Source organism: Osmia lignaria, chromosome 13 (genome assembly GCF_051020975.1).
Source record: "Osmia lignaria lignaria isolate PbOS001 chromosome 13, iyOsmLign1, whole genome shotgun sequence".
Classification (NCBI taxonomy): domain Eukaryota; kingdom Metazoa; phylum Arthropoda; class Insecta; order Hymenoptera; family Megachilidae; genus Osmia; species Osmia lignaria.
This window is the reverse complement of record NC_135044.1, coordinates 7,126,389-7,234,228: the sequence shown is the minus strand read 5'-3', so window position 1 is coordinate 7,234,228 and position 107,840 is coordinate 7,126,389. Positions and strand designations below refer to the sequence as shown.

Genomic DNA, 107,840 nt, shown 5'->3' with positions numbered 1-107,840 from the left:
ATCGGTGCTTCGGGGTCCCTGACACCCCGTATGCTAACATATCGGTATGCAGTGTCACAGGCGCTTGGGGTTCCTGACACCCCAAGAAGCAATCACGCCGGTATGCAGTGTCACAGGCGCTTGGGGTTCCTGACACCCCAAGATGAAATCACGTCGGTATGCAGTGTCACAGGCGCTTGGGGTTCCTGACACCCCTAGATGAAATCACGCCGGTATGCAGTGTCACAGGCGCTTGGCGTTCCTGACACCCCAAGATGAAATCACGCCGGTATGCAGAGATGGTCACCGGTGCTTTGGGGTCCCTGACACCCCTTCTAGCTATACTCTCTACATGCAGTTCGAATCTTATCTCGGTGTGTCTGGGACCCCATCAATCATGGTTCGCGAGAGAAATGGCGCGAACTTCCTTCCCACCGAAGACCGGTCGGCACCGTTCGGTACTGTTCGGTATAGTTCGGCACCGTTCGGTATGTTCCGCTATCGCCCGATACCAAAGCAGAAACTTTATTAAATTAAAAATTGCAAATTATGAGAAACTACGAGAAACATTCAATAATATTTAAGAACTTAGGGAAATAATTTTTACATCATTTTATTATTTAAATAGATAATATGAAATATATTTCATTCAACCTGCTCTTATTATACACAAAATATTAATATACATTTTATATCTTATAGTACAATTAATAAATTATAGTTGAAATTATATATTATCACCTAGAATTTCCCGTAAAATTTTTATTTAACAACTTGTGAATTTTTGTTTGGTCTCTATCCGTTGGTCGAACAGGAGACTGAAACTCTAAAAATACTCGCTTGGAACTGTTATTAAGTACAATTGGAGATAAACTTGATGGTTCGCCATATCGTTGTAGTCTTTCAAGCCGCTCCTGTACACTAATAGGCTTCGCTGATTGATTTAGTAAATTATATCTTGAATGTTCTTGATATACATCATTAGTAAATTTTTTATCAGAACTAAGGTTTTCATTCGATGTTTTATCGAGGTTATTTTTATACGAATCTGAAATTCTTGTCACCGATTTCTTTTGTACTTCTTTTGAAATTTCTTCAGCACATGTTGTTATATACGTACTAGCATCCTTAAAAACATTTATGATTATTATATTACAGAATTATAAATATAAAACGTAACTAATAATTATAAGAATACCTTGATTAAATGTTTTAAATCTTCAAAAGGTTGTTGAAGATGATTTTGCCGAGGATTACGAGTAAATGTACTTCGTTCTGTACAATATGTTATTGGTATGTTCCATGAAGTAGCCCGTCGCCACTCTAAATTGCTACAAGCAACAAATGATCCTACTGTCAAAATTTCTGCGTATCCATGAGAGACTATGCCATGCCAAAATAATATTGACATGTATGAAGATTGAAAATCCCTATCTGGATATGCCAAATATACAGCTTCAAAATGTTTCATACCCTATAAACACAATAATTACATTTAATCTTAATCTTTTTGATACATAGTCTACATACACGTAACTCACATAAGGTTCATTTCCAATTCCAACAATAACTCCTACTGTATCAAGTTCTCCATAAGCTGGGGCAAAAGTGGCCTTATTTACATCACATAATGGTGTATATGTTCTCCGAGAATAAGTTATATTAAAAACATTTACTTGATTAAATATTGTATTTCGGGTTGTACTCAACTGTAGCACGTTGCCTCTGTTATAGTACATAGTAACAGATAATATTTGAATGATAATCAGATATGTCAAAATAATATTTATATAACTGGTACCTTTTCCCCAATGGTATAACATTGCAAATTGATACAACATTTCCTTCTTTTAAAATATCTGCAATTTCTTCGCTAGGCGACCAGATTGAGAGAATAGCACTCGTTTCTTCTTCAACTACTCGAATCTTTAAAAGAGGTGTAACTTGACGTGGAGGCGGTAAGGTTTCTTTTAACTGTGATTCCAGTTCTCGTCTAAATTTTTCCTCCTTTACGCGGTAATTATTCTTTAATTGCTCAAATTCTCGTTTTGATAGATATTCCTATAACGAAGTATCAAAATATAAATTTATAAAATAGAAAAATAAAAATTTTAATAATGTATACCTGTTTCTCACACTCCTCAATCCAGTCACTTACTGATAAACCAATACTATCTGTATTTGAAGAACTTTTTCTTCTTTCAGTGGAAAAATATTTTTCTGCTTTAGCATAAAACGCTTCTATAGTCAATCTGCATTCCTTTTCATAAGCAATATTAGCTTTTTCTTCACATCTTGCATTGCGAAAAACTGAAATTATGAAACACAGAAGTTTAAAATGTAGTTAATAACTTTAAAATTATTCGAAATATATAGCTTACTAGATCCTCCTATCGGAGTTTTCTCGCGATATAACATTGGATACACTCTTGTAATCAGAACTTTAATTTTTCCAACCAATCCACCATTTGAATTAATGGTCTTCAACTTAATGCACAACGGCCCTGAAGGAACTACATATCCTAATTTTGTGTCCCACCTTGCTCTTCTAGTTGAATTTGTATGTATCTTTAAACATACATTTTTTGGAACCTATAAATTATCAATCAAAAATTGTATATACATTTACCATTTTTCATAAAACTTTGGTGTAGTATTTAAAAGTATATTTACTTCAAGAGGTAAACATCCTTGATCACAGTTTAATAATTCAGACCCATATGTTATTAATTTTGTTCCTTCTTTTACTTTACCAGACATTACATTTTTAACCATTGCCTGATCGATACAAGCTGGAACACTATACCATCCATCTGTTAATATTACTTTTTTTGATGCTGTTAACGAAGAACTATTTGTAATAGTACAATCGTCAGGCTTTTAAAAGAAATATGTTTTATTAATTTTTAATCTTACATATTTTACTATCTGCATTTACAAATTAAACCAAATTACCTCGGTAATCGATTCTACGCATAAGACCATCCTTTTCGACGAAACATCATCTTTTTCTAAAATTTTTCTCAGAGCTGATCTTTCAGATCTATCAATTTCACGATCATAGCGATATTTTAATTCCATCATAACTCTATCAGGAGTTAGTGCTCTAAACAGGAAACCCTTTTTATAAGTAACATAAAATTTATTATTCTCTATCATTAACACAATCAATTAGTTTTACCGTGGTAAAGTAACAGATCCCAATTTTATTCTATCCATTGATGCTAATTTCCATACAATCAATTTGAAATGGTTTTCAACCCATCCATCGAAAAGTAAACTGGGATCTACTCCTGGACTTGCTAGAAAAGCTCTGTTAATTTCTGTTATTCCTACATAACCATTTTCATCCAAAATTAAGCAGGCTCCGTCTTTTAGTTTTATACCTTCCATATTATTTTGTACAACATCTTGCCTAAATATTGTATACGAAGTTCATAAACAATTTACTCATAAACATGGAGATGAATAATTAATAGCCTTACCCATAAAAATCTGTACATCGAAATTTAAATGTTATTGCATTATCAGCTGTTATATCTAAAATTTCAAGCGGTAATTTTCGTTCCATAAGTTCTTTACTTGTACATGGTATTGGTTTATTTCCTCCACTGATTTCTCTCCATGATACACGATTGTTGTGATTAGTCTTTCTATATAAATATAATACACTAATTGTAGGTTTAGGTTTGCATTTCTCTTTTAAACTAATTTGTTTTTCCTGAAAGTATATCGATATAAATTTAAAGTATAATGTTAAGTATTTTACCCTATATTAATATTCATATTATTTGAAAATAAAAATTAAACTTACTTGTTTCAAGATAGCTTTAAAACGTTTCTCTAAAATATTTTCAGATTGATTTATAAATTCTATCATTAATTGAGTATCATTAAATTCATTGGTAACTGAAATATCACATCTCTTTGTTTCATTCATTGATTCTTCTTTTTGTGTTAAATGCTTATTTTTTTTATTTACAACTTCGTTTATATCTACAAAAATATCATTTGAACTTTTTAAAATACTTATACAAGGACATTTATTTTCTATGTTTTTTAAAGCATTTGTACTTCTTCTTTTACTATTTACACTCTTTCGTTTTCTAGAAATAAATTGCCCTCCTATTACAGGGCTAGATGGAAGTTCTTCATTTTCTTTGCTTTCTATAGAACTGCATTGCTTTAAAGAATCTTCTTCATCAGCTAAGAGTGCAACAGTACTAGCTACAACTTCATGTGAAATTAAAAAATTTGTGGAAGTACTATTTCCTCCATTGCTTTTCCCATTTGTTTCATTTGTTTGATTATTATCTACTGATTTATCAATATTTACAATTAAAACTTTTGGTGACACCAAAGTCATTTCCTGATTTTCTTTTTCTTCAATATTAATTGAATTGTTACAAACAGTTCTTTGAACTTGGAATTCATTACTAAATCTTAACTTTTTAAAGTGATTAGATTTCACTTTGTTTAAAGATGTATCATCGTTATCTATTTCTTTAATTTTTCGTTTTTGAAGTGATTTAATTAACATAGGACTTTCAGGATCTTCCAAAGTATCTTCATGAAATAATGCATTTGATTTTGATAAAGCTTCTTTTGCTACATTTATAGACTGACCACTTGCAGTTTGAAAGTCAATGTTTTGCAATTCATTTTTATTAGATTCTTTTTTAGTTAGATATATGTCTCCAAATTTTTCTACATCTTTTAAATCATTTTTTAACAAATTATGCTTTGATACATTACTTAAATTATTGTTAGGAATTTTAAAGGCACTCAAAGACATTACATTATTTGTATTGTCTATAATACTTTCAGAAAGCAATCTCTCTGCTTTTTGTAATGCTTGCTCTGTTACTACCAGATGTTTACCACTTGCAGTTTTAAATCCATCATTTATCATAGATTCATTGGCTTCACTAGTTTCATTTTTTAATGTATTTCTAGATTCCTGTTCCTCTAATACAGTTTCATTAGAAATAATAACTAAACTACTTTTGGCAGTCCTACATTTAGAAGGCATGATACTCTTTACATTTTCTGTGATTTCAGTAGACAATAATGTTTCTGCTTTTAATAATGCTTCAGTTGTTACATTAATATTTCTGCCATTCGCTGTTTGAAATCCTACATTTGGCAATTGTACTTCAAGCTCACCATTTTGTATCTGAATCTTACATATTTCTTCATGATTGTCTGTTTCCTTTAATTCTTCTGTAAACAAATTCTTTGCTTTTGATATAGCTTTATCAGAAACACTGATTGCACTACCTTTAGCAGTAGTAAAACCACATGAAAATCCATTAACATCATTGGTATACATTTCTGTTAAATTTTTATAGCTTCCCTGATTATTTTCATTGAGTAAATCTGTTTTTAAATCACATTTATATTATCTATTTTTATAGGTTGACTTACAGCTTGTGTTACGTCAAAAATTGCCTGTACGCATGTGTTTCCAACATGTAAGTATGTATATCAATATATATATATATATATACTTCATGCCATGAGAATCTATAACTGCGAAAAGACCCGTTTTCGTTCTTCGCGCATCTCCAGTACGCATCTTCGCCCTGATTGGCGATACTCCCAAACGAAGTGGAAAGCGATTAGCAGAGAGCTCGCTGCGTTCCCCCACCATCTTCCAACTTGCGCGTTTAGTTATGGACTCTCGTGACACTTAATATACATGCATACCTGACTCAGTTGATTGGTCGTATACGAAATTGCGCGTTGATTTTTAAGTTGGAAATAGAACATGTTTTCTGAATATACTTTAGAAAATAATGCAAAATTATCTGAAGCTTTATTTTTTATGTCCATGGATGCTAAATTCATAAACCGTCTGGTAAATAGATATAGCCAAGATTGCATTAGTAGTATGAATGTGCCCCAATGCGCACAATTCCATAGATAAAAAAATTGGCGGGGCTTAAACCTAACTTAACCTCTTTGAAACTATTTGAAGGCACATACACTAAGTGTACTGATTTTACGTTGCCGACAAAACATGTGTTTAACCTATAATAGTGTTTAGTTTACATCTCTAACTAATAAAGATGAAATTTAAAAAATATACAGGGATTACATGGTCCGTTTTAGAACTTACGGCACTCCTCGAAGACGAGGATTCTCATGTTTCTTTCGAGAAATTTAAAAAGCATCTTGGTTTACATCCATTTCATTTAACAAATCTAACTGCCGCGTTAAATGAGATTTTAAGTTCAAATTTGAACTTTTATGACACAGAGTATGTGTTTTTAATTTTAAGAATATGTTTTATGATTTTCATTTTTATTGTAGATACAAGACATTCTTGGTTATGTTTACATCATCAATATTAAAATATTAATGAATTAAATTATTTTTAATTACAGATTAAAAGGTTTTGTATTGGCTTATAAAAACCCCAAATTGTTAACACCATTGGGAGATATATTTTATGATACTTGTTTCATTCATATTGACATAGAAGCAGATTTTTATATATTCAAACCAGAAGTAGGCTCTTCATTGAAAGGTAATACTCTGTTTTTATATAATTTTGAAATTTTATATTTGTTGTTAATAAAGAAGGATTTATAGGAATTGTAAGTAAGAAGGGATTAGATCACATTGGAGTGCTTGTACATAAAGCTTTTAATGTATCAATTCCAAAACTGGATGATGAGGAAGATTGGGTAGGAGATAATCTTGAAATAGGACAAGAAGTACGATTTGCAATAACCCATCTTGATTTTACTAGTAAATTACCTTATATTCGTGGTGTCTTAAATCCAAGGTAAGTAAACTTTGGATAGTTTTTCTGATAGTTGAATAATTATTTCTTTGTTATTTCAGTGATTATTTACAAGGTTGTAGATTAACAGAAAAAGTTAGTAACTCACTTGATAACAGCAATCAAGATGGTACTGATAGATCAAGAAAAACTACTAAACAATCTAAACGACATACATTTCATGGAATTGATTCTGCAAATACCTCTGAAGAAGATTTATCACAGATAAAGAAAAAGAGAGATAAACATAAAAAATTAAACAAAACTATTGAAATAGAAATGACTGAACCCACTGAAAAGGCAAAGAAAGGCAAAAAGCATTCTAAAAAAGTTCAAGAACTGGAAGAATCAAAACCTATGTTGAATGACACAGAAACTGTGTCAACTGGATATACAAACAGTATTTTTACAAATAATAAATTCATAGACAATGAGGAATCTGAAGAATCTATTAGTCCAAAGCATAAATATAAAAAGAAATCTAAAAGTCATGGCTCTCAGAGTTCCATAAATGAAGACTTTATTGAAGAGTGTGAAGAGTATCCATCAAAGGAACTATCTAACAGATTATTTGATACAGAGTCTAAAGATAAAATTAATAAAACTAAGTTGAAACAGAGTAGGACAAGCAATGGGACAGAATGGAACATAGAAGAAAATGTGTTTGAACATAAACCAAAATCAAAAAAGAATACTAAAAAAAGAAAAGATTTAGATAGTGATCATTCATCAGACGAGTTCAGTTCATATAAGTATATAAAATATTCAAATAAAAAAGATGCAAATTCATCTATAGAAAGTGAAGGAGTGCTTCCAAACATTAAAATCGAAAACTTAAGTGATACTAATGAAGTAAACAATAGAATAAATACATCTCCTAAAAAAAAGTGCAATGAAAATTCTGAAAAAGTTTCGTTAAAAGGAAAAAATAGAAAAAGTAAAATATTTGATTGCGATTCTACGTATCAGAATGTAAAGATAAAGACAGAAAAAGTGACTAGTGACTCTGAAAACGCACAAGAGGACGATTATATTAAAACCTGTAAAGTATCAAGGATAGATTCTAAATTAAATATATCTACTATCTCTAGCTGTGATTTAGTAGAAGTAGAGGATGATGAAAGTAACACGAAAAAGAAGCATAAAAGACATTCAGAAATTAAAATAAAAGCAGAACCTGAGTTTGAAGGCATTGTAACTAAAGTAGAAAAACCAGATGATACTTATCAAGAAGATAGCATGAAGAATTTATCAAAAATTAATTCACCTAAGAAGAAACGTAAGGTTAATTTACCTAATAATAACGACAGTGATGAAATGGGTACAAAAAGTAATGTGAAACACTTTAACAAAATAAAACCAACAGATGAAGATATAATGATTTATAATATAAAAGAGGAAAGGGAAAGTTCTGTAGCAAGTATTGGATCGAACGATGACAGTTATAGATATACTCGGAAAAATAGAAAAAATTTAATAAGTTCTCCAAGTAAAAATAAATCTGGACAGTTAGAATTAGATTTTGAATTCAGCAATGTTAGAGTTAAAACCGAGAAATTTACGGATGATTAAGATATTTACTCTGACCGTACAATTTTTGTAAGCAAGAGAGTATTTGATGTATTATTTCAAATAATCGCAATGAATTTATAGATTATAGTGGATCACATTGTATAAATGTATATGTACATAAACTCTATTTTGTTATATTAATAAGGAACTTCCACAAATTTTAAACATTGATACACTTTTTATCTCTTTTATGTATGTTGGTAATCAGTTTGATTTATGCATACTGTAGTTTATACTATCAAAACATTATATGTATATACTTTAATAAATAAAAGCGAAGAAATTAACTTTCGATGAAAAATAATTCACCGTAGGATTGGCATGTATTTTTTTTATTGATAATAAGATACCTCTTACCTCTAATTTAATACACATCACATATTTTCTTATTGTAATGTGAATGTTAGGAATATATACAAAAAGCCATTACAGGGAATTCCTTGATATTTTACGGCGTTACATCGAAAAAACGTGTAGAGTCCGTTTAAGGTACTTATGAAGACATCTTATTTTTCTAAATGCGATGTGTGGTGGTATTCAGAGACGACCATGTACAATTAAAATTATAAAATAAAACCAATTTTGCAGATTGGTTCAGTTAAGTATGTAACCATGTACAATTATTAGTTATACTTAAGCCGATATAGTTAATTACAATTTTTTTTTTGTTCCGTGTATCCATAGGATTTACAAATTTCGCTTATGTTTAATACGATGTACATGTTAATTACAGTGTCACAAAAAAAATTGAAGTTTTATAACAAATTCATTATGAAATTGGCTTCTTGAATGTATTTTTAACTTGTAGAAAAAAAGGAAACAAAAAAAGAGAGAAATTTCTTCCTCTTTCTCCTCCTCCTCCTCCTCCTCCTCATCGTCATTATCCTCCTCGTCCTCTTCAAACTTCACTCCGTAATCCCCTTTTTTGTTTGTTCATTATCTTAATCAGCTTTCTGTTTATTATTTTCAGGTGATTTATCTCCGTTCATTGGCGAACGAGAAAGGCTACGGCTTTTGCTATGTTTACTTCCTGATCGGGACCTCGATCTGTCGCCCCTCGATCTTTCGCGACTAGATCTATCTCTGGAAGAAGAACTGGTTTAAAGAGAGACGGTTATAGATTTGCTTTTCTTGCGCTCATTATATAGATTAAACTCACTTTGAGGGAGACTTGGCTTTGGATTTGGACTGCGACCTGGACTTTGACCTCTCAGCCTTGGACCTAGAACGAGATCTGGATTTGGACTTTGACTTAGATTTCGACTTTGAGCGGTCTCTTGATCTGTAAAATTATAGTTCAAATGAAGAAAATGCAGGAGGATACAAGTAAAAAAAAAAGTACAAAAACTTTGATGATATATTCAGTGTAAAAAACAATGAATATAAAAGTGGTGAGAGGCAACTTGTAACAATAAAAAACCAGCCCAAACACAATGCCAACCAGTGGGAGGTGAATGTGCGACGTTACAATAAATGTTCAATTATATAAATAATTGCGCAAGAAACGAAGCAAAATAAAAAAATAAATACTCTTTAATTAATTGCATTAACGACTGGAATTGAAAGTATTTAACCACAGGATAGGAATACTTACTTGGATTTGGAACGAGAACGGCTACGTTCAGGGGATTTGGATTTAGACTTTGATTTAGATTTAGAATGTGCCCTTGATTTGGAACGGCTGCTGCGACGGCTACGACTACGAGAGCTGCGACGACTCCTAAAATAACAAAGAAAGAAAAAAGGGCAAGTTCATAAAATGTTTTTCTATTTTGCTTACGAACTACCTAAAAGCTACTTCAACTCTAATATGAAGAGTACAGGGGAGCTGTTTTAAATCATTCTACATGTCATGCAATTAACTGAATGACTAATGTAGAATACAGTGCGGAAAATGAATGAAATGATTTTTAAAAAAGAGAGAGAAAAAATACCTTGAGCGGGAGCGTGATCGACGACGAGATCGAGACCGTGACCTTGACCTTGATCTCGAACTCGAGGACCTGGAGCGACGACCGCGTCTCTTGTCTTCGATAAGTCTGATTCTTCGTCCGTTCAATTCTGTGTCATCCAATTTGTCGATGGCGTTCTTCAGGTCAGAGTATGTTGCGAATTCTACAACTCTGTAACATTAATTTATACCATTAATCAATCGGTACAAATATCGATTACAATTACATATTTTTTTAAAAAGAATCATGAGATAACTCACCCTTCGTTTCTACGCTGTTTGTGTGCATCTGCGTATGTCACTTCTCCAGCATGTCTCATATAATCCTTCAAATCCTGAGCATCACACAAGAATACGAGTTAGTACATTGAAATGATACGAAATTGATCTTACAATTAATCATATGAAGTATATGATTAATATTCACGTAATGAATATATATATATAATACTAAGCTGTGTTCCTAATACTAAAAGAGATTTACGCAGAGGTTAAAATGTACCCTGTGCACTTCTTTTTATCCACTATTGTTCCTATTTATAAATAATCCTTCTCCTCCCAAAGTATATCGAAAAATCTATCCTTACTGAAAAAGCCAAGTAATGTCCTGTCTGTCCATTTCTTCAGTGTTGAATATATGTTGAAAACATGTGCTCGAATTTAGTATCTACGATTGATGCAACCTTTCTTTTTATGCAATTCAATCTTTAAAACAAGCAGTATATTATGTATAATAGTTGGCAGAAAAATCTCTACCCTGCAGAAAAAGAATAAGCTCTGGTCAAAGAAAGTTTGATCAAAAATAAGAAACTCTTAGTGCTCAAATAAGATTTGACTAATTTATAGAAAAATTTCTGCAGAGCAGCTCACAATACAAGTTTAATAAGTTATGACTGTAATTATAAAAAATATCTAGTCCATTTGCTAAGAGTTCTTTAAAAAACATGAACAAAATCATAAACTCGATGGTTCGATCAAAAAATATATGGATCGTTGAAAAGATGGAACTGCATAAGGCAGAGAGAAAAGACAAGTTGCTCATGAAACTGAACAAACAATGAAATGATGATCAGTGTTGAAACGTGACGAACAAAATTTATGTTTAAAATGCCTTTGAAATATTGTCTTTCAGGGATGACAAAATTAAACATAAATTTATGCAGAGTGAACGGTCCCTCTGTTAACAGTTGGAGATGCAATTCGACAATTCTGAAGTGATCGAAACCTCAATGCAGAAAATAAAGAGAATGCATCCATGAATTTCCTTTGAACGATCGACGAACACGAGAAATCCATTTGCAATATTATTTTCTTCCTTTTCTCAATGATAATCGCTCATCTCTTCTGGAAGATTCACGTTCCTCTTGATGTGTATTCCTTTCAATTATATCCTCTGTGATTCAGTGGTGGTTGTTCTTGATCTTATCCAATATATTGTCTCTGTTCGATATCCATTGTATATGATCATTGATGTTATCTTGTTCTTGTATTTGTGGGAACCAGGTACGGCTTTATGTTGTGGACTCTCTCTTGTTAGGTGCGTGCGTGTATAACCAGAGTAGGTAATTCTCTTGCATCTTGAGGTCTCTTCTGATCATCCATAACGCGTCAGAGATATTTTCGAAAAAATTCAAGTGGTTGAAAATCCCAATGCGATTTGTACTGATAATCCAGTGCTGTTATGCGAGTAGAGAATCAACTGCAACGACGCTGAGTTACTGAAATCTTTCCCAGATATACAAGAAATTATTTAAAACCTGACAGGACGAAATTGCCTTGCATAAAGAAAAGTTGATTATCTCATCTCATATTTGAAACGCGCTTACAAAAGTGTACTGTTGAATCATACAATTTGTACAAAGAAAAATTAATGAAAAAAAAAACACGAAATATTAAACAAATAATTATCATGATCAAATGAACGGATGCCTAATTTCGAGCACACTTCATATACATATATAATTTGTTAAACTGGTCCCCTGTCTCTGGAACTGGTTTCTTTATAAATTTTTGTTTGATTTGCGTGTGCACGGCTCCAAGCTCGTCGAATAATAAATATCTATATTATATATATGATATATAATATGGAAACACTTGAACTATGATGGTGCACAGTTTAAAAGTAGATACAACATATTAAAAAAGATATATAACAATAATATGAGAAAACAAGTTACAAGTGTGTAAGTGTATATAAGATATATAATAGATATAATGTATATATCTAAAGAGTACACTCGGTTAAGGTGACGCATTTACCTTGGGCCCAGGCACCACCTTGCTTACGGACAGAGAGAAAGGCCAGACACAACGGCGCTTGGTCGGGTCGAACGGATCTGTGTGGCGTAGTCGCGGATGGTTCGGGTTTCGGCCCGTGTATGCCCTCATGGGTGGCCGCTGCCTGACTTACTAGATGGCTAGGTTGGTGGCGTACCAGTAGCAGTAACAGTCGTGGTGTAGTAATAAATGTGATAGTAGTAGTAGTAGTAGTAGCAGTAGTAGTAGAGAAGTTAGATGATGAGACAGGCAGTCGTATGATGGAGATGATTACAGTTGGGAATAATAAAAGTTGAATAATAAATGTACAGAGTATACCAGCAGGAATAGATAGAAATGTTTGATAAAAGGATTATAAAAGAGAATTGTTGAAAGGGTAACAAGTTGACAATTGGAAAAGGAGAAAGATAGAGAGAGTAATGATTTGTTGTTGTTGTAACACATCCAGGCATAGATACAGGTCAGAGTCATTGATGATCGTAGAGGCACAGACGACGTATTTTCTCTCCCAGCGATCATGATGAGAAGATCGCAGATACGGTAAGAACCTATCTCGTCACTGGGTTTTCACCACGTAATCACTGCGTAAGTAGTAGAAGGTGGTAGGTGGTAGGTGTACCCAGTGCCACGCGGCTATCTCTCTCACCCGGGACACCTCAGAAACCAACCTGGTGCCACTTGACCTCAAGGCGGGCCCATCGCGTGCATCGTCATCTTTATTCATCGCACATCATCAGTCTATTGGCCCTACCGGTCACCCCTCCTCGGCGAAGAGGACATGGCTCTTCGGAAAGAACATCAATTTTATTGTTTTTTCTCAACTGTTGGCCGAACGTAAATGAAATAATAAAATTGAAAAAGGAACGTCGAAGAATCGAGAGAATTCGGACTGAGCGAGAGAAATTCGTTTTTCATCAAAAGGCAACCAATCATCCGAAAAGTACGATTAGACGATTTAGTATTTTTTTTTTTTTTTTTATCAATGTATATTGATCAAGTAAGACTTGGTTCACATGCACACAAAAGAGCATTAAAGCTCTTTTAACAGAAACGATCTGTGTCTGCTTCTTTCATTTTTTTTTTTCTCTAATTTGTTGGAATGGACATTGTTAGATCTCTATTGTAATGTGCTGTCTGTTTTGATTGGGGAGTTAATCGAAAGATGAAGTGCGTCCTGGTATTTCCCACATCGTTCTCGCATTTCCCAAGTTGTCCCAAAGATTGCCCTTTGTCAATCTGTGTGTTATTCTTCTCCACTGTTCGTTCCTCGACGTCTTCTCTTTGCACCACCTTCTTCCAAAAGCACACCGTAAGCAGCACGCTCTGATTTCCTCGATGTCTCCATTATGCTTTGTGCTCAAAAAATGACCGTCGAAATTCACGTGTCTACACCTTCGTTCTATTTCGTGATCGTATTTTTCAGTGAATCATCTTCCCTGTTTTGCACCTTTCGTCTATTATTTTCCTTCCGCTCGTTCATCGTCTTGGCTCATGCTTTTTTTGGGCTCGTCTCATCAAGCGGAAGTATATATTATTCAGAACAAAAAATTTGGTTTTAGATGCCATAGACTTACTTGATCAAAATGTACATCTTTTTTTTCTTTTCTTTTTTTTTTTTGTAACTCGGATTTGGAGTTTGAATATGAGTAAACGAACTTAAAAATGATGAAAGAAAAATCGAATAAAAATATTAATGCTGCTAATGCCGCGTGTAAGTTTGGTTCAACTCGGGGATGCGAAATTGCAGAATCGCCAGCGAGAGAAAATATATGATTATTATATTATATATATATTATTGGTATCCGCGCACATTTTCGGTGTACTCGCATTTTGTTTTTCTGGAACCTCGAGTAGTAATCAAACTCACGGAAAAAGCTATCAGACATAAAGCGAAACAAGGTACAGATATTGCTTACCTGCCAGCTGACACGACTCGACAGATTTTCCACGATAAGGCGATACTCGGTGCGTGTTGGTGGTCCATATCTAAAAAAGGAAAAATAATGATATTATTGCATCTGAATGTTTTCAATAAAAGCAGGTTTGTCTTGGACCTGACTTTACATATTTATAATAGCGAATATTCTAAATGGAAAACGTTTAAGAGACTTTACTTTTTTTTTTCTTTAAAAATTTAAAATTGTAAAATATTGAAAATTGAATAGTTATATATTATAAAGATGTATCGTTAGAGCGTAACATTGGATGTATGTACCTGGGCAATGATTGCTTGTAGCTAGATGCAGTCCTCGTGTTTCTGTTCACACTATCTCTGCAAAAAGGGATGTCATGTGAACAGAAATAACGGATCGATGGTTAAACCTTCAGCAAATAACTACAGATCTGCATTCATTGCTCAGGCACACAATCAATCACCTGTTCCAATCGAATCAAATCTACTCAAAATGCAGCAATAGCGTACCTGTCGTGCCGCATATCGTCTCGGCTGTAACAAACACAATACCACACATCTATTAGTCGCCAATTACATCTATTCATCTCATATCTCAACTACCAGTAATAAAACTTAACGTCTGGGAGGGTAGTAAAGTTCACTAGGCATTATCATATAGGTATGCTATACGTTAAGACTTTCCAGCTAGCAATTTCGAATTCCATTCATTCGACGTGCTCCCGTTGAGAGCAGTCAAATCCAAGACAACCAATTCAAACTAGTTAGAAATTGGCGATGCCTCGACGAAAAATTTTCTATATTTTCAAGTATACAAGATTTATACCAAATTATACAATGCACTCTCTCTCTCTCTCACATACATTCTTTCTTTCTTTCTCATTCTCTCTTTATATATTCTAGAGCTTATCTTATCCAAGGTTACGTTCTTCCCTGTACGAGCGATATGCAAAATCATTTTGTAAGATATTTGAATAAAAATCAAATTTAAAAAATAAAAAAAAAAAAAAGTGATTTCAATTATTTTGAAAGGTTCATAAAAGCTTGAAGCTGATTGGAAATTATGATAGATTTTGCATATCTCAAGCTGAATTGCCTTCAGGGGAGGAGGGGGATAATGATCGCTCTGATAAAATAAAAAAAAGGATAGCGTGTCTTACGCAGATCGCCTCGAGTCCCCATAACCACCACGGGAGTCACCATAGCGCCACTGGTCACTACCCCTAGGTGTCCCCCGGGCCCTCTCTACAGTAATTCTGTAACAAGACACATTGGATATGCTTACTTGTCTCTCCAGGAGCGTGAGCGTCCGTAGCCACGGTCGCCTCGCCTCCCTGAAACACCCCGTGCTATCTCCACCGCCACTCTGAAACACACCCAACAAAACCCCGCCTAAGTCCTCGACTAATTCTTACTCTAAAGCGGCTTCCTTCCATCCTTCTTTCCTTTTCTTTTTCCATTCCTCAGCCTCCTCTCGAAATCCGTTCAAATATCATCATCATCATCATCATCATCCGCCTGTCTCTCGTCTTATCTACAAGTCCAGTCACTGAGGCGCTGTCCCCTCATCATCATCGTTTGTCTTCATCCCCTGTTTCTATACTTTTTTTTCTAGTTGTTGTCCGCTTAACGCGCAACTTATTCATCATCAATCTAAGTACAGTCTTAATACAAGTCTGTAAAATTTTTCTTATAATTGACTAGTACCTCCGCGTGTGTGTATTTGCTATTATTGCTATTCCTTTGATTTACTACTACTTTTTTTTTAAGAGCTAAATAATAATAGTATCATTTAATAATCAGCTGAAAATTATGAAAACGTAATACTGACTATGTCGCGTCTTCTCTAATTCAAAAAGTTTGCGTTCCTTTTATCAAAGTAGCAATACACACATTACTCAAACTGCGGAGGCATTTCGTTATTACAAGTGTCAATAAGTCTCTTTGTGACATATAATATCGGGGAATTGATGGAAGTAGTTCAAAATGGCGGCAAGTCATATCGGCTATTTAAGATGCACTTTTTATTCCAGAACAAACCAAATCAATAATTTGGAGGACAGACGCCGTTTATTAAACTTAAAAGATAATAAACAAAAATATTGGTGTACATGTTGCATTTGAAATTACACCGAAGCAACAGCAGATAAACTGATGGAAGATAAAATTGAAATAAAAATAAAAAATTATCGATGCTATTGCTTCTCGTGTATAATTCTACGCGTTTAGCGTAACATTAACAACACGAAGTAACATATTTTTACTGAACATCATTGAAATTCAATTAATGAAACGTATATCAATAGTGTTACCGAATGATATTAATGTTACACTTTGAATGAATATTCAAAATTATTAATTTCAATGCAACAAATTGTAATCTTGTAACTTTCAAAAAATTACATTACTTGAAGTACCTTGAAACAAGTGTCCAATTAGAAACTACAAATTTTGATATTATATTAATTATATAATGTGAATGAATAATTGAAAACTCAAGTAATAAAAGAAACTAATCATGCAGAACATGCTACCTACACCATTCTTTTCATACTCTTTAACAAATTTCTCGGTTTTACGTATAAAATACGTATAATAAGAAATTGTACGCTTTACCTTTCTCCTAGAAGCTCCTTTCCATTGAGCTCGTAAACGGCATCATCTGCATCCCTATAGTCGTCGAATTCCTGTAAACAAAATGCATTTATTACAGATCAATATAATACAGTCATTGTAGATTCTAATTTTTGCATGCACCTTCGCATTATATAACTAATTTTAATTTATTATTTTTTTTTTAATGAAGTATAGGTAGAATGGTAACACATACGCATTTATGCAACCAATAATACAGTTAATTATAACTTTTCAAATAATGTATACTAAACAAATGTAATGATAGTGTATATTAACTAACAGAGGCTGAATAATTTTGAACGAACAGTTTAGGGATTTCAAAACTGGTTCTATACAAATATTATTGCATTCATTTTGTATAAAGAAAAGTAATATTCAAGCTATACTGATAAATTATTTTTAATTTTGATATTTTACCTCCAAATAGACAAATGTTGTATACGAATAACACGACTTTCCTTTGATTATAAATAACTTACAAACACATTGTAGATTAATCGATGAAAACCAGCACACAGTTCCACTAAGCAGCCAGAGTACCAATGTGTTCAGGACTCAAGGTAGGTCAGATCAACTCACGTGTTCAAGTCATTTTCAAAGTAACAACACTATACTCTATGCACTTTGGTCAACAATGAAATGGTAGAGTAACTAAGCTAATTTTTTCTATGAAAAATTTTTCAGAACTAGCGATTTCTTTTACACGTTTGTGTGAAATATTTTAGCAAAAATAAACGAATAATTAAGACAGGGATTAGGAATATTAACACAGTGTGTGGTAAATAATATACAGAGCCAAACTGAGTAGAGTAAAGTGTTAAGATGCGTATGTAAAATTTAATATATGTACTTACAACAAAACCGTAACCATTCTTGATGAGGACATCACGGAATCGACCGTAGCCTCTGAAAAATCTCTCAAGGTCTCTTTCCCTGGTGCCGTATGGAAGCCCACCGACATAGACCCTTGTCCCTACCATACTGTAAAAAAACAATTGAACCACATTAGACTTACCACAAAGGCAAATCCATTCTTCATAGCGACCTCCTTGATTCTACCATATTTCCGGAAGAACTTCACAAGGTCGCGCTCTCTCACCCGGTATGTTAATCCACCAACGAATACTCGGGTGCTCATTCTTAAAGGAAAATATAAAAACACCATACATAACAGGCTTCTTTGAGAACCTGCCGTTTAGTCACATGACAACATAAGTACTGTTAATTTCCAATATTCTGGCTGAGAATGGCAATGCAATTTATAATATTCAATAATACTCTGATTACTAACGCTATTTTATATTTTTCATGTAATTTTCGGACTTTGCCTCGCGAAGTTTTGCAAGTGAAACTCATGTACCATAAAGAAGAAACTAATTGCAACGTAACACAAGTGCAATATAGAAGTGCTGTTAGTATATGAAATTACCTTTAAAGTAACTAATGAATGTTAAGGATTAACATATATCCTTTTTGGGTACAGTTCCGTGTTCCACCACCCCCAAAAATAGGACAATATATATTGTATATTCTGAAAGGTCTCGAACTGTTTTATTGAATGAGCCTAGTCTCAGGTTGGGCAAATAGAAAAAATTAACCTAACCTAATTAAAACGAAAGAGGAAATGTGATTCAGCTTTGTATGGTTAAGGTTTTCCAACACAAAAACAAAAAAAAAAAAAAACATTTGCTCCTCGGGGATTCGAACTCCCGGTCTTGCTGTCGAAAAGCGAGCGCCTTAGCCCATACACCACTCAACCACTATTATAAGTAGGAACTTTAAACTTCCTTTTAAGTAAAAAATACAAAAATTTAACCGGTTATAATTTTTTCATTATTCGTTTGCGCAATCTGGGACTAGGTTCATTCGATAGGACTCGTCGAGATCTATCAGGGGACATTTCCTAATTTTGGTTCTACGGGCGGTAAAACGCGAACTGTATCCTTCTTTAATAATTACACATACCAGGAAAATAATGTGCAACTTTCATACTGATTATTAAAATCAATATCGTTCCCTAATGAAACTTGCAGAACTTATAGCAATGAAAATAAATTGTATACAAATATATGTAATTCGTATAACATGCTGCATTTTGAAAAAAAATCTATATAGTGACTATGTAATTTTTAATTATGCGATGACAATTTACTCAAAAGAAAACAAATGATGTAGGAAATTCTAAACGATAATAACTGTTTTAATAATAGCGAATAACAAGCAATAGTGTGGAAAACATACTTCCTACACGGTGCAGAAAAGGCAGACTATTTACTGAACAAATTTATTAATTATACAACTTTTTCAGCTAAATAAGAAATAAGATCACTTAATATTTTTTGCAACATGTTTTTATAACTAATTTAAGCACATCTCATGCACTTGTGGATAACAAAAACATTGTTTACAATTAAGTTGAAAACAAAATATTTTGGTATTTAACTCGTTGATAAAGTATGAATCGCTACAATATTGTCAAGTATTTATCACCATGCTTATTACTCAGCCAAAAAGTGTTTACACAAATATTAGGTGAATATGAGCATTAGCCGTATTCGGTACTTACAATGTACCATTACTTTGAACACGGAAAATAAAAGCTGCGTGTAAATGTAAAACGCAATGATTTATTAAATGTACCGAACCCGCCTAACGTCATGGATAAATAATTAAAAACGTTAAATATATAAAATAATTCGTAACACATAAAATAAAAATTTTAAATATAAAATCGTGTATCATCGGAACGTTAACCTTTAATAGATGCATGATAAAAACTTGGAATATATATACTCGTTTATAATAATAAAAAAGAAATTTATTTCAATTATACTTTTCCTAAACAGTGATGATTGAATTTTATACCATTCATGTACCGTTAAATATTGTTTTTCTATGAAACCCCTTTGAAGGTTAAAAACTATTGATAGTTTGTTTTTCATTAAATATTCAATTAATTTTTTTTTTAAATTCTAATATTAACGATTCTTACTAATAGATGCAATTTATGATAAAGAAAAATGAAATATGTTTTAAGTTCAAACGATAAATCGTAAGTATTTTTATTGGATACTCGTTTCATAAAATGGCGGTCGTACAATCGCTTATCCTCGTCTCCTTTTGTGCTACATAATTTACTGACCACATACAAATAAAAATGAGGTGATTGGAACTTATGAAAGCATGTGTAAATTACTATAAAATAATTGTATTTACTGGATGATACTATTTTCATTAGTTATGGGAATTTATTGGAAAATTATTGATACAGTATACAAATTATTAATGACATTAAGATAACTTTGTTGTGAGGACTATTTATTGTCCAGTACAGGTAATATTTAAAGGAAATTATTTATTGTGCAATATATGCATCAATTGTAGTATTTTATAATGAAAAATGTTATATACGAGCACCCGTGTGACGTAGCATTTGTAAAGCTGTTGCCACGTCATTATCATATAGTAAAATAATTTTTACAACAAACGGTAATTTGAATCACAATATCAAAAATATGATTTGAAAACTTGATCGTTGACGAATTATTGTTAAATACGATACAACATGTTGAGAGAACGCTCATCGTAAATTGTTACTGTTCTATCCTTAAAACGGAGTAATTGCGAACGACTCAATTTCGTTCGCATATAAATAATAATGCAGAAAAAGAAACATGTTTACAAACTTACCTGATACAAGTAAAACAACGTTTATTTGACCACTAAACTCTTATGTTCTTCCACGACACGATACCAATGAAATTACTAGAAGAAGTAATGATCGGCGTCTGAAGCAAGATGGCTCGCTGCAATAACGGAAACAAAACGGGGTTCACATAACTGAAAACAAAGTTGCTAGCTGTCTGCGTCTCGATGCCAGACGCCTAGCATTGATACTAAAAAAACAATTTAATATGAATTACACTAAATATATTCAATACAATAAAGTTATAATTCAATAGAAGAACGTTATTTTTATAGTTAATACGTTATATGAAATAATATTTGTTAGTATCCTCTGTGATAGACTATTGTTTCTTTTCTTCTAAACGCTGTATTACGAACCAGTTACGTGTATACTGCGTTTAAAGAAATAAAGTCTACAATTATTCAACACTTCATTTATTTTACTATTATTACAAGTTTATTATAATTTTTAATGATTTTTATTATACTGGCGGGTAATCGAAAGTATGTATAACCAGTATTTGGTTCAAGACACTGTGCGCAGTTATATTGCGTGGGAAATTTAAAGCATAGAAACACAAATTTCGATCTATCGATGTTTAAACAACGCTATTTTTAAAATGAAATGTTTTAAGAATGCGCTGTATTTAGTTACTTTGCAATAAAATATAAAGAAACTTCACAATATTATTGTTACAAAATTGAATTGTACATGCTTTTGAAATTATATATGTCATTTTTAAATCAATAATTGAATGTAACGAAAAATCTGATAAAATAGATTGAAGTTAGGATTCAAATAAGCTTTACTATATATAATATTGTATATTTAAAGAATGAGTATATATTACGTAAAGTTGAATAATAAAATTAGTTTGTCGGCAATAAATGTTGGTAAAGCCGTGGATTGCCTATACATTGACTAACCTGGCGCCACCTATTGAAAACAAAAATGGTGGCCAACAATATGCCCTATCCCTGCCCTGGTTTTATGGCACGCCAAATGTCTACGTTCTCTAGGCTTCTTTCTACTATGTATTTCCCTCCGACTGATATACCCAATTTCGATGTGAACAAAGGGAATCATTTCCTCGCGGTCGACCCTATCTTACGTGCTAAATAAGTGGGGCTACTTCTAACCAAACCGAAGGTGATCCAAAACTATCGAATATTTCGCGAAATTATAACCGCATCAGCTTGATTCGTCGTGTCATTCACCTTATATAATGTAATTGGTTACACACGATTCCACACGGCAATTTCACGCCTTTAACATGTATTACCCGTTACAGGAAACACAAAATAAACAATCTAGCATTGTGGCAATGCAGTAAGGAGCAAAATCCTATATGCTTTATTAATACAAAGCGCAAAATAGATGTTTTATTTTGCAACACGCTATGTACGAATTACACAAAATATTTCCTGTCGTCCATGTAATACGTGCTATCAAAATCATTTAATGTATTTATTGAAATATCAATCACAGAATGATATTAGGTTCGTACATGTTGCAGATAAAGTATTTGTTTCCTTGACAACGGGTCTGTGGATATTGCTATTGTAAATCAGCTTATTTCAGTGACTAATCATAATCAATTTGCACAGTTAAATAGTATTTTATACATGTTAGAAATGTTTTATAAAGCATATTATAAAAGATACCATAAAGGTTGATTTTAATGTGAATAAAGGTTTTAATGTTGTTATTGATGATATCTTTTTATTATTGTAGGTTACTGAATTGTATATAAACTGGTAATGACAGATAGGGCTCACACAATGAGACTGGAAGCAGAAATGGCTGCTCCTTTGCACCTGCAAAGATTGGAGCGTAGCCTCAATGTACAGCCCTTTTTAAGACAAATTAATGAGTTATTCCAAGATCCAGCTAGGTAGATTTCTTATTTACCAAGCATTTGGAATGATTATAAGTGCAAGCTAAGATTCTAATTTTATTTAATTTTACAGTGAGGATGATAAATCTATATCATCAGAGTCATCAGAAGGATCAGATAATTATCTTGATAATGTTCTGATTCGTAAAGAAGGTGTGGTACCTGTTTAAGTATTTTAAAAATAACATGTTACTCTGATCAATTATGTACTAACTATTAATATTATAGAGGAAAGAATTAATAAACTGAGAGTGTATAACATGTCAAATGTTGGAGAAGAACGTAGATGGTTGCAGGATATTCTGTTGAGTGATTCATCTGATAGTTCAGCCTCAGGATCTGATACTGATAGTCCAATTACAGAAGAAGATTTTCAGGAAATGTTAAAGTTTCACATACTCAGAAAAAAGTACCAAGCTCGTTTTTATCAGAAACCAGAGGTAAGACTGGTTTATTCAAATTGAAATAGCATAAAATAAAAGTAACAGTAACTGGACAATTAATAATAATTACTTTCAGAATATTCAGTACCAATATTACAGTGCTGGATTATTGTCAAGTTATGATAGATTTTTGGAACATCAAAAATTAATAGTTGGAAACAAAAAGAAGAAAGAAAAAAAGCCAGAAAAGAAAGTTATAAAAATAAAAAAAGAAAAACTTCCTCGTCATAGACCATCCGAGGATTACCTTGTATGTAAAATTAAAATTGTCGCGTATTTCAGTATACCGCTGACATTCATGGTTTTTAGGAAGGTGAATATCCAGAAGAAGAATGGGATCGTACTATTCCTAAGGAAGAAGAATTAGACGAAGCTGAATTGGAAGCAATAATGCGTCATCAACCTCGACAACGCGGAAGAAAAAAGCATAATAATAAAAGTCCAGAAGTAATGGCAATGAGGAGACGAAAAATTTGGGTAATGATGTCGAAGAAGGAACTGGGAAAAGTACAAAGAGCAAAAACTAATAATCATAAGGAAATGTTAATTAGTTGTAAGAAAGTAGCACAGCATTGTATGAGACATTGGAGACAAAAGGCTATGCAAGTGAGCATTACTGCATCTATGATTGTTTGTGTATACTTGAGGATGATTAAAGAATTTCTATGGTTTCTTTTCTTTGTATATAGTCACAAAGAAACATGAAGGAAACTATATGGAAAGCAAAACGTCTTACAAGAGAAATGCAAGCTTATTGGAAACGCTATGATCGAGTCGAACGTGAAACGAGGAGAAGATTAGAAAAAGAAGCTGAAGAACAGCGAAAAATGGATGTGGAGTTGATCGAGGTAATTAATGTTAATTACCTTTGTAATTTCTTCTACTTACAGTGCAATTTACCAATATGTAATTACATTTAATTTATTAAATGTTTTAGGCAAAACGGCAACAAAGAAAATTAAACTTTCTCATCACGCAAACTGAACTATATGCTCATTTTATGTCTCGAAAATTAGGGAAAGCTTCTCCTGAAGAACAACTAAGAATCTTAAATCAATTAGATGAAGAGAAAAATCCGAGACTTGTTGGGATTGATGATTACGATAGGTAATTATTTAATAATACGCATGTTTATATAACAGAATATCATGATTATTTATCAAAATACAGTGAGATTATGAAGCAAAAAGCAAAAAGGAACGCTACTGAAGCATTCGATAATGAAAAAGCTAGGGCAAAACAATTCGATACAGCCGCTGCATCTCAAGAGTTGCGTTTAAGCGATACACCTGAAACATTGGAACACCCACAGCCTTCGATTTTTAAAGGAAACCTTAAAGGTTATCAACTGAAGGGAATGAATTGGTTAGCTAATTTATATGATCAGGTTGGTTTATGCATTATTAACTCATCGTGATATTTAACATGAATGTTTTAAATAGCCAATTTTTATTCAATAATTTTCTTTATAGGGTATTAGTGGAATTTTGGCAGATGAAATGGGTTTGGGAAAAACTGTGCAATCCATAGCGTTTTTGTGTCACGTTGCTGAAAGATATTGTACGTTATTCTCCAGAAATGTTATTACATCTTAAAGTTTCGCGAACTAACTATAATGTTTCGTTTAATTTTTACAGCCGTATGGGGACCATTTTTAATCATATCGCCAGCTTCGACGTTGCACAATTGGCAACAGGAAATGGCCCGATTTGTGCCAATGTTTAAAGTAGTTCCGTATTGGGGTAATCCACAGGAACGGAAAATATTGAGACAATTTTGGGATACTAAAGATTTACACACGAAAGAAGCTTCATTTCATGTCGTGATAACTAGTTACCAATTAGTCATTACCGATTACAAGTATTTCAACCGAATAAAGTGGCAGTACATGATTCTAGACGAAGCGCAAGCTATAAAAAGCACCAGCAGTATGAGATGGAAGTTATTACTTGGATTTAGTTGTCGCAACAGATTGTTACTTAGCGGTACGCCTATTCAAAATAGCATGGCGGAGTTATGGGCATTGTTACATTTTATAATGCCTACATTGTTTGATTCGCACGACGAGTTCAACGAATGGTTTTCCAAAGATATCGAGAGTCACGCGGAAAACAAAACTGGGATCGATGAAAAGCATTTATCGAGGCTACATATGATCCTGAAACCGTTCATGTTACGAAGAATAAAGAAAGACGTGGAGAACGAATTATCCGACAAAATCGAAGTAATGGTGTACTGTCCGCTTACAACTCGTCAAAAGTTACTTTATTCGGCATTGAAGAAGAAAATTAGAATAGAGGATCTACTGCATTACACAGTGGGTGGTGATACTGCGTCCAATGACAAAAATTTCACGTCAAATCTTATGAATCTAGTCATGCAATTCCGAAAGGTATCAATTAACGTGTCAAACGATTTTATATAGATTTCTAACTTATTTCTACATCAATATTAATTCCAGGTTTGCAATCATCCAGAACTGTTCGAGCGCAGAGATGCTAAATCACCACTATTTATGCGTACAGAATTTTATGAAATGCCTGCATTATTGTATACAGAAGGTCTCGTGCACCTCTCGTTGCCATCCAAAGATCACTTGTTGTATAATAAGTTGTTTATATTTGCTACGGAACATGTACATCGAACCCTTTACGGTGGCAGCGAAGATCTCTCTCAAAATCCCTTCTCTTTTAGTCGGTTTATTAACTTGTCTCCAATGGAACTAAATAAAATATTTATCATTGGTATCTTATTCAGGTATATACACAGTTGTTGAAATTAAGTATAAAGCGCATAATGATTCGTGGTACATTTAGTTTACTATGTCTGTTTAGATTATGTCTTGCAACAATAATGGAAAGGAAGATAAAGATGATGCATTATTGGGAAGATTGGAATGCCGACGAGAGAACAGCAATACCTAGAAATCAAATATTTCTTGTACCTAAAAGAATTAACACTTCGTCAAGATCAATGCAAGATTTACTATTCACAAAAAAGATCATGGAAGGAGAATCTGTGTATACGCATACTACGCACGTTATTCATTCAATGCCTGAAACTGTTGCTCATCGAATCCTGCGTAGTAGTAAAAAAACAGCCAATCAATTGTTAAAGGTTAACAATTGTTTAGAAACACCTATTTATCTTGTGGTTTAATGGAAAAGTTAACCATTGTATATGTTACTGATTTTTGCAGCGAATACTTCCTTCCACCAAAACTGAACAAGAAGACACGAAAGTAACCTTGTTACCAGAACATCCTCATCTTCCAAGGCCACCGATAATGCGATATTGCCAACAAACTACCATTCCATCTTTTATCTGCGATACTTATCCTAAGGTGTTTAAGCAATTCAGCGATAAAATGCAGTAATAATGATTCAGTATGACATTAAGGGAACGTTAATTTTAGGTTCAAGCTAGTCCTCGAAAACTGTATGTTAGTAATAGTTCTGCGGCGTGTGCATGGAGAAGACACGAAGAATGCGGCGGAAAGTTTGGTCAACGACTTCTCTGGCTCGGTTGTGAACAAGCTCTGTCCGATCCATTATCGCAGGAGAGTTTAGCTTCTCAAGTAGTCCAAACAGTATCAACATTTTCCGTTGAACCACACGGCGGAATATCTGCATGTACGCCAATTAATGGCTGGTCGAACATTATCGTACCGGGTACTTGGCTTTTCTACTACTTCTTCTCATTTAATCGTGATACGTATTCTAATGAAAATTCTTCTTTTATGAAATGATTACAGATAAGCAAACCTTAGTAACAGACGCGGGGAAATTGTCAGTATTAGACAGTCTTTTGCGCCGTCTTAAAGAACAAGGTCATCGAGTTCTTATTTACTCTCAGATGACAAAAATGATTGATCTATTAGAGGTATCTTCATTTTATTTTCATCCTGATTCTTATAATTGGTACATGATTTTACATGGTATTTTTGTTACAGGAATATATGTATCATAGGAAACATACTTTCATGAGATTAGACGGTTCTTCGAAAATCTCTGATAGGCGTGACATGGTTGCAGACTTTCAGAAGCGGTAATTAGAATCTTTCACTGAACATTTTAATATCTCTAAATTTAAAAAAGGGGGTCGTCTGCATTTTAACGAGGATAGACGATTAATAAACCGAGTGAACTATTTTCCTGGCTTAGAATATGTATTAGCTCTGCATCGCGTTGCATGTCTAAAGCGTGTCGTTCGTTCGTTCACTCGTGTATAATCAACAAGCGAATTAATTGGCGAATCGTTCCTGTCTCGTTAGACGGCTGCAGTTTTGTCTGCTTGCCAGGACAACATGATTCTAATATGAGACCATTACTATTACATCATTATTTTTCAATGTACAATTGAAACTTAATGAAATATATTTTTCTATTTGTATCAGTACCTGTAACATTGGGATTGTTTTAAAAATGTCAAGTTTTATATTTCATACTAGAAATCCTCTAAGTGCACTACCAGCACTTTGAATTAATTTGCATACCAAACGTATCCTATTTAACTGTTCAATTCTATAGGGGTTGATTCATATTTCAGGGCGGATATTTTTGTCTTTCTGTTGAGTACCCGAGCTGGAGGACTGGGAATAAACCTGACTGCTGCGGATACGGTTAGTAATTTTATCCTTCCTTAAGATGCTACCTTGTACACTTGTAGTGCAACATAGGCTTCTCTTGGCCGAGTATAAGTACTTCTTTTTCTTGGGAATGCCTGAGTTACACGTGATCGTACGATCAGGAGTAGATATTTCGTGAGAAATCACGATTTCGTCTTTCGTGGAGAAAACATTTAATCACGACAGCAGTTTTCAGTATTTGTTATCGATTTAACAAGACTGGGGGAACGTGCCTGATCAAATATCATTCTTCAGGAAAAATAGAATTGTAGAAACAAATTCTTAAATAGGAAGGTATCGTATACCTTGGACGAATGCGGGCGAATTATTGCCGCAAATTTAAATGATAGGATCGATAAGATTTTTGGTCAGGGTCGTTCCCCCTGCATTGCCGAAACTGCATTCTGTTACGTACGAAAGTGCACGAACGTGGGCTGCAGGTATGCATTACCGAATTCATTTGCATATGCCCTCGTTCGATTATCGAATGGAAAGAGAGCTGTCCCTATTTAGAACGCCGCGTAACAAATATCTAAACTCTATCGATATTAACGAATTTCAAAAATATTGTTTTAGAAAAAGGAAAAATAAGAATTTTTAAAGGTTTTCCTTGAACTTAGCAAATTCGATTCTACTGTTCGTTCAAGTATCATTGTTTTACAGGTGATATTCTATGATAGTGATTGGAATCCAACGGTAGATCAGCAAGCTATGGATCGTGCCCATAGGCTGGGACAAACAAAGCAAGTTACAGTCTATCGATTGATCTGTAAAGGAACTATCGAAGAGAGAATATTGCAACGTGCCCGAGAAAAGAGCGAGGTTTGACTTCAGTTGAACTAAATCAGTCTTAAGGAATCTGATTTTTGAATAATTTTCTGATGGGCTTGATTTTTCGTAGATACAACGCATGGTAATTAGCGGTGGAAACTTTAAACCGGACACGTTGAAGCCTAAGGAAGTTGTCTCCCTGTTGTTAGACGACGAGGAGATTGAAGCGAAATGTGAGTATCTTTAAAACGAAATACAAATGTTCGTTAAACAGTTCCATTTCTTCCATAATTTTACTCGTTGAACCTTGATTTCGGTTGTATTCTCATGATGGAACCCGTCGACACGCAAAAGTATACTTAGCTAGAGAAAGAGAGGAAGAGAGTGAGATAGATAAGGGGACGGAAAGAATGTTGATGCAATTACATTATGCTCGTTAGGATATGCTAATGCCTTAATAACGAATAATAATAAGAAAAGAAGTAACGAACGTCCCCGTATATACCGGCCTACGTTCGTATATTTCAGATAGCCAACGGAGCGAGGAGAGAAAGCAGCACGCCGAGGATGCCCGAGTCGACTTCAACCTATACCATAAGGAGAGGGACCGGAAGAGGAAGTTAACCGCGCTTCCGGTCAAGGTAAGCCCGACGCCCTTAGAGCCGCTATCAGTCCCCCCGTGTCTTTTCTTCATTCTCGATTTCTCCGTTACCGATACAATCTCTTTACTTTCTTTTCGTCTTTCACAATTACTTTTCCTATTAATTTTTGGTTGTATCTGTTTTCAGGGCGACGCGAAGAAGCCTTGTTTATCTGATGCAAATGGCGATAAGATTGGTGAAACATATCAATCCAATTCGAACGAAAGCTCTCAGACTGGTGGCGTTCAGTCTTATCATCTCAACAATCATCAACAAATTATCGACAGTACAGATGATTATAGCGTGCCAACCAGCCCAGCCAAGTCAGAGGTTTGTATCACTGTGACATACAGATACGATACTAGTACCTTTTGTTTTAATAATAACACATGAATGTGCTTAATTTATCCAGGATGAGACGAGCAACGATGGTCTGGTGGTTGACGTGGATGGTCCAGTAGGAGGAACCTCGAGCGATGCTCGACAATCGCGTATCAGCCAGTATGGAGAAGCTGGGAAAGTTAGTCGTCTGGAACATCACATGCCGTTCAGCAGTGGAACTGGTGTTCGGATGAGACCGAACGTACGGGGCACTAGCAAAAGGGGCAGACCTCGTGGTTCCCGGAGAGGAGGTCCTGTTGGAGGGAAAGGCAGAGGTCTACTCTTACTTCATCCATCCAAGGGTCTTGGTAGCGAGCCTCAATCACCATCATCTTTGTCCCCGACCAGTAGCAGTATAGCCAATGAACAAACTCTTCAGCACGGTGAGTATGAAATTTTATCTCTGATACAAATTAGAACATACTAAATGAAACCAGTATAAGTTTATCGTTATAAAAGATAATAAATCACGCCGAGGTTTTCCTGCAAGGACAGAGAAAAAATATCTAGACTGATATGCGGAATCGAATGACATTGATTAATGAATATTCAAACACCGTTGCACGTAACACACCGAACTTGCAACGTTAGTCTCATGTAATATTTAATATACACAGAAACAACTGCCACCGCGATTAACTTAGATAATTAACTAGGACAGCTTTTATCCTATTTATATTGCACGGTAGAGAAAATCTGGTGCATATTATTAATGGCAGGAATATTGAACGGATTCTAGCACAGATTAAAGCGTATACGATTGTCCTCGAAAACGCAAAACAAGACCTAAATCTCTTCATCTGTGAAATTTTTCACGATATTATAAACTTTGCTTTATAAAGTCGTTCCGAAGCTTATACCCAGCAATAATGAAATTGATTTTCGGTACTGCGACAATTTATACGTAAGAAGCACTGGTTAATTCGCATTGGGAGTTGGAGAATTTGTACGTCCGCGCGTACTTAAATCCTCCATCTGTGAAATTCTCACTCGAAACTTAAGCTTAAGTCGCTGAGAAACGAGCGGTGACTCCGGCAACCGTACGCGATACGGTTAAGAGGATTAAGAGAGAACCTCGGGGACCAAATTCGAAATGGTCCGGGACGATGAAAATGACTTTTCGCGACGCGGTTCCCCTCGAATCGATACGAGAGGCCCGGTTAATCCCGGCTCTACGACTCTTTCATAGATCCGAACCCCAGTTTCACTTGTACCGCGCCACTTGGTCGAGTTCTCATGGGGTTTCGCTCGATGGAAAAAAGAAAGTACCCCCCAGCCTCTGTGGATCTATCGAAATTCCCTCGCGGTTACATCTGCGCGCAAGTGCTTCGGGGAACAGTTGGCCCTGTTTCCTTAGGGTACGCGATTTCACCCTTACAGAGATACATCCACCCCCATCCAAATAAGTCCAGTGAGTCACTCTCTTGTTCGTGGTTTTCGTACGTACGAGTACGCGTCTTCTGGGACCAGGCTGGGTCTTGGTTTCGACAGGGTGACTGCATTTAGCCAGAAACGGCTTGATTATCGATTAGACTTAAAATCGAATAGAAATCTTGTTAACGATAAACCATTTTGGAGAACAATTTGTCGCGTGTAAGGGTATCGGCACGGCGGCGCCGCTGTTACGTTGCATAACGCAAAGCGAGATGCGTGACGAGAAGCAAGAAGAAAAGAAAAAAGGGAAGAGAGAGGCGAGAAGGCCCGACGAAAGCGAGCCGCACGAGAACGAGTAGGTGGCCTCACGCAACGAAACGAAACGACACGTGGACCGAAGTTTACGCGGGCAACGTGCACCACGGCACCTCGCGCGTTTGTACGCTGTTTTCGTGCTACATATACGGAAAGTAAAGGGGTCGTTCTTCTCTTTCTCCTTTTCTCTCGCTTGTCGTCGGACTGGAAAGCGAGCGGACAATAGCAGGTGCGGAGCGAACGCGACAGCTGCGATCGATGATGCTCTTCTTAGGTTTTTGGAACTCGCTCACCCCTCTCCTTTCTCCCTTCTCCTTTCGACTATCATTTCGTTACATTTTCTTTTTTTTTTAATTTGTTTTTCTTTTCGCGTTGAGCCTCCCTGTTTCGTACGGTAATTGCTTACGTTCTTCCAGTTTCATTCGAATTTGCATTAATGTAATATAAAATTTCCGAAACGAAGCTCGAAATCGTATGTTGGACCAGCAGAGGGTCCCCCTCCAAATTTCTGTCACGAAGATTCGATGCACATCAATGGAGATGCGTTTTGCGAATAAGAGCAAGACATATGGTCAATGTACCCACGAAAGGCAGGAATATGATGCTCCCTGTTGTCTTCGAGATATTCATCCGCGTTTCTGAAATTCCGTCCACATGACGTGCAATCGAAAATTTATATTAAGTATCCTAGAATACATTATAAATTACTGTACAATCCGTAAAGTTATTCTATCGATAAAGATTCATATTCGCAATATTAATTCTTCGTGACTAGTAGATAACTTGGCGATCGTTCCAAAGGTAACTGGATCTAAGGGGGTTGCTTTCGGTGGATTCGTGCCGTACCTGATCGTACCGCACCGTGTCATCTTGCTCGTCCGCATTGCTTCCATCATATTTTCGTGTCGTGAATAACGGAAAGTAATTCCAACCAGTTCGAGTGGTTATACATAGCTCTACGAGGTTTCTACTTCCGCGACGACCCCTGCCGTCTCGGGTCAACCTTGCCTTTTTTCTTTGAAATCCTACGTGTTCGCAACTGGAACCGAACAGTCGCTAATCTGAACGGTTAAAGTCCCTGGTTACTATCATTACGATAACGAATCGACCAATTCATTATACCCTGAAGGGATATCTCGTCGAAGTGGTTCTGGCAGCAGAGGGTAGACGGTTCGAAGCGGTGCTAAACTATTTCATTGTCCCTCGTTTTAGAATGCAATAATTTTCTCTGGATCCAAGCTGCCCGAGGCGAAAAAGAGATAAAGAGAGAGAGAGAGAGAGAGTAAGTTTGTTCGGGGTATGGTGAAAGAAGCCGGTCGTCGGTGAAGGACGAAATGGGAGGGAAAGAGTTCGGCTGTTGGTCGGGTTGAGATACGGCAGGATAATGCGGGAAGATAGGACGAGGCAAGGATATTGCCAGCCGGACGGTCGGCATTCCGCGGATCCTCGCGTTCCATTCGCTCTTCCAGCTACCTCGAAACTTCTGGAGACCCTCTTTGTACGTGCACCGGGCTCTATCTCCCGCCGGGAATCTCACCCACGCGTGCTTTTCGCGGGAATCGCGGACCCTCGACGCGAAAATATTTTAACCGACCCCTCGGTTGCCAGCGTTTCTCCTCGTTGGATATGAATTCAATTAGGTTTCGATTCTCCTTTCGCTCTCGCTCGATGGACGCCATATTCCCCTGTTTTGGATCCATTGGTTAGTTTAAGTCCTTCCAACTAATCATGAAGAGTCCTTTAAGTAGTCTAGGTTCATTCACAAGTAAGTAGATACATTGAATTATTAATAAATTGACACAGAAGCATCTTGGTACTTATAAATGATAGAACGATGAATAGATAGCAACCGTTCCAAGCTTTTCTACGCTCTATCTTCAAGGATCTCCCATCGAGTGGTGGTTGCTGTGCAATCTCGTCGACGAAATCGCGTGCAGAATTTCGAAAGCACGTAACGACGCGCTCTTCTCCAAAGAGACGAGTCGAGTCTCGAGCTTTTCCCACCCTTTGGGTCCTTTTCATTCCGAGTGGCCACTCGAAGTTCCTCTCGCGAGGTGGCTGAAGAGCGCCTCCTGAAAGGATCGAGAAACGTGCCAAGGAATGTCGACGGGTCTGAACGTTGAACAGGAAAAGGGAAAAAGAATAAGGGAATGAAAGAAAGAAGGAAAGAAAGAAGGGAAGGAAGGAAGTAAGGAAGGAAGGAGACGAGGAGTATCGTCTGGTACATCCTTGCTCGGCTACTGACCTCCGACCCTGTCACTCACCCTCCTCCTTCGCCCAGAATTTTTCTCCCTTCGCTATCTCATTAAATTCTCTTCCCCTCCGTACACCCTTGGCTCGTCCTCGTTGCCGGCTCCTGTGCGCTTACGATCACTTGAATAGATGCCGTGGCACGATCCTTCGAGTTTGTCTTCGTTCCACGCCGCGGTGTACCGGTGAATAACCGATTAACTGGTCAGACCACTCCACGTTAAATGGAGGGCCTTCGTAGCCTGCATCTGCCATTATAATCGTGAAAATGTGCAAGGAGCATCGTGATCGTTCTCTTTCCCCGCGAAATTCGTTGCACCGTCACGTGTCATTTCACCTTATCATTTCTCCCACTGACGGATTTAACTGAAACACAGTCAGTTTGGTTAAAATAAAAAATTCTCGTCGCATGTCGTAGGAATACAAGGGATCTCCGGAGCAGCAGAAGGCGAGGGACCCAGTACAGTTGGTCCCATGGGCGCTGTGTCAAGCAGAGGAGGCGCGCCAGCGATCCGAAGAGGACCCGGCAGACCCCGGCTCAGGCCAACCGGTCCAGGTCACCAAGGTTACCGTACTCCGGGTCATCATCAAGGCAGAAAGGTCCAACGGCCGCTTCCGGTCCCTCTGAGATCTCAACAAACCATAGCGACGGTGAACCAACAGAAGTCGTCCTCGGTGCAGCGTCCATCAGGATCCGGGGCGACCATTTCCTCGTCCGCTTTGAACGCATCCTCATCGTTTACTTCGTCCACCAGCGAATCGCGCCCCTTTGGATTCTACACGCAGCAACAGCAACAACAACCACGCGGATCGTCCTAGCTTCCGGAGGGCGAATTCCTTCGGGTGATCCTCGAGGGAGATTCCTGAACTCTTGAAACTCGAACACATAGGCGTTTATGATCTTTCAGCTCTTTGACGATGTTCGTCTCTGAAAGGAAAAGAACGATCATGTTGATTGTTCGGTGATATAACGAGGCAACGAGAAACTGATTACTCGTAGAACAAAACCGTACCCGAATTCTAGTGATAGATCAAGTGACGATTTTACGCTCAAATAGTGCAATTGAAATCTTTTAATGAACTTAGCGTTTTCTCGTTACGACGATTGATGTTAGCTAACGTTTACGTGTAATTATTACACTTGCGAATTAGCTGGCGTTTAACGGTAAAGAGAAGTAAAAGAGGAGATCTTGGATCTTCCAGTAACAGTGAACAGTAAGCGGAACGGTATCGATTAAGAATTCTATCGATCGATCGATCTTCTTGTGTATTGTAAACTATGTATAAAAAGAACATTTGTCGATATTTAAGCTTAATGTAAACGATTAAGGACAACCGCGTCGAGCGTAATTCTCTGATACAAATTAGTCCCTTCGTAAACGCTGAACGCGCTTGGCAATCGTTTAGGCAATCTGTACAAATTAATCGAATCACGCCATTCGCGTTACATTAGGTACTTAATAGAGAAAGCTCGGGCTGGCTGGAGATTGGGAACAAGCGAAATTCCGTGAAAAAACGCGAGGGAAAAACAAGTAGCTGGAGTAAGTGAGTCAATCTGGGAACTCGAGCGAATGGAAGAAGACAGAACTCTTGGAAAATAGAAGAATTCATAAAAAAAATGAAGAAGGAGTGGAATTCTTGCCAAAAAAGAATTCTTTTTTAGTTTGATTCTCAAGCATAGAATGACACGACGAACTACGTGGACACGATTGTAGCATTATTAAAATTATGACGAATGAACAATGGACAATCGTCAAAGCGATCCACCGAACAGAAGGTATACGAGATACCTTTCACATTTAATTTCTTTTTTCACGATTGCTTTACGAAACCGTCCCTTGTTCTTTCTTCCTATTCTCGCCTTTCTCCCTCCTATTCTTCTTCATTCTTTAGAATATCACAATTCGTCAAACTATTGTAGCACCGTTTTGTCGCTAGGCTCGGTTAAACGATATTTTTTATGCGTGTTTATGAACCGTCGTCACGTCGATTCGATTTAATAAAGAAAAAAAAAAAGAAGGTATTTATATTAGCAATAAACGATTCAAACGGCCACTGAATCGAATTCTGTCGATTACCTGCAGTTCAATTGAGGTATCTTATAAAATAATACTCAGAAAAGAATCTTTTTTTATCATTTTCATTTGATAAGTTTCAGACCCGGTTCCGTCACTCCAGGACTTCCATTCCTTGGGAATAAATTAGCAAATATGGTGCCACAATGATCCCAGTTTCACCTGAAATTTAAAATGCATCTTAACAAAGGTATTTTACAATTATCATATGTAACGTTACAAATCTAGTAGCTGCAAAGGATGAAAAAAAAAAAAAAAGAAAAACATTTTCTTGATGATGACATTCCGTGCGTTGTTCAGTTTATTTTCTGCGATGCATTCCTTGGATCGTGACGCGTTACGAGTGTCCGGTTGTTGCTTTTTTGCGCCGATACGACCAAGTGAACGAGGTAAATGAATTAAATGGATGAACGGTGAATAATGGATGAACCGTGGCTGGTGTCACCAACACGCTTCGAATGAATGCTATTCGTTTTTCTTTTTCTTTTTTGTCAAGGTTTCACAGTAAACCGGACATAATCGAGGCGCTTAGTTCATCGTTGTTCAAACCCGCGGTTAGGTGTGCCGCATACCTGACCTCGCGTTTACGTGTTCAAGGATTTACCAGCTCCGTGGAAGTTGAAAATTATGGTAGAAATCAATTTAAGGAAAGCTCTAAAAAATTTAACGAATGTAGGAGAGGGGAGAAAAAAAAGGCGTTTCGTCTCGGGATCATCAATTCGGAACTTCTATAATATTCTAATTGCATGCCGGGCGACCGCTAGCGAGAACACTGATCATCTCGCCGCCACCTAGCGGTCCCGGGCCCGAACTAAAGACGTCCGGGGAGACGAAATCCTCTCTCCCCCCACCACTAATGCCTACACGAAGCTTAGACGTCAAGGTAGTTCAAGTCAACTTAGGCTACTGGTACCAGGAAACTTTCGAAGAAAGGTCGACACCTCGACTCCGAGGGTCATTCGAGAGAATGTGCCCATGTGGAAGCATGAAAATACCATCATGGGGGGAACACCTGGTCAGAAAGCACGTAAACTCGAGACCAAAAATAACGTGTCGCTGTTTGCGTCGATCAACTGATCGGTTTCATTCAATTCTCGCCGTTTTAATTGCTGGAAGATTTTTTACAGGTCTACCAAGGGTGAGAATTGGCATCGAATCGCAGCCCCATGGCATTTCCCGGCCCTGAGACAACCACTATCAACGCTTGGACATGGAATCCTTAACTAAGGATTAACATCGACCAGCTTGCACATTCGCTGGCAATGCAGGAGAAGTGAGATTGGCCCGGGGAACGAGAGAAGAAAGCACGGAGAGAAAAAGAGAGAGGAAAGAGATGCATTGCACGCGCGGATGGAAGGTGCGGACGTACACCTGAGAGCAGGTGCATCGGAAAGTCTTGGTCCTCTTCTCTTTGCTCTCTACACTCTCTCTCTCTCTCTCTCTCTCTCTTTATCTTTCGTACCACCGACGGACAATCGCTTGATCCAGGGGACATAAAATTGATCGAGCCTGGCTGGCATGGTCCCTTCGTTCGTCTTCCTACTTAACGCTCCGGCTTTTCCTTGGATCTTGGGACGATTCTCGTCGAACATCCACTGTGCCTTAAAGTATTTTATCATGTAAACGAAGGAATTATCTTCTATACCGTTTACATTACATTTTATGGAAGTCTCTTCTCGGTTACTTGGCTGACTGTCAGTCGCATAGTTCCTTTCTTTTTTTTTTTTGTTTCAGAGCAACACGACGTTTCGTGTGATATTAGGAATTTCGTATTCACCGTGTTTTCTCGCGTTCAGGCTCATCCCCTGAATCGCAATGGCCACTTTATTTACCTGGCCTTTATTCCGGAATATGGCGACAAACGAACGGTGATATTGGATTCAGCGACGAGAATTTAACAATCACCTGAAATTAAGAAATTACGTGCATAAAATGTTCAATAAGAGATGAACTTGTTGACGCTATGAAATCTAAACCAGGCGTATTTCTTTGTACAACACGGTTTCCTTCTACATTAGGAACATAATTATCGTGTTACACCAGGGGGGTCAATCTGTAAAGTTCGTGAGAACCACGCTATTTTCGCGAACAAGGAACCGTTTCACCGGCGTAACAACTCGGGTTTTAATATCGTAAGAAGCTATTAAAAGCCACGTTACACTCATACATATTAACGAACCAGTTTCTATTCGTCACGGTTTTAATTTACAATATCGTTACATTTATCCCACGTGTTTTCTACTCACGCTCATATTTAACAAAGATTCCTCTCGTTCATTTAGATTTTCTATGGAGAGAATCCAGCAAGCAAGTGATAATCTTTGTAAAGTCACTCATTAATGAATTGGCGATGAATGAAATCATTAAAGAAGTTCCAACACCCTGGCAACGAGTACTTGAACACAGGGCCTGCCCTGTTTGAACAAAGAGATTTCTTGGTGAATTACCAGAGAGTTGAAGGACCAAAGTATTCTAATTGAAACTGAATGATCAATCGATAATCTCCGAATACAGGTCGATCCATAAAGGTATCAATTTGAGCAATGTACAAAATCTACAAAGATGATGGATCGTTGGTCGAAAAGGGAATTGTAATTAGTCACAGAACACACGTGACGGTATTCCTTCAAATTCCAGCGTCAGTTTGATTGGTTAATTAACTGTCGAAGAGTGTAATCGATGCATGATCACCGTGAGGACACGGTGTGACCACGTGTGTGACAGGTGTTCCCTCTCGTTACTGAATAATTTTCATCGTTTTCTTCGAGATGATCGGTTCAATATCCCTGGAAACATATCCGTCCAGAAAAGGTCTGTTTCCCTCTGAAAGTTGATAGATCTGAAATTAATTTCAAACATTGGTGCATCTTCGAACGGTACTTTTTCAAGTTAATTGTCGTCCATTAAGAGACTTTGTCGTGTCGTCTTCTCAATGAAACGAACATTTCGTACGTTTTTGATTGACGTTTCTTTTACCGTACTGATAAAGATCTATCGTGTCGATCTCACGTTCGATGACAGGAGGTAATGTATCAGAGTTTAAAGTATGTAAAGTACTTGATGTTTCTTATGCTGTCATTCTTAATGACAAATGGGGTTTAATTTGAGTCGTGTCGGTAATTCCTGGAGAATCATCGATACCATCATTACAGAAAGAGAGAGAAAGTATGCTTCTCTTCAAGAATATTTCTTCACTTGAACCGTTATGGGTGCCTAAAAGATACATCAATGAATTTAATTTTACAAAATTAGTTATAAAATTACAAAATTCTTCTAAACTTGATAACTACAACCATTCTCTAAATTAATTTTCTATAAGTATACATTTCAGAATTTTGTCATTGGAACAGTCAATTACAATATAATTGGGTCTAATGGGATGACGAAGCGAGATTCACGATCCTACTAAATATTCCATCTAAACAGGCGCGTTTCCGTGGACTGACAGGAAGTTATCCCCCAGAATCAACAGGTGAATCGTTTCGTAACAGGACTATCCCGAATGAAATTCAACCAATTACAGAGACAACAATCGTCGGTGTGGGTGAGATTAAACTTTGATGAATGGAATTTTGCTATGTTCTAATCAGAAGAAAATCAATGTTCTTAATACGAAATGGCTGGTTGCCAGTTTTACAAAGTCTGATCAGATTTCATAACAGAAAAGCATTGCAAGATAGCACGTACGATACATTAAGTTAAAGCTTAAAGTCTGAAGAAAATAACTACGTAATTACATATTTCGTATTATACATTTTTTTCTTGTACGTTATGTACAGAAAGGCAAGTAGCTCGTTAGCGATTTTTTGGTCTAGTTTAGGACACCGGTTCCCCTAACCCTCTGAATTAATTCTATCCTTCTATCAGTACCGATCGAAAATGAAAACAGCCTTCGGGAGGGCCAAATGACGCGAATTCGGGGTAGAAAAAGGCGATCACCGTTGCAAAAACTAACCGTCGTCTACGAGGCAATTTCGGTTTCGTTGCCATCGAAAATTCGAGTCCCCGCAGGGTGGACGCATTAGAATTCAAGCGGCAATTATCGGTGGGCTAATTATAATTAGGGAGAGATACGAGGCGATGGTGGACGTTGTTTTGTCCGTCCTGGCGTTGATCGCCATCAAAAAGCGGTCAGCCGTGCGGTTCCATGCGTTCACCGGCGTTTTTCGCCGGCAATTACCTGCGGCCACACGGAATCGAAACTTTTATTTCGGCGTGCGAAAGAAAACTGACGGAATTAGCCGAGTGAAACGAAACTACACCTGAATGGCAATGAGTTTCTATATCACAATGTGAGCATATACCTGAAAGCAATAGTTCTTATTGCAATATTGACCATGTGTTAACAAATTTTATTCTATCTGACGAATTTACAGTTCAATAAAAAAGAAAAGATGAAAGAAAGTAACGTGACGAGAGAAAGAGAAAAAAGTGGATTACCGTTTCCCCAATTATAATTAATATCTTTCGGTAATTATAGGGCCATGGTATCGCGTGAGATTATTGATACGACAGATGTGAGATTTTAACGCGGCCAATTAGTGTCGAAGAAGCGGAAAGCGTATCGTCTCGATATACCTGACCGTTGTCGATATCGCCGAATAAAGTAGCCACCGTTCACTGAATTTCCTTATCGCTTATTATTATGAAATTCGTCCGTTTCGCAGCAATAAATCTTCGATCTCAAAAGTTCTCTCCTTTAATTAAGCCACAGTTCCGCGATGCGAATATACAGTACCACCGATCGATAAACCGATCGGAACTCGATTAATTTTACTTTAATACAGTTTGATTACAACGTTACCTACGAAAATACGGGACGTGAAAACGGAACTTTCGTTTGAAGATGACAAGAAGAAGTATCGTCGAGTCAATTCGATACCGATGTTAACCGATATTCGAATTCCTCTGATAAATGATTTTAAGGGATCGTTTTCGCGTGTCTACCAAGGTTCTCCTAGTATACTCGTGGCTAGCCTCTGAATACAGTTAACTGGCAAAGGCTTGGAACAGGTTTAACATGGTCAGCTTTGACACAAAGCTCACGGGCTCGTTGTTTCGCCGCGGGTACAATTAACGGCGTCGTTAAGCCCGCGAGGTTCGTCTGCGATCGTGGAATAATCGCCGCGAGGTGAGAGGGAAAGATGGAACCTCTTTGCGCGCGGGTCAATTAACGGCATCGTTCTAGCGACGTGACTCGCTGATAATTAGCAGAAGAAGAAGAAGAAGAAGAAAAAAAAATGAAGAAGCGGAGATTTCACCGGAAGAAATGGAACCTCTCGTTCCCTTCCACCTCTCGTTATGAATTAATTAACACGTTCCTTGTATTTTCGACGAAACGATACGAGCAGAGTGATAAGAAGAGCAGGAAGAAGGTTAAAACCAAGGGAAAGGTTGGCCCGGATAGTCAAAGGATGACCTTGAAAAAAGAGCGAGGAGCGCCGTGGGCCCTTCCTCGGAGAACATCGAGCCAAGTAGGAGAAACTGGGTAGCGAGACGGTGTAGATACGCGTAAGGAAGCGTAACGCCTACGTAGAGCCGAGCCTCTGACTCGCGACTTCCGGTCAAGCGGCAGGAAGCACGCTCGGTGCGTCGCCGCCACCGACGTCGACTCGCGTCCTTACGCCTAGCCATCAGCTACGAAATATTTATTTGTTTCGTTTCTACCAAGCTTAGATGCATTTGTCGCACCACCTGTTTGCTTCATCGTCACCTGAGAAGAATCTATTTTCTATCTTGATGAAATCTTCGTTTCCTCTTCGATGCGATTCCCTGGAGCGACGAGCGTGGCCGATGCATACTTCCTCTTGAAATTTTAATTGAAATTTCATACTCTTTTAACGCGTATCCTGAAAATAAAATGATTCCTCAGTTTGACATTGAAGAAAATGGGAGAAAATTGAAATGAAAATCTAGTGAATTTTAAAAACAACATTTTTCCATTGAAAATAAGCACAGGTGTTTATTTAAATTTTTCTATATATATAGGAATAAAATTGTAAATGAGTGGGGAATCTAGTGTTAATCATGATTGATTCTTCATCAACCACCTTGATTACGCAGGGAGAAAATGAAAGAAACGATTTGGACCGATCAACATCCGGGTTCCTTTTGATTTTCCGTCTTGATGGCGGCTCGGCAACTCGTTACTTTACTTGGGGCATGAATATAGAACGAAGGGGAATGCCACGAAGGTGGCTTCAACCGTACATCCGGACGATATAAATGAGAAGTTGAACTTCCTTGGCAGCCGCTATTAAAGTTCATTTAGCTTCGACGTAGCCTCAACCCTTGATTGGAAATCCTTGTTCAAATGTACATGAATTTCTATCCATTTGTCTATTAAAATTTCAACTAACACAAGAGAAAGATTTTTAAAAAATTTCTTCTTTTAAAACTAAAAGCAAAGTTTAAGGAACCGATAGTTCAGGTTTCCGATGAAAGTTTCTTTCTAAGGAGAAAAGTTTTCAATCCTGGATCGCTTAGATTAAAAAGGAAATGGGTCGCTTGGTTCGAAGTAAGAAGCTTTCTCTATCCTTTAATATCCCTGAACGTTGGCTGAAAATGAGAAAGGTACGGATAATATGATAAGAAAGAATAGTTTCTCGTTCGTATAACTTCGGAAAGGAATTATCTTTCGGTCCGTGCACTCGGCAGGAAACCTAATTTCAGTCTTCCTGTCATGGGAATGTGCGCACCCTGTATCGCGTTTTATAAGAAGAAGAATTGAATGGCAGTCTAACGAGTTTCTTCGATTCGAATCGTCAAGCTATTGCATAACAATATTAATAAAGTCAAACAAAATAGCAATCAAAGACTTAATTCTTAATTAGAAAAGATGAAAGTAGAAATTACTTTCAGAGGAAAAAATAAGCGTTAGATAAGGCGACACTAAAGCTACAAATGATGGGGCACCATGTCGGATGAACCAGAAACGGTGAAAATATGGGCAAAAAGCTAACCACGCCGAAATATCGCTACAATTGAACGTGAGGAGAAAATAAATAGAATGAGTTTATTATTGTCAGCTAAACGAGGAGGAAGATGCGAATTCGTGAGATCAATTCGGCGAATCAAGAAGATAAGGATCTACTTAATGATCTGGTTTAATGGCTTTCCCTCGAGCTTGCCTGCATGTGTACAGTTTACTTCACCAAGTATCCCCGATGCTTTCGACTGCCCGTTTTCGGGCAACGACTCGAACGATTTTTATCGTTGCATCCTCCTTCTTCTTTTCTGCTTCCTGGGCGTGTGAGCACCGGTCGTTTCGAGAGCGTCCAGTTAACCTTATACTTCGTTACGGAAATTAACGATTCATGGCCGAATTGGTCGCAGAAATTCTCGAAAGGTAACTTGTTAATTGTTACCTTTTCGAAAGATGGCCCCTTCACTGACTCACGACCCGGCATCACTGTTATTAACGTCGATTCTGTTGCTTCTGGAATTATTGAAGTCATGGAGTGATACCTGTTGATAAATAATTACAATAATGATTTTGATTGCTAATTACCTGTTATCTAACGAGTATACCAACAACACTGTATTATCGGTAATATTTTTTAATGTTTTTCGAATCGAAGGTATAATAAACGATGAATCGTTTGTTTTGTATTGATCGATCGAACGGAAATGAGAGGACGGTCGGCGGTGTTGAGCCGCGTGCAGACCGCGGCCGGAAAAGCGTGAAAATAGGAAGAGGAAACGAGGGAAGAAAGAAAGAAAAGAAAGGCGGAGAAGTGGAAGTGGCGCGTGGCACTGCCGAATAAGTATCGGATGCCGCCAGATGTTGCGGTGAAGCCAGCTGCTGCACCTCCGCCACTCTTGCCCTCCTTTGCTTTTCCTCGCGGTTTTTCGAGAGAGCTAAACAGGTACATACATACATTCACCGACCAATGCAATGCTGCTACTTTATGTTCACTGGTGGTATTATCACCAGTCACTTTTTTCCCACTTGTCACTTGTCAATTTTTCTCTCCTTTTTATAACAATCCGAAGTTTGAAACAAACATGACGAACAATTGAAAAAACAAATTTGCATACTTCGCGTAGCTACTTTTTCAAGCAGTTTCTTTCAAATTCCCAGTTATTCTGTTTCGTTATTTCTTTATAAACGAGAAAAGTTTAAACGACAGGTATGGTTTAAATTATGTTTGCTTGCGTTTAGACCAGATTGAATAATCGTGACAAGGATAATTAGGTTGCGTGACCACGTTGTTAGACTCTATTACGAAAGTTTTTCCGGATTTGTCCTCTTATTAGAAGAAGGAAATAATATTGAAACAATACACGGGAAGTTGTAAGGATATACGTGTTTCCTTCCCGGATTTTCCTTGTTAAAATACAAGTATATTTGTTGAGGCAATAATTTACGGAAACAATCTTGATCGTGATTAAAATTTTATAATGAATTACTGTTTAGAAGATTAATGAACATTTTGAATTCATGAATGGGAAATGATACGACTATTCGCGATACTACTATGCCCGAGGCGCCGGCAGTAAAGACGCTTATTACGGGCACTTTATTATACCCGTAGTAAAATATGTTTGTGCTTTTCATTCGTAGCGCGCAGGAGATCTCATTAGCCACACCATTATTAACAAACTTCGAAAGAACAATAATACCTACTCTGTTTGCAGGGAAAACCTTTTAAAATGATAATTGAAAATTATTGCTCACCTTAAAGCACAGTACACGCAAGGTATATTGTTACATGTACTCTTCAATCGAGACTATTATGATTATTTTTATGAAATATTAATATAATAAAGTAACACGTTATACTTTCAGAAGCAGAAAACGATACAAAATATTTCAAAGATTCCACCACGGCACTGGTAAGAAACATCGCGGCGGACTCGAGCGACTTAATTTATTCAAAAATTAATTGCTACATTTTCTACAGCAGTCATATAAAACTACATAGTTCAGATAGCATCGAAATGGTTAAAAACAACGCGTTCCAACTTTCTACATTGTGTAATAATAACATAGTAACCTAGAAAGTGGATCTAAAAGCATTCAATTTTATTCCACAATCTTCCTATTCTTTTTCAGTTGTTTTCCAACGAAACCCCCTCTGTGCATAATTAAAAAAGTATTTCAAGAGTAGAAGAAGGTATATACAAAAATTTCTTTTACACATAATTTCTTCTATGTTATCCTTTCAAAATAAATCTAACATAAACGTATGTTAGCGGTTAGGGTGAGAAAAGAAATCAGAGTAGCAAACCTGCAAGCACCGACGGCTGCCCTCGCGGTTCTTCGCCGTCGAAGAACTCGCGTGAAAACCGAAAAGGGACAAGAAGGGAAAGAAAAAGAAGGGCCCTTGAAGCGAGGAGAACGAGATGGGAAGGAAGTGGCGGAGGGGGTCGAAAGCGAATATCCTTCCTGCCAGGGCAGCAAACAGGCAGCTGCTCGGATTTGAGCACGTGCTACCACTGTGCTGTACGATGAGCTGGTCTTAGATAGCCGAGGTTGGTAGGTTCTTGTACACCGTCCTATACGATTGAATACGATTCAGGTAGACGAGGATATTGCATTTTCATATGTCTTTACACGTTCTACATTTATTCCTATTCAAATTTCTCGCCTACCAGTCGTCTTCATTCAACAATTTACACAGTGAACAACGAACGTGTCATTCACGGTCCAATGATGAATTTCTTTTCTTCTATAAAATTTACTGACGTTCGTTGGTATGATTCTATGTAGCCGAGTAAAACGTTAGCTTGGACATGCGCGCGTGCTCCGTTTCCGGTCTGCTCGCATGGAAAAGCGTCTGACAAAGGTTGGTAGGGTTGTTGGGTTGATCGGAAGGTGTTGTGCACCGACCGTCTGAATACGGGTACCAGATATCCCCAAGATGGTGAACGTTCCGTGCATGCATGCGTGTCTCCCTTCGCTCGATTCAAGTACACGCGGTGCTTTTCCTTTTCGGCTTAATTCCTGCCGAAGGTGGGCCTTGATTTTGCAATTTTACACCGGCTGACTTTTGTTACGGGGCAACTTTCCTCTACTGTACCGCACGCGACATCAAACGAGGCGATAAACGATCGAATTATTATAAGAACGCGAGCTGATTTTTAATATCATTCAATCACTTCTCTCTCATAAGCGGTTTCTTTTTCTGTTTCATTTAGGAAAGAAACTCGTGAAAGGATCAAGCTGCTAATTGACCGGATTTTCATCTGTCGACTGAATAATTAAATCTCCAGTGAATCGAAGAACCACTTATCCGATCTGATAACCGTCCTCTCGGCTTATTAATTTAGTAGAAACCTGCAGGTGCTCTCACAGAAACTTGGCTGACGACTGATCCCGCATTCGTGTTACGCGTGTATGTAAACGTGTACGCGTATTAGTTAACATATGCACTTGGCAAGCAATGAAAAGTAAATGCATACAGTTATGACCGAATGGAAACCTAGTCACCTCGCACAAATAGTCCTCCAATTAATTTTATCAGTTTAATCGGAATCATTGACGGTAAGACATTTTTTAAATCAAAGTTAAAACTTAGGATACTTTATAATGTTATCAGCCGTTCAAAATAAAAATGAAATTCTTTGAGGATTAATTAATACTATCCGTGGTGCAGAGTGAATGAAAAAGAACAATTTTTTAATGAATCTTCATTTTAGATGCGGTCTGCAGAGGTGCGCGACCCATCGGTTAGAATATTGCAAACGATATTTATTAGCCGGTCCTTCGGTACCTGATAATCACGCGACACCTGTTACGACACAGCACTTACTTAATTGGAGGCTACGAACAGCTGCCTACACGACGAACCAATCACGGCGGTTCCCCTGAAATTCTTCTTTACCCGCGACATCCCTGGCGAGCACCTGTTCCAATTCGGAATACACCGAGCGACGATCCTTGACCAGGATCTCGCGCGAAATGAAAGTTTCCACTGATTGTTGGATTCTGATTTGTTCGATCGACAGCTCCGTGATTTCACAGTCGACTTTATGTAACGTCGATCGAGAAGTTTCTTTAAAAAACAAAAACTTCTTATGCAATGGAAAATTTAGAATAAGGGATCAGGGGTGTAAAATACTTCCAGAGAATTCTGTAGAGTTTCACGCTATGAAATAATAATGCGATAGATAACAATATTCACCCTCTTTACGACTTATCTCGTTCGAAGCATTTTGTAAATTCCTTATCGCGTTATCGAGGCTGCACATTTCTCAAATTCAACAGACATTTTGCAGCTGCCAAGAGGAATGGAATCTATCCACCGTCTGTGTACGTATCATGCTCAAATATTCGTGGAAGCTGCAGCTAGCCGTCTTCGAGTCGAACGGCATGAACGATGCTGCACGGTGCAGCTGTCAAGCTGCGTGTCTACAAAGAGGACCTCTCGAATTCAACACCGTCCATCGGGATATCATAACACAAATATGTATTCGGAGCGAGGCGGTGCTAGCGAAAATTTTTCGTGATGTTACCTCATCGCTTAACGACGCGTGAGACGCCTGCGCGCGTATTACACCTGTCAGGCCCACCTTTGCCAGAAATTGCTCAAATTCTGTTCCCTCCGATGGGACACCGACGGACCAACCAGCTGGCCTCGTGAGTTCACACGAAATTTCGCAATGTTTTCTGAACGTATCAAGAAAATCCATTTCACTGTGGACTAGGAGCAATCTTTTCAGGAAATCAATCTTTTCAAATTGTTCCAATTGAGATGTTTGAATTGAATTTTCATTTACAGGAGCATTCTGAGAGCGGCGAACCCTAAGGGTAGATTAAAAATCGCTCGAGTAACGCGAGTCCCCGGCATCCGAGTAATTTCTGGCCCATGCGCGCCTCGTAAACACGAGGCTCGATAATTCGCGGCACACGTGCCAGCATCATTCGTGAGAGGAAGAAGGAGAGAAGGCTGCAACCTGACAAGGCTTTAAATCGAGCAACCATCTATCGCAGAAACTCGAGACAAAGATAGTTTTCGCGAATACCGAGGCGCGTGCTCGTCGTGCGTCAAAAGTTCGCTCGATCGGATCGACCAAGATGAAGAAAATAGAAAAAGGAACAAAAAAAATGGTCGGAAGGTAGCGGCAGATGGTTCTTGCTTCATGGATGCTGCACTCGTCTGGATGCATCACTGCACAACTGTTTGCGGTTTTAATTGTCTATCGAGCACGAGTTTCGAGGTCTGCTTTGTTCGGAAACTTTTTATTCCATTATTGTTTCCTCTATTTTCATCATACTTCAAGCTTCAAGCTTAGGCTTGCTGTGAATGATCAGGTATTAAGATCATTTCTCTGTTCTTGTCTATCGTTTCCGGGACGGCTCGTCGAAGATAAAGCGCACGCGTACGCGATCTTGCCCTGGTAACCAGCTGTTGGAGTAGCTTCGTTCGAAGCTGTCGGTCGTGTCGCATCTCGCGGCCTTCTTCAGATGTTCTACGGTAATGTAAAACCTTAGAGACCGTGGAGGAGGCTGGCACGCGAGCTGACGACGGTCGCTGACGAGGCTGTAGATCGGAATTACCGGAAAGGAGAATCGGTCCGAAGTGGGCCAGAACGGGCTCGGTTTCGGGACCGAGAGAATCAACAGATGGCACCGACCTTGCGGATGCTGCCTCTACGCCGCGTTTTTCTTTGTAACCGGCACGTGCCGTACTTCCTCTGCGCTCCTATCCGCGGCCAATCCTCCGACGCGGACCATATTGAACACCGGTACGAGCCGGATCACGTCTCACGTTTTCCTGCTTGCCTCTTTCTGAAAAGAGATTTTCCTTTCCTCGGTTCGGTCAGAGAAAGGAAAAATAAAAAATATCCGCGCCATCTGCGCGTCCGCTTATCCTGCCAGTTGGAGGAAATCCTTACCTGCTCTCACGTTTTGCATTCGACTCGCGCATTCGCTCCACCTTCTGTCGACTATGAATTCGAAAGCAATTATCCCGCCGCGCCGGGTTTCTTCGCTGCGCTTTTTACGGTGACCTTATGGCGTTCGCGCCGAATATGGTCGAATGTAAATTGGAGTAGACGTAGGGTGGTTCGGTCTTCCTCGGATTAAAGGATAATCGTAAAGGAAGAATCTAATCGTTGTGCTTAGATAAGTAGTAGCTTTTAAAAGTTGAACGAACGAACCGTTTATTTCATAATTTTCCATCGCAGACAATGAAGACTGTTGATGAATCGTACATCCCTGTTAGGTCCTGTTACAAAACATGCGGTGTACTTAAAGTTAACGACCACGTTAATGGAGATCTCCAGTTTCCTGGTTAACGTTATAGCAAGCCTATCGTTTTTCGCCATTGATAACGTTCATTCAGTAAAACTTGATAGGGAACGCGAGACGAAGGATGTTCGACTGTGGTTTCGTGTAAATTCGAATAAACGAGCGCGACTGTAAAATTAGACGGTGAAACAAAGCTGATCCGATCGATCTTGATCCGAGGGACTCGTGCCCGACTACAATGGCCTGCTGATAATGATCCGTTGGTGTCGTATTTGCCCGAGTTTTCGATTACTCCGATCGATATCTCCTGCTTGCGGTTTTCTACCGTCCGAGGAGGTTCGAATCCGTAAAGGAACACCTTTCCTTTCGAGTCTGCTCGAATCATCCTTCGATTCAGTCTTTTCATTACGCTTCAAAATATCTGGCATGTAGAACTAACTAAGAAAAAAAATTTGACGTCCATAGTCAAATGGACTTTTCAAATTTCTGTCTTTTGACCATCGAAATTGACCCATCACGTTCGCTATCGTTCGAATCGAGCCGTCATCGCTCCCTCACCCTCTTTTCACGATCAACGCCATCAAAGCACCCACTTAATCCCACCTACTCGTCCACTTCACTCCGCGCATCCTCTTCAGTCTCTGTTCCCAACGCAAACAGAGTACTGCTGTTGCTCACCCCCCTATCTCTATATGTATGTTGCAGACTCTCATATCTAGGATACCTAGGAGGAAAAAGATAGCTCTTATCGATACCCCGTGCAGTCGCAGGACATCTGTACCTTCCGCTTCTGCGGTCGCCAAGCTGCAACTACGCCGGGTAAATATACCTTCCACGAATCGCGATTGAAACGATAGACCGGTTCAATGTTTCTATTATTATCGTAGACCGTGTAAGAGCAAATCAGTCGTCCAGAATGAAGGTAAGCGTCGCGGCGGTGAAGGGAAGAGGGTGAGATCGAAGGGGAAGGCGAAGAAGGGGCAGATGGTAGCGTCTTCTTCGCAGCCAAGTGGCAGCGGGCACGCGCCAACCGAGTCCGAACATCTGCCGTTACTTCCCAGGAGTACAAGAGAACCACCGACTCGCAGGCAACAGGCCATCTTCTAACAGGCAGTCAGCCCGAGTTTCTTCGTCCGTGCCTTTCTCGAGCAACCACCTACCTCACCGTCGAACCCTCTCTTCCTCTACTTTTTCCTCTCATTTTTCCCTGATCACCGCGTCTCATCTTCACCGGATACTTTTCAGCTTCACGTTTTCACAGATGTTGCACGAGCGGGGACTAAAATAGCTGATGGAACACTGCTGATCTTGGATCGAGACATCCTTGAACACTTCTGTGCATTTGGGACGAATCGGTAACCGATACTCGATGAATAATTTATTTCTTCTTAGAAGATGAAAATCTATTCACAGAGACGGTGTCCCGTATTCGACAGATGTTGAATATTTCCTTCGTTCTTGAAATTCTCTCCGGCGCTGCTCTTCAACATCGTAATACCTTATTGTGATGTTTCTTGAACACCGTGCAGACTATTTCTCTATTTCATCGATTTCCTTTTCTTCTTCTCCTCCTTCGCAGATGCAGTTTTTCCTTTATAACATTCACCGGGTCTCGTGCCAGCAGTCATCTCTCCTACCTCCACCCTCCTCTTTTCAGGCGAAACTTTCGATCTTCGCAGATGGCACGTGCTCGCACCACATCCCTGCTTTTTCTCTTCCTCTTCGATGATCCTTTGTATCTGCAAGAAGGAAATCCGTCGCGATCTTAAGCTCGTCATGCACGACCTGGCTCCATTGTAAGCTGGCACAATGATCCGAGCTGAAAACTCGTAGGGAAGCTGGGTCATCTCGGATTCGAAAGTCTCAAGTGGATGATCTATAAAAAAGGTGTCTTTTTTTTATTCTTACACTACACATACGATTCGTTATTTATCTTAATTACGAATAATTTTATTATTAATTAAAATGGTAATCAGAGCGATGAAAGAAAGTGGAGGAAGGACAATGGTATAGAACGATTCGTGCAATAAATCTCGTGTAATTTTTTTTTTCTCTCTATCGAGAACCCGTATGAGAGAGAGACAGCTGGATAAAAGAGGGTCTTCCTGGTCGCGGCTCGATCGTGCCAGATGTAAAGTGAAGGTAACCAAGGAGGAACTCGGATTTCCGATCGAGGTTCCTCCTTTAGTGTGGCCTCCCTTTCCTACCTTGATTGCCAAGAAAGATTTTATTACCCTTATGAAATTGAGCTACCGCAAATCGGCAGCCATGAATTTTTTACCACTTCAATATACTAAGGCTATTTAACATACCCATGTAACTTAGTATCTAGCTCTAATTCCATCATTAACTTCTGCTATTAATATTTTCAATTACATATGCAAAAGGAGTAAGGAAAGTAATCTCTCGGAGTGAGACCCATCGAGGCATCAATTTATAACCTGAGGTTGGATTGACCCAGAGTCCACCCATGGTGATGGAAGAGAAAAACTGTGTGGCCAGGATGGTACAGAGGTTGTCGCTTTTGGAAAATGTTCTCGATTCATTAGAAGGGAACGTGGCGCGTTAACGAGGCCAATAACGGTGCAGGCAGGTGCCACGTGCCGAGGACCACTGTCGGTGGCCATCATCGTACACTTACTTTCTTGCTGTTCACCAGTAATATTTTGAATGAAACAGTAACACAGGCCCGTTTGAGAAAGCGGATTAATTAAAAGCCCCTACGTGAGTCGATGGATGAATTTTTATCGATGGAATACGTCTTGACGTCCAACAAGGGCGATCATCGAACTCGGGCACGATCGTTCACTTTCCTTCGGTTGAATCGTTCCTCTTCTTGCCCGTTTCATTTCTTTTTCATTAATTTCTTCCCGTTGAACATTTTTGGGGAACGACGTTCCGAGCATTTAGCATATATCATTAAATCCTCGTTTAACGATCGTTTTCTCTTCCATTATTTTCCAATTTTTATCATTAATGACGGTAATGGCGATTTCCGATTTCACGCGTCGTTTCTTGGCATTTTATATTCCTCGCATCCCAGTGCTGCCTTTTTTTCTGTCATTTCCTTCGCAAGGAAACCCTCGTCGAAGGCTAAGCCAGCTGTTCACCCCTCGGCACGGAAGTAATCCTGGGCTATCGGCTTCCTCTGGGCCTGGAAAAAACGGAAGGTAAGCTGGTGAACGCGTTTAGAAAAAAGAATCCGAATTGATTCGGCGAGACGAGCGTATCTCGAGCGAGGAAAATCCGACCGAGCCACGCTTCCTCGTGTTTTAAACCGATTAAAAGATCGCCAAATCGATCCAGGCTTTCGATTCTCCTCGCTTCACGCTATTACCTTTTTATTCCAGATGAATTACGACTTCTGGATGCTGGAAACGAGGACCAGGCGTCTGTAAACCTTTCCAGGGAGGCGAAGAATGTGCATCTTCTCGGGAGAAACATTTTGTAAACACAGACATTTGCATCAAAAGATGATAATCGTAAAGTCAGCCGAAAGATCAAAGAAACACCTGTCACTCCAGAATCACCTGTCATTCGAGACTCGTACGAAGCTTATATTTTGACCATAAACATCCAATAATTGTGTTGTCACAGTCGCCTTAATAATGTTTCCAAGTGTCGGACAGGCTACCGACGGTAATGTACTCGTTTATGATACAAAGTTGCGGACCGTAGTCTGAACATTCTAATTACAATTTAATAATACATCAATTTCCCGCCTAATTGCAGGTTGATGTTCGATCGCAGGTGAACATTCTGTCGTAGACATTTCACGCATCTATTACAGTGAAAACTATCAATTATAAACGGAGCAAGTAGCTGATAAATATTAATGATATAATTTCGACGAAATTCCAACTTCGTGAGTTAAACCTTTTCCAAGTTGGATAAAAGATCGCAGGGGAATTATTCGGCGTATCTACGATCTTCCCTCGCAGGATTACGCAAGGAGTCGTCGCGAAAGGGGAGAGATATGGTAGGAACGTGGAGGAAAGGATTTGGCAAAGATTTCGTGAAAGATTCCCAGAGTATCGAGGAGGGCGTAAAAACGACAGATTGCCGGCTTCGATCGAGACAAGTCGAAGGGTTTGCCAGCCGGTCGACTCGTTTCTTTCACTGGCTTTCGCTTCGCTACACGACTGACTCCTGCCCGCGAGGTTTTCACCCTTGCGAGACCTTCTGGAAAGCCTTCACCTTCTCGCCCCATTTCTTCTCGCTTTATTCCCTTACCTTGCAATTTCTATGAAAAGTAAGTCTATCAATTTTTTCGACCTGTATATCTAATAAGCGTACCACAAGGTAGGCTCCAACTGTGGACCTTCTGTTTTTGTAAAGGGTTAATCCATCTTTCCAGAGGCTCTGTCACGAATAATACTAATTTATCGCGTTTCCAGGTCGAAAAAGATCTCGGAAAGCGTCTCGACGTCGATGGAACACCTGAAAGGAGGGCACCAAAGGGTGAGTCTCGTGGTTAGATCGGTACGTTGGCCATGATCAGAACACTTGGGAGATTCGGTGGTTGTGCACGGTTTGCAGATAAGAAAGAAGACGCTCCGGGGCAACGGTAGTCGGAGTCGGGGAGGTAGAGGGCGAGGAACAGCTGCGAGACACCCCAAGTGTACGAAGAATCTTTTGAATCACTGACTGGCTGCTGTACGGTTCTCTTGTCTTCCCCCGATCTTCTTCTTCTTCGTCGTCATCGTTCCAACGGTCGTTGCCAACAGTCGATGGAAATGAAGGAACGAATCGATTTGCGTTCAGGATAAACTTTGGGGACACCGGAGGGTCGTTCTTCTTCAACCACCGACCACGTCGTTTCTCACTATAATGGATCTCTGTGATTTCCTTGTACTCCATTATTTACGTATGACCGTACTCGCAATTAACATTTTATAATTGCAAAACGTGGTTAGGCAAATGTCTATAAGAAGGTTAAATTCTTAAAATCATAGTTCTCTTATTTTTCTATTTTGACATTGTCCACTATTATAATCGCAATTCTTTTCGTTAAGAATTGTCCTTCGAATCGTTGGTGTTGTCCTGGAGTCAGACCATACGAGTCATCGACACCTGCCCATACCTGGACTCTTCTAGTTCCCTTGACCCAGTCCTCTTTCTGTTGGAACGACCGTTGCGATTTCAGCGGGTCGTTTGCGTAAGGAAGACGATCCATAGGGGAGGATCTAAAATTCAAAAGATCCACCGTCAGGGGTGTTTATAAGAAGAATGAAACGTGTTGGCACAAAAGATGAATTCTTCCTGATGATTAACAGCCACCAAAACACTGTGTACGTTAACGTCTTATACCTACACCAATTCAAAATAATAAACTAAGGTATTGGATTAAAAAATTCACCATTAGACATGATAGTTTCAATACCGTCTGCATATTGATCTCAATTTTCCAACCGTGAAATGTGACAGGAAGTTAATCCAAACGACGTAGATCCACAAAGAAGCCAAGTAACGATAACTCAACAGTCTGTGCTTTTTTCACCCCTTTCTCGACCGGTGTTCTTCTCCAAAGGAACGTCGGAACCAGGAAAGAGGGAAAAAAGAGGAATAGGGCGAAGAAACTTTGAAAATCCCGTGTCATGCCAACGGCAGAGGGTTGAACAACCCTACGCGAGCCTTTATTAAGCACCGGAGACTTATTCTCGGTGCCAGACGGCGTGCAGTAAAAAGGGGGAAGAGGAAGATCCTGGCAACCCTTTCTCTAGGAAGACGCCAGGTTCCGGCATAGTTTACGACCTTTCCACTTTCGTTTTCCTGCTTTCATCGTTCGTTGCTGCACGGGAACGTTTCCAAGGAATCCGTGAATCGATCGATGCCTCGGAATCGGGTAATCAATGGATTGAAATCGTGGAACGTTCGGGGCGAGGCTTTTATTAGAAAACTTTTATAACTTTTCTTTAAGAATAGATAATTTCTAATTTTAGAATGGAAGAAAGCTGTGCTCGCACCTGCAAGCTTTTCCGGTTGGAAAATAAAAGATGGAAATACGTCCGTGCAGAGTGTTTGCAGAATCTGTTTGCAGAATCCGCTTTCCATCGCTTTCAGCGTACGCAACATCAAAGCTGATCCAGGATTTTCCACGGGCATCAGTTTTCACCGTACCTGTGGAAAAGGTTCGTCTTCCTCGATTTGCCTTCGACCGCAAATCGTTTTTTGTGTACATCGCAGGTGAAGGTTTCGTAAAAATCAAACAAAGATTCTTTTTTTTTTGTCTCGACATTGTATCCCTCTGTTCACTTGCATTTCATTTCGGTGTCTATCAGCCTGCCGTGAAAGGAATCGTGCAAAACCCAACTACGACCCCCGAAGCTGCACCCCACGAGTCGCGTTCCCCGTTCGCCGATAATCTCCAGAGATTATTTCCGGGACGCAGGAATAAAGGGACGAAAACCTGTACGTGCTCCACATACGCGTACAGAGTCGTTGGAAGAAGAAGCATCCTTCAAAGATGGCACATGCAGAGAAACAGAGGTTCTTTCTCTCCTCTCTGGGAGCATCTGTTGCATCGTGCATCACCACCACCACTGGAAGGCACCATCGCTACCACCGGCCCCGACGACCACCAGGTGCTAACCCACCTTCCGTGTCTCCCCATCGTCGTCTTCGAAAAAAACCTTCCTCGTACCCCTCCCTCTCTGTTCTGCTCCCTCCTTTATTCCCTGAGATTTCCACCATCTGCGTCTCTGCGCCACCCCTAGTCGCCTCTCCGTCCAACAGGCATGCTCGACTATAGGAACGTCCTCGTTAGACATCCTCGAAGACTTCTGGCAACCACCTTCTGCCAAACACGAGACTAATTGTCAGCCATCGTGGCTCGGCACGAGGTGATTTCTTGCTTCGAACTGGACAGGGTGCTGCGTGTTGATGCAGCAACTGTTGATGGATGCTGTGGTAAACGCGTGGAGGGAAGAGCATTGATTCACACGGAAGTAATGGCGAAGGAGGGGATAATCAGAGCTGGGTGTTAATGGTTAAGTATAGGCTACATCGATAGGGTGTAATGGCGTTGGTAGAAAAATGGTCGGGAGACTTGACTTTACCTTCGCAAAATCGTTAACCAAATCTCAGCAGGGATGGAACTAGAAAACTGGTCCTTCTTTTTCTATGCATACAGGTACAATGGGCAGCATCTACCGGTTAGGTTCGTTCGAATTTTCAAAGTTTTCTTCAACGGCGAGAGTCGCTAATGGGGGACGAGCCGTTGTGTCGCGAAAAGGGAAGAAGGTGACAGAGCAGGGAGGAAGAGGGTGTGGCACCCCGCATTCTTCCTTAGGGGCCGTGTACAGGTACGTGCCCCATTGTGATTACTTCCCCTCGCGGCGGGCCCCACGAACTATGCAGATTCCCCTTCTTTCCAGAGAAACTCCAGCGTCGGCGACTTTGCACATCGGGCAACACCTGATGAACGCATTCATCGACGGACACGCGATGTTTTGAGAACTCCATCCAGAAGTATCGATCCCACCTTCCTGTCCGTTGACTCTGCCCGCTGACCTGGACTGTCGTATTGTCATTTTGGTAGAAAGTTTCCAGGAAAATGGTACGTGTTTTTAATGCTATGCTGGCTATTCATTTCGGTTTGTGCCTCGACGATGGCTCTGTTTAGACAGGAAACGATGAAGAAGATCCAAACGACTGCCTTATAATTATATGGACATGAAAGAGGAAAAGCTCAAGATTATTTCAGTTATGGTAAAATTGAGATGGCAAGCTAAGATACGGATTATAACATAATTTCTATCAACATAATTGACGCTTAATCCGCGTACGAATTATAGATCGCAGCCGTAATTACAGCAACAGAATCATTGGAAACGGTTCATCGAGTCCAGCTTATTAGCCCAACGATAAAATAATCGTTGGCAGTTTGTAGACGTATAATTACCTTGATCTCGCTGCAATTACCTTTCGTTATACCTGTCGGCTGTGAGAACAGGTTGCTACTTTGTGGAACTCGAGTACCACGTGAAGACAACGGTATCTCTTCCATTCTTAGTTCCAATATAAAAAGGTCTATCGTTACAAGAACCATTTAATTGCACGAAATATGCAGTCTCAAGGTGTTAATGAATAAAATAAAAAATAACAGTATTAAGTCTCCCATGAAAGTCTCAAAGCGAGCCAATAACAATCCACCCTATACTATTCTCTATGGAACTGGCATTAAAGCTCCCCTGTTATGTCTGCGAGAGACGAGTTAAAAAGTTTCTGCTTTCACAGCTGCTGCTCTGCTACCCATTGGAAAGTTGTTTATACTTTCGCGAAGCTGTGTACGGTATTATCAGCAAGATTCAGAGAGAGGAGCAGCAGCACGCGAACAGAAGGAAACTCGGGCGACAACTTTCGTAATACAACAGTTCGCGTGTATGTATAAATTCGTTCAGTTTGCGCAGGTGATGCAACCGTTCTTATATCTCGTAGAAAATGGACAGATTGTTCGCTGTTCACGTATTTGGTCACGACTATCTGTCACCCCCCTGCTATTGTCATTTCATGCTGCTACTTTGGGCATGACAAATATTATCCATTTTATTATTAAAATCGTCTAATTTGATTTTCTTCAATATTTTGCAGGTTTTAACATCATCTTGGGTTCCTAAGAGCCAAGGCAAATGGTATCTATCTTCCCCTTATCCAAGAGAAGCATGCGTTACCCTTTTCTAAGAAGGAGGCAATATTCATCCCGATTACCTTGCTAATTACTCATCTCGTGTAAATTAAGCATATAGTAACTGTGGTGTATGGAGGGAGCCAGCCTCCCCTTCGAGGGAGAGAAGGCTAAGGTGCCCGGCAGCGTACAAAGCGTTTTCAAAGGGCTCCACCGAGTGCAGGGGTGTTTTTTTTCTCGAGGGTGGATGAAAAGATAAAGGAGTCCTCGAACTAACAACCGGGAAGGTGGAAGAGGAAACGGTGAAGGTAGGTCGCGGGTGCAACGGGTTGCATCTTAAGCCGGTTCCTCGCGCAGGGTTCGGCTGCTCCCACGCCCAGACGCTTCGCGATAATGTAATTCCTTTCAACCCTGGTGAACCTCGAAAACCGTGGGATGTTTCTACTCGGCTTACACCTTTCTTCTTCTCTACATTTTGTCTCCATTTTTTACCCTACTATCGGAAGCCCTCCTTGCATCCACCTGATGGTTTGGAAACGGTGAACGGCCCAGTCCAAAAGTATATTCGTATCGCAACGAAGCAAAACGAGTCGCTTACGTCTAATTGGCTGTTGGTCGAACGAAATTTTGAAAACAAGCGAAAGTGTAACGATCGCTATCGCGAAAGCGGCTCTAATTAGAAACAATGCTACTAGGTTATCGTAATTAGATTGCGATAAATCGACCGCAGACCGTTGACTTGCAAATTCATCTGGTCGACGTTTTCTTTCCTCGATTTGGAAATCGAATGATAACGAAACAGGAATCATTCACAGTCGTTAACGATCGGTAACGCTGACAATAATTAAAGTCTTTTTAACGACCGAACGTTACGATTTTCTTTTCAGATCGGATCTTTCCTTACGCGCTGTTATGCAGGAATCAGTAGACTAGTAAATTCAGGTAACTTCTATTATTCACGGAACGAACGTACGAACGAATTGGAGCATGAAGGGAGAGAAGTGAAGCATGCGACGATGTACGAATAGATGTAGCGTGGCAGGAAAGCGGTTTTGCTTGGTAATTGATTAATTTCGTGCAGTCGTACGCGGAAGCTCCGAGTAAAATTCAAGTTACAAAACCCCTTTATAGAATTTGAATACTAATGTTAAATATTTTTGTCAATTCGTTTGTCACCTGGCTAAAACATCGCAATGTTGCATCGTTTCGCAGGCCATCAGCTTTCAAAGAGAGACAGATGAGTAGCTGGACCACTGGCTGGTAGCCGGTGTACGTACGTGCAGCAGGTGAGCAGTAGGTCAACTCAGCTCACGTGCACATTTATATGCGTTGCCTGATGCTCGATTCAAGAAAGTTCTTTGTTTCGTTCGGGATACACCGTTTGATCGGACCTATTCCCCTTAAATTAGCAAACAGAAGAAACTCGAGAAACGTGGCTTCGTTCACGTGGAACGAAACTCGAGGATGAAAGGCAGGTTCTTTTTGCGACAGCAGATTTCCTTTCTCAATCTTACCATCGCGTGGAACTAATTGACCTTTTTCTTCAAAAATCGCACAAGTTGCTTAAGTAGTCGGTATAATTGTATTTTTATTACTTAACAGATTGGAGATTGAAAGAGAGGAATGATTAATTCCCGAATTGAATAATTACATGGACCTTTTATGACACTGGCTTAAGACACCGGCTGAGACTTCTTCGGATCCCATTCCGAGTGTTCGTACAGCCGTTACCCAGACACAGCCAGCATTAAACGATCACCAACACAAAGTTAAGGGGAGTCAGGTAGTAAGGTGGGTAGGTGGTAGGTAGTAGGTAGGTGCATACGCGTAGCGTGGGAAGGTCCGGCAGCTGAGAGCAGAAAGGGCCCCAAAAAGCGGCTGCAGCTTCTTCTTCTTCTTGCCTGTTGCTGCTGCGGCTGCCCTGTGCCTCGGCCCTTCCTTGCCCGTGGGACCTGCCTACTTCTTCTCGATATACGACCACTCTACTATCCACCATTCAGATGGCCACGGTCTGCTCGACTTTTCCTTCCATCCAGCCGTCGATAGCGACGCGAAATTTCATTGTTCATTCTCAGCTGCGATCACTGGTGCACGTGAGGTGTCACCTAGTGATGGATTCTTTGAAAGTAACCTACGCTCAACCAGCCACCATCCGTCCGTGAATTGCAAACTTTATTTCTAAGAAATTCTTAACTTTCCCTTAAGTCTAACGTGCAATCTATTTTTTTAAATATTTCAATTTTCAAATGCTATGTTCTTTGCAGTTGGAATCCAAGGATGAGCCATCTTAAAGCATCTCTGTAGAAATAAATTTCTCATTTGGAATTCAGATACGCCTTTTTCCTTTTTTTTTTGCAGCAGCAGCAGCAACAGCAGCGGCACATTGAATCTCCCCTGTTCTTCAACGCCACCGAAGAAACATGGGAAGGTAGTATCCACGGTGATTCCCAATCGCGGATGCGAGACGTCGCGACGACAACGACGACAAGGACAAGGAGAACTACGACGACATCCTGTCCCTTGAATTGAAAGGACGGGCATTCGGTGAAGGTCTCATTATTAATTGTTCGAGTTCCTGCTCAAACACTGAGATTAAATCCGGGAGGAACTAATCCGGCACGTAGTGCCTCTTTATTCTTGCCTGTCCCACGTAGAGAGAGAGACCCTAACACAATCTCACGCGTCGCTTCTATATATGTTTTCTTACAGCGATATCGGGCTGTGTGAATTGTAAATACACGGACGAGATGAGACAAACACCGAGGAGACCACGCACGAAGGCATCGTGAATGAAATTTCAACCCTTGAATCACTGGCCTCTTCTACCTGGAATGCATGTATTGTCTTCGAAGCTGAATATTAATTAGGAGTTAAGGAATAAATTTTCTAATTATTCATTAACAGAGCTCGGCTATGATTATTTTACAATTGTGAATAGAATGACCATTGGTCAAGAATGAAATTTTTCGATATCTCGACAGACGGTACCCCAAAAAGTATGCCATTCCTAGCACAGACCAGATAATCCCGAAGAACAATATCTGCCAGCATCCCAAACAGCCGGCGTATTTTTGCGTGCCAGAAGGTAGTTCCAGCCCGAAGGATGAAAAAGAGACGGAAGTTCGAGGATGAGGAAGAAGAAACGAAGGATCGACGGGGGGGTATCGGAGATGAGAGTGGCCGGTCGATCGGCGGCTTCGAGAGCCAGATGCAAGATTTACAGACGGAACGGAAGGAAGCACTTTTGTGTTTATTACGCGCCATTTTTTCGGCTCTCCACCCATGTACGAATAATAGTGGGAGGGGAAGGTCGTTCCTGTGGGTACGTAGCGGGCTCTGAGAACGAGGGAAGCTGCCGCTTCCTGTCCCGCATTCGAATTCGAAAGGATCCGCGATCACGGTGTAAACAGCGCTGTGTTTTAAAACTGGATTTCGTACTTCTTCTCGGTAACGTTGCCGTACGAGCGGGAGGAGAGGAATTTTTGCCGGCAGTCTTTTCGACGTTCCTCTGCCGGATGTTATGAATGCCTCGTCTGAGCTTTTTACTTCTGTTTTCGTTTTTTATGCTTCCATTCAGTCTCCTCTCTCTCTCTGTTCAACGACTGTTTCGCGACACTTGTTCGTTGACCAAGCTGGTAACAGGGATAGGGTGGTTTGTTCCAAGAGATTGAGTCGAAGAAAATTTGCTCGAGCAAAGTGTAAAATTAGAAAACAGAAGGTCCAATCTGCGGTATGGAACACGTTTGGTAGGTAGAACCCACAGATGAGATTCATCGTCAGATGGGTGGTTGATTCCACGCCCACGAACGAAGGAGGGTAGATAGGAAATTTCGATAGGAACCTTGATTTCACCCTCAAGAAGGGCTTGATACCGTGCGAAAGTTACGATTGCCATCCATTTGGCTATCGACTGGGAAACAAAGATACCTAATATGATTATTATTATAATAACTTATTAGTTATCTTAACCCTTAATTAATATGGTAATTATTTTATTATATATCTTATTTGAAAACAAGTTGAATATTTATTAAAAGAATTTCTTTCTTGTATCAGGCTCGGGGAATAAAAGAAGAGGTTGAAAGAGGAAACGAGAGCAGCAGCGTTGTGTGGGAATATTCACGGAAGAAGGAGGGATGTAGAGGGCGGAAGTGGCCCGTACAAGGAGGCTGCAATCACCTTGGCTTCCGCTACATTGAGGGCCACCGATACAACTCAACCACCTTGTGTTTTTCATCCTTCTTCCTTCACACGTGGTGGTAAGAACGCTTAACAGCGTGTATTTCACTTTACTTCTGCGAACAGAGGCCTAAAATAAGTGGTCCTCCCGTTTCCTTCCTTATTTTCTTTCCCGCGCACGACCATCCCTCTGCTCTTCTTGTTCTATCTTTCTTCCGCTTTAGTAAATTAAATTTCGATTAAATTTCGATTGTCCTAGTCCCGATAAATCACCTAACGAGGCACGAAACCGTGAAATTTCAGCCAGCTATAGAATCGTTTCTTCGTCTGGGCCGGGCGAGAGGCTAAATGAATTAACCGGCGAGCAGAGTTAATTAAAATTCGAGCTGACGAATGGTCACAGAAAAGGAGGGTGGATAACCAAGGGTCAGTCGGGCAGCTGACAAGATAATTCTCTTTGTAGAGCCACGTCAGTTGGTCAATTTCGCTAAACGGATGAACGCGATCTAATGAAGCGAGAAGATGGATCGCTTCCACGCCTTATTTATCTTCATTGCTTAAATATTTTTTTCTTGATCTTTCACCTTGGAACGAAGAGAAATTATTTTATACGCCACAGCTTTCCGGCGGTGACCATCTTATCGTAAGGATTCGAATAAGAATTTATTTATTCCTCTTGTTTACCGGGAAATTAATTTGTCAATTAGCATAAAGCCAGGTGAGCGTGTCGCCGTGGCGGATCGACGAGGAGACGATAAATCAAGGAAGGGACAACGTGGTTGCGCTTCGAGCGGCTTGCGCCCGTACGCGGGACGCACTCCCATTAGCGCGATGAATTCGCGTCACGTAGAAGCCGCGTGTGGGAAATGCTGGGACAATACTCGCGCGACTTCTATGACGAAGCTGTGCATTGTTATGGTAAAAATGCCAGCCACCATAGCTGACTCTCTTGTCGATTTAATCACCGACGCCGATCGACGCCTACCTCCGATACGTGGCAACTTTTCTTTATCATCCGTGATTTTTTTTTTTTCTACGATACAATCACAAGTGCGTCGATAGATTACGATTCGTGAAATTCGTGAAATTCGTGAAACGAAGTATTTAAATCAAATTGAAAGTTTTGAAAATTAAGAGTATTTTATTTTTTTCTAACATTCAAGAAATAAATTGATAATTCTAGCATATTCGAGTAACTTTGCAGAATATTTAGAGAGGAATGTTAAAAAGGCTAGCTCGTGGCTTACGAAATCTTGTCTTCCCGTGAAAATAAAAGAAGCATTGTCTGAGACACCGACAATGAACCCTTCGAATAATACCGAGCTACGTATGGCCGTTCATTCCGAAATCTACGTGTTCCAGCGAATCGTGATGGCTATTTTTCTCCGTTAGCTTCCCGTGGTACGCGACGGTGTAGGTAAATGGAAATCACTGTTGGTTTTTTGTTCACCGTGTGACAAAAATTCACCGCTGGCTACGGAAAGTTTTCAGGTGAAACCTGTGTTTCTCGACGATACCGGAATGTGACTGAATTACGGAATGCGCTTCGAACGAATACAGTTTGGGAAAAATATCGCGGACGATCGTTGAACTTCTTTCGGGCAGTCGACTTAAGAATGTTCGTTTCTTCTTTCCAGAGAACGGTGTTCGAGCCAGGTATACCTTACAGCTTGAACAAAGGGAAAAATGGAGAAAAAACGAGCGAAATAATTTGATACGTTGAAAAATTAGGGGATACTCCAGCTGTACCGCAAAATTCTTTGGGGCACATTTGTTTTTTTTTTTTTTTTTTCGTAGGCATGCACATTCTGCAGAGTCGGCGAAGAAGGAACGGTATGGCATCTCCGAGGCATCTTTTCAACCCGTTACGAAGGATCGCCTCCCTTCTGTGCGGTCACTCTATAGAGGCCTATTAATTTCCAATGATCTTCTGGGGTAACCAGCTGCTGACGAAGAGAAGAAAAAAAGAAAAGGATCCACGAAGGTCGAGCACCGATGCTCCATCTCTCCTGTTTCTTCGCCCTTTTGTCGTTCATCGTCAGATACGTTTCGTTTGAAGCAGAAGAAGCAGCCTATCTTTCTCTCGCAGCCCAGTTGTTGCCTCATCCCGACGAAAGAAAAGCGGAGAACAGATGCCGCTTCTTCTTCGTTGCCGTGCTTCTCTCTCTCTCTCTTCTTCCCTGTTGTGCCGCAGGTAACGCGCAGTCAGATGCAAATCGATGCTTTTCCTAGGACGTGCCCCTTTCCTTATTCTCCGCCTCGAGTGCCACGCCATTGTCGCTTTTTCTTCCTTTTCCAGGCTTTTCAATGGCGGAATGGAAACTGGTACGCGGGGGAGACGATCCTTGGAAACGGTCTTTGTTAACGGAGGACAACGAGCGCGACCACCATTTGTTTTGGCAGGCTGCGGTTACGAAGGTTCGTCACGCTACTGATTACAAATGGGATGCACCGGAGATATTGGGACCTTTGGGATCGACGAGGTAATTGGTCACGCTCGAGCCCTATACTCTGGGGTCGCTATAAAAGTTTTGAGAACATCACAGTAACAGTGGCAAAACAACTGAGCTAATTAAAACACAGTCTATTTATTCGACAGACCCAAAGTATGGGTCCTAGATTATAGACACTTTACAATCTTATCGATAGACAAATATTAATTCGTCAATTGTCACCAGGTACGACGGACTACCTCTCGGTAGGATGCTGCCGAAACTCGGAACCGAGACAAGGGCCCGTATTCGGCGCACAAGTTATTTGTTTAGGAAGTTGCTCGGCCCTGAACGAGAAATCAGGCCGCGTAAGTAAGCAGGAAGAGGCACGAGAGGAAGGAAGGAAGGAAGGAAAGGAGCGGAAGGAAGAAGGAAAGAAAGAAGAGGCCCGGTTGCCCGCGACGGGAGAAACAGCAGCTGCAACACCCGATACGTATCATGTTGGGCCCGGGGCGTGGTGGGGAATATGCCCGGCAGGGTCACTCCGGAGAGATTATTATCATTTGTATCGGGGCCCGTTCGTGAGTCTCCGTGGACGGTCGGCTGAGTTCGGGCGCGTGGCACGCGTGCCGTATCCCCCACTTTACCTGCCGCCACGAAGAAACAGGCCCATTCTGGCCCGCTCGGTCCCCGCGTATACCCTGCTAGGGTGTCTTGGATATTACGACGCCACGCCGCTCGTAAACTGGGACATTGTGCTCGAAATGAATGCGAAACACCCGATCCGGACCCGCATTTAATTTTTATATCCCTAGATGTCATCATTATCTGCTATTTCTGGCCCCAGTTGGTCGATTGGACAATTTATGCCCGTTTTGTGCGATACCATCGAGCGGGCAATATTGTCGGATAAGAAAGGAGTAGGATAAAGAAGTCAAAAAAAAAAATTATTGAAGCCTGTCGTATAAAGATTCACGGTTCACTGACAGCTGTAAGAACACTTTAATTCGTACATCGTGACTAAACTAGCGTGGCGGGGCTTTTTGGAGCGTGTTGGCCGAGAAACGGGAGATCGCTCCTGGACAGGCCCCTTTTTAAGGTACCAATCGACCCTCGATAAATCTCCGTCAATCGGCTGGAAACGTCACACAAGCATTAAAGGGGATTCTACGAAGGATTACCAGTCATTACATGAATCACCCTGATCCAACCGTGTACCCATATAAACGAGTTCAACCCGCTTAAATACGAGCGCGTATTTCGTGTCACGAACTTTCTCTTATTGTATCGTTCAATCATTCTCGATTTTCTTCCAAGAAAACAATGTTATAGCCGAACAAAGAGCGGTCGGACGTTTCACTTTTGGCGACACCCTGACTGCTTAGGATGTTATTCGAAGAGAAAACTCTGTTCGATAAGATATCACTAATTTTCATTGGAAATTGCAAAACTCTGTTAACAGGTTTGCGTATGAAATTCAGAATGCGTTCGTGCGTGGTGGTTTGGTCGATAGCCGCGGTACACGTGAATCCATCACGCGACTCCCTTCGTTCCTTTCTTCGTTGGCCGCTCTTTCATTCATACGTGCTGCCATATAGAAAGACCGTTCATGTAGGTACACGCGAGCGTGTTGGGTCGTAACGCATCGGCACATGCGCTCGTTGCACTGGTATGCGTACTTAGGCCGGACTCAATGAACTGCTGACGGCTTAAGGTAGTACAGAGTACGCGGTCTAGTAATGGGCACACGTGTGCACGACGACCGCGTGTATACCTACGTCTTCTTGCGCGCTATGATTGCTGGTTTACGCTCATTCCGACCAAGAACCGCCATTTACTAAGTCCTAACGCTTTATCGGTTCGTTAGTCCTGGACGGATCGATCGAACGATGGATGCGCCGGCAAATAACCGGTGATTTCCTTAATTTCTTCCCGCTTACCATCCTTCATTGCCCCCTTTTTTTTTCGTTTCAATGTCTCGTCCATCTGCCTGTTTATTCGATTCCTTCGGAAGGCTTAATTTCTGTTCGATTGCGGCATCTGCCTCGCGTAAGGGGTAACGAAGGAGTTCTAATTCTCTTGATCTCGTGGATAGAGGATGGGTTCTTGGTCAAGACACGTAGTTCCCTGCGTTTAGTCGTCCACACGAGCGAGCCATTTATGAGCGAAATAAGGGTACAATATGGCCGACGTGCTGTCGCTGATTCGATTAATCATGCGTTTGAATGCCGGCTTCGAATTTCATCGCTGCTGACGGACCACGCGACAGCGGAGCCGCTTATGCAGGTGAAGCGCAAAATTGGCCGATCTCGAACGGCCGTGCAATGATCGTAGATACAATGATTATGTTAATTAGCGTCGCACGAGCGTCTCTGCAGGCGATCGTTGGCCCCGGCGTGTCTCATCTAAGCCCGGAGGGGTGCCGGGACCAGAGTTTCGTTTCGTGGTTATCAGACGTACCAGAGAAATGCGGGTCTGGTGTCGCGTTATCCTAAATAATCCTTATCTTCTCGATGCTTTCGGTGGTCGCGTGCCGGTAATCTATAGTACTAATTCACGCTCGTATCTTATTCAGCGGAAATACATAACCGGACAGGGTGAAAGCACATTGTCCGGTGATATCGACTTTGCTCTTCTGTCTAAATAATAATTGACAGAAATGCCGATTATCTTCGTATCATAATCTGTTTCTACGGAACAGAGGAATACAATCCCCGTCCGTACAAGTGTCATCGAAAAGTGTGGTGCCGGAACGAAGAGGCGGTGTGCGAAGAGTTACGGAGAAAAGGATGGAAAGGAAGGACTACTGGTGGCGTGGTGGTAGAAAGGCCGGAAGTGGTTCCATCTGGCTCCCCCGTTGGTCTGACCTGTTGAACCACCTCGTGACCGGAAGTATACCATACACCTACGGGCACCACGCTCGTCCCCCCGTCCTCGTTGGTGCACGCCACGAAAACAACAAAGGCTTCTTTCTGTCCCGTGACACCTTATCACTCCTTGCCGGCAATGATTTCCTATTTTGTGAAACAATGTTTAAGATCGTCAAGCTGGTGAATTGGTGAACTAATTCGAAGACCAACGTTTATGTCGTTAGATTTACGATTTCACCACTGCCCTCGGCACTTTGCGGGAGCCGGACAGGCTGCGAAAACTAAACAGAGGGGAGGAGAGAGCGAAAAATGCGATTCGCGCCGGGCAACAATAGGGGGGAACGTCGATTCGTGCCCGAGACAGGTCCAGAGCATTATGTTCCGAATACAAAGGCTTGCGAGGAGCAGTATGTGCACCGTAATAATCTGTCACCCCGTGCACCGCTGCGTATACTTACGCGTTTTGTGCAGAGGGGTAGGCCGGCTACCAAGGGAGAGGTTCGCCGCACCCCATCAGCTTTTGCAGCGAGTGACGTCAGACTGACCCAGGAGACTTTTGCGTATTACGAACTAGTTCAAAAGAATCAGGAAGGGTGACGCGAGAAAATGAGAGAGAGAGGAAAACGTCTGCCAACTGTGAACCCTAACTCGAAAGTTCGCGGAGGAATCGAGTACTTATGGAGCGCGGGAAAAAAAAATTGCATCTTATAAAACGATTTCCTTCGAGGCAACGAGGGGACCAACCCCTTGCCATAATCAAATTAACGAGTAGTGGGCCGGTGGATGTAGATGGATCACGCGCGTATCGCGACTCGAGCCCAACCAGGCCGGGCTGCCGGTAACCCGTTCGTTCGGTCACGGCGTATCGCGGCACGTAAGAAGTGTAATACGCTTAAAAAGAAAGGTATGACGTCACGAGGAGGTGGCACGCGGCGCGTGCCGTCGGATGGGGTACACGGAGTTATCGTGGCCCGTGGAACAGAGACAAGAGACAAGCAGGAGAGTGTAACCGGTGCAACGGGCGACGAGGGGAGGAAGCAGAAAAGCAGAAGGCTGAGGACCAGGAGGGGAAAGAGAAGACAGGCGCCCCGAGGAGTCTACGACAGACAAGCAGGCAAGGAAGCAAGCCAGCAAGCAAGCAAGCATGCAAGAAGTCCGCACGAGTGGCTGGGGTGTCGTACAAGGGCTACGGTGGTGGGGGTGGGCGCGTGCAGCCGGCTTGCAGCTGCCTCTTTACCATCCCCTTCCCCTCGAGACCCCTCGCCGAAAACTCCCCGTGCCCCTCTAGAGCTCCACGCACCGTGCCACCGGCGCAGCCGCTACCCACCACCCCTCTTATTGGGCAACCCCTCCCGTCGGGGGCCCGGCGGGACCACAATTATAAGTAGGGGTGCTCCCGGCTTACTACCTCCAGTCGAGGGTTGCACTCCGTAGTGTAGACGCGCCGGTGCATATCGCTTCGTTCCACAGGTTCAAGCGCACGCGTGTATGAGAACGATAGGACGGTTTAGTCGAAGAGAAAGACGAACATAAGTTCTTATCCAGTCGAAGTAATAGCATCAAACAGAGACAGAAAACTTAAAAAAGCGTCATTCGTGCACGCGAAACCAACCGAGATCGGACTCGCCATCTGTCGATCGAGCTGGTAGTGTTTCGTGAAGACTCCGACGTTACAGTGGTTCCTGGAGTTACCGCAGTGTGGCGCCAGTGTGGACTGTTAGTGGCGCGGAAACGTTCAGCGAAATTATACACACAGCTTTTTCGTACACGCCGGAGAAGGATAAAGGAGTGCATCGACAGGAGTTCGGAGCGAGAGGAAAACTGTGTTCCCGTATACACAAACGTAGCTATCGTACGCACACGATCGTTCGACGAGTACTTTCACAAGGAAAAAACGGCTGGCACCGGTACGCGGGCTAAAGGGGCGCATCTCTGGATCCAGTAGTACCACGGCTGCGGAGTAGTGCCTTTCGTGCCGGTTCTCTTCTAGCGTACAACTTCTCCTCCTTTTCCCTTCCCCGTTTTTTGGTCCTACGAAAAGTTCCCCTCTCGCGAAGCAAGAAGCACATTGACTCTCTCGTTCGTCTATTTGACTCGTCGCACACGGCGAAGGGTATCCTCGCTCCACCTCCACCTTCGCTTCTACTCCCTACTACCCTTCTCTTCTTCCTCCTACTCTTTCGCTCGTTTACCCCCGCCATTTTCTCCGCTTCTGCCGTAGCCGGTCGCCGAGGGAATATTCTTCACGGTTCGTCGACAGCCAGTCAGTGCGCGACTCGTCGTTGTTGCGACGGTTGGCGAGGAGGAGAGTGTTGTATACGTGATATTTTTGTTTCGTGGAAAATTATGCTCGTGACGAATCGTCGTGCTCCTCGTCGACGTAGTGACTCGTGCGCCGCGAACGAACGCTCAACACGAGCGTAAAGTGAGAAGATCCGTAACGCATTCGATTGAAGAGCGGACCGAAAATCATCATCGACACAGTAGAGTACATACACCGTATACTGTACGCACAGAGAGCGAAGAGATTACGATTCAGTAGGAGAAAAAAATAAGAGACGTCATACGAAGGATCGCAAACCTGTGTGTATTTTTTATAGATCCTACGCACAACACAACATTATCCCGTCGCCGATCCCTGGACGAGAAGCTGTTCTACGACTCTCAGCGTCCCACGGATAATGGAATAAAGTGTGTCACACAGTGTTTCAGTGATCGCGCGTGATTTTCATCTGTATATTTCTCGCGGCAATCGTGAATACCTTTTTTCCCTCCGTTCGGATATACATGATACATGTATGTACCAGCATTCGTTTCGTTTTTTTTTTTTTTTCTTGCTTGAGTGTATATAGTGCGACAGACCAAGAGAAGTGACCCGCGAGGCTCGTTCGACTACGAGAGTTAGCTTCGTTCTTGTTTCTTTTTTTCTCGCGGTTCCTTCGTACCTTGGCGTGAAACGAGAAGAATTAAGAAAGACAAAGTTGTCGACGGGATCAAACAGCACCGTTGCGTTACGCGGCGTGGTGTTGTCGAAACGGGAGAGGAAAGATAGAGAAAACGGGGTGCGTGACTCGTACCTCGTAAGTAGTAATCGGTGGCTATGCAGCCTCGCAAAATCACGGCGAGGAGGTAACGCCGACGAGCACACCAGAGCACCACGGTCCACACACATCCGCCGAAGAGAATACTGGCGGCGTGTAAACATCGAACGAAACAACCACCAAACATGTGGACCACGATGCTCGTGTGGACGGTCGCCGTCGTGCTTCTACCAGCACCCCGAGCGGTAAGTTCAATTAATTCACTGTCTATGGGTTAAAATCTCACCTAGCATTAATATTACATTTATTGTAATAAGATAGCGAGCGAAAGGTTTAAAATAATAGGTGAAGTTTAAAAAAAAAACTACAGCTTTCATCTATAAATATGAAATCAGGAAAAATTGACTCTTTACGTTTGGAAAGACGTCGGTTCGTTTCGTGGAACTATTTCTGTTTATTTTTAGTAGTGTCTGGTCCGGACCGCGTGTACCGCCGTTGCAAAACGTCTTTTTAAACGTCAGACGTCGAAATCATTTACGAGGCGCCTGAAAGATCTCGCGCGTTTGTCGGTAGTATTGTTTCTTTCTTCACTGCAAAATTAGTCTGTTTCATAGGAATTCGCACAGAGAGTTATAAAATTTCCTTTGAGTTTCAAGCTGAAGAAAAATAATCGGCATAGGTGTTGATTTACGCGTTCCTCCATCTTTTTTTCATCTTTCTCCTATTGGCCGATACGCGAGATCGACTCTCGCGTTCGATATCGATCGATTTCATGGGAAGCGATACGTAATGGCGATAATCGTCGCTTCTTTTTTTAAATATCTTTCTTTCTGAATATTTCTATGAATCCTATCGTATATTTAATGGAATAAAATGACCACTGTACTAATATATCGAACATGTCACAATTAACCCGGCGACTATAACCTACAAATTAATAACCGTCATATTTCTTTCTTGACTTATTTTGATGGAAACACGTAGCGTGTAGTATTCAGCTGGATAAATGTATAGATGAAAGAACAATTTTGTCAACGGGCTGTATAGAGGGAAATGTGTTGTCAAACTTAGATACACACATCGTAATCGACCTTCGTCGCTGTTCGATGAATGGCGGGATGTTTTGGTTCAGAATCCAGCGCGTTCCCGTCTGTCAAACTGGTCGGTCGGTAGGTCGCGTAAGCTCTGTTGGTATTTATGGTAAAAACGATGACACGCGATCGATCGGTTCAGTTTCAGAATAGAGAAACTCCTCTGTATATATTTCACCCTATCCTCTCTTTCATTCTAATTAAGTACTTGCGTAAGTTCGATACCGGCTTATATTTATCCAGTCGAACGCTATATCCGTATGTGTTAGGTTAGATCGAATTTACCCACGGTAGAATGCTTTCCAATTTTAACCCGTGGATCCGTACGTGTGCTGATTTCTTGAAATCGTTCGTTACGTATGTATGTAACATCGTTTCTTGGTTGCATGCACAAGATAAGTTTTCGTTTCCTTTCCCTTTTTTCACGCGTTTACCCACCACCAACGTGTCCCAAGTGTATTCTTCCTGGGAGAGATGTTTTTTTCTCCTCTCCTTGTCTCTCCGTCACTTACACGACGAATCCTTGTTTCGTTTCCATCCTTCTCCGGTCTCGCCTCTCCGTCGTTCCTCGGCCAGACTCTGAAACCCATCCGACGAAAGAGGAGAAAAGCAGTGGCAACAGTAGTATATTCGCCGCATACAACACAACTCTAAATCTGGATCCACTCTTTTAGAAGTGTCTAGCTTCTTCTCTTCGCCGTCTGCTTTCGTTGGCCCCGGTTCGTTCGTTACACCAGCATAACCTCTCCTCGTAACTTCTTCTTTTCGACCTTCCAGGGACACGGTTCGGAATTCATTTAGGGTTAATTGCATCAACCTGACACTTATATCTGGATACTTAAGTTTCGTGCGATAAGCTTGGAGAACATTTTACGAGGCAAAGTTTATGCAACGCACGAAACATTGTATCGATATAGTACTTAGTGTCGGGTCCCTGAGGATTCATAAAAATCACTAGATTTGGCCCAAATAACTAGCCTCGTCCGTGTGACCACAGTCTAGGGTTAAAGAACAGCGGAGCAAAGTATCTAGACGGTGTCGTTTGTGGGAACACGCAGTGCCACGAAGGGCGGCTTTGTAAAATTGTTTTGTGACGAAATAACGCCGGTTGTATCCGTAAATAGTTGGCGGCGGCCATTCTCGTTCCGAGAATAGCGCTCCAGCGCGCCAAAAATGAGAATTCCTCATCGAACGCCGTTGTACATTCGGCTGCAACGTACACTTCTCTTGACTAATGGTAAATGTAGGGGAAGTAGCCTCCCACTTTTCCTTCGAGGAGAACCTAACCTAGACTTTCTTCCACTGATTTGCATTGAACTTGTCGCAGTGAAGTTGGCTACAAATTCACTACGCATTCACGCCGCGTCGGTGAGTGAATGCGTGGCAAACTTCACTGCGACAAGTTCAGTGCAACTCAGTGTACCACGTGTCTTTTAATCAGAATATTTTTCTTGTCCCACGGTCAGCACCTCGTAAGAGCCCATCTTACAGTAGCTCCCACGTTATTGCTCCTCTGTAAGAGCGAATTTGTTTTTTTTACTCAACCATCTTTTCTTACCGCGTCAAAAAAAAGGTCAGTGTCCTTTGTAGTAGGAAATTCGAAGATTACAACGGGGGTGTAATGGACGTACGAGGAGGGCCAGTGAGATCGTAAAACGATCCGCTGGCTCGATAGTAAGGTTAGTGCGCTCCTCTCGTTCACGCGAGACACGATATATGTATAGTTTCGCTTGGCTATACAATGTCTCGTGGGAAGGTTCGCTTGTCTACTCGCTGTGTGTGCACACTTGCCACGACAGCTGTGTGTGTGTGTGTGTATATATCCCTAGGCCATTGTCCACAGTGGTCAAGAACTCTTACGGGTCCGAACGACGAGGGTTAGGATCGGAGAAATATTGACACATCGGCTCTATTTACACTGGATACTGTCGTCGAAGAAAAACAGAGTCCCTTTAGCGATCGCTCCGTCAACGGGAACGATGAGACGCGGATCTCTAGTAGACGAACAGTATTTCTTTAAGTTCCTGATGAATGGAACGCGATTAATTCCTCGTAACGTTTTCTCGGACGGTCCTACATTTCAGTTAATACATTTACGACCGAGTATCAGAGCGTTCCTTTTTTCTCGTTTCGAAAACGCCCCTTCGAGTTGCATGATCGTTGGTGCTTGGCAGCACGCGTGGCGAAATGTCCATCTGCACCTCGAACCCCTCTTCCCCCGGAGTCTTGGCAAGCCGAAAAAAAAGTGCTTTTTCTCGGGTCATTCGCGCGGATATCTCTGCTCCTCCTGGGAGATGTGCAGTCACAAGACGCGCATGCGCAAAAACGCGATTACACACGTGCTGCCCGGGCGCGGCGTGTTGGGTCGTTGGGCACGAGACGACCCCCGACGTCGAGCCACGCCGCGATTGTCTTTTCGCCGATTTTCTTGCGCCTTTCGCAATGCTCGGCCACTGGCGGGTTCAACGAGTATAGAGGCTAACGGAAAGACCTTTGCACGTGATTCTTAAAACATGATTCTTTTCAGGTAAACGCATCCGGGGTGTTCGAGTTAAGGCTGAAGTCATTCGTGAACGAGTACGGTAAAGATAGTCTTGGCAAGTGCTGTTCAGGCAGCACTTCCAAGACCGGCGAGTGCTCGGGCGTTTGTAAGACCAAGTTCAGGGTATGCCTGAAACAGTATCAAGTGAAGATCGACACGACGACGCCGTGCACCTACGGCGACGTCGTTACACCGGTGCTGGGCGAGAACATCGTTAACCTCAGCCCCAACGTCGCCTTGCCGAGCTTCACCAACCCCATCAAATTCCCATTCGAGTTCACCTGGCCGGTAAGTGTCTTTTTTATCTTATAAATTATTATACACCGATAGGGAAGGTGAAAATTGACGTTTCAATTCAATTCCCCGATGCGGATAGATATTCTTTTCTTATGTTAATCAGCGATTAGAAGTTAGTTCCCGATGAAAAACACATTAATCAAGATTAACGGTCCATTAAACGTTTGTCGTCGAACAATTTATGTCCTCTGCGAAACAGAAAGATCGTCGCTAAGGTGCGCACCTTTTTGCAATCTCGTCCATTAGCATATCGCGTGCGTCGCGTGTGGGATGCGAAAAATTGTCTCTCGTAAAGCGGAATTAAAAGAGGCGCGTAACGAACTGTAAAAAAAAAAGAAAGAACGAAAGAAAGAATCAATTCATTACGAATGCGATCGGTGTGTCTTTCGCGAAACGTCGATGAGATAAACCGTTCCCGCGCTCGTTACGACCACTTCATTTCCGTGCAATCTCGACCGACGATCGTAGTTCTTTCTTTTTTCTACAAAGTAAATAGCGCTCCGGTGAGGAAGGACAATTACATAGCGTTTTAACGTCGAAAATCAGCGCGTGCGGCCGTTTACGTTGTTCTTGCTTCCTCCTCGTCGGACGATCTTCTGAATGAACCTGAGACGATCCTTGTCTCGAATAATGAACACGCGTTCACCGCGAAAAATTAAGATCTTCGCGTTGACTAAAGCACCGCTAAGGGCAGCGCGAATTCAGCGGACGGTGAAAAAAATCGTGCGCTGTATCTGCGATCTTGTTCTCGTATCTTTCCCGGGCGAGTTAACCGGTAGGCGTTAGGCTAAATTGCGACCAGAGCTCGACTAATTTTCAGGAAACACCCCTCCGTCTCGCGTGCTCGTCGCCCAACTGTTAGTTAACTCCTCTATCTCCCTGCGTCGTCGGTGCGTTACGAGTTGCCATTTCACAGGGGGGTCGTAAAGTTCTGCCATTACTTTCCGTTAGGATCGATAAGGAAACATTGAAAAGTAAATTGCTCGTTCATGTGTCGTGGTAATTTCCTCGTTGCGTCAGAACGTTACCGCGTGGTAATTAGTCGCGACAAGATAAAAAATGAAATTGTCGAAAGGGAAACTTATCGCGGAACGTGGCTGTCGCTACTTTCTCGCGGTATCACGAGCGAAAAGAAAGGCGGGCCGATCGCATTAAAAGCAAGCGTGGTTCGGTGGCACGCTAGGCGCGTGCATGCACCCATGGTACGACAAGGACCGCCTATCGGATGGCAGATGGTCCGGCAAGCGGGAGAGAAACGGAGATAAGCGATGGCACTTGTCTGTATCTCCCTCCTGCTGTTACACGGCTGCTTGTTGTTGCTTCTGTAATTCGTAGCATTGGCGAGAATGCTGAATTTATTTTTTCAACCCTTTGATATATCTGCTTCTTTAATCGTTTAATCTATTACGAATCTACGAATTAGAATTTGGGAACAGAGATTATGGACTCGTGTGATTTAAAATAGCACCGGACGTAACGACAGATTAAGTACTTTATTGAGGAATTGGCAAAAGAAATTTTCGGTACATAAGTTTTTTTAATGACCCAGTACACCAAGATTAACACGTATCGGTTTAGTAATGAGTCTACGCCAATGTTTTCTCAGCGTCCCTGGTATACGTCAGTTCTCTCTCGTTGCCGTTCGCGTACTTCTGCCTATGAGACGCACTGCAGGGCCACTGGCAGATGGCTAGGCCTTTTGTGCTTCTACACTTCCCTCGTAATCTCTGCGTCGTTCTTTCTCTCACCGCGTGCACCCCCGTGTCCTCCTCTTCGAGAAGCTCTCTCGCGAGCAGAGTTAAATTTACTAACCCATATGGCGGTCCCTCGCGCCACCTCAGCGACCGATTCTCTCTCCTCCGTGTCTCTCCCGTTTGAAAACGCGCCCTCTTCTTCCTTTTCTTTTCCCTCGCTTTTCGTCCCGTTTCTAACCCCTTTCGATCGCGTTCCATCGCCGATTTCTCTCTTCTTCGACGTCTAAGCTGCTGCCCTCTCGGTCCTCCTTTCCTTTCCTCGTATCAGCCGATATTACTAGGCTATATCGGGCCGGCAAAAGGCTCCGCGTGAGGGTTCCAGGGGCAGGAACTCTCGACGGCGGCGAAATAGAAAGAAGATAAAAAGAATCGCGTTCTCGGAAAAGAGGCTGGCCGGAATCCTGCGCGTGGAAGAAACAACCTTTTGAGAATCGGCCACGGTAGTCTGTCTGTCACGGCCGCAGAGGGAAAAGGAATTAGACAGCACTCGTAACGGTGTGTAATCGCTATTCGGAGTGCCGGATTTATTTTCGTTGCGCCGATGCGCGAGAATGAGCTTCCGTTTTCATTATTCAACTCCGCGACGTGGTAATAAAAACGTTATCGCGTTCACGACCGATGATCGGGTGAGTCCAGAATCGCAAGTTCTTTCTGTATGGTGGAAGCGGGACGCCGCGTGTTATGTGGACGGTTGCGCAAGCGGGTTGCATCCAAAGGGGCGCCCGTCTGCCGTTAATTAAGGAGGCTGGAAAAGACAGAAGAGCTGAGCTTGATACGCAATCGTAACCTTCGTCTGCTCGTATCAAGATCGAGCTCCTCTTCTCCGTCTTTCTCGGCTTTAATTGCTTCATGTTGCACTGCGCGGACCGCGTTGCTCCTACTTATTAAAGCAGCACGACCCGCGCGACAGTGCGGCCACTGTGCGCCGCGGTATTCTCGAGCAATTCCACCGATTTCCCGTCCGCTTTGCTCGCTCCCTTCCTGTAATCGTATCTACCTCGAGTTCCAATCAGGTGGCTAACTTTCTAGCGTCAACCGGCAGGTACCATGGGACAAATTCTTATCGATCATCCCTCCGGAAAGGGTAACGCGAGCCTCATTGTCGCGGTCAAAGATGAATCGCGGTCCATTGACAAAAAAAAAAAAAAAGTAAGATTCATTAAAAAATTCCTTTCTTTCCCTTATCCTTCCTGCGTTGGCGCGCGCACGATCGCGCATACCGGTCCACAAAGCAGCGGGCATATCGTACATACTCGAGGATCCGTGGGTACCGACCAGAGAGGACGTCGAGCACAGAGAAGGACGAATGAAAGGCAGCGTAAGCGAGCGTGCAAGAAAGAGACGGACAGAGAGAAGTAGGATAGAGAGGAGCATAAAGGTGGCACAGAAGGTGGGGAAACGACGTAAAGAAGGTGGGACCGAAAGAGACAGAGAATCATGGTCCCACGGCCGAAAAGGCTGCGTGATTCGCGTCCCAGACGAAGGAACGGACCTGGAGAAGGGCGTCGGATGAATGGCTGACTCGGGTGTACGGCAATGCGCGGCTTCCACGACGCGAAACGTTTAGCATAAATTACGTCTTGAACGGTGAGGACAACGCGTGGACCCTCGGACGTCGGCTAACAGTTACTACGTTAGAGTCCAACGACGCCCAGCATACCCGACGCTTTTTTCTCGTTTCGTCCTCGAATATCATCGGGAAGCAGACGGATCCTGAGAAATTTCGGGATAAAAGCGAAAGATTGCAAAGAGGGTTAAGCAGGGACCAACGCACGGCTGTACGTGCAAACTTATCGCTAGCCTGCCGCCGGATTTCAGGCAACCAGTAACGCTCCTGGTATCTTTAGAACCACCCGCGATCGACCTCTTTTCCAGCTTCCGTCCTTCCGCTATTCTCGCCGCGACGCTCGTAAATCCGTGCGCACCCAAGATCTATTCGCCCTCGTCGAATCTAAGCTTCTTTGATCGGATGCGCGCGCATATGCGCCCGGAAGGCGGAAAAAACGCGAACCCAGGTGGCGCTTCGGCTCTCTCCTCGCGGCATTGTTCCGAACTCGTGGGAATACCGGCCACATGGCTAATTAACCGTCAAAATCTAATTAGCAGAATAACTAATTAGAGCGTTACGCCAGTTAATGATTACAAACTCGTTCGAACTTATCTACAAATAGCTACTAACTGAGAGGCACGGTTACACCCGAAGCGTATCAAGGCAGAAAGCCTCGCTTCCTTCCTGCAGAACGCTAGTGACTTCGTTTTAAGAGGAACGAGACGAGGCTGTTCCCCGTAATAATGGTGAAATGAGTTTATGTCCCTAGGGCACATCATTTCTTCTTTTGTCTTTATTTCTTTTGCGGCCGGGTGTTGTTGCGCGCCTCTAGTGGCAAGAAGAAAGAGAGAGTCTGTATATGGGCCGAACGGTTTCTAACCAGCGGTACGAGAGCTGTTACGAGAGATACATAAACGGGGAGTGTATCTGCCCCACCCTGGAGGCGCGACACGTGGTCATCGAGCAGGTACACATCAGCTGACAGACCTGCTGTCAAAGCTTATTAACATGTTCCTCGGGACGCGCGCTATTCACGCGTGATCCTACCATTTCGTTCTGTTTTTCTGTCTCGCTTCGTTCCTTCTTTTATTATTCTTTTTTATTTTCTCATCCTTCCCCTCGGTTTAATATTCAAGTTTCTTCATCGGCCGATGCAATGATCGGAACACTTGTACACTTGTTTCTTCGTCCATTTACGAGGACAGATTGTATCTTGGTCTCAGATTCTAGCACGTTTCACTTTTTACGCTGGAACGTTTCTCTTTCCCTTTTTCCTTCGCGCGGATGTTTCATCTGTTCGCGACCCGACGGTTTCGTGGCGACGACCCACGGAGATCGAGTTTGTTTGCGTTTCGGTCGTCGACTAGACGGTTCCATTGACCGGTCGAGAGTCGATCGTTGGACGATCGAATGGATGTAAGGAGGGAAATAGAAACTCGGGGAACGGCAATATCGCGCGGTAAAATAATCATTAACAGAAGAACGTGCGTTTTAAAAGAGGGACTGTGAAAGCGTGACATTTGTTCGCATTACTCGAAACGAGGAAAGGAACGAATAAAATTATTCGGTTGGTGTAATAATTCAGTGTAACGAGTCGCTGTTAAATGCACGCTCGTTCGGCTCAGCTGGTTTCGATGCACGAGGTGGTTAAGTTAAGTTTAGTTTGGTTTTCGTTGAAATAAGAATTCGAAGAAATCGTTCGGAATGATTGAAATTAAATTTCAACATTAAACGATGCGTTAACTTACCAGAATAGAGGTTACGCTCCGCCATTCTAGGGGTAACTAGACGTTCGGGAGCACGTGACCGGTACAGGCAGCGCTACGTAACGGCGCGTTTATAAAAGTGGCCGCGTCCGCAGGTGTGTCAATGTACTTTTCGTAAGTTCAGCCGCGGGCAAGAGACGGACGGTGTGTCGCTCGTTATCCTCGGTTTCCTCTTCCTCCTTTCAACGAAGAATGGAGGCCACGAAAATTTCTCCACGCGGAAATGCCACGCTCCTCGGGCGCGAGACGTTAAAGCGTGAATGGTTAAAAATAGAAGCGCTAGGGCACGACCGGGTTTCCGCGATGCTTGTGTTCCCTCTCTTTACTGCTTCTTCTTTTTTCATTTTCCCTCGAATCATCGACGTGTACGCCCAATTATAGATACGATGAACATTTTATCGCTAGCAATTATCACCTCGACGACGGTTAGTGGTTTACCCGACGTACGGTTTGCGGTTTTATTAATCGTAAACGATAGGCATCTGGATGTATACGCGTCAGGTCGATTGCAACCGGTTAGCATGATCAGCCCCGAAGGGGAGAGCCCCGGCATTTTCCCAGGATGCAGTGGCGAAAAGTCGTTCCAGACTTCCGGCTCCTTTTTCCACGATGAATCACGCCGTCGCGTCGTCTCCCCTTTGCTAGCCTCGATACACCGAATCACCGGTCACATCTATATGCAACGTGTCGGCTACCTGTTTGTTTCTTCGTCCTTTTCTTCTCGATCGTTTTCCGCGATGATTAATACGCGAGTATACACGTACGACGCGTCGGCGAGATTGCAGCTATAACCCGACGCTCACACATGTACGGAGGGAAGAAGTCGTGAAGGAGAGCTAGACGAGAGTAGGAGCCCGTTCGATCGGCCAATGTAATAGAGAAGGAAACGAGAGGCGAGTAAAAGAAGCGGCTGGATATAGTCTCGATAGAGAAAAGCGAGGAAAGAACGAATCACGAGCCGATAGCCAGACAGAGAGGAAGGGAGAGTGGAGAACAGAAAGAAAGGAGAAGCGCGACATTGTAAAGACAGAGAGAAAGAGGAGCACACAAGATGGGGTGAGGAGAGAGAGGGAAGAGAAGGTGGAGGTATGCTGCGCAGCCGTGGGAACCGACTCTCGAGCGAGCCAGCCTCTCTCTTTCTCTCTTTATCCGACTAGTTTCTTCCTCCATTCTATCCCGTTTCTCTTTCTCTTGAACAGGGAACGAGCCTCTGTTCTTTTCCTTTTCATCATTCAGGTTCCTCCTGCGACCGTGTATCTCTCTCTCTTACGGTGCGTTTTTTCATCCGTCTTTTTCCTTCCTTCTCCCTCCTCGTTCTTTCTCGTCATGGTAGTTGTATGCGCGCGGTTTTGTTGGAAACACACCGGTCCTCCACCCTCTGTCTCTGTTTCTCTTTCTTCTTCATTCAGGAGCCAGGATCGGTCTCTCCTCGTTCCCTCTCACTTCAGAGCTGCTCTCCCGGCGCGGCGTTTCGTCTTTCCCGGCAGAACTGCTAACCGGCCACAGAACACACCCAACACATTGTTCTACGGAGATGCCTACGCGGGGCTTTTTCAGCTTTTTGTCGGCTTAATTCCGATCCCCGTAATAAATTAGCGGCCGATCACGGTGGCATTTGTCTCCTGAACAATTTATTTCCTTCTCTCCGTCGCTCTCCTACCTGCCCGTTCGTCTACTCGCCTCATCCTCCTTTCGTGCCTTCGCTTTCGTCCTTGCCGCGAGAGAAAAGGGCGGTATGCGCGCGCCCTCTTCGAGCCTCTCTTTCTGCCTTCGGCCTTACACCTTACCGTTCTTCTTCCAGCCGCTCACTTTTTTTTTTCTCTCTTCTTTTATTATCGTCGCGACTTTTTTCTCGCGCGCCCTGCTCGAACACCGGTCTCTCCCGAGAGGACGAATCTCTCGTAGCTGGAGGCACAGGTACAGCGCACGGAATCTTCGCTGAAACTTTCTAACCTGTACACGCATGTGACATACCTGGCCGACGACGACACTGTCCTCTCTCTCTCCCTTTTCGTTCTTTCCGCCGAGACAAATTGCCCTGCGATTCCATGGGATATATTGGACACCGGTGAAATCGCCGTAGCTCTCCACACCACCCTTGGATATTCTTCCAAGGCTCGACCCTAAAACTTATTCGTCTCGCAATTTTTCTTCGCGATTTTGTAGGCCATTGACACGATCTTACGAATTTCATTCTATTTCTATCCCTTCACACGGCACTCATGCTTCACATGTCAAGTATTTCTACTCGCAATCTCATTATATGTCATTTCCAGTCTCCGTACAGGCTGCATTCGTTCCTTCTGCTCCTGTCTCACGGATCGAAACCGTCACGGTATGATTCATTTATTCGTCGGAAGGTCGTTGGATAGAGACGAGATCTCATCGTCGTACGCTATCGTTGAAAACAGCTCATAGTACATTTATATGGGAATTGAAAGCTCGCTGATAGCAATTTCATATTTAATTATCTCGGCTTCTCGTTCGTCACGCAACCGCCGTGACGCCGCGATCCATTAGTAATAGCTCACCGACACCGGTATCGCGTTCTCGATCGGTATCGACGGTCCCGCTGCGACGTTCGCCGTAAATCAGCGATTCGTCGTGCATTATCGTGTCCCGTGAATCTTCCATTAAACTGGGTCATACCATCCCATACCACGGATCAGCAGGGAATACGTACTTGCACGAAGATTGACCGTTGTTTCGCGGATCGTGTAGCTTTCTTTACGTATGGCTCAGGCCGGGTTAGGTTAGGTCAACCTTATTGACAGGGAAAATGGCGGGGATGAGAGCGCGACAGTATGCCAGGGAAATGGTGTAATGAAATTGTTGGCACGTCCGCGTTGTCGGCTCGTTTACGCGAACAGGAACAGCAACGATGACGATGACAGAGAGGCCGGATATAAACATTTATTATTCACGGTGCGGCAACGACTAACGAGGTCGTGTGTAATACCAGCCGCTCCTCTCTCTCTCTTCGTCAGTCGGTTTCCATCGGTGTGCCAGGTACACCACGCGACCGTACGTATGTGTAACCGTCCACGGCAGTGCTTGTGACGTTAATAATTAAACGTCGTATTATCGCTGCATGCACACGTACCGGCCACCGCGTGTACAGCACGTACTTATTACACAATAATGTGCCGCTCGTCCGATGCGTGCGAGCGCAGCGTAGGCCGCCGCGTTTGTCCATAAGGGAGTATCGTTGCTGGATTTATGGTTGTGCGAGAGACACGACCGCCTACAGCCTTGCCTTTCGCGCACAGATTTCCACGTAGAGGTAATTGAGGTAATTGAGATAATTGAGGTGTCCTTGGGCAGGACCAATTGCGAGGGAGGTCTTGAGCGTAGGTTTCCCTTAGTCAAGGGTGGATGGAAACGCGGAATCATACACGGCGAGTAATTAACTGCTTCGAGCTAATCAAGTATCATTTGTCGAAGAACTTAATACACTCGTAGCAGTGACAAAGGTTAATCATAACGATTAACGCAGGCCGCTATACATATCAAGCTCTTGATCTTATTTCCTTAATTCGGTTCAAGCGTAACAGTCAGGTTAGAATTAATAGATCGTTTCATGTCGCGAGACAGCCGTAATTTCTGTTACACAATATACACATACACGGTCCGTCGATTGGTCGCGTGTGGCTGCGGTCCCCTGTTCTGCATACGTGTGTTATCCATAATGGATAATGCAAACAGTATAACAGGTTCCCCGGAACGATGACAGCATTCCATTTAAAACTGTCTCTTTCTCTCCCCCTCTCTCTCTCTTACGAGCTGTCCTCTCGATCGATTATTTATTTTCGCGTCCAATTAACTCTCATCCTCGGATCGGTTCGTTCCCCGCTTCGGCATGGACGAAGCCGAGAAGACAAGCACGTGCCGTCGTATCAGAAAAGGAGGGAAGAAAAAAAAGAGTATACCCACATATAGGGGGCATGATTTATATCCGGTCGCTCGTTATAAAAGCGAAAAGCTCCCTTGCGTGTCGGATAGGGAGGAAAGGTAGGTACCCTTCGATGCTTTCACGCGCGAATTCCAAGGAAAATAGCGAAAGCGAGGTTAACTCGTTGCACCGAGGGTTGCAGCCACGCTTCAGTGTCGCCCTCTATCTAGCCGCAACACACGTGATCTGATCGCCGGCTGTTTAGGGCACGCTTCGACGAGACACGTGCACGCATGCACGCACCCTTCTAATGCGTGGCAGGTGCTGCCACTTTCCGTCTGTGGAACGTTTAATTTATTGTTAATTGCGATACGCGACGGCACGCACAGCTGCCACGCTTTTTCGCGCCCAAAACCGGGACACATGGGCGATTCGCGTTCTGGCCGAAGCTGTCACGAACTTACGAGTTGTATAGAAATGATCTAATTCTATTTTTAAAATAGCCGGTTATGATTAGAATATTAAGATATAATTTAAGTTTAACGAAGAATCCTCGAAGTTCACCAACCCCGTGTTCTGTTCCCAGGGTACATTCTCGCTGATAGTGGAAGCTTATCACGACGCAGACAACACGACACACCACTTAGCCGGTAAGTAACCTTCTTCTCCCCGCTTTTAAAACGCTCCTCTTTCTATTAAGCCTTCCAAGACAGCATCGTGCGACTGTGTATTAGCTGTATCAGTCGATGGCACGAGTATGTGCCTAGCGCACGCGCTAAATAAAAACACGAGGGCTAAGAGAAGAGGAAGTAGAATCGTTTAAAAATTACTATCTCTCTCTCTCTCTCTATCTATACGAGCTCTGTATGGCTGTACAAGGAAGGTTTTTGGGCATGTGCAGTCCAGCTGGATCGTGGCATCGATGCTGTGCATCAGGTCCGGACCAGTCGAGAAGCCACTTCCTGTCCCTGTGTACGACACTCACCAGAGACGTAACCTCCTTACTTCTACTCGACCTCTCTATACTCCTTTCCCTTGCTTCTTCTCATGGTTTCGATAGACTAAACCTTTCGGGGACAGCCCTCTTCCTGTACTGGCTTTCCTATGATGTTACTTCTTTTTTAAGATGAGTCTGGTTAATTTGCGTCTCTTTCGAGCTTATGATAGATTATAAACGGTGTAATTGGAGCGAGAACAGTCCTCGTTTCGAAGGAGGTCTGTCTTCTGTAATTAGCAAAATGGCACTTCCTGTCTGTTCTTGATATAACTTCAGTTTGTTTCATTCTAATTAGATCGCGGATGTTTATGATTCTCCGCGTAAAGCATAAGTAACGCAATTCAGAAGAAAAAGTTTCTCCATGTTTGTTTCCTTTTTATTTTTCTTTGACACCTAATGCGCCCGCATACTAGCGATAGTTTCAGCTGCTCTTGTCACTCCTCTTTCCGCCGGTTCCCGTCCGTTCACGACCCGTTTTCACTAGTGTTCATCCGTCTGGTTACCGCAACGCGCGCCTCGTCCACGTGCACAAAGCACGGCCTGGGCACCTCTTGGTCATGTCACAGCGAGTAGAGAACGAAGCTGAACGAGGGAAAGAGAAGCAGGCGGAGGCGCTAGTGTTTCCTTCCTGTGTAACCGTAGCACCTAGCTTCCACCAGCGTGTGTAACACGAAACCCTTCGTAGACGAGGAATATGGATGTGTATCCTACGCGTACAATGCCGCTCCTCGCTTGTACAACAAATTTCGTATCCGATTCTGTTTCGATATTACACCCGATCGATGATTTTTCCTTAGTTCAAGAATTACCCATAAGCCACCGGTATCCTCAAGTGCTGCCCTCTAACTCGTCCAATAACTAGCCCCACCTTACGCTCGCAAGTAAAGGAACAGTTTTTTCTCTTTTTTTCTTTTCTGCTTGAAAATGATTAAACACGGAAATGATTAAACGCATCCAAGGATCTCGTCGGCATTCTCTCGTTAAGCAAGCTCCAGGAAATCGCGCATGCAAATAACTGTTCATTACACTTCCGCGTCCGGGGAAAGCTTTCTTCGCGGCGGATCGAGGAATATACCGGACGAATAATTAATTAATCATGATGGACGACGAATCGTAGGTCTAGACATCGCCGAAATAACGTAAGATCATACGTGTTCGTGGTTCCTCGAGGATAGGTGGAACCGACGAAGCTCACCGACGTGTACGAACCAAGCGACACGCATGAGAGCGCTGCACGGCCGCGTGTTGCTTCCGGTCTCCGGTTCATTCTAATTGCCAAGCAGACGCGTACAGGACCTCGGGAAAGAAATTAAGCGGTCTCGCTGCTCTCGATAGCGAATCGGAGTGCACTCGCAAGGATGTATCACCACCTGTCCGCTGGTATCGAAATACCTTGGCGTTTCTTTTTTCGAATCGTCGCGGTCGTCATCGACAAGTATAACGTTACTTTCGTAATCAAATTTCCTGATCTCGAATGAAGTGTTACAAGAGAGAAAAAAAAAAACACTCGTTTCCCTGTCGAAACCAGTAATTACACACGAACGGACGGGAGCACGGACGAAATCTTGGCTTCTTCATCCTTTGTTTCAAGTTCGCCGTGAACGGAATTCCTACCGGTATCCCACAGATGTACCTGTGCGCATCCGCGCTGAAAAGAGCTCCCATTAATACGCGCGTTTTGTCGGTCGTTGTGTTTGGACATATTCCGGGGGCCTTTATCGGCGAAACACCGCTTTACATTGTGCTCATTCTCTTGGCCGAGTGTGTATCGCACCGTTCTGGCCACGATATAATGCCCCCCCTCAACACTGTGCTCCGCTGCGCTGAAACGAGCCCTTTATTGCCGTTCGCTGCTCGGATGCTGCTTCCTTTCTCAGGCCCTCGCTGTGTCCTCCTCTTTCTCTCTTCCTCTTTTTCTCTCTTCCTGCCGCGTTGTTTACCGTGCGTTCCCCGTTGACTGGATAAAAAAGGAACCGCACCTGCAGTAGGAATTATCACCAAATTTTCTTTCGCGCGATACCGAATCCCTACGTGTCGGCGTTAGAGGACGTTTAGCTTGTTTAGGATCGACGAACTTTGTTTTATCGAAGAATTCTGAAAACTTTCAGACGCGAGGTCCAACGTTGATATCAATTGATGATGGAATCTTCACACGGTCGATGGTTCTGTTCCTTAGGGCGCACCTGCTCTTCTTCGAGTGATAAGCGCGGCTGTCGTATTTCACGATAAGGACGGTTCGAGGAAACCGATAACTAGTTCCCTTACAAAGAAATTGAAATTCGTGCAACAACTCAATCCCTCGTGTCTTCTTCTGGTATCATCCCTCTACTGTGTCTGCCGTTTATTTCCGGTCGGTGTGGCGCGACGGGAATAAGTGTCGTTTAAGGGCTTAACCGTCCGAGACAAATCGTGATCCGGGTTAAGAGGAGTTTTTTCCACGGATAGGAAGAGGGCAAACGGTGTGTAAAGCAATGCATCTGGCTACCTGCCAGCTCGGGGCTATACTTCGACGGCCGCTCGTTTCTGAATGAACAATAGAAAATGTCTGGGCTATTCGCGCCGACGCCAACGTTCTTAATGAATACCTTGAATCAGACTGGCCTCGAGTTCACCGGGCGTTTTACAGGTGCACGTTGTTGCGTACACGCAGGTAGAGACGAAGCTTTGCCTCTGCTAGCTAATTAGGTTGTTGCGCGAGTTCATTCAGACACTATTCGATGACATAAAAGTATCGCGAAATGGCACTTATAATAAACATAGAAAATTAAATTTAAATTGGGGATCTCTCCATGGTCCGCCGACCATGTACCGTATTAATGAATGCCAATTATATCGAACAACGATCGATTTCGAAACAACCTGTTGTTTCTTTTGGGCCAAAAAATGTCTGGATCCAAGGTGTGGTTGTTCTGCAGACGAGAAGGCAAGTCGAAAGGCGTGTACACACTCGCATCTGCCAGATCGTGGCGTGCGAACATCGGCGTTTTCAGAACTCGTAAGCAGCATCACCTGGGAAGATAGGCCCTGGTAAACTGCCTCTCCCTCGACTCCCGTTTCGCCGACAGCGAAACGTAACTTCCCTTCTGGGAAGAAGAGAGGAGGTCCTCGGCTATCCTGTTTAAGTATCGTCGGGCACGCCATCGGCGAATCCTGCGTTTCGTCCTTTCGTCTTCTCCCTTTTTTCCTTCACTTTTTTCACTTCTCCTCTTCGTGTTCGTCGACTTGCCTTCGTAGTCAGTGGCGTAACGAAAAGACCGTCTTCGGTTAGTCTCAAATCCTCCAAGCGTACGATTCTCTATATTTGATAAGATGTTAACACCTCATATTTCCTCCTTATTCGATTAGAATTCTTGTTAAATCGCATTTTTGAGGTTGCATCGTGTTCCTGATACAGAGTACGATTGTATCGCGTTAGCTCCATGAAAAATGGAACGTTTTCGTGTTAATTACTTTATGATAAATCGTAAGCAATTGCGGTAATATTTAACCTTGATCCATTGAGATTATAGAAATATAAATCCCTAGGATTTATATATAAGACCATTGATATCAAAATTCAAAACAACGAATATTCGGATATTCCCAGCATCCTTAAATAGAACACCAGCCCTACGGTGTTGAACCCCCCCCCTTCCTATTAAGCCTAAGGGAAATCCTGTCGAAAAAGGAAGATGAACCATATAAAGGCTGACCACTTAACTCTTCCTTACGCTACTGACCACATAACCATACGGCACCGTGGATACTGGATCCATTTGGCTTCTCTCACACATAACACTAGCCACAGTAGAGTAAACTGGTCGAACCAGGTTACTGGCGCTGCTGCTGTGCTCGCAGTATCGTGCGAGACGTGGGTTTTTCGGTAGGGCACCTGATCCTTCCAAGCCCTTTCCTAATCTGCCTGGGCCCATTACGATAATACGTTTAGTAGGAAGCCTGGCTGGTCTTCCTCTGGCGCGAAAACAGGTAGGCATTGGTAGGAGGATGAGAAGAAGAAGAAGAAGAAGAAGAAGGGAGAAGAGGAAGAAGAAAAGAACGCCTCTTTCCCAGAGCCACAACGTGGTATACGCTTACTCTCTTTGTGCCGGATGCGTGCCGCCGGCGGAGTAGCAATAGCGGACGAACGTCCGGTCTGCCCTCTCTCTTTTCTCTCTCTCTTTCTCTCTGTTTCCTTGCTTCGATCTATCCTTCTCTGTCAGTGTTGTCGGAGGCCGATGCACTTCGATCGCATCATTGGGCGCAGCAGTGCACCACCTCTCGGTTGCCCTACTGATGGACGCGCTTAATTAGTTTCGCGTTTCGTGCACCTAAACCTCTCGTCTCATCTCGTTCGATTATTGTATCGTCGATCAGTCTGGCTGATTGGCCTAGCTCGATACCTTGGATCCATTTTCGAGTGTCGATCCTTCGAAAGTCGGATCTTGACGGAAGGATTGCTTTGATACCGGCTTGATTGGAATTGACTTCGTACCAGTCAGATTTCTGCGTTTCGTCTACATAAGAATTTTGCATTTATGTTTCAGAGAAAGTATTGATAACGAGGCTGACCACGCAGAAATGGTTAGACGTGGGGCCGAATTGGACGGAGGACGAGTACAGGAGTGCTCATTCGAAGATGGTGTACGAGTACCGAGTGACCTGCGTGGCCCATTACTACGGTAAGGGCTGCGAGAACTTGTGCAGGCCGAGGGACGACAACTTCGGTCATTACAGCTGTAGTCCGACCGGTCAACGCGTCTGTCTATCTGGATGGAAGGGTGACTACTGCAACACCCGTGAGTATCTTCAACATTATCATCATCGTGTATACGCGTAATGCGTGCACTCCCACGCTCTCGTCCCATCGCGACTGCACCGCGCGTGACATCCCTCCTTTTGTAGGAATTCCGTGTATGAAATTACAGAGACCATCTCCCTGGCTATCTCTCCCTTTCTCTCCCGTCTCGACCACCGCGTAATTCATACTCTGTCCTCTGGTAACCAGAGAGGTTGTCGAATTTAGGATCCTTTTTTTCTCTCCTGGCGCGATTGCATTTTCAACGTTGTGTGCGAATGTCCTGTGGAATTAGGTCGATGGGAGGAGCTCGGTAAGAAGAGCCACGCTGGTACGAATGATAGCGGACCGAGGTAATAGATAAGATGTAAAACCGTCCAGATGGGATACATGGTTCCGTATCCTTCTGGACGTTACATAACACTCGCTGCAGGACGTTCAGAGTTAGTTCTCTATTCTCGTAGCTACGAAACTCAGACGAACTCGAGGAGAGTCCGAAGGAGAGGCCCGGTGCAGTGTCGGTGCAGCGCAGTCGGGTCCGAGCGTGCAGCAGCTTCCCACGCTTGGATCGCGCGCGTGTGCGAGAGAGTCTCTTTCTCTCTCTTTCTTTCTCGTCTGGTCCCGTCTGTGCCTCTCCTCTCTTCGCTGTTCCCTTCTGGGGAACGTTCGTCTGCATCCAGCATCCTCCTTGTCGCTCGCGTACCTGAGCCCCAGCGAAGGATTAATCCGCGTGTACGTGTGCACCACGGCTCTCTTTCTGCTTGCACCGTTCGGCTTTCGTTTGTGTGCTTGAAGCCAAGTCTTCCATCGTGTGTGGCTCTTTCTGTCCGATCTTACCGAGCCTCGTCTGCACGTGTTTGTGAGACTCCTTCGAACGGAACGACGACCAGCAGATCGAGCTCGTTGCCACGGCTCGTTGCTGTCTGTCGTTGCTGATACCTCGACCGGTCTGCAGGTTACGTGGCACCTGGTGCATCCATACCGAGTACAAAGACCTCGGATCGGTATTTTTTCGGTAATCGAGCTGGCTAATTAGGCTGCACAGTGTAAATATTATTTATTTAACGCGTTTGCTTGTCAGCGCTCGGTTCATCGCCGAAGGCTTAAGATCATTCCCGATGGCATCCGAGAACGGGATCCTCTTTTGCTTTCTTTGCCAGCGTGCCAAGTCGTGGCATTCCACGAACAGCGTCAGAGGAATGGCATTCGCGAATTTGGCTACGATTAGGCACGCTTAAATCTCGATTAAAGAGATGGACATTTCTCGAAGCGGTGATATTATACCGGACTGTTGCAGATGCAACTCGATGACACACTTCTCTTCACGGAGTCGCTCGATTCACTCGCTCCTCTCTATCCGATCTCTTCATGCAAAATCGATGTTCCTCGAGGTGTTGACCTTCCCCCCGGATCTGTTTTCGTGTTCCGGCTCCTACGTTCCCGATCGTTTCGTTAGGGTCCTCGGGTTCTCGTTAAGAAGCGGTCGTTGCACTCTTACTCGGCCACACTCGACAAAGTTTCTCCGCGTATCGATTACTAATAGACTGCTAACACTTCATTTCGTGACATTCTCGGGTATTCCTGGAAATGGTGGAGGTTCGTGCTGTGTTTTCGCTGACGACCACGCGTCCTCGCGGAACCCCGCGATCCGCGTCGATCTTTTCTCACGTGCCCGCTCGTTCACGCCCACGCCACCGTTTCTATCGTTTTTCATCTTTTTCTCAACGCTCGCGCCGCGTTAGAAAGGAATAGTTCTCGCGAATCGTTGCCGCTTCCACTCGGACACCGGTGTACACGAGTGCTGGCTGCATTAGTCACTACGCTTAGACGTGTTTTCTAAATGAAAATATCTAAGCGGTCGTAAGACTGATCGAGTCGCACAATTTTCTTCTTTGTCAAAATGAAATTTCGGTCCCGTGAGAAAAATGAAAGCGGTCGACGAGTAAATGGTTTCTACAAATGGCGCCAAAGTGTACTCTGAACGTTTGCTCAGCTGACCCGGTGTGCCCCTTTCAGTAAAAAAGAATGTCCGTTAAGCGTGGACAAAAAGAAATGTGTCGCCTCCAGACAATTCACTCGTCGATTAATCATTTCTATAGTATAACAGTATCAAGTCGAAAGTTTATTTCTCCACTGTTTCACTTTTACCTTCGAAAGGAGGTTGAATCTTCGAGACAGAAATAGGAACACTTAATTATTAAATAAAATTTTCAATCACCAATTTGCGTCTGTCCCTGTGACTAAAAGGGTTAATCAGCCAGGTCTGAAAGAGCAAATACAAAAAGCAGTCTACAACACTTGGTAGCATGGTTCGATCATCCTGCAGAAGGGGTTAACTATAAGGGCAGGGGGGTTAGAGGATAGGGTAAGGGTTGTTGGGGCACAGCAGACATTTTCGGGGGTGCCAGCACGTATTACAGGGGTTGCAGAGAGGCAGCTGCAACACGACGGTGAGCCGAGGCGAAAGAGGCCAGAGTGGGCCCCTGACAGCTGCAGCTAGAGGTCGGTGCTTTAACCAACAGCTGCTGCACCGGACTCCAGTTCACAGTCCCCGCTTCCATTTCAACCCCTCCCTTCTCCTCTCCTCCTGCCTTTCTTCGATAACCACGTCGCATTTTTCCATCTCCTTCGTTTCTCTTTATGGGAGCCAGGGTGTACCTGCCGAACGTATTCACCTTTTTCTTAGCGCAGGTAGATTCCTCGAGGTACACTGTCGTTCAGATGTATCCGGACACTTGACCCGTTCGGTTCGTTCAGGTTAACTATTACTCTCTGTTGCATGATCGTCATTAATATCACTGATAGGACAATGGATTCCAAACGAATGTTTTCTTGGGATTCAGCTGGAAATTCTTATTGTCGCCGGTTCCGCGAAAGGTCAGGCAGAGAAAATGCCGGTTACACGCGGCAGGAAGGAAAAATCGATAGGTACGTTGGGCACGAGCCGTGAAATTTCATCGGGGGAACAACGTCCGTGTGCCCCTCGTGGACATTTAAAGGGAACCGAGTTTGCCCTCGTTTCACTGTTCGCTGCAGGCACGTAGACTTGGTAACGGGTGCGTCCTCGAAACGATCGTTGGTCAGCTCAGGTATCTTCAGGGTTTATTGCGTGCAGGTTGCGGCTTTTGTCCGCGCTCGGTGTTTCTCTTTCCTCGATCAGCTGGCGATGAAAGTTCGCCTCGCTCGATGCTGACCAAGATACAAATGGCAATGTTCCGAGGGGATATATGTTAATGGGTCTTTAACAGATCATCTCCCGTGCTTGTGCGCTTCATTCACTTGGCACTGCTTTTAGAATTTGGTACTATTTTGTTAGAATAAAATCACGGATATTTTCTCTGATAATACAGAGAGTAGCAGTTTTAACCAGCTGATCGAAGGCGGAAAGATGGAGTGGAATTCTACCCCGTCGTGTGACGCAGGTTGCGCTTTTCGATCAGCTGGCGGTCCACCGTATATCGTCGGCGTCAACAAGAATAGCAGCTCTAAATCAGTTAGCCGTCCAATTTAAGCCCTGGAGCTTAAACACCTTTCCTCGTTCTACGACCTTATCTTCACGTTGTCGTACGTTCACCAAACACAAATATCACTATTTCTTTTGACGAGTTCAAAAAATGTTGAGGATCGCCCGATAAAAAAGATCTATGCAGATTACAGCAACGTCATCCCCAGGCCAGGTCCAAGTTTAAACCCTGTGGCAGTCAGACGTTGCCGTAATCCCGGTTTAATTCAGGAACATCGGTTCCCTCGCATCCCTTCGCATTCGTTTTTTGCCCGAGACTCGTGGAATCTCTGCGATTCGGCCGTTCCTTGTGCCGTCCCGCGGGATCAACGAGGCTGGAACAGGCCAGAGTCGTCCCTCTGGTTCTCCACTCTATAAATACCCCATACTTCTCTCCTTAGCACGCCTCGAGTCTCGAGAATCGACGAGAGAGGAGAGAGCCGTTCTTCGTGGGCCGTTGCGCTCGGTGCCAAGGTCACAAGTCCTCTTCTCTCTGCTCCTCAGGGTACGTTTTAGCGTGACATTAAATCGCAACATTTGTTGCCGTCACACTGGATTTCACATAACGAAACCGAATTTCTTCAACCCCTCTTCATTCAGCAAGACGGGCCACCCTTTTCAGGGTCGACCGGGTTTCTTTCTCCAACTGTGAATGCACTTTTGTCCCTGTTTTTCCAGCGTGCGCTCATCAGCTTAGCTTGTTTTCCCCGTAGGAAAAACACTCCTTTGTGATGTTTTGCAGCCCTGTTTTTCTTCATGGATCAATTGAACATCCGCATGTTCACTGTATTCTCGTGTTATCCTGAATTTAAGTAGACCGAAGTTGAACTCGTTTCTGGATCTACCTTGACAGGTATTCCCGAGTGCAGGGTCGAATTGGCCAATTAGTAGGGTGTTAGAGGTGCATTCGAGGTGATAAGATTGGGATCTTCACACGTGACACAATTTTATCATCCTTGTGGGACGCGGGAGCGTACTCGAACGCTAGCGTGCGCACGTATCGTTGACTAGTCTACGTGCAGCTATGCAAGGAATCGTGCGGTCAGACTCCTTTCCCATCCAGGATTCCGGGAAAACAGGAACGATTCGTGGTACATATGACATAAATTTTAATTAGACGAACCATCGTGTATTCGAGGCGCGAACCGATCTCGTCTTCGTGTCTATAAATCGGTTGCCCACCGTCGTGTCCTTTACGGGTCAGCCATGACCCAGACCTAGAATCCTTCCCAACTGGGCACAGTATTTTCGTAAAGAGAATCGGCGGCCAATTTAACGATTCGATTAACAACGAACCGGGAGGCCGTTGGTGCGGTAGGGTAGGCCCGGTGAATTATCGAGTTCCAGTGCTCGACTACCTATAAGAGTGGAATGCATCGGATGCATCGCGGTGTATATGTATGCATCTACCTTACGTAGCCGGTCGTGCAGTCGTGAGGGACGCGATCGACCTCTTGCGGAGAGTTGCCTTAACCTTTTGGATTTTTTTTTTTCTTACTCGTTTCAGCCCGCTGCCTGCCCGGATGCGACGAGCAGCACGGACACTGCAATCGACCCGACGAATGCATGTGAGTATACGCATACACATACATATACGTATCCACACGTTTATATTCTTATTCTGTCTCTCTCTTTTCGTTTAACTAACTCCTCTTCTTCTTCTTCGCTGATATTACATTCCTGACTCGATACCTGTACGACGGTGTATCATACTCGCACGGCATTAACAACGATCCCTCCGTAGATGAGCCTTTCGAGAAACTTCACTGTTAATCAGTTCAATTAGATTTTTTTTTTTTTTTTTTTCTTAATGATTATTCCAATTGAAAATACGATATAGCCTTTCAACGTTTCATTTTATTTATCGGAATAAGGTATTCGAGTCTCGCTATTTAAATATCCTTTGGTAGAATCATCGATTTCCGGGTTTCGCGTATGAAATTGAATTTTTCTTTCGCATGGCGGTCGATTAAAATATTATCGCCAGATTTCCCGCGTTCGTTTCAGCTCGATCGAGCGTGCGGGTCGAAGAGAAAAGTACGGGGAGGAATTCGAAGCGTTCGACTGCTTTCCGTCGTAAACGAGGCGCACTCGGAGGTGCCAATCGTTCTTACCCTTGCTCCCAACTTCTTCTGTACCTCCCTTCTTTTCTATCAGTCTCCCATCCTTTTCTCTCTCATCGCTAAGCAACAACGGGTGTCGTTGAACCTTCTAATTCGACTGAGAAGTAGTCGAAAAGAAGAGGCTGGTGAGTCAAAGATCGATCGGAGAATTTCTGTATTTGCCGGGAATCCTTGCGACTGGCTATAAATACAAGAGCCTTGGTTCAAAGATCTTCGCGCGATCGAAAGAGAAGAAGAACACTTTCGCCTGGCGCGTGTAGAAACTATCGTCGAGTAAAAATCGCGATAATGGAATTAGGAGGACGCGGATTGTATCCGTGCCCTTCGTAATTCCGAGACCGCGTGAGATTCTTCTTCATGGGACACGAATCTGAGCTGAGCGACTTAACCCGGAGGTTTAGAGTTAACTCGATCATCTAATTACCGTACGACCGGGGTTAATTGTCCCGTTAGCCGCAGCCATCAGTCCAAGCTAGATTCCCCTCGTGAGTTCTCTCCATTCGGCTGACATCCTCCGCGTTTCCAATGATTCCGCGGGCGCCCTCTATCCGCTCCGTACTCCGCCTACGCCATCTGCTGGGAAAAAAGTAATAATTTTCAAAAATAGTCCGACCGGCGGCCAGACGTCCAGAAAACACGGTGGTTCGCGTTTTAAATGTCCCAGACGACCTGGAATTTATGGGCATACCGTAGTCTCGCAAACAAACAAGCCTGGGGACCAACGCGAGTGGCGATAAATTATATCGTGGCGGTAACCGTTTCGAAAACAGTGTATATTATTCGTTTCTGTTACTCTCTTTTATTTTGTGCCCTGTATCGGCGAGAACCACTTGGCGAAATTCGCTCGACGTGTCCTGTAACTTTAAAGTTCCGCGGTTTCGAGACACCGTCAACGAGAGAGAGAGATGCTGCAACGATATTTCCCGCTAGGAACATCGACACGTGGTGCCAGTAAATCGCGATCGTGTCTAGCGAAATAGGTTCACGGATCCTCTATCCAGGATGCACGTATATTACGCGAGTTTACTTTGTTATAGGTCTCGTTTAACAAACGATCGGTACACTCTATGTACGTGTTTATTTTCGAGGAAAAAAAAGAGGCACGTTTTAAATCGATCGTACGATTACGTAGGCAAAAAGGGTAATCTGCTTTCTGGCCGCGTACCTGTATGCGTGGAAATAGTCGATATGATCGCTAAAAGCAATTGCCGTGAGAGCCTCGTGGGATGTTGGCCCCGTTCGTGATACGTGAAAGAATCGCGGCTACGGTGTCCCATTGAAATTTCGGAGTCCATGTTCGGTTGCGCGAGTGGTATCTCTGAATACCGATGAAGATGCACATCGTGCATCATTTTACGAACCGTCATCCATTCTTTTTCCCTCTCTTTCGATACACCAATGGACTCTATACTTCCACGATACATAATATTTCATTGTATAGCCGGTACATGAACCGAGTACCGGTATTATTTAACACTCACACCCCCGAGTACCGGTACTCCGGCGACTCGGTGGATCCTCTCGTCTTGCTAATTGACCAAGTGTCATCAAATACCGGTACTCGGAGGTATTTGGGAGAGATATCGAGCACATCGAAAGCCGCGGAAATCAGAAATCCATTTCGCGTCCTAGGAAGAGTCAGGCGCGGATCGGAGAAGACAGCTCGAAGAATCACACGGATACTTCGAGCATCTCATTGCCTAGGCGCGTATACAAACGACTAGGAATATCCACGCGGCACAGTTCGGCTCGTCTCATGCCGTCCCGTTCTAACCGTGTACTCTCTAGGTCCCTGGCCGTCTCTATCCCTCGACGGGCTCTCTCGATTACGCTCTCCGGTGTGTACATGGGATTTAATGGTATAGTCATGCGACGTCGACGACTACGGCTACGGTTGCCCTCTCTTTCCCTCTACACTGGATATATAGCAAATGTATATATAGAGACGGAGAGAGGCGGATGGGTATTAGTGGGCAGAGCAAGGCGCGCGCACACACAGAGGATCGTAACCTTTCCTTGACCCGCATACTGAACGGCTGTGCCGAGGCTCGAACCGTGGGAACACTACTCGACGACTCGTCTCCCCACTCTCCTTCGAATTCTACCTCCTCTACTGTCTCTCTTGGCTAAGGCTCTTCCTTCCTTCTCTTAATGCTTCTCTTTCTCTCCTTCTCCATCCTCTCTCCCTTTCGACTGGTCTCTCCTGAGCTAAGGCTCTTTCTCCCTCTTTTACCGTGTGTGTGTGCCTCTATCTGCCTGCCTGTATAATATTCTACATATGTATATACACACCTTTTTCTTTGCTTCCTTCTGTCTTCCTTCGATCCCTGCTTCTTGTTCTATCTTCACCCGTGGACCCTCTTTGTCCTTTCTTGAACGAGTATAACCCCCGTTGGATGTAATGGCCGACCACCATATCCTCCTCGTTTCCCTCCCTTCCTCCTGGATCCAGCTCCTTTCTACCTTCCTCGTCTCTCTTTGCGCTGCCTTTTATCCACCTTTGCGTATCCTCTGTCGCGGTGAACCTTTCTTTTTATCCTGGTTTCGCCGCTTCTTTTCCTCCCTTCGCTACAACGCGTCCCCCGTGTTCCCTTCTTCTTAGTCGCGTTTTCGAGTTTTTTCTTGGAAATTCTTTCGGACAAGAGAACTGGCCGATATAAATTTTCGGTGACCCTTGGGAAAAAGCTTTCGGACTGATCGGTTGAGGGCTGGAAAGAAGAAATACTTGCGGGGATCCACTTAGGGACACGGGATGATCCTTGCGTCCAGTTTCATGACATCCTTTAAGATTACTTTCCCGTAGGGATCGATTGGTATTTAACGATCACAGTAATTAGAGTCTACTAGTCGCAACACCTTTCTCCTATCCAGAGGAAAGCTGTTCACTCGCGAGAAAGGTGGCGGAGGATGTAACGCGAGAGTCACCCGGTATGAAGCTCGGTTACCTGGAAACGGGGATTCCTCCTCGTCCCATCTCTTCCTCTTTATTGCGCGTCGTCTATCGTGGTCCGTCATTTTTCATACGCGTTTAACGAGGTCTTTGACATTCGTCTTCGAATGGCTGGGGACTCTAATCGCGGTGGCCGAATAGCTAGCCTGGGACAGCGCAATAAATCGCAAGTATGAAAGGAATTCGATGTCTAAGAAAAGGGGAGTTTCGTTGACCCTCGATAATTAGATTTTGTCGATAAAGAGATCCGTCGACGCGAGACATCTTTATTTTTTTCTTCCTTCCTTCCTTCCTTTGCTTGATAGTTTCTCTTGGTGAAAAAAGCACCCGAACGTACTTTCACCTGAACGTGGAATAAAAGCAAGGATCGCTAACGAGCAACATCCATTCTTGATGTTCCAGATGCCACAACGGCTGGAAGGGAGCGTACTGCGACCAGTGCGTGAGATATCCAGGCTGCCTTCATGGTAGTTGCCAAAAACCCTGGGAGTGCCTGTGCGACGAAGGCTGGGGCGGGCTGTTCTGCAACCAGGACCTGAACTATTGCACGAATCACAAGCCCTGCATGAACGGCGGCACCTGCTTTAACACCGGCCAGGGTTCGTACACCTGCTCGTGCGCGCCAGGCTTCACCGGCACTGACTGCCAGACGCCGCTTTTGGACTGTCACTCGAAACCCTGTCTGAACGGTGGTTCCTGCAACATGGAGCCATCCTATAGCAATTCTAGCCTCGCCACTGGCATCGGTGTCCCTAAAACGTCCGTGGACGCATCATCATCGAGACAACATCATCGTGCTGCTTATCGTTGCACCTGTCCACCCGGTTGGCGCGGTCGACACTGCGAGATCACCTCAAGATCCTGTCGAGATTCGCCCTGCCATCATGGAGCCACCTGCGAGGACGACTCTCTTCGCGGCTACGTGTGCCGTTGCATGGCAGGTTACACGGGCAACGATTGCGAGTCCCATCTCGTCGAGTGTTCCCCGAATCCGTGCGCGAACGGTGCCACCTGCACGGACATCGTGAACCCCTTCGGCTACCGGTGTTCCTGTCCTGCGGGCTTCACCGGCGAACGCTGCGAGACCAACATCGACGACTGCCAAGGTGATCCCTGTCTGAACGGTGGAACTTGCATGGATCTGATCAATCAGTTTCGTTGCCAGTGCGTGCCCGGTTACGTAGGTAGGCTCTGCCAGGACAAGGTGGATTACTGTTTGGCTAAACCGTGCGCGAACGGGGGACGGTGTATCTCGGGGACGAACGATTACCGGTGCGCGTGCCGACCGGGTTTCACGGGGAAGGACTGTAGCGTGGACGTGGACGAGTGCAGGAGTGCACCGTGTAGAAACGGTGGGACTTGTCTGAACCGAGTGAACGGATTTCTCTGCGAGTGCCCCGAGGGTTGGCACGGTAACAGTTGCGCGGAAGAGGTAGGAAGCGGAACGGCTATCCTGCCAGCAGCAACCGTGGCTGCCAGCTCTCCGTCGAACACGGCGGCTGCTGTCCCCGCGGTACCACCCTCGGGGGCCAGCTATTGGTCGGGAAATTTGTCGAAGCACGTAGCATCCGCGGAACCCAGAGACGCGGGCTTGACCACCGAACACGTGGTGGTGATAGCCACCCTCTCGACAGCTGTACCAGCGTTCGTTTTGGTCGCGGCCGTCGCCGTGATGTGCATGAAGAGGCGACAGAAGAGGGAACAGGCAAAGGCCGACGAAGAGGCAAGGCTGCAGAACGAACGGAACGCTGTGCACAGCAGCATGAGCAAAAGAAGCGGCGGTGTGATGGGAGGTGTTGGCGTAGGCGCTGGGGTTGGCTCGACCGGAGGCGGCGGAGTCGGAATCGGTAGCGTCGGTCTACTCGGCGGAGGTGGAAGCGGAATGATCAGCGGCGGTGGCGGTGGCAGCGTGTGCACCCTGGGCACCGGGGATGCTCACATGATAAAGAACACATGGACGGCGAACAAGAGCGTGAACAACGCCGCGTCCGCCAGACAGGACGACCTCGACTCCTCGTTTCAAACGGACGTCACGCTGGATAGCTCTTGCTCGGGTTACAAGCCAGAACCGGTGCTGCAGGACGGTCGAACGCGGACAACGAAGCAACTGAACACGGAGGCGGCGGCGCATAGGGCGTCCCATCTCTTCCAGAAGGAGAAGGATTGCCTCGGTCTTGGTCTCGGGATAGGCGTCGGTGTCGGCGTCATTGAGAGTGCCAAGAGGTCGTCGGTGTTCGCGAGTAACACGACGACGGACAGTTGTTGCGCGGCGGAAGCAGCGTTGCTTAAGAGGCCGACCACTATCACGGAGGGTGGCAGTGGTCCACCGGGTAGCGGTGGGGGCGCCACCGAGACCGGCTGTGGGGTTTACGTGATAGACGATCATTACAGGCACGACGCGTCGTTGGCGGCTACGCTCGCGACGGAAGTGTAGTTTCGTCTACCCGCAGAGCCAGCCGACCAACTCTGGACTCTCTTATTATTATAATACCTTTCTCTTCCTCGCGATGAAAGCTGTGTAACCCCGTGACTCACGCGCACAAACTCTTGTGTTTCTCTTACGTTCGTCACTGTTCGCGTACCAACGCGACACCACACCACCATCGCCCTACCCCCGTGAAGGCTCTCCGTTATGGGCCAGCGGGTGAACGGGCGTGCATGCGTGCGTGCGTGCATACGTGCGTGTGTTCTCTTCGCGATTCCTTTGTTTCTCTCCCTCCCGTTGCGCAGGACGTCGCGCGTGAGAACGTTCCACCGGACTTTGCCAGCACGCTGGCAAGGAAGAAGTTGACGCGCGCGTTCCGCCGGACGATCGCGCGGACGATCCATGTCGACGGGGCGGACGACGGGGCTAGAGGAACGCGCGCACGCCTCTCTTCAGTCCTACGAAGAAGACGAAGAAGACGAAGAAGCAACGGAACGATAAGAAGACGATGAAGAAAATAAAATGAAGAGACTTTTAGTGAGGAGCTCGACGGTTGGAGCAAATGGAAAATATATATGTATAAAATATATATGTACGAAAATGCTGTGGAGGCGGACGATGGCGGATATCGTCGTCCGACCCGTTCTTAGGTATTAATATTATTATTATATCATGTCCGAAGCAAAACTTTGTACAGAACTAATTTATTATTATTGTTATTTACTATTATTACTATTTGCTATTATTATTATTATTCTAATTATTATTAATATTATTCTATCGTATCCCATTATCATTGTTCCGATAATTCTTTCTTTCTTTCTATTTTTTTTTTCTTTTCTTTCCTTTTCTTTTCATTTCTTTTCTCTATTTCGAATCGCGTGACTGAACTTTTCTCTCTCCGTGGCTAAGAGAGACGCGTTCGAGGATACTTACAATTTTTCTTTTTTGCGAGCGATAGCGATGCATCCCAGTGTGCATGCATCGAGAGTACGCGTGTCTGTCTGTCTGACTGTCTGTCTGAGTGATTGTGTTTCATATGTGTATATAGATATATATTATGTATATGTATATGTGTGTCCGTCTGTTCGCGCGAGCTAACTGTGAGAGATAGTAGACGAGTAACGAGTCGAGAGAGGAGAGCGTTTGTATGTACCGTGCGTATATAGTTACGAGCGAGAAAGTTTACGACGAATTAGGATTCAAACGATGTCGCCCCTTCGTGAGATTTTTTTTCGGCCTTTCGGGTAACGTTGTCTTTTTTTTCGACGTACAACGAGATATCGGTTCTTTAATTTTATTTTTTTATTTTTTTTTTTGTTCGCTTCGTCCTCGGGGACGACGTCGCGCGGACCTAGACCCGAGGAGTTCGCGAGGAAAACGATTTCTGGATCGAGTCCCGAGATAATCTGACGAACAAACGAATACCGGAAGCACTGGAACAAACTCAGCCCGGCACTCTAGGATTCCCAGTTCTCCTCGCAACCCCATTGTGCCGGGTAGTCGAGCGCTTAACACTTAAATTCATGTTTTAGCCCTGAACCATCTATCCAATGATCACTAACAACCAGCTAGAGAGACGAGAAGTCGACGTTTCTTCGAATTTCGTCCCTCTCAGCGTACGCGTGATTCGATCCGGAAGTCGTCACTGCTCCTTCGACGAATCCCTCGCGCCGCGGACACCGCCCACCCCCTAATGGAATCTCACTAAAATCAAAATTCACGCTCGATTCCCGCCATAACGCCAACATTCTAAACCGTGTTTCTCTCTTTTTCTTTTGTAAAAAGTTTTTCAAAAGAAAGCCTACAGGAGATTCTTCCAAAGTATTCCTCATTAAAATCATCGAAATTTGAAAGGTATAGCAATGAATTTCTTTATCTTCTATCTTTACGTTTTAGTAACTTTTTAGGGGAAACGACCCGTAGGTTTTCCTTTGTTCAACTTTAGAAATCTTTTCGTGTGAGAGCCTCCGACGATACGACGCATCATACAGTGAAACATTACTCGCGATATGTATAAATACAGGTAAATAAATGAATATATAAATATATATAGATAGAAGAATATATATGAAAAAAATATATATATATATATGTAAATGAGAAACCGGCGTCGTCAACGGCGTTTCGACGACGGGACGGGTTATTCCAGATTTTCGAGATCGAAGTTTGCGAGAAATCTTATTTTCTCAGGTGATCATATTTTTTAACACTTTGACAATCACCGTCACGTGGAATTTTTACACTATCATTCTCTACTATATTTTGTATTTATTGTATTATCTATATCTTCGAAGATGAAAAGGAACTTGAAATTTCAATATGCTCGTCAAAGTGTTAAAATTCAAATCAACCTCGATGCACCTTTTGCTATATATATATATTGAAGAAGAATTTTACCTGTCATCGTTCTTTTAGTGACACCTTGACTGTTTTGGAGGGCCACCTGAAACATAATCAAAGAAATGAATAATTTTAAATATTTCGCGGATTAAAAAAATAATCTATTTTCATAATTAAATTTGTCTAAAAAACAGAAGAAAAGGAATTATTTTCTCGCCGACTTCGTCCACGAAAGCGCGAACAAATGACGATTATGTGTTGTTATCGCACGGTTGATGATAATTAATTTATTTATATGGATGATGCTGCCGAACAAACGGTAACGATGAACGATGCTGCTGTTTATTAACGATGTAACAATGACCGACAATTACACGAAAACACACACATACACGTACACACTACGACGCTACTTGTCCGATGATCAATTAACGCCGGTGGTGATAATATATTGCTGATAGTGATGATCACGATAATAATTGTAGAAACGTACGATGACGATGTAACGAATAAAGATTCGAATGATGTTCCTGTTAATAAATAATAATGATAATTAAATAAACGATTACGAGTCTACCAACACTAAGTCAGGTCATATTTTCTTTTTGTTTTTTTACTTTTTATTTTTTTTTTTTTTTCGTTCTCGTTGGGAAGGGGAGTCTCGCTCGTGGCAAAAGTGAGAATAATTATCATCGAAATTTGTATAAATAAGAAGAGAATAAGTACAGCGTGGATCTAGATCGATTAAGCACCGATTAATCGATCGTTCATTCACCGGCGCCAACCTTGGCTGGCCGTAATTAAACGAGAATCACGTACGTATTAAAATGATTATAGTATATGGAATAGAATGTGTAATAAAGCTGTTGTCATCTTTTTGTACTTACATCTCTTTTCGATCAATAGTTATTCGACGTGGTTGCGAATCTTCCGTTGTCTCTTTTAAATCTTCCCGTTCATTCCTCGACTTCCTGTTTCTTTCGTAATTTATCATACTTGTTCCTCTCTTCCAAGTCACTTACCGTTTCCTTTCATTTTATTTTAACTTCTTCCAACAATTGTCCTGGAAACGAAACTCCTTTGTTTCTTTATTAGTGAGATGTATCGATACGTTTGCCAAGAATTAAACAATTAAATATATATTATATATGTGGAAAGATTCCTAACGATGTCCGCATTTCTCTGTTTCCTGTATAAAAAAGAGACGTTAACTTAATGTTATGCATTATAAATATATATATATAGGGGCGTATATACACGTTGCAGATCTGTGTATATTTGTAGCGGAAACAAGTGTACAATGATTACGACTTTGCGATTACTATTACTATTTTTATCATTATTATTATTAATTATTTTATTATTCTTATCGTCAACGTGTAAATAGGAAACGAATTGTCAATGGGATGTCACGCGAACGACACCGACCGATCAATATTAATATTAAAAAAAGATAAACGAACGAATCTGTATGTTATGAATTTTCATCCCTCTGATAATTTATCCAATAATTTGGAAACCTTCGTTATGTATATCGAGACTCTGCTACGAGAGAGTTAAAAAAGAAAAACTAAATCACGTTCCAGGAGTTACGCAATGCGCGTTGAATCCTTAAAGGACGATCGCGAGCTCGCTATTTCCGTGGAGAAGATTCCGTTTAAGAACCCGAGACACGGATGAATCGCGACAAAGTAGCCGCGAACGTGGCCGCCTGTGGGAAGATCGAGAAAATGTAGAGAGAGAAAGAGAGGTCCGGCTCGATGAAGGAAGTCGCATCTTCTCGGAACGACGTCAGATTACTCTGATAAGGGGACAACGATTTTATGTAACCTCGATCGACGGCTGTTTGCATTAGAATTCAGGGGAATCGCGGCGAGCACCGTTCTGCTGCTGGAATAAATGGATTCAACGTCAATCTTCGAGTTACCCTATGGGAAAGTGATAACCACGTGTGGGGCATGATTTGAATTTTCGATTAGCATCTCTATACGAATCGGACAATTATCGATATCGTTTATTCGCGTAATACGAATGTGAATATCCACCGGCTATCATCGATTTATTCAGACCCCAATAGCGCATATTCATAAAACGCTTGATCAATATTTATGATCGCGTTAGATTTCACCTTCCAGCTATTATTATCTCTCATGAAATATTGATTCAGAAGGAACGGGACGAGAAACGGTATATCTCTGATAACCCTCCTCGTTATTAAAACTTTTAATATAATTCGATTAATTCGAGTAGAAAAATCGTACTAAGAAGAACTTACGATCGGCGATGAATCTAACTTCTCTCTTTTTTTCTTTTTTAAGAGTTTATCGTCGCATAACTTGTAAAGTTTTTTGAACGTCGAATGAAACAGGGACGCGATCCTACGAAGCTAAGTATTAGAAGATATTCTACGGGTATATACACGATATAAGCAGAAGCCAGGGAACCTCGTGAAAGTCGTCGAAGGAAGATCGTGGCCAAGCTACCCACGACTCATCGTGTCGTTATATACGCGCCGGTTATTACCTGCAGCTTCTCCGCTGCAAACCCATTACGACTGCCGTGGCATTCTTCCTCTCTCAATACCTATCTCGCTTATTTTCCATCATTCCCGTCTAGTTAATTAACATTTTTGCATCAGCATTTTTCAACGTCCACGGCGATACGTTCTTTTCCATGGATTCGTTTTCCCCGCTTCTCGGGAGAAATATTCGCGTTATAACGCGAGTCGAAAGAAATTTTCATCGGCTTATAAGTATCTGATGGAATCTACGAAAGGCAACGGGGCGAGAGTGTTGAATGGTCGGAAAGGGGATCGGCGGCCCGACGAAATCTGTCGCAATCGATCAGCAGAGATAGGATTGAATACGGGTCGTCGCGATTTCGTCGCGCTCCAACGATCCTGAAATTCTCACGTCGAATCGACGTCGGTAGGAAATTCTGCAGGAAATTTGGCGCCTACGTCCGTCGACGGTGATCGAATCCGACGAAACGAGAAATTGTTTTCATTCGTCGAATCCGATCCTTTGAAAATTACTCATCGTCAAAGTAAACTCTTTCTCTCTCTCTGTTTTCAGTCTAACAAAACAATCGCCCCTTTAAACTTTCAACCGAAACTATGAAAATACTAACTCCATCGATTTCTTTGCAGGTATACTTCCAAGTTGCACGAAGAAACGCATGGAGGTGCATGCAGTCAAACGGCGCACACACTCGCACACGTAGACACCTACACACGTAGTTGCACACCGCTGCATCTCCGATACGTCGTCTTTCGCGAGACTTTCACTTGCCCTCCGGTTTGGTGCATCGGCGTGCAGAGTTTACAGCCACGTGATACGGCGTTAAGGATCTTCTTCCTTCTCCCTCTCCGCTCTATTTCTGAGCTTGATCCGCTTCTTCCTCGATGCATCGTGTATACACAGTCGTGTATCGTAAGTCGACCATCGCGTATCTCCTCGCTTTTCCACGTATCGTAGACGCGGATCGTTCCTTTCTTTTTTCTCTTTCCAGATTCATGATCGCGTTTCTTAATTGAAGATGCCCAACGGCGTTTACGGGAAACAGATAATGGAGAATTAAGAAGCGTTAAGTTTCCCCTAGTTTCGCTTGGCATATTATTCATGGATTAATCTAATGTATTCTTAATTGTACTTCATTTAATTGTTACCGTGTTGAATAGTAACTAAGAAAAGTAAAGTTGAAATAGGGATTTTTTGATAATATTTTGTTTCAGAAATATATATTCTACGTTCCATCTTCTTCGTAGAAATTACAAACATCGGCCTCGCGGTTCCTTCGAGGATGTTTAATGCCACAGTGATATTCTTTTACTAATTGTAACTTTATTTCAGGTACTGGACATCCGCTTGTTCGGTGGGACGGGCTTAATCAAACGGAGCAGGAGTAAATCTCGGTGTACGCGCCAAAAACATCAGCGACCGCTTCCGGTCGGTTCCAGGTACTCTTTCCAGGTGCATTGCGACGTTGCAGCTCGGTGCACCGGGTCAAACAAGAGCATTCGGCGAGGAAAGAGGACAGCTCTTTCACAAGGGTGATGCGCGGAGAGGCGGTACCAGGGAAAAAAAATTAATTGGGCGGATGTAATCCGATCGATTCCCACGATTCGACTATGCGCCCCGCTTTTATACGCGATGTACGTACGAATCGATCCGGTCCATTATCGTCGATAACCGGTATACATACTTGTGCCGGTTCTTTTCAGAGACCGACCGATTACTTCTTTTCCATCAACAACGGACATCCGCACCTCTCGAAATTTCATTTGGTACACGTTCGAATTAGGTAACGACCGGAGTAAGTACATCTTTCTTTCTTTAGTTTTCTTTTATTAAGTATAATTGTAACAAGGTAATCGGACTGTCATAAAAGTTGCTTCGTCCTTTCATTAACGAGATGGTAAAACTGTTAATTACCTATAATGAAATACGATGAAAGCATTCATCAAATTTACCGAGCTATTAAATTTCTTAATGTCGGATCGATTTTTACGGCTCCATCGGGCTCGTTTTTTCTTTCTTTCTCTCTTTCTTTTTTACAAGCCAACGGAAATTCGCTCGAGTTGCCCGATACGAGGTTAATGCGCCGCCAATATAACAGCGCGCCTCTAACAACCGAATCGTTGATCGTTTTCCCATTTCTAAGCGGCCTGATGCTCGCGTATATCGATTCGACCCTAATAACCGGAATAATTCCAGCCACCTCGTGAAAGCGACCACCTAACGCTCCCATTTATCGGCTGAATTTTTCTTCTCTTTTTTTTTTTTTTCTTTTCTTCCCCTCCGACCCAAGACACCCCTTGTCAGTGCGCATAATGCCCTTCGTGCTTGAAAACGAAGTAGAAAAAGTGCTGTTAAACGTTTGAATCGTACGAGATACGAATCGTTGGTTGATTAATGCAATTTGTAATATTGTTACGGCGCGGAGGGTAATTAGAGAGACGCACGTCCCTGTGAACTTCTTCGCAGCGCAATAAATACTAGTCCGCCGGCACGTACCGCCAGGAATACTCACGTGGCGCCAATACGAGCTTCGCGAGCTTAATTATAGTCGGTTGATTAGAATGCACCGGCAGGAGAACCGCAGCAACGGTGGCTCGCGAGGTACAAGTGCAACGGTGCACCTTTCCTTTTGCGTTCGTACCTCTCGCCTCGATTCCCTTCCACGTTGGCCTCGGATTTTTGCAAACCCGACATTCAGGCGACAATCGTTCCCCTGGAATAACGCGTATCGTTAAAAACATCACAATGAAACGGTGTTTGCCGATACATTATTTTTATCCGCTGCACATCGGACAGACAAAAGATTGTTTTGCTGATTTTAATGATTCAGTTGTATTCATCCATCTGATGTATTATGCATTGGATGGTTTAATAAGCTTAATGAGAATATCCTTTTCAATATTCATGATGGCAGGATAATTAACCGTTTCCATACTTTATAGGTAAATGTTTCATGAATTTTCAGTGTTTAAACAATAACAGCACAGAGCCTGTTGAACATAGCCTACCCCTTTAAAAAGAAAGAAAACGTGTTTACGTTATCATCCTCTATTCTTCTCAGCTAATCCTTTAATTCCTCTAATTGAATCTAGATTCTATTCAGTTCATCGAACTTCACCGCTCGAATCACTAGTCCTCTAAACATCCCTGAAATCATAAATAGTGCATGAACCATCGGGCATTTGATCGGAAGTGATTTGTATCGGACAGACGACAAACAGGTAGCTGTATCAGCTACCTGTTTGTCGGTGATTCGTTGGAAGAAGGCGTCCGCCAGTTCCGGCAACGTAACGATCCCTTTTTCGTTCGGACGATCCTGTTCGACCGCTCACTCGCTCTATTCCGCTCGATTCTTTCTGACATTTGGAGCTCTCCGTTGCCTTATACACA

The 107,840-nt window shown here is 42.7% G+C and overlaps 5 protein-coding genes and 2 long non-coding RNA genes across 28 annotated transcripts; 5 read left to right on the top strand and 2 right to left on the bottom strand.

Annotated features, from left to right (window-relative positions):
* Positions 1-612: 612 nt before the first annotated feature.
* On the bottom strand, positions 613-5,475 carry LOC117601989 (uncharacterized). The gene is made up of 11 exons (XM_034319386.2): positions 3,794-5,475; positions 3,465-3,700; positions 3,161-3,394; positions 2,935-3,085; positions 2,653-2,856; positions 2,361-2,571; positions 2,105-2,289; positions 1,781-2,040; positions 1,521-1,704; positions 1,178-1,453; positions 613-1,106 (listed from the first exon to the last, which is right to left on the bottom strand). The coding sequence occupies exons 1-11, from the start codon at positions 5,309-5,311 to the stop codon at positions 717-719; spliced, it is 3,849 nt and encodes a 1,282-aa protein (XP_034175277.2). The 5' UTR covers positions 5,312-5,475; the 3' UTR covers positions 613-716.
* A 222-nt stretch (positions 5,476-5,697) lies between these two features.
* On the top strand, positions 5,698-8,875 carry Polr1F (RNA polymerase I subunit F). Its single transcript, XM_034320692.2, has 4 exons — positions 5,698-6,241; positions 6,369-6,511; positions 6,577-6,772; positions 6,832-8,875. The coding sequence occupies exons 1-4, from the start codon at positions 6,051-6,053 to the stop codon at positions 8,339-8,341; spliced, it is 2,040 nt and encodes a 679-aa protein (XP_034176583.2). The 5' UTR covers positions 5,698-6,050; the 3' UTR covers positions 8,342-8,875.
* A 343-nt stretch (positions 8,876-9,218) lies between these two features.
* On the bottom strand, positions 9,219-20,968 carry B52 (serine and arginine rich splicing factor B52). Of its 16 annotated transcripts, none has more exons than XM_034320700.2 (12): positions 20,809-20,968; positions 17,973-18,099; positions 17,098-17,168; positions 15,767-15,847; positions 14,992-15,015; positions 14,785-14,841; positions 14,486-14,555; positions 10,554-10,627; positions 10,276-10,464; positions 9,936-10,061; positions 9,501-9,623; positions 9,219-9,436 (listed from the first exon to the last, which is right to left on the bottom strand). In XM_034320700.2, exons 2-12 carry the CDS (start codon positions 18,096-18,098, stop codon positions 9,283-9,285), a joined length of 1,095 nt encoding a protein of 364 aa, XP_034176591.1. In that variant the 5' UTR covers position 18,099; positions 20,809-20,968; the 3' UTR covers positions 9,219-9,282. The 16 variants fall into 16 exon arrangements, with proteins under 16 accessions (XP_034176591.1, XP_034176588.1, XP_034176584.1 ...); XM_034320697.2 differs by lacking the exon at positions 15,767-15,847 and adding an exon at positions 15,642-15,737; XM_034320693.2 differs by lacking the exon at positions 15,767-15,847 and adding an exon at positions 15,642-15,737 and having other exon boundaries at positions 9,219-9,424.
* Positions 20,969-21,740: 772 nt separating this feature from the next.
* On the top strand, positions 21,741-35,846 carry Ino80 (chromatin-remodeling ATPase INO80). Of its 5 annotated transcripts, none has more exons than XM_034319110.2 (25): positions 21,741-21,955; positions 22,098-22,305; positions 22,541-22,700; positions 22,777-22,856; positions 22,932-23,143; positions 23,223-23,396; positions 23,456-23,752; positions 23,836-23,994; positions 24,084-24,253; positions 24,317-24,533; positions 24,619-24,706; positions 24,784-25,538; positions 25,608-25,903; positions 25,981-26,263; positions 26,346-26,489; positions 26,562-26,817; positions 26,901-27,028; positions 27,099-27,193; positions 27,695-27,767; positions 28,437-28,595; positions 28,675-28,777; positions 29,073-29,185; positions 29,333-29,515; positions 29,598-29,949; positions 33,924-35,846. In XM_034319110.2, the coding sequence occupies exons 3-25, from the start codon at positions 22,567-22,569 to the stop codon at positions 34,322-34,324; spliced, it is 4,872 nt and encodes a 1,623-aa protein (XP_034175001.1). In that variant the 5' UTR covers positions 21,741-21,955; positions 22,098-22,305; positions 22,541-22,566; the 3' UTR covers positions 34,325-35,846. The 5 variants fall into 5 exon arrangements, with proteins under 5 accessions (XP_034175001.1, XP_034175002.1, XP_034174999.1 ...); XM_034319111.2 differs by having other exon boundaries at positions 21,741-22,033; XM_034319108.2 differs by lacking the exon at positions 22,098-22,305.
* A 7,710-nt stretch (positions 35,847-43,556) lies between these two features.
* Positions 43,557-46,694, top strand: LOC143305986 (uncharacterized). Of its 3 annotated transcripts, none has more exons than XR_013063234.1 (8): positions 43,557-43,712; positions 44,221-44,282; positions 44,372-44,418; positions 44,487-44,560; positions 44,639-44,699; positions 44,779-45,057; positions 45,724-46,069; positions 46,225-46,694. It is a non-coding gene; the product is annotated as an uncharacterized LOC143305986 (long non-coding RNA). The 3 variants fall into 3 exon arrangements; XR_013063235.1 differs by having other exon boundaries at positions 44,779-45,061; XR_013063236.1 differs by having other exon boundaries at positions 43,574-43,712; positions 44,147-44,282.
* A 5,615-nt stretch (positions 46,695-52,309) lies between these two features.
* On the top strand, positions 52,310-61,197 carry LOC117602024 (uncharacterized). Its single transcript, XR_013063276.1, has 15 exons — positions 52,310-52,417; positions 52,511-53,712; positions 53,794-54,116; positions 54,206-54,244; positions 54,309-54,623; positions 54,721-54,909; positions 55,060-55,766; positions 55,911-56,082; positions 56,155-56,336; positions 56,403-57,160; positions 57,371-57,712; positions 58,292-58,463; positions 58,617-58,875; positions 59,007-59,195; positions 59,763-61,197. It is a non-coding gene; the product is annotated as an uncharacterized LOC117602024 (long non-coding RNA).
* Positions 61,198-68,171: 6,974 nt separating this feature from the next.
* On the top strand, positions 68,172-102,566 carry Delta (neurogenic locus protein delta). The gene is made up of 6 exons (XM_034319072.2): positions 68,172-70,171; positions 73,545-73,847; positions 83,404-83,467; positions 88,338-88,589; positions 93,598-93,658; positions 97,566-102,566. The coding sequence occupies exons 1-6, from the start codon at positions 70,112-70,114 to the stop codon at positions 99,595-99,597; spliced, it is 2,772 nt and encodes a 923-aa protein (XP_034174963.1). The 5' UTR covers positions 68,172-70,111; the 3' UTR covers positions 99,598-102,566.
* The last annotated feature ends 5,274 nt before the right edge of the window (positions 102,567-107,840 follow it).

Excerpts from the sequence above, each read along its gene's own strand:
- LOC117601989 (XM_034319386.2), bottom strand. The coding sequence starts at position 5,311 with ATGTATACCAATGATGTTAATGGATTTTCATGTGGTTTTACTACTGCT. Across the intron at positions 2,041-2,104 it reads TTGAGGAGTGTGAGAAACAG|GAATATCTATCAAAACGAGA; the intron begins GTATACATTATT and ends ACTTCGTTATAG. Across the intron at positions 1,454-1,520 it reads GAATTGGAAATGAACCTTAT|GGTATGAAACATTTTGAAGC; the intron begins GTGAGTTACGTG and ends TTGTGTTTATAG.
- Polr1F (XM_034320692.2), top strand. The coding sequence starts at position 6,051 with ATGAAATTTAAAAAATATACAGGGATTACATGGTCCGTTTTAGAACTT. Across the intron at positions 6,242-6,368 it reads TTGAACTTTTATGACACAGA|ATTAAAAGGTTTTGTATTGG; the intron begins GTATGTGTTTTT and ends TTTTAATTACAG. Across the intron at positions 6,512-6,576 it reads AGTAGGCTCTTCATTGAAAG|GAATTGTAAGTAAGAAGGGA; the intron begins GTAATACTCTGT and ends AAGGATTTATAG.
- B52 (XM_034320697.2), bottom strand. The coding sequence starts at position 18,098 with ATGGTAGGGACAAGGGTCTATGTCGGTGGGCTTCCATACGGCACCAGG. Across the intron at positions 10,465-10,553 it reads AAACAGCGTAGAAACGAAGG|AGTTGTAGAATTCGCAACAT; the intron begins GTGAGTTATCTC and ends TTAATGTTACAG. Across the intron at positions 9,437-9,500 it reads AAAGCCAAGTCTCCCTCAAA|TTCTTCTTCCAGAGATAGAT; the intron begins GTGAGTTTAATC and ends TCTTTAAACCAG.
- Ino80 (XM_034319108.2), top strand. The coding sequence starts at position 22,567 with ATGACAGATAGGGCTCACACAATGAGACTGGAAGCAGAAATGGCTGCT. Across the intron at positions 23,144-23,222 it reads GTTTTTATCAGAAACCAGAG|AATATTCAGTACCAATATTA; the intron begins GTAAGACTGGTT and ends AATTACTTTCAG. Across the intron at positions 23,995-24,083 it reads TGGATGTGGAGTTGATCGAG|GCAAAACGGCAACAAAGAAA; the intron begins GTAATTAATGTT and ends TAAATGTTTTAG.
- Delta (XM_034319072.2), top strand. The coding sequence starts at position 70,112 with ATGTGGACCACGATGCTCGTGTGGACGGTCGCCGTCGTGCTTCTACCA. Across the intron at positions 70,172-73,544 it reads TTCTACCAGCACCCCGAGCG|GTAAACGCATCCGGGGTGTT; the intron begins GTAAGTTCAATT and ends GATTCTTTTCAG. Across the intron at positions 83,468-88,337 it reads CACGACACACCACTTAGCCG|AGAAAGTATTGATAACGAGG; the intron begins GTAAGTAACCTT and ends TTTATGTTTCAG.